The sequence below is a fragment of the Gorilla gorilla genome, chromosome 18, assembly GCF_029281585.2.
Source record: "Gorilla gorilla gorilla isolate KB3781 chromosome 18, NHGRI_mGorGor1-v2.1_pri, whole genome shotgun sequence".
Classification (NCBI taxonomy): domain Eukaryota; kingdom Metazoa; phylum Chordata; class Mammalia; order Primates; family Hominidae; genus Gorilla; species Gorilla gorilla.
Genome location: NC_073242.2, coordinates 75,197,848 through 75,342,026, shown reverse-complemented (window position 1 = coordinate 75,342,026; position 144,179 = coordinate 75,197,848). Strand labels below are relative to the sequence as shown.

General features: G+C 42.4%; 2 protein-coding genes and 2 long non-coding RNA genes across 7 annotated transcripts; 2 read left to right on the top strand and 2 right to left on the bottom strand.

Annotated features, from left to right (window-relative positions):
* Positions 1-18,576: 18,576 nt before the first annotated feature.
* On the bottom strand, positions 18,577-21,410 carry LOC129527779 (uncharacterized). Its single transcript, XR_008672845.1, has 2 exons — positions 21,163-21,410; positions 18,577-20,688 (listed from the first exon to the last, which is right to left on the bottom strand). It is a non-coding gene; the product is annotated as an uncharacterized lncRNA (long non-coding RNA).
* A 47,473-nt stretch (positions 21,411-68,883) lies between these two features.
* On the top strand, positions 68,884-70,835 carry LOC101129148 (putative uncharacterized protein MGC34800). Its single transcript, XM_019011666.4, is given in 2 exon segments — positions 68,884-69,534; positions 69,536-70,835. Coding segments are annotated over 2 exon segments (522 nt in total). The 5' UTR covers positions 68,884-69,261; the 3' UTR covers positions 69,785-70,835.
* Positions 70,836-72,236: 1,401 nt separating this feature from the next.
* Positions 72,237-76,548, bottom strand: LOC129527778 (uncharacterized). Its single transcript, XR_008672844.2, has 4 exons — positions 76,271-76,548; positions 75,618-75,764; positions 74,157-74,331; positions 72,237-72,547 (listed from the first exon to the last, which is right to left on the bottom strand). It is a non-coding gene; the product is annotated as an uncharacterized lncRNA (long non-coding RNA).
* Positions 76,549-77,242: 694 nt separating this feature from the next.
* Positions 77,243-131,175, top strand: CCNYL1B (cyclin Y like 1B). Of its 4 annotated transcripts, XM_019011665.3 has the most exons (10): positions 79,799-79,819; positions 87,028-87,128; positions 93,284-93,335; positions 93,923-94,042; positions 98,099-98,265; positions 103,138-103,300; positions 113,126-113,167; positions 114,061-114,108; positions 129,166-129,363; positions 131,128-131,175. In XM_019011665.3, exons 1-10 carry the CDS (start codon positions 79,799-79,801, stop codon positions 131,173-131,175), a joined length of 960 nt encoding a protein of 319 aa, XP_018867210.3. The 4 variants fall into 4 exon arrangements, 1 of the variants encoding a protein (XP_018867210.3); XR_008672842.2 differs by lacking the exons at positions 79,799-79,819; positions 98,099-98,265; positions 103,138-103,300; ... (2 more) ...; positions 129,166-129,363; positions 131,128-131,175 and adding exons at positions 77,243-77,901; positions 79,234-79,293; positions 81,638-81,672; ... (1 more) ...; positions 90,108-90,143; positions 92,957-93,181 and having other exon boundaries at positions 93,923-93,970; XR_008672843.2 differs by lacking the exons at positions 79,799-79,819; positions 98,099-98,265; positions 103,138-103,300; ... (2 more) ...; positions 129,166-129,363; positions 131,128-131,175 and adding exons at positions 77,243-77,901; positions 79,234-79,293; positions 81,638-81,672; positions 85,188-85,293; positions 92,957-93,181 and having other exon boundaries at positions 93,923-93,970.
* Positions 131,176-144,179: the final 13,004 nt, after the last annotated feature.

The window sequence follows — 144,179 nt, the reverse complement described above, 5'->3', positions numbered from 1 at the left end:
TTCAATTCGATTCCATTCGAAGATTCCATTTGATGATGATTCCATTCGATGATTCCATTCAATTCCATTTGATGATGAGCCATTCGATTCAATTCCATGATGATTCCATTTGATTCAATTCGATGATGTTTCCATTCGATTCCATTCGATGATGATTCCTTTTGATTCCATTAGATGATGATTCCATTTGACTCCATTTGATGATGATTCCATTTGAGTCCGTTTGATGATGATTCCATTCGATTTCATTAGATGCTTCTATTTGATTCCATTCGATGATGATTCCACCTCATTCCCTTCAATGATTCCGTTTGATTCCATTCAGTGATGATTCCATTCTATTCCATCTGATGATGATTTCATTTGATTCCATTCGATGATGATTCCATTCGAGTCCATTCGATGATTCTACTTGTTTCCACTCGATGATGATTCTATTTGAGTCCATTCAATGATTCCATTGGAGTCCATTCAATGATGATTTCATTTGAGGCCATTCGATGAATACATTCGAGTCCATTTGATGATTTCGTTCGATTCCACTCGATAATGATTGCTTTTGAGTCCATTCAATGATTCCATTCGAGTCCATTCGATAATTACATTCGATTCCATTTAATGATGATTAAATTTGAGGACATTTGAAGTTTCCATTCGAGTCTATTCAGTGATTCCCTGGGATTACAATCGATGAGGACTCCATTTGAGTCCATTTGATGATTCCATTAGGTTCCATTCGATGATGATTCCATTCGAGTTCATTCAAAGATTCCTTTCGAATCTGTTCGATGATTCCATTTGATTCCACTTGATGATGATTCTTTTCGAGTCCATTCGATGATTCCTTTCGAGTGCCTTCAATGATTACATTCAATTCCGTTCGATGATGATTCCATTTGAATCCATTCAGTGATTCCATTCTGTTGCATTCGATGATTCCATTCGTTTTCATTCGATGATGTTTTCATTAGATTCCACTGGAAGATTCCATTCGATGATGATTCCATTCAATTCCATTCGATGATTCCATTCGATTCCATTTGATGATGAGCCATTCGATTCAATTCCATGATGATTCCATTTGATTCAATTCGATGATGTTTCCATTCGATTCCATTCGATGATGATTCCTTTTGATTCCATTAGACGATGATTCCATTTGACTCCATTTGATGATGATTCCATTCGATGATGATTCCATTCAATTTCATTCGATGCTTCTATTTGATTGCATTCAATGATGATTCCATCGAATTCCCTTCAGTGATTCCATTTGACTCCATTCAGTGATGATTCCATTCTATTCCATCTGACAATGATTTCATTTGATTCCATTCGATGATGATTCCATTTGAGTCCATTCAATGATTCTATTCGATTCTGCTCTATGATGATTCTATCTGAGTCCATTAGATGATTCCATTCGAGTCCATTCAATTATTTCTTTCAATTCCATTTGATGATGATTCCATTCAATTCCATTCAATGATTCCATTCCATTCCATTCAATGATGATTCCATTCGAGTTCATGTGATGATTCCATTCGATTCTGTTCGATGATGATTTCATTCAAGGCCATTCGATGATTGCATTCAAGTCCATTCAATGTTTTCATTCGATTCCACTTGATGATGATTTCTTTCGAGTCCATTCGATGATTCTATTCAAGTCCATTCAATAATTCCATTTGATTCCATTTAATGATGATTCAATTTGAGGCCATTTGGCGTTTCCATTCCAGTCCATTCAGTGATTCCCTGTGATTACAATCAATGAGGGCTCCATTCGAGTCCATTCGATGATTCCATTAGGTTCCATTCGATAATGATTCCATTCGAGTCCATTCAAAGATTCCTTTCAAGTCCGTTCAATGATTCCATTCGATTCCACTTGAAGATGATTCCTTTCGAGTCCATTCGATGATTCCTTTCAAGTGCCTTCAATGATTCCATTCAATTCCATTCGATGATGATTCCATTCGAATCCATTCAGTGATTCTATTGTGTTGCATTCGATGATTCCATTTGGTTTCATTTGATGATGATTCCATTCGAGTCCATTTGATGATTCCATTCGATTCCATTCGAGGGTGATTCCTTTAGAGTCCATTCGATGATTCCATTCGATTCCATTCCATGGTGATTCCATTAGATTCAATTCGATGATGATTCCTTTCTATTCCTTTCAATGATGATTCCGTTCATGTCCATTCAATGATTCCTTTTGATTCCATTCGATGGTGATTCCATTCGATTCCATTCGATGATGATTCCATTTGGGTCCATTCGATGATTCCATTCAAGTACATTCGATGATTCCACTGGATTCCATTCGATGATTATTCCTTTGGAGTCCATTCGGTTATTCCTTTAGATTTAACTTGCAGATGATTCCTTTCAATTCCATTCCATGATACCATTTGATTCAATTCGTTGGTGATTCCATTCGATTCCGTTTGATGATTCCATTCAATTCCATTTGATGATGATTCCATTAGATTTCTTTTGATGATTCTCTATGATTCAATTCGATGATGTTTCCATTCATGTCCATTTGATAATTCCATTCTTTTCCATTCGATGATGATTCTATTCGAGTATATTTGATGATTCCATTCGAATCCATTCAATGATGATTCCATTCGAGTCCATTCGATGATTCCATTTGATCCCATTCATTGATGATTCCATTCGATTCCATTCTATGATTCCATTCGATTCCATTCGATGATTCCATTCGAGTACATTCAATGATTCCACTCGATTCCCTTTGATGATTATTCCATTAGAGTCCATTAGGTGATTCCTGTGGATTCCACACGAAGATGACTCCATTCGATTACATTCGATGATACCATTTGATTCCATTCATTGATGATTCCATTAGAGTGCATTCAATGATACCATTAGATTCCATTCGATGATGATTCCATTCGATGATTCCATTTGATTCCACTCAATGATGATTTCATTCGAGTCAATTCGATGATTCCATTGGCCTTCATTTGATGATCATTCCATTCAATGTTTCCATTTGATTCTATTCGATAATGATTCCATTCGATTCCATTCGATGATGATTCCATTGGATCCCATTCGATGATTCCATTTGAATCCATTCAATGATTCTATTCTATTGTATTTGATGATGATTCCATTCAATTCCATTCGATGATGACTGCATTCGATTCCATTCGATGATTCAATTTGATTCCATGTGATGATGATTCCAATCAATTCCATTTGATGATTCCATTCGATTCCATTCGATGATTCCATTCGATTCCATTCGATAATGATTCCATTCGAGTCCATTTGATGTTTCCATTCGAGCCCATTCGATAATTCCACTTGAGTCCAATTGAAGATTCCATTCGTTTCCATTCAATGATTCCTTTAGAGTCCATTCGATCATTCCATTAGAGTCTGTTTGATGATGATTTCATTCGAGTCCATTCGATCGTTCCATTTGAGTCCGTTCAATAATTCCATTAGAATCCATTCGATTATTGCTTTCAATTCCATTCCACGATGATTCCATTCGAGTGAATTTGATGATTCCACTTAATTTCATTCGATGATGATTCCATTTGACTCCATTCAGTGATTCCATTTGATTCCATTTGATGATGATTCCATTCGAGTCCATTCTACGATTCCATTCGATTCCATTCGATGATGATTCCACTTGAGGCCATTTGAAGATTCCATTCGAGTCCCTTCATTGATTCCATCCAATTACATTTGATGGTGATTCCATTCGAGTACATTCGTTGATTCCATTCGATTCCATTCGATGATTCCACTGGAATCCATTCAATTATTCCATTTGAGTCCATTCGATGATTCCATTCAATGATAGTTCAATTCGAGTCCATTCGATGATGATTTCATTCGATTCCATTTGATGATTCCGCTCGATTCCATTTGATGATTCCCTTTGATTCCTTTCGTTGATGATTCCATTCCATTCCATTCAATGATTCCATTTGATTCTATTCCATGATGATTCCTTTTGATTCCATTCTATGATGATTCCATTCAATTCCATTTGATGATGATTCCATTGGATTCCTTTCACAGCTTTCACAGCAAGATGTTTCCAATATTTAGAAATGGGCCTTGTGCATCATGTACTTCATAAGAGCTTGGAAAACTCTCACCCAGGTATTACCAAATGCCAAACATCTCTGCATGCTTGCCATGTTCTCCCCACAGCCAAAATCCATTGTAGGTAAAATGTTGGCCTTGGCTGCTAAGGAAGTAATCTGGGGTTGTCAAGTGTTTCTCGCTCTCTCTGGGTCTATGGCAAAAAGGAGACACTGAAAGGCATTAAGTTTACTGCCACCTTTAGAGGAACTTGTCAAAGAAACACTCTTTGACTTTCCCCACCTGACTGTTATAGTCATATGTGGCCAACACCAACCTGGGTTTTTATAGCAAGTATTACATAATGATCACAATCACCTTCAAGTCCACATTCTAAGTCTTAGCCAGGTTTTACAGAAACTCTGATGGTGTCCCACAGACCTTTAAGTGGCTACAATCAATGAATTTGGAAAATAACTTGAATTTGGCTTGCTCACTGTTTCAACAGAATGCACTGGTGAATCTTGCTCTGTCATTGTATCTCACATGTGTGGCTATCCGTCTTGCTGTGTTAGAAGTCAATGTTCCAGAATGTCGACTTCTACAAGTACCTTTGTATAGAGCAAAGGGGAAACTCTTCAAGGCAAATGGAGTGTATGTTGTATCAGTGGGGGCTCTCTAGTCTTGGATTTCAAACTGTGATGTTTATTGTGCAGAAAGGAGATGGTTCTTTTCTCTATTTTATATTTAATTTTTGTGATACATAGTATTGGTGGGGTACATGACAGGTTTTGATACAGGCATGCAATGTGAAATAAGCACATAATGGAGAATGGGATATCCATCTCCCCAATCATTTATTCTTTGAGTTACAAACAATCCACTTACACTCTTTATGTTGTTTTCAAATATATGATTAAGTTATTATTGACACTACTCACCCAGTTGTGCTATCAAATAGTAAGTTTTATTCATTCTATTTTTTGGTAGCCATGAACGATTCCTACCTCCCCCCACCCTCTCACTACCCTTCCCAACTCTGGTAAACACTCTTCTACTCTCTATGTCCATGAGTTCAATTATTTTGATTTTTAGATTCCAGAAATAAGTGAGAATGTGTGATGTTGGTCTTTTCTGTGCCTGGTTTATTTCACTTAACATAATGATGTTCAGTTCCATTCATGTTGTTGCAAATGACTGGCTTTCATTTTTTATGGCTAAATAGTACTCCATTGTGTATCTGTACCACATTTTCTTTATCCATTCATCTGCTGATGGACACTTAGGTTGCTTCCAAATATGAGTTATCATGAACAGTGCTGCAGCAAACATAAAAGTGCAGATATCTCTTTGATAAAGTGATTTCCTTTCTTTTGGGTATGCACCAAAAATGAGATTGTTCAATGATATGGTTGATATGGCAGATCAATATTTAGTTTTTTGAGCAACCTTCAAACTGTTCAAGGAGATGGGGCTGTTGTGATTATTTCATTGAGATATCCAACTTATGAACATTTGAAAAGAATGCAAATTGCTGGAAAATCAGAGTGAAGAATGCAAAGTGATCAGGCTACAGTGTCATATCATTTTTCATTCTGAGGTGAAAAAGGCAGAGCATTTAATAGTAAATACCTTTCCAGAGTAAAATCTTAGGTGTATTGTTTTAGTGCCACAGTCTTGAATGATGGGCCCCTGGAAGCTCTTGACATCTCTTCTTGAGTGGAGAAAGTGTTAAGCCCCAAAGTAGATGGAGTAGTACATTTTCACCTTTTGACAAGAGGGCAGAAACTTGATAATTCTGAGTGCTATTTAATAGTCTCTGCTTTAATTGAAAATGCAATACAAGCCAACTATGCTGCTGCTAACTCCTTGCTGGACATGTTCTGCTACTATCACAGGAACTGTGGTCTCACTGGACAATCAATTAACTGGAGAGCCTTGAATCTTGAATGACTGCTGAAAAAACATTATCTTCAAAGCATTTTAGCCACCAGAGGAATACTAACTTTTCAAATACCGCACATCCATCAGTATCTTGAATCATGCTTGATTCTGAATAATTCTCAACAAGCCATGTCAAGGGGGCTGTCTGGCTTTGGATTTGAAATGGTGATGTTTATTATAAAGAAAGGAGATTATTTTGTTGTGATTATTTTATTGAGAAATCAAACATCTAAGCAGTTTACAAAAAGCAAGTTGCTGGAAAATCAGAATGAAGAATGCAGAATGATCAGACTACAATATACTGTCAAATTTTATTTCAAGAAATTACAGGAAAACTTTCCCAAGTTCCATCTAACAGAATTTATTTCTGCAAAGAATTCTAAGATAAATTCAATTTTCTGGTAGAGTTTGACTTGGTTTTTACTCATTCTTCATCTTAAGTATCAACAGATGAGCTAGAGAATTCATGAATACAAAACTCAAAGACATTCCAGTATCCACATTGCTTACATAATTTGGCATAGACTCAATGTTAGCTATGACAATTGAAAATAAGCTCTTCTGTGATTTAATGGTTCATATTCCTCCAACCCAACTGCTTGATCCAGATGCAGCTCTGCAGATTTTAAAATTGTTTCTGGAAGAACAATCAACTAAGACTTAAGAGAAGAAAAGAGTGGCCATAATCCACCTGAAATTAAAAAAAAAAAAGACCCCAACTATGCAGCATGCCAAATCAGAATGAAAACAGAGGTACAAGATTATAAACAGAATGCATCAAACTTAAGTTTACCTAAAGTTTATTTTTGTCAGGCAACCTTGATCAATATTAAATTGACATTCTAACTAACAAGTCTTTATATATGTCAGTGAATTTATATATGTTAGTAAACATTCCCTATATTAATTAATTTTATTATCCAAGGCTAAATCTAAAATGTTAAAGTAAAATTAAAAATAAGTCTTCATTGATCAAAAAATAAAGTTTGTTAAATTTAGTACTTTCCCAATGAAATTGGTCATTGTTGGTGTTTTTGTTTGGGGCATCTGCAAAACTCCACTGAAAATAAGTTAGTAGTAATTATTCCTAAAAACCAAAAACTGAAGAATTTTGTCAATTGGTTTCACAAAGAAAAAAGGAAATTTGCTTAATTAGCAGAGAGTATCATCCCTATTATTTTTGTTGTTCTTGGATCAGTGTTCTGAGAGAGATATGATGGCAGTAATTACATAATTAAATATGTAGATTTTTAATTTTTATTATTTATTTATTTATTTGTTTGAGAAACAGTCTTACTCTCTCACCCAGACTGAAGTGCAGTGGCATGATATTGGCTCACTGCAACCTCCGCCTCCTGGGTTCAAGTGATTCTCCTGCCTCACCCTCCTGAGTAGCTGGGATTACAGGCACATGCCACCACACTAGCCTAATTTTTGTATTTTTAGTAGAGAAGAAGTTTCACCATGTTGGCCAAGCTGCTCTCAAACTCCTGACCTCAAGTGATCCTCTCGCCTTGGCCTCCCAGATTATTTTACCTGGCTGATAAAATAATCTGTACAACAAATCTCCATGACATAAGTTTACCTATATAACAAGGTAATAGGAACCTGCACATATACCCCTGACTTAAAAGTTAAAAAAAAAATATTCTGGGCAAAGAAAAAGGAGCACAATTGCTGAATTGTATGCTAAGGGCATGTTTAGTTTTGTAAGGAACTGGCCATATTATTGCCATTTTTTAAAAAGATAGTCCATGGGACCATGTTTGCATAATGAAGCATTGATTTCATGAAGAAATAATAGTGGCACAAAGAAAGATGTGGGCCCGGCGCAGTGGCTCACACCTGTAATCCCAGCACTTTGGGAGTTGAGGCGGGTGGATCACCTGAGGTCAGGAGTTCGAGACCAGCCTGACCAACATGGTGAAAACCTGTCTTTACTAAACATACAAAAATTAGCCAGGCATGGTGGCGGATGCCTGTAATCCCAGCTACTTGTGAGGCTGAGGCAGGAGAATCTTTTGAACCTGGGAGGCAGAGGTTGCAGGGAGCCAAGATCATGCCACTGCACTCCAGCTTGGGTGACAGATTGAGACTTCACCTCAAAAAACAAACAAACAAGCAACAACAACAAACAAAAAAACAAAAGAAAAATGTAATCTCATTATAATATTACCTTACAAATGAGACTGGATGTCTTCTCAATCTCTTATCTATAGTGTATCTTTTTACTGACATGATGAAATAAAGAAGGCTAGAAAGTTACAGACCTGTGCATATTATCTTTAGAGATGGTAGAAAGATGAGACAGTTCTTGCCTCGTGGGATCTAATTTTTGTATGAATTATTGGGCAAGATACCAGGTAAAATCCACATGAGTGAAGGTTCAAAGGACATGGAGAAGATTGTTAGAGATGTTGGGTTTCTGAGGAAAGGGTTTTATCAGCCAAATGTGAACTTACTAAGTTCTGGACAGTGTTTACAGCCAATCTGGTGTGTAGCTACTTTTGAATTTGTGTTGATACCACCTGGCTACTTTTCTACATTGTATCTGGCTCAGCTGAGTGACATCATTGAAGAAACATAGTGTGGGGCTCATCCAGGTATGGGATTGTGCCAGAAAAAGCACAGCAGTAAATCAGGGAGTTAAAGGTACTCATAAGAAAGTGACTCTCTCAAGTGGGTGAAGTGAAGAAGACCAGCTGTGTTTTTTGTGTTTGGTATTTGGGGAAAGGACGTGTGTGTTTTGATGGGTCAGTGTGTCATTTGTTTATTCTTTTAAGAGATCAAATAATGGGGTTGATGGATTATGGTTCTGGACAAGGTGGAAGAACTCTTAAAGTAGAAGTATTTGTGCAAGTGATTTGACAGGATAGGATGGTGCAGTCAGTCTGTTTACCCAGAAATCAAGAGAATCTGCAGTAGATCAGGATGGGGATGGTGTCACACACCTGTAGGCCCAGCCTGTAGTCCCAGATACTGGGGAGGCCAAAGTGGAGAATCCCTTGAGGCCAGAAGTTTGAGGCCGTAGTGTGCAAGGATCGTGCCTGTGAATAGCTGCTGCACTCCAGCCTGGGCAACAGGGTGAAAACACGGCTATAAAAATGTACATACATAATAGCTCAGACTCAGGTCTTTAAAAAAAAAAGAGAAAAAGGAAGTCCTCATAGCAACTGGTAGCTTAGTGGTAACAGAATTGTCCCAGAATAGGGACTCATCTGCCTTTAGCCCAGTCAGCTATTGCTCTGGCATGGTCCGTGCCCCACCCCAGCCCCATGTCCACACCCACATCTTTTCTGCCCTCAGGCAGAGTCACAGTGGAAAGGCCCGTGAAGAGGGGTATATAGGAGTGCAGTCCCAGAATGAGTCTCATCTCATCCTCAAATATCTTGCCACTGTGTCCACTTTGCCCAAGACATCAATTCAATGCTACGCCTGTATGATTTCCTGGGGACAAGGGGCTTAGTTCGGTCTTTAAAATGAAACCCCTTGCCTTTCTCCCCGGATCCACTGGCCAGGTCGATGCATTCAAATACACTTGATTCAACTGTTTATTCCAATGCAGAAAGCTTTTCAGAAGTTGGAGCTTTTGACATGGCCTTGAGCTTCTTTTCATTAAAGGGCTTCTTCAACACATCCACTGTTACATTGTGACTTCCAAACTGAAGGAGCATGTCTGAGACACTTGTCCATCTGAGGCAAAAATAATTCTCTATTTTTTTAACCAAGGAAATCCCACTAAACCATTTGTCAGTTATTGGCTTGGAGGCTGATGTCTCACTTTATGTCATCCTTGGGCATAGCTGAGTGAAGGGGGTTGCTACACAGATTATGTTGGTGTCTTTGAGCTCATATTTCAAAAGAAGGAGTAATGAGGATCAAGGCCTAGCAATGGGTGGCTGTAACCTACCAACCCTGGGTTATGGGCAAACCCCCTCCCATTGTGGAGGATTTTGTGTGTGTGTGTGTGTGAGAGAGAGAGACAGTCTCTCTCTGTCATCCAGGCTGGAGTGCAGTGGTGCAATCTTGGCTCACTACAACTTCTGCCTCCCGGGTTCAAGTGATTCTCCTGCCTCAGCCTCCTGAGTAGCTTGGATTATAGACGTGCACCAGCATGCCCAGCTAATTTTTGTATTTTTAATAGAGACGGGGTTTTGCCATGTTAGCCAGGCTCATCTCGAACTCCTGACCTCAGGTGACCTGCTTGCCTCGGCCTCCCAAAGTCCTGGGATTACAGGCGTGAGCCACCCCACCTGGCCCCATTGTGCAAGTTTTTATCATTCATCTTTAAGGTCCATTCTCCCGCCAGTTTCCCAGGAGAAATCTTCAGTCTAATTCCACATATCCGTGGCCAAGGCCTGTTGGAAGTTGAAACCATCTTTGTAGAATTATAAGTCATGAGATCAATCTAACATAACTGACTCCATCTTGCTTCTAACCTCACAGGTTAAATCTTTTTTTTGCTTATTCTATCATGGAGGCCAAGATAACCATGAGAAGAATTTACTGTATAAACTTTGAAGCAAAGAAAGCTGACCTCCTCCTCATTCAGAGATCGAAGATGCATTCACAAGACAAGTTGAGAATTATGGTAGGGTGTGAAGTTTGTAAAGAGCAGGGATGGTTAAACCGTGCCTGCCATTGCTTAGCTTGTTTTCTATAAGTTATTTACTGCCCCAGGGTCATGTAACTGGGGGTCACCAGATTTGTGATTTCCCCAACCATGCCTATAGATAACATCACAGTTGTGAGACCTAAAGGACTGGTCTTTGAGATACTTTTATGATTTAGTGTTTCAGCAGACCAAGAGATGCCACCTGGTCCTAAGACCCCCTCCCAGGAACTGACTTTGTGGAGACAGTTTTAGACACCTCCATGATTTCATCCCCAGCTGAAAAAGTACAGATGCTCCTATGACTTGTGTAAGTTTCTGGATGTAGCCTCAAACCTTGGCTCAATAAACCTCTGCTGATGAGACCTTCGCCTCAGTCATTTTTGTTGGGAACATGCGCTAATCTACCCTTATTTTTCTCCATAAAACTTATTACCTCCTGATATGCTCCATTCTATATTTAATTGTACTGTGGAGTTTCATCCTTTTCTCCCTAAAATGTCAGCCACATGAAGACAGGGACTTCCTTTGTCTTTATTACTCTGTCTGCGATGCAAAGGCATTTCTGGTGATGCTGTCTCTGTCGTTGATCTCATGTGACTCCCCCACCCCTTCCAGTTACTTGCAGTGTCATTTGCTGCTTCCCTTGCACTGTGACACTGACAAGTTTGTGCTCATTGCCTAACGGGGAGACATAACTGGTGACTAAATGTATGAATGATAGGAACCCTGGCTTAATTTTGGGGGAGAGAAGCCCCCTGTAGCTTTTTTTAGCTTTCCACTAAAAAGTGTTTTTGATGAATTTGAGACAGGTTGAGGAGTAGCAACATGGAGTTCTCCAGTGTTGTCCTAGGGGATCTATTACTCATCAAAAATCTCTCCCTACATTACTCATGTAGTAAAAGAAAACAATTTCTGTGGAACTTGTCAATTTTTTTTAGAAAATATCCATGATTATATAAAAATATGAATATATGAATATTAAATTATAAAAATTTCTACCTAAGCATACCAGTTAACTCTATCCCCCCTCAAAAAAGCTATTTTTTTTTGAGACTGAGTGGAGTCTTGCTCTGTTGCCCAGGCTGGAGTGCAGTGGCAAGATCTCGGCTCACTGCAATCTCTGCCTCCTGGGTTCAACCGATTCTCCTGCCTCAGCCTCCCAAGTAGCTGGGATTACAGACATGTGCCACCACACCCAGCTAACGTTTGTATATTTAGTACAGATGGGGTTTCACCATGTAGGCCAGGCTGGTCTCAACCTCCTGACCTGAAGTGATCCGCCCGCCTCAGCCTCCCAAAATGCTGGAATTACAGGCGTGAGCCACTGTGCCCAGCCTTCTTTTGTTTTTTAATGTATACATACTTAAGAAAAAATGTGGCTTTAATTTATGACTTATAGCTATTGGGAATATAACTCTAGAAAAAAATATTGCTAGAGAGTACTGAAAAACTTTACTGATAAAGTGCATATATTTTCAAAGTATAATTAGTATGTAGAGAATAAAATATCAGTTATTCACTTACAATAACATATAAATGATACAGTGAATTGTTTTGAGAAATGTAGTTCGATAGTGTTTCAATTAGAAGAAAAGATGAAGTGCTCAAGTACAGTAGTTCTTCCACTGCAAAAGGAAATCTGAACTTTTTGTGAAGAGAAAGTAATGTAACCAAGTCCAACCCGAACTCATTCTGCTCCTGCCCACCAGCCAATATGTCAGGAGACAAGGAGTTGGGGCAAGGAAGGTGACTTGACTTTGAAGATCCAGAAAATGAAGAAGATGGTGGACTAATGTTCTAAAGAAGCAAGTTAAGTTAGTACAAATGTCAGGCTCTTTTTATGTAAAGGGCTGGCAAAGGGGAGGGGGTTGAGATCCAGAGGGGGCTAAGGACCACAGACATCTGGGAGCCAGCGAGGGTCTGAGGAGGTTGGGAACTTCCTTGTCCTTGGCCAGGTCACAATGTTCCTGTAAATCTCCACCAAAACATAGTTGTTTATATACTTCCCCTTTAACCTCAGAGTTAGTTTCAAAAACTATATGATTGCTGCTTTTCATTTTATCTCAGTGCTGTAAAATTATCCTCACCTATGTACAGGAATAGAAGAAGGTGCCTTAAACGGAAATGAAGCTACTTATGTGAATTATTTTGCTGTTTCACTGTTACATTAAGTCCCATATTTCTTGGTGTGTTTCAGAATCTCCAATATTATTTTAATGTATAAGAATCAACTATGAAGGAGCTGACTGCTGTGTCCAGCATGTGACAGTGGAGGAATTCCGGCCCAGCAGAAAGCTCCCCTAGATCCACTGGCCTTAGTGACCCTCAGATGCAGGTGATGTCAGTGAACACAGCCTGGCAGATTGGGAGGCATTGGTGGAGAGGAGGGAACAATGCTGCTTTAAGGTCCAGGCTCACTGCTGGGGAATAAGTCAGCAGGGCTCAGCTCAGGCTATTTCTCCACTGTGGCATAAACAGGAGACGGAAAAAAACAGAGTAGTGCTTTGCCATGCCTTTATTAATGACTTTTCTCCTGGGTAGCCTCAGGCATAGCCTTCAGCAGCACAGTGAGTTGAAAGGGCCTCCACTGGGCATGGTGGCTCATGCCTGTAATCCCAGCACTTTGGGAAGTGGAGGTGGGCGGTTCACAAGGTCAGGAGTTCGAGACCAGCCTGGCCAACATGGAGAAACCCCGTCTCTACTAAAAATACAAAAAATTAGCCATGCATGGTGGCAGGTGCCTGTAATCCCAGCTACTCGGGAGGCTGAGGCAGGAGAATCACTTGAACCCGGGGCATAGGTTGCAGTGAGCCGTGATCGTGCCACTGCCCTCCAGCATGGGTGACAGAGTGAGACTTTGTCTCAAACGAACAAACAAAAAAGGGTCTCTTTTGGAACATCTTTTTATTTTGAAAAATGATATATCAAAATTAAATTTGTTTTACTGTTGATTTTATTATAAAGTTGGAATCTCAGAAAATGTGCAAAAAGTGCATACATGAAAGGGTGGAACCTCTGTAAATCCTGGCAGATACAGGTCACCCTGTGGAAACACTGGGGTCCGGCACTGTGCTCTTGTCTTTTCACCTGCATTTGTGGCCCTGCGGGGAGATTCTCAGGACTAGCATTGCTACGTGCTTCTTTTCTGTATTTTATTTATTTATTTAATTATTTGAGGCGGAGTCTCGCTCTGTCGTCCAGGCCGGAGTGCAGTGGCACAATCTCGGTTTACTGCAACCTCCGCCTCCCAGGTTCAAGCAATTCTCCTGCCTTAGCCTCCTGGGTAGCTGAAATTACAGGCACGTGCCACCATGCCCGGCTAATTTTTTTAAAATGTATTTTTAGTAGAGACAGGGTTCCACCATGCTGGCCAGGTTGGTCTCAAATTTCTAACCTCGTGATCTGCCCGCCTCAGCCTCCCAAAGTGTCGAGATTACAGGTGTGAGCCACCGCACACAGCCCCTTTTCTGTATTTTAAATGTTAATAGATATTGTCTGGTTGCCAACTCCTAAATGTGAAAACACTTTATAATCCTAACATGGAATGTATTAGAATTCTGTCCTTATTCATCATCACGTTAAATATTTATTCATTTAAATTTTTATCAGTCTAAGCAGTTTAAATGAGATATGTTTTCCTTGGTTCACCATTGTTGAAATGCCTTTCCTTTTCATGCTAAAGAAAAATTGATATTTCTCTATATCGATGCCTATATATCTACACATGTCTATAGAGATATATCTAACTGAGCACTTCTCCAAGATTAATATAATTGTGCTACACCTGTTTTCAAAGGTTTAGGATCATAAAATAATTTTTTTCAAAAGCATTTCCTTTCTAAAGTATTTTACTTAACCCATATAACATACTAAGAAGTAAAATTTATGGTTTAATTTTCTTTTCTTATGGAACACCAGATATTGCTGCATTCTTTCTTTTTTTCATATATGTATATATGACAAGAAAGAAAACATAAGAGTGAATATTTTTAAATACTTATAATGTGAAACGCATATGGGACACATCCGTGGAAAACATATAAACTGGAGATAAACAAATCACAGGATTAAAACGGGTCATTAATGATGGACAAGGGACTGGATATAATATTTAATCATATGACTAATTATAAGTTCAAAATAAAACACAACTCCGAGCCAGGGATAGATTCCAGTGTGGGGGGGATTTAACTTCAGTGAGAATAGGATCTTTTATTTCAGAAATGGGGCTGGGCGCAGTGGCTTACACCTGTAACCCCAGCACTTTGAAAGGTCAAGGCGGGAGCATCGCTTGAGCCCAGGAGTTTGAGACCAGCCTCGGTAACATAAGGAGACCCCATCCCTACAAAAAATAAAATAAAAAATAATTAGCCGGGCGTGGTGGCGGGTGCCTGTAATCCCAGCTACTCAGGAGGCTGTGGCAGGAGAATCGCTTGAACCTGGGAGGCGGAGGTTGCAGTGAGTGAGCCGAGATCCCGCCACTGCACTGCAGCCTGGGCGACAGGGTGAGACCCTGTCAAAATAAACAAAAAACGTACAAGACAATCCACAGAATTGGAGAGAATAGTTTTTGAAAAGCTCGTTAAGTTTAAAACTCTAAGTGTGGAATAAATAAAGTCGGGCAAGCGCGGACAGGCGCCGGCCGACTGGAAGGGAACTCGACCCGGCGTCCTCGGGGCTGTGAACGGGCCTGGCGGAGCCTCCAGCAGCCCAGCGCGCTCCGCAGTCAGCGGCGCGGGGCGTCTGAGAACCCGGCAGAAGCTCCGGCGCGGCGGGGACACGCCTGGAGTCCCGAGAGTGAAGAACCAAGAGGGGGCCCGGAGCCAGGACGCCGGGAGGAGCAGGGGAAGAGCGCGTGGTCTGGCGGGGCAGGGCCCGATCCGGAGCGCCGAGGTTCCCAGGACGGCGGCAGCCTCGCCACAGCCCGCAGCAGCCGGGGGCCTAGGCCTGGGTGGCCGCCGGGAGCCGCAGCCCCGCTCTCCAGGCAGCGCGGCCCCTCGCGACTGCAGCGCCGCCGGCAGGACCGCGCTCCCTCAGGACCGGGCTGCCCAGCAGCCGATCCGCGTGGCGGGAAGTGCAGGCCGGGGGCGCACGGGAGACCCAGGGACGGCGGCCGAGAGCGTGGATGCCTCGGAGCCCGGGCGCCCCACTGGTCCTCAGCGCCTCTGTTCTTTAAACCCTGCCACATCCTGAGACCCTGTCCCTGCTCCGGCTGCTTTTGCCGACGGAAGCCGTCTCCTGCCGCCTCCGAGCTCCTTCCCGGGAGGCTTCCCCTTGGCCTTGGCCGACAGCTTGGGTGTCTCTCCTGATGGAGGGGCCTGGGCCTCTCGGGGGCTGGAACGGGAGACACGCCCCGGCCTCGACGCCTCCCTTCTCCCCTCACATCCTCCCGCCCAGCTTCTCACACACCCGCACCTCCTGTGGTTGGGGGAGGCGGAGACTCCAGGACCCCCAGGCAGGGGCTCCACGCAGTCCCCACAGTGGGAGCCACTCCTTGTCCCTGGGATGAGGACGGGGCTCCGCCTTGTGTAGGAACCGGTGCGAGGGGCTCTGCCTCTCTTTCTCAAAGAGGGGGCTGCTGTTCCACCAGGGTCTCCCTCTCCACCTTCTCCCTCCTCCAGGGCGACGATAGGAGCGGGGCGAACGCTCCCTCCCCTCCCCGTGCGTTCCTCGCATCCAGTGATTCTGCCTCTTGCCCACGCAGGCCTGCAGTGAACAAAGGGCGCCCCAGGAAGCACGATTTGGGTCAAGTTCGCCTTTCTTAATTGTAGGACAGCCGCAGGAAAGAGGAGAACGGGGAGTTGCAGCTCCCCCAACTCCAGGGATCTGCGTTAGGTGGGCCGCCCCTCCCTGCTCCTGCTGGGAAGATGCCATGGGCCTTCCATGGCCTCCTCTCCCCAGCTCAATGCCAAGTGGACTTGCAGATGCACAAAGCCGGCAGGGGCCACTATGTCTGCAAGACCTGGCGTGCAGAGGCAGGAGCATGAGCGTCTGCGGGTGTCTGACACGCGAGTGTGAGAGATGGGGCAGGCGGCATGTCCGCAGGTGTCTCTGGGCCTGTGTGCAGTTGGGGGTTTGTGGGCCTGTGCAGAGCCCTCTTCCCCTGATAATTTCCTCAAAACCCACAGTGAGAGGAGAGGGCCCTGGGGGAAGAGAAGTTCCTTCCCTTGTCTTTGAAATGAATTCCTCCTTCCCGAATCTCTGAGTGGAGAAAGCCCAGCCATCTGCCTTTGCAGTGTGCAGAGCAGAAGGTAAGGGGCTGGTGTAGCCTAGGTGGGGGCCGCCCTTGAGTCTGCAGCTCACTGTGGGTAAGGGCTGGGGGAAGGCTCTGTCACTCCAGGCTTATTTTCTTCTCCCATCTGTGTCTGGGGCTGCAGAATAGGGTACCAGAAGGACCCCGTTTCACCCACATTGTGTGTATCTCACCATGGGGGCTCTCCCTGCAGGTCTCCCCCTCACATAAAACCCTTCTGAAACAAGAAAGAGGGTCCCCGGGCTACAAAACTGAAAGCACAGCCTCCAGGATGCGAAGGGGAATGATGGTGCTGTGTTCAAGTTCCTTCTCTCTGCTGGTTGGTGGCTGTGACAACTCTGGCCTGACTTTATTCATCTCTGTTTTTTCTTGCCACCCTTCTGTCTCCCTCCCATCTTCACCCTGAGTCCAAACGGGCCCTCCTGTTGACCTCCTGTCCCTTTGCACAATTGTAACCCGCAGGCGAGGGACAGGGCCTGTTCAGTCATTAGTTATCATGAGTGTTTTGTCAACTGTTTGTTAATGTATTTGGGGATATTTGCTCCAAATCAGAGGTTGAGGAAATGACTAAATAACGGCAAGGAGCCCCTGCCTGACCAATCCTTTTCCTTTTGGCCCCAGCTTAGGTGGAAGTGGGTAGAATATCTTATATTGGGCAGTTTGGGGGCTGGGGAGGCAGAGAATCTCTTGGGGAAGTGATCTTGGGAGTCTTGGGGGTGGTGCTGGTGCATTCTGTTTCCTCTTGCTCTCAAAGTACAATGTGGATTTGGGGACCAAAGGTCAGGGACACATCCCATTAGAAGACCTGCATTTGGGAGAATGGTGAGTGGTGGGAGGAGGGCCCAGAGCAGCAGGAAACAGCCTGTCGTAGCTCAGCTTAGTTTTCCTTCCCAGACAAGGGGAGCCAGCCATGGAATCTTGCTGCAGGGCCTCCTCCTTCTACTCTTTCTGTCCTCAAAGTAGGGGCCATTTTCTTACACATCCCCAGAGAGAGGAGGGACCTTCGCACTGGTGCTGAGGGGCCCAGGGCTGCTGGGCATCTTTGTTCCTTACCAGAGCCATCCATCCGTAGAAAAGCACAGAGCCCTGAAAGCTGGCCTGGGCCTCTGGTCTTCTCTACAGTTCCCAGAGGTCTTTCAGCCAGTCTACTCCCAGGAAGGAAGATGCCTGGAAGCTACAATGTGAATATAACTTTTGTGGACCAATAATAAAACGCAGGGAGCCCAAGGGTGAGAAGAGTGAACTCTCCCAACACTGCTTCCTGTTTCCTCCCCTTCATGTTCCTCCAGGGAAAACTACTTTATTGCTGAATTTTTGCCTTTCCCCCCTCACATATGCACTTTTGGGCCTTTTCTTGTAGCTGGAAAAATCAAAATCCCACCCCACAAACCAGTATTTAAAAAGAAACAGAAATGACCATGTGAAATGTGCCTCTGTGCACATCATCGGTGTGTGTGTGTGTGTGTGTAGCCACTCATTCATCTCTTTATATGGGGTATTGTCTTATTTCAGTCTGTTTTGATTTCCCCCTTGAGGGCTTTGCTCGGGATCAGACCTTTCTGTCCTGTTATGATTCTGAACACTTGATTTGAACCACAAGTGAATCTTTCTCCTGGTGACTCAAATAAAAATATAATTTAAAAAATAAAAAATAAAGTATAATACAACTAGTATATAGGGAATAAGATAGAAATTGTTTACTTAAAAGATTAATATATAAATAATATTTAAAAGCATTGTCTTCAGAAATAGTTTGATAATCTTTCCATTTGAATAAAAGATGAGACTGTCATGTACAGCATCTCTTTCACTACTAATAGAAAAGAATGCAAACTTTCTGTGAAGAGAAGTAGACACCACATCAAAGAAAAGATAGATGTGTTACTAATTCAAGGCTACATGGAGATTTTGTTGTTTTTGTTTTTGTTTTTTTCTGAGATGGAGTTTCACTTTTGTTGCCCAGGCTGGAGTGCAATGGCTTGATCTTGGCTCACCGCAACCTCTACCTCCCAGGTTCAAGTGATTCCCCTACCTCAGCCTCCCAAGAAGCTGGGATTACAGGCATGCACCACCATGCCCATCTAATATTTTGTATTTTTAGTAGAGATGGGGTTTCCCCATGTTGGTCAGGCTGGTCTCGAACTCCCGACTTCAGATGATCCACCTGCCTCGGCCTCCCAAAGTGCTGGGATTACAGGCGTGAGCCACTGCGCCTGGCCAGATGGTTTTTTTAAAAAATACAATTCAGTCAGTCCTCATTGAAATATAAACAACTGGAAATGTAATGCTTAACTCATTTAAAACTGATTTTTAAAAAAATGTCTCTTTATATTTTTAAGATTTAGGGGCTGGGAGTGGTGGCTCACGCCTGTAATCCCACCACTTTGGGAGGCCGAGTCAGGTAGATCATGAGGTCAGGAGTTCAAGGCCAGCCTGGCCAAGATGGTGAAATCCCGTCTCTACTAAAAAATACAAAAAAAAAAAAAAATTAGCTGGGCATGGTGGCGGGCGCCTGTAATCCTCGCTACTGGGGAGGCTGAAGCAGAGAATTGCTTGAACCTGGGAGGCAGGGGTTCCAGTGAGCCGAGATCACGCCACTGCACTGCAGAAACAAAAAACAAAAACAGAAACAAAAAAACCCAAAATGATTTAGGTATACTTTCAAATCTATTTTAATTTAAAAAAGCTATGAAAAGATTTACATGGCCATTACTTATATTGTTTAAAAAACTTTAAAATTAGACCATATAAGCTATGGATTTGTACCTAAATTTAGAATATAAGTATGCAAAATTACTGTAGATTATTTATTTATTTATTTTTGCTTACCCTACCTGGACTGAGACTGTAGATACTTTATTTGGTGAATATAGAATATGCCAATAAGAAAACCAAGTCATCCTAGCCAGATTTGATGGCTGATGCCTGTAATCCCAGCACTTTGGGAGGCCGAGGTGGGCAGACTGCTGGAGCCCAGGAGTTCAGGACCAGCCTGGGCAAGACAGCAAAACCTCATCTCTACAAAATTTACAAAAAGCCGGATATGGTGGTGCATGCGTGTAGCCACAGCTACTTGGGAAACTGAGGTTGGAGGACCCTTGACCCTGGGAAGTCGAGGCTGCAGTGAGCTGTGATCTCCCTCTTGCACTCCAGCCTGGGTGACAGAGTGAGACTCTGTCTCAAAAAAAGAAATATCGTCATCTAAAACATCAAAGATTAAATGAGACGACTACATTCACTGAGTACATTATTCTATACCCTTGTAAATGTCTCATAAGTAAATTAACTTAGAAAAATATGTTCTATCAGATGACATTTTGATGATTTATGATGACAATAATCACGAAATGGATTTCCAAGCAGTTTCTCCGTGATGGACTCAAAAGTGTTCTCTGTGGAAGACACTGAGCCAGACCAAGAAGCATCCAGGCCCGTCAGAAACATGGCAGACAGACCAAGAGGGAGGACAGTGTAGAGGTCAGAGCCCAGGCGGGATACAGCACAATGCCACCGCCATGGGCTTCCGGGAAGGAGTGCCAAACGGGTGACTTGGCCAGAAAGGCCAGCGTTGGAGTGACAGAGATCCTTGCCACGTCCCGTTCTCGACTTCTTCTCCAAGCCTGTGTCACTGTCACGGTGGGGCTCCATTTCTCAATGGGAAGAGAGGGTGGGAGGAGTTAGAACCATCTTCTTGGAGGTCGGTCTGCACCTCTCCTGCAGAAGGACAATGAGCTCCGGTGATGCTTTTTAAAATACTATCCTTGGGTGTGGTGCGGCCGTCTTGATCCTAGAAAAGAGGCCTCTCAGGATGGGGAGTAGATTTCAACCCCTGCGGGTCCATCGCAGCTACCCGCATTGCCAAGGCCTTCACAAACCCAAACTGGAACCGCCGGGAAAAAGACCAACAACTGGTCAGACGTCCCAGGCAGAGACACAGAAAGAGTCTCACCAAATAGAGACCGACATGCAAGAAACAGCCCTCCAGCGCACAGGGCACATTCATCCCAAAACACACACGCACACGGGCACACACAGCCACAGAGGGAGAGAGGAGAGAGAGAGGAAGGAGCGAAAGAAAGACATACACACACAGACATACAGCAGCGGCACAGAAACACCCAACCCCAGGTAGCCCTTGAGGCTGCCGGGTTCTGCTCTCCGCGAGAACGACAATCGGGTAAGAGAGCAGCCCACAGGCATACTGCAGGCCTGTCCTGTAGATCAGAGGGGGCGCGAGTTGCGGGGAGACTCGCCCACACACCGTCTGGGCAGGCTGAGGCTGGGATCCCGCGCTGCTCTCCTGGGACTCCGCCTGAAGTTTCTTCATCCTGGTCGGCCCTCCGCGACTCCTGGCGTCCGGAGACCATCCCTCTCTAGTTCCTGGAGACGTCAGGGTGGAGTCGCGACACCGACGCACTGCCACGAAGGGGTCCTGCTTTGCCACGCCTCAGGGACCCATCACCAGGCGGACCGTGAAAGTCTCTGTGACTCAAGAATCAGCTCAGGCCTCGCACATGCGCATTGGCTGCGCCGACTTAAGCTCTGCTCCTGTCAGTCAGTCTGGGGCCTCTTTAAAAAATGGCGGTGGCCTGGCGGTAGCAGCAAGACTGCAATGGCTAGGGTCGGGGAAGCGGGGGGGGGGCGGGTAGAGGGAGGTGTGGGAGAGTGGGCTGCAGGCAACCCAGAGCCAGACATTCCCCTAGGAGTCCTGTCCTCCTTGAGCTGTCTAGGATAATACATGTAATTATGAATTTATATCAGACTTGACAAGCCCCTTCATTTTATTTTTAATATGATTGTTTCTCTTGAATAATACATGAAAATTATTTTTATTAATTTTCTATAAATTATTGGGGTACAGGTGGTATTTGCTTATATCATATTTTGATGGGATTTTTTTCTTACTGATTTGTTTGAGTTTGTTGTAGATCCTAGATGTTAGTCTTTTGTCAGATGTATAGATTGTGAAGATTTTCTCCCATTCTGTGGGTTGTCTGTTTACTCTGCTGACTGTTGTCAAAAAGTGGACTAAGGATATGAATATACAATTCTTAAAAGAAGATATACAAATGGCAAACATATGAAAAAATGTTCAACATCACGAATGATCCAGGAAATGCAGATCAAAACCACAGTGCGATACCACTTTGCTCCTGCAACAATGGCCATAATCAAAAAATTAAAAAGCAGTAGATGTTGGTGTGGATGTGGTGAACAGGGAACACTTCTAGACTGCTGCTGGAAATGTAAACTAGTACAACCACTATGGAAAACAGTGTGGAAATTCCTTAAAGAACTAAAAGTAGACCTACCATTTGACCCAACAATCCCACTACTGGGTATCTACCCAGAGGAAAATAAATCATTATTCAAAAAAGATACTTGCACACACATGTTTACAGTGGCTAAATTCACAGTAGCAAAGTCATGGAACCAACCCAAATTCCCATCAATCAATGAGTGGCTAAACAAACTGTGGTAATATATAGATGATGCAATACTTTGCAGCCCTAAAAAGGAATGAATTAACAGCATTTGCAGTGACCTGAATGAGATGAAAGATTATTACTCTAAGTAAAGTAAATCAGGAAAGGAAACCAAACATCAAATGTTCTCACTGATACATGGGAGCTAAGCTATGTGGATGCAAAGGTGTAAGAATGATACAATGGGCTTTTTGGGGACTTGGGGGGAAGAGTGGGAGGAAGGAGAGGGAGAAAAGACTGCAAATATGGTGCAGTGTATACAGCTCAGGTGATGGGTGCACCAAACCTTCACAAATCAACACCAAAGAACTTACTCATGTAACCAAATATCACAATCCTAAATATAGATGCACTTAACACTGGAACTCCCAAATTTATAAAACAATTGCTGATAGACCTAGGAAATGAGATAGACAGCAACACAATAATAGTGGGGGACGTCAATACTCCACTGACAGCACTAGATAGGTAATCAAGACAGAAAGTCAACAAAGAAACAATGGATGTAAATTGTACCTTGGAAGAAATGGACTCAATAGATACATACAGAACATTTTATCCAACAACCACAGAATACACATTGTATTCAACAGCTCATGGAGCTTTCTCCAAGATAGACCATATGATAGGCCATAAAATGAGCCTCACTAAATTTAAGAAAACTGAAATTATATCAAGCACTCTCTCAGACCACAGTGGAATAAAACTGGAAATCAACTCCAAAAGGAACCTTCCAAACCATGCAAACACATGGAAATTAAATAACCTGCTCCTGAATGAGCATTGGGTCAAAAATGAAATCTAGGTGGAAGTTAAACCATCCTTCGAACTGAATGACAATAATGACACTACCTATCAAAACCTCTGGGATACAGCAAAGGTGGTGCTAAGAGGAAAGTTCATAGCCCTAAATGCCTACATCAAAAAATCTGAAAGAGGACGGACAATCTAAGGTCACACCTCAAAAAACTAGAGAAACAAGAACAAACCAAACCCAAACCCAGCAGAAGAAAGGAAATAATCAAGATCAGAGCAGAACTAAATGAAATGGAAACAAAAATTACAAAAGATAAATGAGACAAAAACCTGGTTCTTTGAAAATATAAATAAAATTGATAGACCATTAGCAAGATTAACCAAGAGAAGAAGAGAGAATATCCAAATAACCTCACTAAGAAGTTAAACAGGAGATATTACAACTGACACCACTGAAATACAAAAGATCATTCAAACCTACTGTCAACACCTTTATGCACATTAACTAGAAAACCTAAAAGAGATGGATAAACTCCTGGAAAAATACAACCATCCTAGCTTAAATGAGGAAGAATTAGATACCCTGAACAGACCAATAATGAGCAGCAAGATTGAAATGGTAATTTAAAAATTACCAACAAAAAATGTCCAGGACCAGGTGGATTCACAGCAGAATTCTACCAGACAATCAAAGAAGAATTGGTACCACTCCTTTTGACACTATTTTGACTACTTTTGACACTATTCCACATGATAGAGAAAGAAGGAACCCTCTCTAATTCATTCTAAAGTTGGAAAACTTCTGCAAACAGAAGCTTCTCCAGTGGGAGGGTGTGTTAGGGGGAGGAGCGTCTCCCTTTTCCACCTCTGCAGTTGGGGCACTCACAGTATTTGAGGTATCTCCTGGGTCCTGCAGGAGCAGTCCACTTCCTTCAGAGGGTCTGTGGGTCCTCTCAGTAGTGCTGGTTTTTCTTGCAGTCAATCTGGAGATAAAATTCACAATGGAAGCCTCCAGATGCTGCTCTATCTGGAGCTGCAATCTAGTCCTGCCTTCCATCCGCCATAATCCCCTCCATTCTGAAAATTATTTTTGAAAATACATGTTTCTTTTAGGTTTTAAATGCACCAAGTTTGTGTCATTATGATCTTTATTTCACCATTTTTTCTGATCTAAAGATGTGATTGATTTTCAAACTTTTTTTTATGTCTTTCAGTAAAGTTATGTAAGTTTACACAGTAAAATGTAGAAGAAGGTACAGTGTTCTCATATATATCCTGTTCCACACATACCCAGTTTTCCCCATTGTCCACCCATGGGAATTCTACATTGTTACAGCTGATGAACTTATATTAACACTTTTTTTGTTTTTTTTTTTTTTTGAGATGGATTCTCCCTCTGTCATCCAGGCTGGAGTGCAATGGCTCGATCTTGGCTCACTGCAACCTCTGCCTCTTGGGTTCAAATGAATCTCCTGTTGCAGCCTCCTGAGTAGCTGGGATTATGGGTGCCAGCCTAATTTTTGTATTTTTAGTAGAGACGAGGTTTCACCATGTTGGCAGGCTGGTCTCGATCTCCTGACCTCGTGATCCGCCTGCCTCGCCCTCCCAAAGTGCTGGGATTTCAGGCGTGAGCTACCACACCCGGCCACATTAACACATTTTTATCACCCACAATCTGCTGTTTCTATTAGGTCTCACTCTTTTTGTTATATTGTCTATGGGTTTGAACAAATGTATAAGGACATGTATTTACCATTATAGGATACATGAGTCATATAGAGTACTTGTAGTGCCTTAAAATTTTGCTGTGCTCTGCCTATTTATTCCTCAGTTTTCACAAACTCCAGGCTACTGATTATTTTGCTACCTCCATAGTTTTGCCTTTTTCAGAATGTCAAATAGTTGGAACCATGAAGTTTGACAACGGGCTGGGTGCAGCGTGAGCCGCTGCACCCATCCCATTGTCATTTTCAATTAATATTCTTTGGTTATATGCAAGCTTTCTCATGCAAGAGAGCTGATGTTATAACAATAGCTAAAACATTATTTAAAATGTATTTTTGGTCAGGCGCGGTGGCTCACGCCTATAATCCCAGCACTTTGGAAGGCTGAGGTGGGTGGATCACCTGAGATCGGGAGTTCGAGACCATTCTGACCAAAATGGTGAAACCCCATCTTTACTAAAAATACAAAAATTAGCTGGGCGTGGTGGCGGGTGCCTGTAATCCCAGCTATTCAGGAGGTTGAGGCAGGAGAATCACTTGAACCCGGGAGGTGGAGGTTTCAGTGTGCTAAGATTGCAACACTGCACTCCAGCCTGAGCGACAGAGTGGGACTCCGTCTCAAAAAAAAAAAAAAGGGGGCGGGGGGAGGAAGTTTCTCATGTGACCTTTCTGGAGAGATCTCCAGTGACAAAGGTACTTGTCTTACTTGATATGTTACAAAACAATTAAATATTACTGATAAAATAGCATTAGACTAGGCTAACTGAATTGACTGGATTGTCTTGATCAAAGGTATTACATATTGATGAGAATCAGATCCACTTCCAGTGGAAAACATAAGTTGACCCCTTATGAAATAGTCACCAGAAGAGCTTTGCTCCTAATAATGCATGCATGTATTATTGCATCTTCATGCATCTTCTTCTTCTAAACTCTGATATGAACAAATGCTTCAAAGCCTTAATGCACTATGTATTTTCACCAAGTAAAAACAGCTTGTTGTGATATGCCAATTGAGGAGAATTAAACCATTCATGATCTAAAACCCAGAGATTTTGTCTTCTGGAAACAACATCAGGGAAATACTGCCCTTGTCACTCACACTGTAGAAAAGTTTCAGGACCGGAAACCTTGGGTTTATAATCTGACAACTCAGAAGGTCCCATCAAGAAGGTCCCATCAAGACTTTTGGAACTGTGCACTCATTAGAGAACTTAAGGTAAAGCTAACCAGGAAACTTTCTCCCCAGAAGCAGATAACATCCTGAACATAAACAGCCATCCCAAGATTACAAATCAAGACTTCTCTACTATTATGACACTCTTACCTCAATTTTTTTATTGCTCCTGCCTCTATAAACAATCAAACTATAAAATGGATCTTGTGTAAAAGGGATATACTTATATTTGTGAAGGATTTTACAACCAAGCTTAAAAGAGATGATTTTATGCCTTGATATATAAATGATGAAGAGACAAAATGGGTGAGAAATTGAAACAGTATATTTGTTGCCTCATAGTCAGAACATCGGTCCACTTCTCTTAACATGTATCATAGGTTAGAGAGCATTGCCAAGAGGCCTTCACTCTTCTGGATGTGCATTATTTGTTTGGTCTCTTTGTATGGTTTGAAGTAAATGAAGCAATGATTAAACGTTTATCTCTCATAAAACTCCCTGAAGCAGATTCTACTGTAAAGGCTACAGTTGCATAACAGACTTCTCTAAATTATCTAGCTAAAGTTGTGCTAGATAATATACTCTCTCTAGATTACTTACTGGATGAACAGAAAAGAATCTGTGCAGTTGCTGACACTTCTTGTTGCACACAGATGAATACAGCCACTATTATACAGACCCATTTGTAGCTTGCCCACCCCTGCACCATCTCCACTAAAGGTACAAATGCATGCATGGAGGCCAGGAGCCCCACACCCATGATTGTCCCACCATCACCATTGCAGGCATAACTGCAAACATGGATACCAGCATCCCCATCCCAGCATGCACCCCATATCCTGCATAAGCATGAGCAGGAGCACTGTAGCCTCATTTGTGTGGGTACGCTTCCCCAGCCAATGCATATCCATACTGCTGCACTGCCACGACTGCTAGCATGCATGGATGAGAACAAATCCTGCTGCCATCACCCTGATGAAGTGCTTTGGCTAGCACCACCCATCAGAGTGTTGTGGCCAGAGGACTGAGAACAATTCAGTTCCTCTAGCACAGCAGCTTTTTATCCTGGAGAGGCCAGAGAACAAAGCCAAGGTTCTACTATCAACCCCTGAGAGTTAGACTATGCAGCCCAGGAATGCTGAGTTGAGTCTTGGCACTTTAAAATCTTCCAGAAATGAACCCAGTCAACTGCACCCACCTTATACTACAATTAACTCAAAAGGGAATCACAGAAGATAAATGCCAAAAAAACCCCATGCAATTGACAACAACTTTAACCCTTTTCCCATTTAGAAAAAAAAAGTACAGCTTACTGCAAGCATTCATTTAATTTTACATAGACATACTCTTTGAGGCTGAAGCAAATCTGACTGATTTTCAATGTTAAAATAAAATATAAGAACTGTTCTTGAAGTTATTTATAAACAGAACTAACATCAGAATCATCTGAATAATCAGAATCATCTATTTCAGAAAAATCAGAATTCGTCACATGACTCTTTAGCCAACAATTGTTTGAGAATGATGTTAACATCACATGTAGAAATGCTGTTTTCTAGGATTGGTCATTTTCAGCAATCAAGAAATACTATATATTTTACTGAAAATACCATTACTAAAAACAAGATGCTAAAAATAGAATAATGTCTTTTGTTTCCAAAGTCAATATACCAGACTGATGCAAGAATAATAATAAAGGTGATATATTTTGTGACAAAGTTATCTTGGGCTAAATGCTGCAGCCACAAGCACTACTGGTGAGTATTCTCAGGGCAAACAGGAAAAGGGTTAAAGGTTGAAGAAACATTAGCCCACACAGATGAGAAAAAAACACTGCAAGAACTGTGGCAACTTAACAAGTCAGAATGTCTTTGCCCCTCCAAAGAATCATACTAGTTTTTCAGCAATGGTTTTTAATCAGGCTGAAATGGCTAAAATGACATAAATTGAATTAGAATATAAATAAAAATGAAGATCATTGGCATCCAGGAGGAAGTTAAAACCCAATACAAGGAATCTAAGGCACAAACAAAACAATACAGAAGACAAAAGACAAAAATAGACATTTTAGTAAAGAACAAAACTGATCTGATAGAGCTGACAAATTCACTTCAAAAACTTTATAATACAATCACAATTATTAACAGTGGAATTGACCAATCTGAGGAAAGAATCCCAGATCTGAAAGACTTATTCTCTGAAATAACTCAGCCAGACAAAAATAAAATAAAATAAAGAAGTACGAACAAAACCTTTGAGAAATGTGAGATTATGTAAAGAGAAAAAAATCTATGGCTCATTGGCATCCCTTAAGGAGAGGAAGATAAAGTAAACAACTTGGAAAACACACTTGAGGATATCATCCACAAAAATTTCACCAATCTTACTAGAGAGGCCAACACTCAAATTCAAGAAATGCAGAAAACCCCTGAGAAATGCTATCATATTCTCCAAGATTTAAATGAAAGATTACATTCAAATGTAATCCTACAAGCCAGAAGAGATTGGGAGCCTATATTTAGCATTTTTTAAGAAAATAAATTCCAACCAAGAATTTCTTGTCCAGACAAACTGAGCTTCATAGACAAAGGAGAAATAAGACCCTTTCCAGACAAGCAAATGCTAAGGGAATTCCTTTACTACTAGGCCTGTCTTACAAGAGGTCCCAAAGGGAGTGCTAAATATGGAAAGGAAAAACCACTACTTGCCACAAAACACACACACACATACACACACACACACACTCACTCATATACATACACTATTGAGAGTATAAAGCAACCACACAATGAAGTCTGCATAATAACCACCTAACAACAAAATGACGGCATCAAATCCACACAAATCAACATTAAACTTATACAAACAGGCTAAATGCCCCCTAATTAAAAGGCAGAGTAGCAACTTGGGTAAAGAAGCAAGATCCAACTATATCTTCAAGAGATCCATCTCAAATGCAATAACATCCATAGGTTCGAAATAAAGGGATGGAGAAAAATCTACCAAGTAAAAGGAAAACTAATAAAGCAGGGGTTGCTATTCAAATTTCAGTCAAAACGAACTTCAAACAAACAAAGAACAAAAAAGACAAAGAAGGAAATTACATAATGAAAAAAATCTATCCTTAATATATATGCACCCAACACAGGAACACCCAGATTCATAAAGCAAGATCTTACAGTCTTATGAAGAGATTTAGATAATCACACAAAAATAGTGGGAGACTCCAATACCCCACTGGCAATATTAGACAGATCATTGAGGCAGAAAACTAACAAGGATATCTGGGACCTTAATACCTACCAAATCGTCCTAATAGACTTCTAGAGAACTGTCCACCCCAAAACGACAGAATATACCTTTTTCTCATCTGCACATGGCACATAATCTAAAATTGAACAGACATTCAGCCATAAAACAATCCTTAGCAAATTTTTAAAAACAGCTTAGGTCGGGCTCGGTGGCTCATGTCTGTAATCCCAGCACTTTGGGAGGCAAAGGCGGGTGGATCACGAGGTCAGGAGATCGAGACCATCCTGGCTAACACGGCGAAACCCCGTTTCCACTATAAAAAAAAAATACAAACAATTAACCGGGTGTGGTGGCGGGCACCTGTAGTGCCAGCTACTCGGGAGGCTGAGGCAGGAGAATGGCGTGAACCCGGGAGGCAGAGCTTGCAGTGAGCTGAGATCGCGCCACTGCAACTCCAGCCTGGGCGACAGAGCGAGACTCCTTCTAAAAAAACAAAACAAAACAAAACAGCTTAGGCCTTTTACTTAACTTCTCTGATCACTACTTTCCTTGCCTATAAAATGGGGGTAATAATGTACCTACCTTGAAAATAGGAGGATTCAATGAGTTTGAAACCCGGACAGCACTTAAAAGATGCTGGGCATACAGGAAGCATTCAGTACATAATAATGAGTTCTTTTATTGTGGTAAAATATACATAACAAGGCCGGGCTTAGTTGCTCATGCCTGTAATCCCAGCACTTTGGGAGGCCGAGGCGGGGGATCACCTGAGGTTGGGAGTTTAAGACCAGCATGACCAACATGGAGAAATCCTGTCTCTACTAAAAATACAAAATTAGCCGGGCATGATGGCGCATGCCTATAACCCCAGGTACTCGGGAGGCTGAGGCTGGAGAATTGCTTGAACCTGGGAGGCGGAGGTTGTGGTGAGCCAAGATCACGCCCATTGCACTCCAGCCTGGGCAACAAGAGCGAAACTCGGTCTCAGAAAAAAAAAAAAAATATATATATATATATGTATATATATATACATACATACACACACACACATTTACCATTTTAACCATTTTTATTTTCATATTTATTAATTATTATTATTATTGTTAATTTTTTTTTGGAGACAGAGTCTCGAGCTATTGCCTAGGCTGGAGTTCAGTGACACGACCTCAGCTCACTGCAACCTCTGCCTCCTGGGTTCAAGCACAATTCTCGTGCCTCAGCCTCCCAAGTAGCTGGGACTACAGGCTCTCGCCACCACGCCTGGCTAATTTTTTGTGTATTTTAGTAGAGATGAAGTTTCACCATGTTGCCCAGGCTGGTCTTGAACTCCTCAGCTCAGGCAATCCACTGCCTCGGCCTCCCAAAGTGCTAGGATTATAGGCGTGAGCCGCCGTGCCTGGCCGTTTTAACTGTTTTTAATTGTACAGTCTGTGGCATTAAGTATGTTTACATTGTTGTGCAACCATCACTACCATCTATCTCCAGAACTTTTTCATCTTGCCAAACAGAAACTCCGTGCCCGTGAAACAACAACTCCCCATTCCCTCCTCCCCTAGCCTCTGGCAACCATCATTCTACTTTCTGTCTCTATGAGTTGACTACTGTAGGGATCTCCTAGAAATTGCATCATACAGTATTTGTCCTTCTGTGATTGGCTTACTTCCTTTAGCATAATGTCCTCAGGGTCCATCCATGCAGCATGGGTTAGAATATCCTTGTTTTTTTTTTAAGGGCAAATAATATTCCATAGACCACATTACCCAGAAGCGGAATTGCTGGATCCTATGGTCATTCCGCGTTTAATCTTTTGAGGAACCGCCATGCTGTTTCCTGCAGCGGCTGCCCCATCATTCTTTTGGTTTCAGACCCCATCTATAGGCTGATGAATTCCAGCTTTATATCTACAGCTTTACACCACCCCTGAGTTGTGGACAGATGTATGCAGTTTCCTACTTGATTTTGTCAATTAGATGTCTAACGAATCATCTTTAAACTGCACCTCCCGCTTGACCCCTCTTACTTTCCCTCATTTTGGTAAATGGCGCTAACTGAGCAGCGCATTACCCCAACTGAAAATTTTCTGCAGAGCCTAGTACAGAGGGAAGATGTGGAGCCTCAGCCAGGAATGGGGAAGTCAATCCCCTCTTCCCACAAGCCTGTGGCCCCAACCCACAGCGGACAGGCCACCCTAAAAGGATCCAGGGTGGTTGAGAGCCCTGGATCACTAGGGAAAAGATTCCTTGACTCCACTTGGGGAGGAATTTATCCTGCTTGAGCGTGTTCCATGTGCCAGACATCATCTGGGTGATGGGGATACAACAGAGAACAGAACAGACAAAATCCTGTTGTAATGAAACTTTTGTTCTGTGATGTTGCACTTAGTCTATGTCTATTACTAAGATCTTGTCAAGAGCCAGGCCCTGACCTTGCACTAAGATACAACAGCGAGCAAAATGCACAAACATATAATTACATTTGGTGATAAATTAATTCATTTAGCCAGTAGTCCAGATTGCTATATGAACACATAGCAGGTGATTAGATCTGACTCGAGGAACTGGGGAATTTCTCAAAAATGTAAATTAAATGAACTTTATTTTCTGAGCCAGAGTCTCTGTTGCCCAGGCTGGAGTGCAGTGGTGTGATCTCAGCTCACTTCAACCTCTGCCTCCCGGGTTCAAGTGATTCTCGTGCCTCGGCCTCCTGAGTAGCTGGGACTACAAGTGTGCACCACCACGGCTGGCTAATTTTTTGTATTTTTAGTAGAGATGGGGTTTCACCAAGTTGGCCAGGCTGGTCTTGAACTCCTGGACTCAACTGATCCACCTGCCTCAACCTGCTAAAGTGCTAGGATTACAGGCATGAGCCACTGCACCCAGCCAAATGAACTTTATTTTTAGGAATGGTTATAGATTTACAGAGAAATCATGAAGTTAATACAGAGAGTTCCCATATATCTTGCACTGTTTCCCATGTTTCCAACATCTTACATCAGTAGGGTACATTTGTTACAGTATTGGACCAGTGTTGATATGTTGATACCTTATTATTAACTAAAGTCCATAAGATATTCAGATTTTTTTTTTTTTTTTTTTGGTGATAGAGTCTTCCTCTGTTGCCCAGGCTGGTGTGCAGTGGCATGATCTTGGCTCACTGCAACTTCCACCTTTGGGTTCAAGTGATTTTATGCCTCAGTCTTCTGAGTAGCTGCAATAGCGTTTTGCTGGAATTTAAGATCCAATGCTTTCATTTATGTTTTCCTGCATTGACTGCAGTGTTTGGCAGGAGCTGTGGCAACAGAAAGACCTGGATTCAGACCTGGCTCTCCCTCCTACACTCGATGTGACTTTGGACAAGTAGTAAACTCCTCTGAACATTATTTACCTCAGCTTTGAAACAGAGTTCTGGTATCTATCCCATGTGGTATTTGCAATGCTGCAAGCTAAAGTCTCGTCTTAAATCTGCCAGATTGTTGGGTACCTCTGACATCTCAGCATCCACAACTGGAGACCAAGCCAGCTCTTATTTCAAATGTGTATGGTAGGTCAGACACAGTGGCTCACACCTGTAATCCCAGAACTTTCGGAGGCCGAGGTGGGTGGATAGCTTGAGTCCTGGAGTTCAAAACCAGCTTGGGCAACATGGTGAAACCCCGTCTCTACGAAAAATACAAAAATTACCCAGATGTGTTGGTGCACACCTGTAATCCCAGCTACTCGGGAGGCTGAGGCAGGAGAATCGCTTGAACCCGGGAGGCAGAGGTTGCAGTGAGCCGAGATCATGCCACTGCACTCCAGCCTGGGCAACAGAGCGAGACCTGTCTAAGAAAAAAAAAAACAACAAAAAAACACAAGTGTGTACAATGTGACCGAGAAGCTGGGTTAATCCTTTGCAGAGCAAAGTGCCATATGATGGGGAGGAAAGGAAGAGCAAATGTAGACTCAAAAATGCCTGGGTCTGAAGATTTGGAGTAATCATCTAGGAAGGAAAGAAGGTATATAAGGAAATCTAGATTGGGAGATTTGGAAGATTTGGAAGTTATTAGAAGCATGTTGAGAAGGATCAGGCCATTTTGCTACTAATTTTCCTGTTCAAATTTTCCTGTTCATTAGTTACGTATAGTTCCCATCAACAGGGGCAGAGCCCTGCTGTGGGCAGATCTTGTGGGGTTTTTTTTTGTTTTTTGTTTTTTTTGAGATGAAGTCTCACTCTGTCGCCCAGGCTGGAGTGCAATGGCATGATCTTGGCTCACTGCAACCTCTGCCTCCTGGGTTCAAGTGATTCTCCTGTCTCAGCCTCCCAAGTAACTGGGATTACAGGCATGTGCCACCACGCTAGGGTAATTTTTTTGTATTTTTGTAGAGACGGGGTTTCACCATGTTGGCCAGGCTGGTCTCAAACTCTTGATCTCAAGTGATACGCTGGCCTCAGCCTCCCAAAGTGCTGGGATTACAGGCATGAGCCACCGCACCTGGCCTGCAGATCTTGTTTCTAATGACCCAGTAGAACAAAATGTTCAGCGATGCTCCCAGGTGGCAGTGTCCCAGAAGAAGGGATTGGGTTGTCCAGTGCTTTAGCTGCTTTGTAGTTTAATGTAACAGAGATCTAAGAGCAGAGGAGAGCAATAAAAGGCAAGCGTTAACTCTCGTCTGTCAATGTTGAGAGGGTGGTGGGAAGAAACAATGATAACCAAAAAATTGAAACCAGAAAGGGCCAGGCAAAGTGGCTCATGCCCGTAATGCCAGCACTTTGGGAGGCCAAGGCAGGCGAATCACCTGAGGTCAGGTGATCGTGACCTCAGATCCTGACCTAGAGACATGGCAAAAGCTGGTCTCTACTAAAAATACAAAAAATTAGCTGGGCATTGTGGCTAGTGCTAGTCCCAGCTACCTAGGAGACTGAGACACGAGAATCCCTTGAACCCAAGAGGCAGAGGTTGCAGTGAGCCGACATCACACCACTGCATTCCAGCCTGGGTGACAGAGTGAGATTCCATCTCAAAAAAAAAAAAAAAAAAAAAACTTAAATCAGAAAGGTCACATTGAAGAACTCAGCAAAAAGGAGAAAGGACAGGCACCTGAATAATAAAACCTTGGGCATTTACACAAATCTATAAAGGAAAAGAACTGGAAAAAGGGTTTATTAGTAAGTGTTCAGTAGAAAAAGCAGAAATCACCTTAGATATTTCAAAGAGAGAGCTTGAATACAGGGAATTAAGTTATAAAACTGGTGGAAGGGCTGGGAGAACAAAAATGGGAGAGGTGTGTTACCTAGAGATTAGAAACTACAGGAAGCTGGGAACATACTCCATGTAGTTAAATTCTGGGCATTAAAACTGCTTATCATCTGAAGTTTTATGAACAGCTGTGGGTAGAGTGTGGTGGCTCATACCAATAATCCCAGCACTTTGGGAGTTGAAGGTGGGAGGGTTGCTTGAGGCCTGGAGGTCAAAGCTGCAGGAAGACCAGCCTGGGCAACATAGCTAGACCTCATTTCTTTTCTTTTTTTTTGTTTTGAGACGGAGTCTCGCTCTGTCCCCCAGGCTGGAGTGCAGTGGCGCCATCTTGGCTCACTGCAAGCTCTGCCTCCCGGGTTCACGCCATTCTCCTGCCTCAGCCTCCTGCCTAGCTGGGACTACAGGCGCCCGCCACCACACCCAGCTAATTTTTTTGTATTTTTTATAGAGACGGGGTTTCACCATGTTTGCCAGGATGGTCTTGATCTCCTGAACTCGTTATCAGCCCGCCTCGGCCTCCCAAAGTGCTGGGATTACAGGCGTGAGGTACCGCACCCAGCCGACCCCATTTCTAAAAAAAAAAAAAAAATTTAGCCAGGCACGGTGGTGCATGCCTGTAGTCCCAACTACTTGGGAAGCTGAGGTAGGTGGGTTGCTTGAGCCCAGGAGTTCAAGGCTGCATTAAGCTATTGATATAGGAGTTAAAAAGAAATTATTTAGGCAGATAGGGTAAGGAAGTCCTCGGTAAGGTTTTAAAAGTTTTCCTTTTACTGAAAAGCAGCCCCCAAATCATTTCTTTTCTAACAAAGATCAGCCTATAATATCGAGCTGCAGACATACATATCTTATTGAGTTGTCAAATGAAAGACTCTATGTACAATGCCTGGCAGGTGGTAGGTACTCAGATATTGGCTGTTATTATTACAAATCAGCTCACTGTACCTACATTTGAAGCCTGCCCAGTGGTTCCTCAGAATTCAAGCTGGGGTGTAGGGGGATAAATGTCTCGTCTGGATCCTGACAGCATGTGGATAAGGAAGAATCTTACCCCACAAACTAGCCTGTGATGTTGGGGAAGTCACCTAACCCCCACCGAACATGCTCTGTTTTGCAAAGGGGAGATAATATTTCTCTTACAGGGTTGTTATAAGAATGAAATGAGATCACGTGGCCAAGCCTGACCACAGAACATGTTCAATTTAGCTCTTATTGTTAGGTGCACATTTTTGGCAAAGGAGGCTCTTGGGAATGGTGGAGGTGTCAGATGCGTTTGAACTAGAGCAACCCCATCCTGAATAGGGGCTGGATAAAATGAAGCTGAGATCTACTGGGCTGCATTCCCAGATGGTTAAGGCCTTCTAAGTCACAGGATGAGATAGGAGGTCATCACAAGATACAGGTCATAAAGACCTTGTTGATAAAACAGATTGCAATAGAGAAGCCGGCCCAAACCCACCAAAACCAAGATGGTGATGAGAGTTCCTCTGGTGGTCCTCACTGCTACACTCCCACCAGCGCCATGACAATTTACAAATACCATGGCCATGTCAGGAAGTTACCCTACATGGTCTAAAAAGGGGAGGCATGAATAATCCATTCACTGTTTAGCATATAATCCAGAAAGAACCATAAAAAATGGGAAACCAGCAGCCTCCGGGGGCTGCTCTGCCTACAGAGTAGACATTCTTCATTTCTTTACTTTCTTAATAAGCTTTCACTTTACTCTATGGACTCACCCTGAATTCTTTCTTGGGTGAGATCCAAGAACCCCTCTTGGGGTCTGGATCAGGACCCCTTCCCTGTAACAAAGGGGTGTCAATGTGAAAACAGATCGTGGTGGTGAAGGACACCCATTAGGGGGCACTATTTTGGCACATTTTCCAAAGGTAATATTTATCAGTTAAAAAACTTTTTTTGTGGGGGGAGGACCCAAGATGGCCAAATAGGAACAGCTCCAGTCTACAGCTGCCAGCGTGAGTGATGCAGAAGACTGGGGATTTCTGCATTTCCAACTGAGGTACTGGGTTCATCTCACTGGGGAATGTCGGACAGGGGCTGCAGCACACTGAGTGAGAGCCAAAGCAGGGCAAGGCATCGCCTCACCCAGGAAGCACAAGGGGTCAGGGAATTCCCTTTCCTAGTCAAAGAAAGGGGTGACAGATGGCACCTGGAAAATTGGGTCACTCCCACCCTAATACTGCACTTTTCCAATGGTCTTAGCAAATGGCACACCAGGAGATTATATCCTGTGCCTGGCTTGGAGGGTCCTACGCCCACGGAGCCTCATTCATTGCTAGCACAGCAGTCTGAGACCAAACTGCAAGGCAACAACGAGGCTGGGGGAGGGGCGCCCACCATTGCCGAGGCTTGAGTAGGTAAACAAAGTGGCTCAGAAGCTTGAACTGGGTGGAGCCAACCACAGCTCAAGGAGGCCTGCCTGCCTCTGTAGACTCCACCTCTGGGGCAGGACATTGCCAAACAAAAGGCAGCAGAAACCTCTGCAGACTTAAATGTCCCTGTCTGACAGCTTTGAAGAGAGTAGTGGTGCTCCAGCACACAGCTGGAGATCTGAGAACAGACAGAATGCCTCCTCAAGTGGGTCCTTGACCCCTGAGTAGCCTAACTGGGAGGCACCCCCCACTAGGGGCAGACTGACACCTCACATGGCCAGGTACTCCTCTGAGACAAAACTTCCAGAGGAAAAATCAGGCAGCAACATTTGCTGTTCACCAATATCTGCTGTTATGCAGCCTCCACTGCTGATACCCAGGCAAACAGGGTCTGGAGTGGACCTCCGGCAAACTCCAACAGACCTGCAGCTGAGGGTCGTGACTGTTAGAAGGAAAACTAACAAACAGAAAGGACATCCACACCAAAACCCCATCAGTACGTCACTATCATCAAAGACCAAAGGTAGATAAAACCACAAAGATGGGGAAAAAACAGAGCAGAAAAACAGGAAACTAAAAATCAGAGTGCCTCTCCTCCTCCAAAGGAATGCAGCTCCTCACTAGCAATGGAACAAAGCTGGATGGAGAATGACTTTGATGAGCTGAGAGAAGAAGGCTTCAGACGATCAAACTACTCCAAGCTAAAGGAGGAAGTTCAAACCCAAGGCAAAGAAGTTAAAAACCTTGAAAAAAAATTAGATGAATGGCTAACTAGAATAATCAATGCAGAGAAGTCCTTAAAGGACCCGATGGAGCTGAAAACCATGGCACGAGAACTATGTGACGAATGCACAAGCCTCAGTAGCCAATTCGATCAACTGGAAGAAAGGGTATCAGTGATGGAAGACCAAACGAGTGAAACGAAGTCAGAAGAGAAGTTTAAAGAAAAAAGAATAAAAAGAAATAAACAAAGCCTCCAAAAAATATGGGACTATGTGAAAAGACCAAATCTACATCTGATTGGTGTACCTGAAAGTGACGGGGAGAATGGAACCAAGTTGGAAAACACTCTGCATGATATTCTCCAGGAGAACTTCCCCAATCTAGCAAGGCAGGCCAACATTCAAATTCAGGAAATACAGAGAACGCCACAAAGATACTCCTCAAGAAGAGCAACTCCAGGACACATAATTGTCAGATTCACCAAAGTTGAAATGAAGGAAAAAATGTTAAGGGCAGCGAGAGAGAAAGGTCGGGTTACCCACAAAGGGAAGCACATCAGACTAACAGCTGATCTCTCGGCAGAAACTCTACAAGCCAGAAGAGAGTGGGGGCCAATATTCAACATTCTTAAAGAAAAGAATTTTCAACCCAGAATTTCATATCCAGCCAAACTAAGCTTCATAAGTGAAGGAGAAATAAAATCCTTTACAGAAAAGCAAATGCTGAGAGATTTTGTCACCACCAGGCCTGCCCTAAAAGAGTTCCTGAAGCAAGCACTAAACATGGAAAGGAACAACCGGTATCAGCCACTGCAAAAACATGCCAAATTGTAAAGACCATTGAGACTAGGAAGAAACTGCATCAACCAATGAGCAAAATAACCAGCTAACATCATAATGACAGGATCAAATTCACACATAATAATACTAACCTTAAATGTAAATGGACTAAATGCTCCAATTAAAAGACACAGACTGACAAATTGGATAAAGAGTCAAGACCCATCAGTGTGCTGTATTCAGGAAACCCATCTCACATGCAGAGACACACATAGGCTCAAAATAAAGGGATGGAGGAAGATCTACCAAGCAAATGGAAAACAAAAAAATGCAGGGGTTGCAATCCTAGTCTCTGATAAAACAGACTTTAAACCAACAAAGATCAAAAGAGACAAAGAAGGCCATTACATAATGGGAAAGGGATCAATTCAACAAGAAGAGCTAACTATCCTAAATATATATGCACCCAATACAGGAGCACCCAGATTCATAAAGCAAGTCCTTAGAGGCCTACAAAGACACTCAGACTCCCACACAATAATAATGGGAGAGTTTAACACTCCACTGTCAACATTAGACAGATCCAGGAGACAGAAAGTTAACAAGGATATCCAGGAATTGAACTCAGCTCTGCACCAAGCGGACCTAATAGACATCTACAGAACTCTCCACCCCAAATCAACAGAATATACATTCTTTTCAGCACCACACCACACCTATTCCAAAATTGACCACATAGTTGGAAGTAAAGCACTCCTCAGCAAATAACAAACTGTCTCTCAGACCACAGTGCAATCAAAGTAGAACTCAGGATTAAGAAACTCACTCAAAGCCGCTCAACTACATGGAAACTGAACAACCTGCTCCTGAATGACTACTGGGTACATAACAAAATGAAGGCAGAAATAAAGATGTTCTTTGAAACCAACGAGAACAAAGACACAACATACCAGAATCTCCGGGACACATTCAAAGCAGTGTGTAGAGGGAAATTTATAGCACTAAATGCCCACAAGAAAAAGCAGGAAAGGTCTAAAATTGACACCTTAACATCACAATTAAAAGAACTAGAGAAGCAAGAGGAAACACATTCAAAAGCTAGCAGAAGGCAAGAAATAACTAAAATCAGAGCAGAACTGAAGGAAATAGAGACACAAAAAACCCTTCAAAAAATCAATGAATCCAGGAGCTGGTTTTTTGAAAAGATCAACAAAATTGATAGACCATTAGCAAGATTAATATAGAAGAAAAGAGAGAAGAATCAAATAGACTCAATAAAAAATGATAAAGGGGATATCACCACCGATCCCACAGAAATACAAACTACCATCAGAGAATACTACAAACACCTCTATGCAAATAAAGCAGAGAACCTAGAAGAAATGGATAAATTCCTTGACACATACACCCTTCCAAGACTAAACCAGGAAGAAGTTGAATCTCTGAATAGACCAATAACAGGATCTGAAATTGAGGCAGTAGTTAATAGCTTACCAATCAAAAAAAGTCCAGGACCTGATGGATTCACAGTCGAATTCTACCAGAGGTACAAAGAGGAACTGATACCATTCCTTCTGAAACTATTCCAATCAATAGAAAAAGAGGGAATCCCCCCTAACTCATTTTATGAGGCCAGCATCATCCTGATACCAAAGCCTGGCAGAGACACAACAAAAAAAGAGAATTTTAGACCAATATCCTTGATGAACATCGATGCAAAAATCCTCAATAAAATACTGGCAAACCGAATCCAGCAGCATATCAAAAAGCTTTTCCGCCATGATCAAGTGGGCTTCATCCCTGGGATGCAAGGCTGGTTCAATATATGCAAATCAATAAATGTAATCCAGCATGTAAACAGAACCAGAGACAAAAACCACATGATTATCTCAATAGATGCAGAAAAGGCCTTTGACAAAATTCAACAACGCTTCATGCTAAAAACTCTCAATAAATTAGGTACTGATGGGTCGTATCTCAAAATAATAAAAGCTATCTATGACAAACCCGCAGCCAATATCATACTAAATGGGCAAAAACTGGAAGCATTCCCTTTGAAAACTGGCACAAGACAGGGATGACCTCTCTCACCACTCCTATTCAACATAGTATTGGAAGTTCTGGCCAGGGCAATCAGGCAGGAGAAGGAAATAAAGGGTATTCAGTTAGGGAAAGAGGAAGTCAAATTGTCCCTGTTTGCAGATGACATGATTTTATATCTAGAAAACCCCATTGTCTCAGCCCAAAATCTCAAGCTGATAAGCAACTTCAGCAAAGTCTCAGGATACAAAATCAATGTGCAAAAATCACAAGCATTCTTATACACCAATAACAGACAAACAGAGAGCCAAATCATGAGTGAATCCAACTTACAAGGGATGTGAAGGACCTCTTCAAGGAGAACTACAAACCACTGCTCAAGGAAATAAAAGAGGATACAAACAAATGGAAGAACATTCCATGCTCATAGGTAGGAAGAATCAATATCGTGAAAATGGCCATACTGCCCAAGGTAATTTATAGATTCAATGCCATCCCCATCAAGCTACCAATGACATTCTTCACAGAATTGGAAAAAACTACTTTAAAGTTCATATGGAACCAAAAAGAGCCCGCATTGCCAAGTCAATCCTAAGCCAAAAGAACAAAGCTGGAGGCATCACACTACCTGACTTCAAACTATACTACAAGGCTACAGTAACCAAAACAGCATGGTACTGGTACCAAAACAGAGATATAGACCAATGGAACAGAACAGGCCATCAGAAATAATGCCACATATCTACAACCATCTGATCTTTGACAAACCTGGCACAAACAAGAAATGGGGAAAGGATTCCCTATTTAATAAATGGTGCTAGTAAAACTGGCTGGCCATATCTAGAAAGCTGAAACTGGATCCCTTCCTTACACCTTATACAAAAATTAATTCAAGATGGATCAAAGACTTAAATGTTAGACCTAAAACCATAAAAACCCTAGAAGAAAACCTAGGCAATACCATTCAGGACATAGACATGGGCAAGGACTTCATGTCTAAAACACCAAAAGCAATGGCAACAAAAGCCAAAATTGAAAAATGGGATCTAATTAAACTAAAGAGCTTCTGCACAGCAAAAGAAACTACCATTAGAGTGAACAGGCAACCTACAGAATGGGAGAAAATTTTTTCGATCTACTCATCTGACAAATGGCCAATATCCAGAATCTACAATGAACTCAAACAAATTTACAAGAAATAAACAAACAACCCCATCAAAAAGTGGGTGAAGGATATGAACAGACACTTCTCAAAAGATGACATTTATGCAGCCAAAAGACACATGAAAAAATGCTCATCATCACTGGCCATCAGAGAAATGCAAATCAAAACCACAATGAGATACCATCTCACACCAGTTAGAATGGTGATCATTAAAATGTCAGGAAACAACAGGTGCTGGAGAGGATGTGGAGAAATAGGAACACTTTTACACTGTTGGTGGGACTGTAAACTAGTTCAACCACTGTGGAAGTCAGTGTGGCGATTCCTCAGGGATCTAGAACTAGAAATACCATTTGACCCAGCCATCCCATTACTGGGTATATACCCAAAGGACTATAAATCATGCTGCTATAAAGACACATGCACACATATGTTTATTGCAGCACTATTCACAATAGCAAAGACTTGGAACCAAGCCAAATGCCCTACAATGATAGACTGGATTAAGAAAATGTGGCACATAAACACCATGGAATACTATGCAGTTATAAAAAATGATGAGTTCATGTCCTTTGTAGGGACATGGATGAAGCTGGAAACCATCATTCTCAGCAAACTATGGCAAGGACAAAAAACCAAACACCACATGTTGTCACTCATAGATGGGAATTGAACAATGAGAACACATGGACACAGGAAGGGGAACATCACACACCGGGGCCTGTTGTGGGGTGAGGGGAAGGGGGAGGGATAGCATTAGGAGATATGCCTAATGTTAAATGACGAGTTACTTGGAGCAGCACACCAACATGGCACATGTATACATATGTAACAAATCTTCACATTGTGCACATGTACCCTAAAATTTAAAGTATAATAAAACAATTTTTTTTGAAAAGCTGATCTATTCACTACCTTATTAAAGGAAGAGTGGTTTGACTCTAATACCCCGAAAGGCGATAACTGGAATGTTGTGCTGTTTTATGCTTTAGGCTCTCAGGGCAGATCCCAGGCCTGGCACCAACCCTGAAAGGCAACTTTTAGCGCAGCAAGGCCACACATCATTCTCCCGGACCTTCCTCAGGGATCTTAGGAGTGCCTGAGAACCTACGACATGCCCCCACGCTGGGGTGCTGGGGGTGATTCAGGCTTCTCTCTTCTTTAAGGAGGAAGTGCATAGCAAGGGGGCTGGGTTGATGTCCTGCTTGGCCACAGGCATGTGTGTAGGAGGCAGGACTGGAGTGAAGCACCTTCCTGTGCCTTCCAGGCTTTCAGAGGTTGGGGAAGTGCCTGTCCTTTCAGAAAACCAGTGTTAGAACTGGAGGAAGTAGTGCATACCATGGGGTTGTTGAGAGAATCACAAATACCCATGAAATGTCCCAGAATTGATGGGGGAAGCTTTTGGGTGGCTGGGGAAACCAACAATGGTAGACAGGGTTGGAGCTAGAGAACTGTTTCTTATAACTTAAATGGGGGATGTTTTGTTTAGGATCTGGTCTCTGCCAGCAGGCAGAGTCTCCACCCTCCTGTTGAGTGACCACCCAGAGGTGAAAGAGCTGAAGCCCATGAGTGAATGTGTATATTTTTGCTGCAAGCAAGAGGTAGCCTTCAGGCTCTGGAAGCTCATCTTGAGGTCACTGGTTTGGTTTGGCTTGCAACAAGGGGACTCTTTTTGCTCAGTAAAGCCCAGATCAAGGGTTGATCATTAAAGGCACAAGTAGCCAAGGTGGCAAGCAATCTCACTTTTATTAGGTTTCTTGGGAAAGAGCTACGCTTTGCCCACCTTTTCATTCCCTTCCCCACCTCTCATTGGTACTAATATATGTTTTATTTTTTTTGAGGTGGAGTCTCACTCTTGTCACCCAGGCCAGAGTGCAGTGGCATAATCTCGGCTCACTGTAACCTCTGCTTGTTTGCTTGTCTTTCTGTGGACAGACATGGTTTACTCTTCTGTATGTGCCACACTGTGGAAGGAGAAAAGTTTACTCAAGGGTATTAGCTTGAGGACTGAAACCACTGAAACCCATATAAGCTTCCTCATGTCTGCATTACATGACTACTATCATGCAGTCTTCATAACATGACTTTACTATTCCACTGTCTTTACCAATGTATTTGTCTGTTCTCACATTGCTATAAAAAATGCCTGAGATGAGGCAACTTATAAAGAAAAGAGGTTTAATTGGTTCATGGTTCCACAGGCTGTACAGGAAGCATACTGGCTTCTGCTTCTGGGGATGCCTCAGGAAACTTACAATCATGATGCAAGGTGAAGGAGAAGCAGGAACGTCTCACATGGCTGGAGCAGGAAGAAGTGGTGGGGGAGCTGCCAAATACTTTTAAACAACCAGATCTCGTAAGAACTCACTCACCATCATGAGAACAGCACCAAGGGGAAGGTGCTAAGCCATCCATGAAGGATCAGCCCATGATCCAATCACCTCTCAACGGGCCCCACTTCCAACATTGGGGATTACAATTCGACATGAGATTTGGGCAGGGACACAGATCCAAACTGTATCAATCAACACGTTTTCACTATGGCAGGAAACACTTGCCCAGAAAGATAAAGATTGCAAATAACTTTAGTGTTTGTTTTAGGAATTTTCCCCAAACTTACTTAAAACTGCTTAACTTTGGTAGATTGCATCCAATGTTAACTCACCTTGCTGTCTCCAAGATCCTGGATGATGTCATAATCCTTTTCAATCTTAGTCTGCCCCACACTTAAAGAGCTGCCTTAAACCAGACTCTTAAACACCATAAACACCCCGAATTTACCTGTCCCACTCAGACATTGTTATGACTGCCAGGATAGTGCTCTCTCTTACTGCCGTGAGCTTTGCTTTATCAACATATTGTCTTGGTATTTTATGGGAGCCAGCATTCAATAAGCTGCAATTTTCTTTTCCACACTATAGTTGCTTCAATCCTATTTTATCCAATATCCAATCCAATACATCCATCCATCCATCCACTCACTGATTTATTTATTAATTCAACATATATTTATTGGTGTCTACTATGCATTCAGCACCCTTAGACCCTGGTTCAGTGACGATGGATAATGTTACAGCCCTTGTCTTTACAGCGTTCACCCTCTTCTTCATCATTATGTCACTTTCCTGCTGCTAGGTGAAGGGGCCCTGAATATACCATTTTGGTTTAAGGATTATTTTGAGCTGAAGACAATTGGGAAAATACAGACACAGGAAAAGCTCTCTGTCCTTCTCCTTTCTGCCTAAAAGCAGGCCATGTTTCCCTTGGTAAAGGTAACATAACTTTCCATTTGTAAAGGATTTGTGAAATGGTGCCTCTCTCCAGTACCAGAAAAGGAGAATAACGCTTAATCATGGAAATGACTTATCACTGGAGACAGTACCAAGGTGAGTCTGCATAACAAATCCTACTATTCATCCCTTATCTACTGTACATTTCTTAGTTATTGTTCCACAATTTACCACTCCTAGAAGCCCAAATGATCTGCTTTCCTTTGTCTAGTTACTTCACAATTTATCACCCTTTGTTAAAATGGTATATAAGCCCCTGAGTCTGATCACTTTTTAGGGGTCTTCTTTTTTTTTTTTTTAAATTTTGAGATAGAGTCTCACTCTGTTGCCCAGGCTGGAGTGCAGTGACATAATCTTGGCTTACTGCAACCTCTGCTTCCCAGGTTCAAGAGATTCTCCTGCCTTAGCCTCCCAAGTCAAGTAGCTGGGACTTTCAGGTGCATGTCACCCCACCCAGCTAATTTTTGTGTTTTTATTAGAGACAGGGTTTTGCCATGTTGGCCAGGCTAGTCTCGAACAACTGACCTCAAGTGATCCACCTGCCTTGGCCTCCCAAAGTGCTGGGATTACAAGTGAAAGCCAATGCACCCAGCCTGGGGTCTTATTTTCTGTGAGGCCTCCTGGGCAAGAAAAAATATTAGCATTAAAATAATTTTTATATATTTCTCTTGTTAATCTGGCTTTTCTCCATTTAATTTGCAGGTTTCAGTAACTGAACATAAGAGAGTAGACAAAATGTTTTTCTTCCTCTATGTAGGGAACATGGAGACTAAGAAGTACTTTCTCCTTGAATTAATTTGAAAGTGGAGCTTTCCAACAGCAAAAAAAGCTGGATCTTTGTGTTTTTAAAATCGGGACTCTGGATTTGATCTTCAGAAGGTCAGGAAGCAAGGTGTTTGCAATGAGTTTGTCATGCACAATAGTGATGAATTGACTTGTCAGTGCTGTGCTTCCTTTCCTCTGAGGTCCTGCTTTTTTTTTTTTTTGAGGTGGAATCTTGCTCTGTCACTAGGCTGGAGTGCAATTGTGTGACCTCGGCTCACTGCAACCTCTGCCTCCTGGGTTCCTGTGATTCTCCTGCCTCAGCCTCTTGAGTAGCTGGGACTACAGGCACACAGCACCATGCCCAGATAATTTTTGTACTTTTTAATAGAGATGGGGTTTCACCATGTTGGCCAGGATGGTCTCGATCTCTTGACCTCATGATCCACCCACCTTGGCCTCCCAAAGTGCTGGGATTACAGGTATGAGCCACTGTGCCTGGACAGTCCTGCCTCTTGCTTCTTTGCCCTTGTGTTACCCCCATGCAGCTGGTGCAGAAACAGAACTGAGAACTTGGAAGTCACAAGGTGGCCTCACCCCCCAATTAGGACTGTTTTTTTGAAGCCCACTATCCATATAGTGAAATGACCCACCAGCATTGCACAGGAGAGCCCACAGAGAGATATGTCCAGGATATATGATCAGTCTGGTAGGTAAGGGGCCCTATCAGAGGCTTTACCAAGAGACATTACCTGCCAAGCTGGTTTGTAAACCAGCTCTAGCTGCTTCAGAGTGATCATGGTGTATCTGGATGAACACAAATCTGGACTCTCAAATAAATCTCTTGATGTTTGGTTTTCTTTCCATTTAATCCCAGCACTTTGGGAGGCCAAGGTGGGCGGATTACTTGAGGTCAGGAGTTCAAGACCAACCTGGACAACATGGTGAAACTCCATCTCTACTAGAAATACAAAAATTAGCTGGGCATGGTGGTGCATGCCTGTAATCCCAGCTACTCAGGAGTCTGAGGCAGGAGAATAGCTTGAGCCCAGGACGTGGAGGTTGCAGTGAGCCAAGACCGCACCACTGCACTCCAGGCTGGGTGACAGAGCAAAACTTTGTCTCAGAAAAAAAAAAAGGTGTTTCACTTTTCTTCCCTTTTTATCTTTTTTGCAGCTAGTTCTTAGATATACTCCAGCCCAGCTTATTTATCGTAAGCTTCAGGCAGCTTACTCTTTCCCCCAACCCCTCCCATCTCTCCTTTCCCATGTGATTTCATCTTTCCTTGGTAATGGTGTTTTGACTGGCCTTTTGTATAATGCTAAGTCACCATGAGACAGAATATTTCTCTCCTTATTTTTTTCAGGTGCTTTTGTTTCCTGAGCTGTTTTTGTAAGTGTGTGTGTTCCTGGTTTTGCTTCTAGTTGGCAAATAGGCCCAGTATTCAGGGAGAAGACTGGATACCATGGTGTGTCAATTGGTCTTTAAAAGAAATAAGCAAAAGTTGATCACATGCTGAATCTGAGGGCCAATGCAGAGCTGCCTCCCAAAAGGTCAATCAATTTCAACTAAGGAGATTAAAGTCCCGAGTGCACAGAGGCTCGGTCACGTGTTTCTGGATGCCTGCCTCCTCCAGCAGCCTGACAGCAGGCAATGGAGTCCAGAGTGCTGGACTGAGCCCCTTGGGTCAATGTCAAGATGATAAAAAATAAGGAGAGGATACAAAAGGAAAAGCTAGCTGATGGGACTCAGTGATTCCTCATGGGGCTGTACTAGCAGCGTGGGCAGACCTTCCTTCTGCAGGACTGACTTGCTCAGTGTAGGATGTTTGGCAGTGCTGTCCTCAACCCCATCAAATATGAGTGGCTCTGGATCCAAGCCACTGTGCAGACCAAACCAAACCCAACCCTAAACAAAAGTGACGCCCCTGCACATTTCCTAGTGGACAGGTGCACCCTTGGTACCCAACAGCCCCACCTCTCATTTGCTCTCTAGGTGGAGAGGAGGCCTTGTGTGCCTCCCAGGTGGAGAACTAATTTGCCTTGTCCAGACCCTCCTCACAGGATTCTAGGGTTCCGTGTTCCCTGACTGCCAGGGGCTTTGTAGAGCCTCAGCCACCGAGGGGCAAGGTCAGATGTGGCAGAGGAGGGAGAGGAGCAGACTGGCAAGGCCTGGCTGAGACTGAGGTGGAGAAGAGGGGCTTTGGCATCATATAGACCCAGGGCTGGACCTATCTCTGACTCTTATGGGCTCTGCATTGGCCCTGAGCTTCAGCATGTGATCTGCTTCTGCTTATTTCTTTGTAAGACAGTTTGGTATATGAGGTATCCAGTCTGAGCCCAGACTGAAAGTGAGCTACACTTTTGAAGTTTCTAAAAAAGAAGCCACCACCCACCTCAAAGGGGTTATGCCAAGCTCACAGGAGGTGGTATGTGTACATAAAGTGCACAGTAGTCCCTAGCCAGCCCTCTACTGCAGGCAGCTATCCAGTGACACCGGACAGGCAGATGGGGGCAAAAATCCCACTCAGCTCCCTGGATGTGTGGTCTGAATGTTTGTGTGCCCTCAAAATTTATGTGGTAAAATCTTAACCCCTGAGGTGATGGTATTAGGAGATAGGGTCTCTGGGAAGTGATTAGGTCATGAGGGTGGAGGTTTCGTGAATTGAATTAGTGCCCTTATAAAAGAGGCCCAAGGGAACCCTCTCACCCCTCCCACCATTCGAGGACACAGCATAAAGATGCTGTCTATGAACCGGAAAGCACACCCTCACCAGACACCAAATCTGCCTTGATCTTGGACTTTCCAGCCACTAGAACTATTCACTTTCTGTGTTGAGAAGCCACCCAGTGTATGGTGTTTTGCTATAGTAGCCCTAAGATGCCAGAGCTGGTGATTTGTTTTAGAAGCTGACAAATCAATGTATTTTGGGATTCAGTGGACATGCCCTGGCAACCATGAACGCTGTGCAAATGTCAGGTCTGTGGGATAGCACAGAGGCAGGAGTGAAACAGGGCCAGGGAGAAGGTTTGTGCAGGGAGGCAGGAGGGACTGAGCTGGGCCTTCAGACTGGGTCTGGTTGGTCCCTGAAGGCAGGAAGGAGTAGGAGCATTTCAGGAAGGGGAGTAGCATGTGGCTGGTGGAAACCACAGGTATTTGTTGGGCAGGAAAGTTAAGTGGGCTGGGATGAAAGCCAGTCGGACAGAGGCCTGTGGATGTTAACAACGGCAAAGACTCACTCAGGCTTCCCAGGCAAATGGCAGGAGCCCAAAACCACAGTTCGCCTGGCCTTGAGGTGAGATCCTCTTTAGGGACCGACTGCTCATGCAGGGCCTCTTCCTTCTCTCTGCTGTCTTTTGGTTAGGATGGCCTCAAAAATGGAGTGGGAAGAGGGTGAGGCTCTACATGAGTCTATGCCAGGCCCTGGCTGCTTGTTTCGTTATCTAAAGCGGGGTTCCCCAACACCCGGGCCATGGACTGGTACTGGCCTGTGGCCTGTTAGGAACCGGGCTGCACAGCCAGAGGTGAGTGGCGGGCAGGCGAGCAAGCAAAGCTTCATCTGTATTTACAGCTGCTCCCCATCGTTCACATTATTGCCTGAGCTCTGCCTTCTCTCAGATCAGTGGCAGCATTAGATTCTCATAGGAGCACAAACCCTATTGTGAACTGCATATGCCAGGGATCTAGGTTGCATGCTCCTTACGAGAATTTAGTGCCTGATGATCCATCACTATCTCCTGTCACCCCTGGATGGGACCATCTAGTTGCAGAAAAACAAGCTCAGGGTTCCCACAGATTCTATATTACGGTGAGTTATATAATTATTTCATTATATATTACAATGTAATCATAATAAAAATAAGGTGAACAATAAATGTAATGTGCTTGAATCATCCTGAAACCTTCCGCCACACCAGGTCAATGGAACAATTGTCTTCCATGAAACTGGTCCCTGGTGCCAAAAAGGTTGGGAACCATTTATGTAAAGGACAGGAGGGGCCGCTGTCAAAAGCACCTGCCTCAAGATCCAGAGGGTGGCAGAGCCCCAAACCCTCAGGGTAGGGAGGTTCATGCACTTGCCTGAGGTCACTGGGTGGTTAATGGCAGGGCTGGTTTCCTGCTGTCCAGTCAGGAGGTCCTTCTCCTATACCCCCAGCCTCATCCCTATTTCTCCCCAGATAATTGAGAAATGAATGGCCAGTGCTGCAGGCTTAGTTTTGTGGTAAACAGTTGGAACAGCCTGGTCACAGTGACTTATGCCTGTAATCTCACCACTTGAGGAGGCAGAGGTGGGTGGGTCACTTTAGGTCAGGAGTTTGAGACCACCCTGGCCAACATGGCAAAACCCCGTCTCTCCTAAAAATACAAAAATTAGCCGGACATGGTGGCGTGTACCTGTAATCACAGCTGCTCGGGAGGCTGAGGCAGGAGAATTGCTTGAACCCAGGAGGCAGAGGTTGAAGAGAGCTGAGATCACACCACTGCACTCCAGCCTGGGCACCACAGCGAGACTCTGTCTCAAATAATAATAATAATAGTAATAATAATAATAATAATAATAATAATAATTAAAGGTAAGTCAAATGCGTATGGAAGTCTTGAAATACATTCTTCACAAAGAAATATCCCAAAAAAAGTAGTTTAAAAACTATTTCAGTAGAACACAGGCTAGAGAAGGAAAAATGACTTCTACCTAATGTGATAATAGTGAACACATACATAGCACTTACTGTATGCCAAGCACTGCTCTGAACACTCCCAAATGAACACATTTATTCCACAGAATAATCCTATGAGGCGGGCACTAGTATTATGATCTCCAGCTTACAGATGAGAAAATCAGCGGACAGAGGATTAAATGATTGGCCCAAGGTCACACCGCGAAAGCAGGGCTATGGCAGGTTGAGGCTGCAGTGAGCCAAGACTGTGCCACTGCACTCCAGCCTGAGTGACAGAGCCAGACCCTATCTCAAAAACAAACAAAAAACCCAAAGCCAGGGCTAAAAGCCAAATTGTCAACTTCCAGGCTACTTTCCATTTGACCATTCCAGAAAGCCCCTTACTAAGGGCGCAGTTGGTAGCTGAGGGGCTCACGTTGGACTTCCTGGTGGCTGGGCATCCCCTGTGTGGCTCTGGCAGCTGGAGAGAATCCCTGCATTTCCTGGGCTCCAGATTTTTCCATGTCATTTTATCTTCAGTCAGTGACTGAGACCTCTGCCTCAGCAAGGCTTCTCAAACTATCAGTGGTAAGGACCCAGGTTTTTATTTGCAGTGGGGTCTAATATGTGATGAGAAATGGAAATTTTTGTGTTAAAAAAACATACAAAATACAAGCTCGTTTCTTTTTTATTACTAAATTATTGCAACACAGCATTGCTCTGTTAAATGTGTGTGGATGCTCCTGAACACTTACTCTTACTTTCCGTGTTTGCCTCATTATGGAGCCAGAAGCAATATTTTGGGTCTCTATGAGTGGCACGGTTCTTTTTTTTCTTTCTTTCTTTTTCTTTTTCTTTCTTTTTTTTTTTTTTTTTTGTAGAGATGGGGTCTCGCTATGTTGCTCAGGCTGGTCTCAAACTCCTGGCCTCTAGCTATCCTCCCCACTTGGCCTCCCAAAGCACTGGGATTATAGGCATGAACCACTGTGCCCTGTGAAAAGCAAGTCCCTGCCAGCCTCTGCAGTGACAGATTCTGTAATTTCCAGAGACAAAACGTCACAAGCACTAACCCGTCTACGTCCTGGCTGGGCCTTTCCACATGGTTACCTTGGAGGGAGAGGAGCTCAGGGCCATCTGGTCACCTCTCTCGCATTGTGTAGCAGCAAAGCACAGGCCTTAGAAACTCAAGAGCAAATCCATTCCCCTCACTCATGAGCCGTGTGAACTCGGAGCAAGTTCCTAACCTGTCTGTGCTTCAGTTTCTCCATCTGGCAGACGGAGAGGACGATGTCTTCCGCTCAGGGAGGCGGTGAAGGTGAGATGCAGTCATGCCTGGAAAGCGCTTAGCACAGTGCCTCGTTACTCTCTGTTCCTCTTTGTCCACAAAAAGACTTGAGTTATGGCTGCTGGGAACAGGTGGGACTCGGGGGAGAGGGCAGCATGGCTGTGAGCCTTGTAAGAACAATGTGGCCCTCTTGAACAAAATGTCAGAACAGGCGGTCTGGGTGAGCACAGCCTCCACAAGTCCACATATGAGTGAGGATTTCCCAGGAAAACCTTCCCTGGCCAGAGAATTGTCGAGAGAAAGGCAGGAGGTCAACTCAACCTCAGACCAATTGGCCAAGAAGGCTCCAATTTCACACCTTCCACTGAGATTTGCTGGGGAGGAAGCCTGGTGCTGTGTCTCCAGGGTATCTAGGACAGATGTGGGGTGTGTAAGCACCAAACAACTGGTTAGTCTGTGGTTTCTGGAGTTGGCACTGTTAGCTTCAGAGGCACCGTCTTGGTGTGTAGAGCTCAGCATCAGGACACCTTAGGCCTCTGAATCATCATCGGTAAGGCAGCTGCGATGGCCCAGGTATTAGTATGCTCAGACTGCAGTCACTTAAAGAAACAGAAATTTATTTTCTCACAGTTCTGGAGCCTGGAAATCCAGGTCAAGTTGTCCGCAGGGCTGGTCCTTCTGAGGGCTGTGGGGGAAGGGTCTGCTCTAGGCCTCTCTCCTGGGCTTGCAGATGGCTGTATTTTCCCCATGGCTTCACAATTCTCTTCCCTCCATGTGTGTCTGTGTCAAAATCTTCCACTTGTAATTGGAACACCAGCTTTTAGAATTAGGAATAGGGCCCACTCTAATGTCTTCATTTTAACTTAATGATTTCTGCAAAGACCCTATCTCCAAGCCCGCTTGCATTCTGAGGCACTAGGACTTGGGATTTCAATATATGAATTCTAGGAGATTGAGGGGGGCCCGTAATTCAGTCTGTAACAGCCCCTGACCCTACTGGCTTCTGCAGAACCAAGCAAATTAGTCCTTAGGGCAGACCATCCAAAGGCTGATCAACAACAACAACAAACAAGCTTTCAGACCAACAAGAGAAGACAAGATTGCAGTGCCTTCATAATGATGTTGCTTTATTGATGCAATGCAAGGAAAACTACATTAGAATCTATTGATTCTCACTCTCTCTCTCTCTCTCTGTCTTTTTTTTTTTTTGAGAGAGTCTTGTTCTGTCACCCAGGCTGGAGTGCAGTGGTACGATCTTGACTCATGCAACCTCCACCTCCTTGGTTCAAGTCATTCTTGTGCCTCAGCCTCCTGAGTAGGTGTCATGCCCAGCTGATTTTTGTATTTTTAGTAGAGATGGGGTTTCACCATGTTGGCCAGGCTGCTCTCGAACTCCTGGCCTCAAGTGATTGACCTGCCTTAGCCTTCCAAAGTGTTGGGATTACAGGTGTCAGCCACTGTGCTGGGCCTCTATTGATTGTCTTTGACATCAGCAATAAAGTAAGAGATGAGCCTGGGATCCCCCAGATTCCTCCTGTCTTCAGTATGTTAAGGCTTAGCCTAGAACTGTGCTCAGCGTTCCCTGTGGCTGAATGTGGGACTTAGGGCAAGTCATATAATCTTTCCAAGCTGAAATGTATTGATAAAGCCCAGATAACAAAAATAACTTCTATTTATCTCCCTAGGTGTTCTGAGACTTAAGGCATGGTCGTAGCGATGACGCATTGCAGAACCAAATGAATTAGTCCTTAGGGTAGACCATCCAAAGGCCGATCAACAACAACAAAAAACAAGCTTTCAAACCAACAAGAGAAGACAAGATTGCAGCACCTTCATAACAACGTTGCTTTATTAATGCAATGCAAGAAAAACTACGTTAGAATCTAGTGATTCTCCTTGAGGTCTAATAATACGCTTTATTCAAATCTTATTCACAAACCACTTCCTTCACCGGTCTTTCACAGATAACTGAAATTGGCCAGTTACAAGCAGAATTGGCCCTACTGTCCTTTGAAATCACAGAAGCAGACATGTTTTAGAATATAAAAGACACTAATGTTTCTTTGGGAAACACGTCCTGTTTGGAAAAAAAAATCTCACTTCTAAACAAAAATGGAAAGCATGCCTAACTTCAGATTTATGTGATTACAGAGTCTTTCTCAGGGCTAATCAGTTTTAGAACAGATTCCTATTGGCATCAGAGAGCCAATAAAAAATCCAGGAGAGAAGAAGTAACACAACAACTTAGAGAAACCAGGTTGTTCATTTGTTTAAATAGCATTGAGGCCGGACGCGGTGGCTCATGTCTGTAATCTCAGCACTTTGGGAGGCTGAGGCGGGTGGATCACGAGGTCAGGAGATTGAGACCATCCTGGCTAACATGGTGAAACCCCGTCTCTACTAAATAATACAAAAAATTAGCTGGCGTGGTGGCAGGCACCTGTAGTCCCAGCTACTCCAGAGGCTGAGGCAGGAGAATGGCGTGAACCTGGGAGGCGGAGCTTGCAGTGAGCCGAGATTGCGCCACTGCACTCCAGCCTGGGCGACAGAGCAAGACTCCATCTCAAAAAACAAAACAAAACAAAACAAAACAAAAAAAAAACATCGAATTCATATTAACACCGCTGAGTCAAATTATTTATACACACCCTGTAGGTTTTGCGTCTCCAGAATTTGTTAGCATTCAGAGGATAATAAACTGTATCTTGACATATTTGTGAAAAAATATGTAGATGACACGTGGTGGAGTTTATTGAAACTATTATTCAGGTGTAGAGCAAGAGAAACTCAGCAGAAAGGAAGGAGGCCGGGTTTTTAGATGTCACAATGGATGGTTAAGAATTTCAGTTTTTGGGCAATGTTATAATACTCGAGTTATTTGCCTCTGGTCCTCATTTTCTCCATCTCTAGCATCGGTTGTGAACTCAGGCTTTTCTGTAAGTATTAAATGGAATAACGCATGCTGAGAGATCTGTGTGGGCCCTCCCAGGGTTAAGAATCTAATAAATGGTAGCTCATATATCATCATTATTACAGAGAATCTTTGCATGTTTATATTTTATCTTTGGAAAAGAATTAAATTCGTTGAAAAAAAGAGAGTAAGTCTCAGACCTCCTTAGCATGTGCTCTCTCTCAGTTCTAAGAAGGGATATTGCCTCCCTACGACCCTGCATGGAACTGGCGGGATGGAGGGGCTGGTTAGGAGGCAGGGTGAGGAAACATGCAGAGGTTTCACTTTTTGCATCTTTCCTGGGTAGCTGCAGCATTTGGCTTGATAACTTGTGAATTCCAAGATCAGAAGACCTACCTGAATTGAATTGCAAGTGCCCCAATCTTTCCAAATTCCATAATAATTTTTTTAAAAAATTAATTAATTAATTACTTTTTTTGAGACAGGGTCTCACTCTGTTGCCCAGGCTGGAGTACAGTGGCACAATGTTCACTCACTACAACTTCCGCCTCCCAGGTTCAAGGGATTCTCCTGTCTCAGCCTCCTGAGTAGTTGGGATTACAGGTGTGTGCCACCATGCCCAGCTAATTTTTGTATTTTTAGTGGAGACGGGGTCTCAACATGTTGGCCAGGCTGGTCTTGAACTCCTGACCTCAAGTCATCTGCCTGCATTGGCCTCCCAAAGTGCTGAGATTACAGGTGTGAGCTACTGCTCCTGGCTCATGGTAATAATTATAATAATATTATTCTTTTTTTCCCACATCACTGTGTCATATTATAGCACAGAAAACTAAAGTTGGACCAATGATCTTTGGCTAGAAGGAGCCCATTGGGATTCTGATGGTTATTGACTGCATTTGTATGTCCTCTGTAGATTCACTTGTTGAAATCCTAACCCCCAGTGGGATGATATTAGAAGGTAGGGCCTTTGGGAGGTGATTAGGTCATGAGGGTAGGGCCCTTATGATGGGATTAGTGCCCTTATAAAAGAGACAGGAAAGGCTGGGTGAAGTGGCTCACACCTGTAATCCCAGCACTTTGGGAGGCCAAAGCAGTGGATCACTTGAGGTCAGGAGTTCAAGACCAGTCTGGCCAACATGATGAAACTCTGTCTCTACTAAAAATACAAAAGTTAGCCGGGCATGGTGATGCACGCCTGTCGTCCCAGCTCCTTGGGAGGCTGAGGCAGGAGAATTGCTGGAGTGTGGAAGGCAGAGGTTGCAGTAAGCCAAGATAGCACCACTGTACTCCAGCCTGGGTGACAGAGTGAGTGAGACTCCGGGTCAAAAAAAAAAAAAAAAAGGAAAGAGCTTGCTTCTCTCGCTGCTCTCTACCATGTAAGGTCACAGTGAGAAGGCAGCTGTCTGCGAGCCAGGAACAGGGCCCTTGCCAGTAACCTGATCATGTTGGCACCCTGATCTCAGACTTCCAGCCTCCAGAAATATGAGAAATAAGTGTTCATTATTTAAGCCCCCCAGCCTATGGTAATTTGTTACAGCAACCTGGACTGAGAAAAACAAAGATCATTCCAAAAAATAAGAGCTCTTTTTTGTTTTTTCTTCTGATTCCAGCTGTCAGGTACCACCACAGCAGATTATTTGGGCTCTCTAAACAACTAATCTGGGATCAAGAGAGATACAGATTTCCCACTTGTCTGTCTCCCTCCCTGAATGACAACTCTACATTTTATCTAATATCTGTGGGAAAAACATTCAGCAAAGGGAGAAGCCAGTCCACCAACATGCACAGGCAGCAATGGTCAGGAGAATCCACCTCACATCATGCAGCCCTCACCCTGTCTTGTCTGAAGACGATAATCATGCTGTCATTTATAGAGTGATTCTCTTAGGGGTCAGGTAGTGGTGGTAATTTGATGTATTTTATTTCTGAATCTCACAACACATTTTTAGGCAGTTATGGTTGCTCCCATTTTACAGATGAGGTAACCGAGGCCTGAGCATCACAGCTAATAAGTAGAAAAGCCAGGATTTGGGCTCCAGAGCCTGCATTTAAACAATTATTCTATTTTTACTACATGATTTTTGGGAAGGTACGTAAACTTTTGGAGGATCAGTACCCTATTAAGCAAGACAGAGATAAAAATCCTATTTTGCAATAAGCACAGAGAAATATGTTCAGATCAGATAAATGCAAATTAAGGAATCCTTGCCAGAGTAATCAGGCAAGAGAAAGAAAGAAAGAAGGAAAGGACATCCAAATTGGAAAAGAAGTCAAACTATCTCTGTTTGCTGATGATATGATTGTATACGTAAAAAACCCTAAAGACTCCTCCAAAAGACTTCTAGATTTGATAAATAAATTCAGTAAAGTCTTAGGTTACAAAATCAATGTATACAAATCAGTAGCACTGCTACTTATCAACGGCCGGGCTGAGAATCAAATCAAGAACTCAATCTTTTTTATAATAGCTTCAACAAAACAAAACAAAACAAAAACAACCCTAGGAATATACTTAAGAAGATGAAAGGTCTCTACAAGGAGAACTACAAAGTACTGCTGAGCGAAATCGTAGATAACACAAATGGAAATACATCCCATGCTCATGGATTGGAAGAATCAATATCATGAAAATGACCATACTGCCCAGTGCAATCTACAGATTCAATGCAATTCCTATAAAAATACCAACTTTGTTTTTCACAGAATTAGAAAAAACAATCCTAAAATTCATATGGCACCAAAAAAGAGCCCAAATAGTTCAAAGCAATCCTAAGCGAAATAACAAATCTGGAGGCATCATATTACTTTACAAATTATACTACAAAGATATAGTTACCAAAACAGCATAGTACTGGTATAAAAGTAGATATATAGACCAATGGAACAGAATGGATAACCCATAAATAAAGCCAAATGCTTACAACGAACTGATTTTCAACAAATCATACAAAAACATAAATTGAGGAAAGGACACCCTATTCAATAAATGATGCTGGGAAAACTGGATAGCCACGTATAGAAGAATAAGACCGGTTCCCTCTCTCTCACCATAATAAAAATCAACTCAAGATGGATTAAAGACTTGAATCTAAGACCTGAAACTATAAAAATTCTAGAAAAAAAAAACTAGGAAAAACTATTCTGGACATTGGCCTAGGCAAAGAATTTGTGCCTAAGACCCCAAAAGCAAATGTAATAAAAACAAAAATAAATACATGGGAACAAATTAAACTAAAAACCTTCAACACAGCAAAAGAAATAATCATCAGAGGAAACAGATGATTCACAGAATGCGGGAAAATATTTTCAAACTGTATGTCTGACAGAGGACTAATATCCAGAATCTACAAGGAGCTCAAACAAATCAGCAAGAAAAAAACAAACAATGCCATCAAAAAGTAGGCAAATGACATGAATAGACATTTCTCAAAAGAAGATATACAAATGGTCAACAATGAAAAAATGCACAACCTAACTAATCATCAGGGAGATGCAAATTAAAACCACAGTGAGAGATACCTCCTTACTCCAACCAGAATAGCCATTATTAAAGAGTCAAAAAGCAATAGATGCTGGTGTGGATACAGTTAAAAGGGAATGGTTATATCCTGCTGGTGGGAATGTAAATTAGTACAACCTCTATGGAAAACAGTATAGAGATTTCTCAAAGAACTACAAGCAGATCAACCATTTGATCCAGCAATCCCACTACTGCGTATGTACCCAAAGGAAAGTAAGTCATTCTATCAGAAGACACCTGTGTGCATATGTTTATTGCAGTACAATTCACAATTGCAAAGATATGGAATCAACATAAGTGCCCATCAAGCGATGAGTGGATAAAGAAAATGTAATATACATATACCATAGAATACTACTCAGCCGTAAAAAAGAAAGAAATAATGTCTTTTGCATCAACTTGGGTAGAGCTGAAGGCCGTTATTCCAAGTGAAGGAACTTGGGATTGCAAAACCAAATGCCACATGTTGTCACTCATAAGTGGAAGCTAAGATATGGGTATGCAAAGGTATATGCAATGGTATAATGGACATCAAAGACTCAGAAAGGAGGAGGGTGGGAGGGGGTGAGGGATTGAAAAACTACCTATTGGGTACAATGTACACTACTTGGGTGATGGGAACACTAAGATCTCAGACTTGACCACTGTACAATTCATCCATGTAACCAAAAACTACTTGTACTCCTAAAGCTACTGAAATCAGAAAGAAATGCAAATGAAAACCACAATGAGCTGTCACCTCACACCTGTTAGGATGGAAATTATCAAAAATATCAAATATAACAAGTGTAGCCAAGGATGCGGAGAAAGGGGCACCGTTGTCCACTGTTGGTGGGAATGTAAACTGGTACAGCCGCTATGGAAAACAGTATGGAAGATTCCCCAAAACCTAAAAATAGAACATGATTCAGCAATTCCACTACTGGGTATACACCCAAAGGAATTGAAATCAGTCTGTTGAAGAGATACCTGCACTCTCATGTTCATGGCTGCACTATTCACAGCAGCCAAGATGGGAAATCAAGTTAAGTGTCCATCAATGGATAAATAAAATGTGGCTTATATACACAATGGGGACATATTCATCTCTTAAAAAGAAGGAAATCCTGTCATTTGTGACAAGACAGATGAGCCTGGAGGACACTATGCCAAGTAAAATAAGCCAGGTACGAAAAGACAAATACTGTGTGACCTCACTTCTTCTTTTTTTTTTTTTTTTTTGAGACAGAGTTATGCTCTTGTCACCTAGGCTGGAGTGCAATGGCATGACCTCCACTCACTGCAACCTCCGCTTCTGGGGTTCAAGTGATTCTCCTGCCTCAGCCTCCCGAGTAGCTGGGATCACAGACATGCGCCACCATGCCCGGCTAATTTTTGTATTTTTAGTACAGACGGGGTTTCACCATGTTGGCCAGGCTAGTCTCCAACTCCTGACCTCAGCTGATCCACCCGCCTCAGCTTCCCAAAGTGCTGGGATTACAGGCATGAGCCACCACGCCCAGCCCTGTGTGACCTCACTTCTATGGGTAACCTAAAAACATCGAACCCTTTGACCTAGAAAGTAGAATGGTGGTTACCAGGGGCTGGGAGTGGGGAGTGGTGGAGTGGGGAGGGAATCAGATATTGGTCAAAGGATACAAAGTTTCAGTTAGATAGAAAGAATAAGTTTTGGAGATCTATTGCACAACATGGTGACAGTTAAAAATAACGTATAGTATATTTCAAAATTGTTAAGAGAATGTATTTCAAATGTTCTCATCACAGAAAATGATGTGTGTGAGGTAATGAATAGGTGAATTAGCTAGATTTGATCATTCCATAATGTACACATATGTCAAAATGTCACATCATACCCCATAGTTATATACAATTATTTGTCAATTAAAGATAAAAATACGTAAAAATATATTTTTAAAAAAGATGCTTAGCATTATTATCATCAGAGAGATGCAAATCACAACAACAATGAGATACCACTTCACACTCACTAGGACAGCTATAATAAAACAAACAGACAATCACAAGTATTAGCAAGTGTGTGGAAACATCAGGTCCTTCATACATTGCTGGTAGGAATGTAAAATGGTTCAAATTCTTTGGAAAACGGTGTTTCCTCAAAAAGTTCAACATAGGACAGGCGTGGTGGCCCACACCTGTGATCCCAGCAGTTTGGGAAGCTGAGGCAGGAGGATGGTCTGAACCCAGAGGTTCAAGACTAGCCTGGGCAACATAGACTCAGTCTCTAAAAAAGAAAAAGTTAGCCAGGTGTGGTGGTATGTGTCTGTAGTCTCAACTACTCTGGAGGTTAAAGTGGGAGGATTGCTTGAACCCAGGAGGTCGAGGCTGCATTGAGGTATGATTGTGCCACTGCATTCCAGCCTGGGTGACAGAGCAAGACCCTGTCTCAAAGAAAAAAAAAATTCAACATAAGAGTTACCATATGACCCAGCAATCCCACACCTAGCCATATACTCAAGAGAACTGAACATATATGTCTGCACAAAACCTGGTACACAAGTGTTTAGAGCAGCATTATTTATAATAGCCCCAAAGTGGAAACAACTCAAAGGTCTATCACCTGATAAATGGATAAATAAAATGCAGTCTATCCATGTAATGGAATATTATCTGGCAATAAGAAGCAATGAAGTTCTGATATCTGCTATAACATGGGTGAACCCTGAAAACATGCTGAGTGAAAGAGACCAGTCACAAAAGACCACACATTGTATGATTCCATTTATATGAAATGTCCAGAAGAGACCAATCCAAAGGGAGAGAAAGTAATTAGTGGTTGCCTCGGGCTGGGAATGGAGCAATGTTGGGGAGTGACTGCTCCTGGGTGCAGGGTTTCTTCTTGGGGTTATGAAAATGTTCTGGAATTACATGGTGATGATGGTTGTGCAACTTTGTGAATAAACTAAAAACCAGTGAATCGCACGCTTTAAAATAAAGTGGTGAATTTTATGATATATGAATTATATCTGAAAAAAATTTAATGAATGCTTAATGCAGAAAATAAGAAAAAAAGGAAACAGAAATTGCAATTGCAGCATCCAGAGATAATCACTGCAAATGTTTTGACGTAGATTTCCAGACTCTTGTATAAATCTATACATCTTTGGAAAATAAAGTGGGATCATATAGCCCATATGCTTTAGTGAAAGTTTTGTTTTTATATTACTAGTACTTTTCCTTTGCGTTAAGAAATAGCCTCTCTAAGTATCAGTGGGTTTCACCTCTATGTCTTCTCAAATGTCTTGCCTTTCCACATTTCTCTGCCAAGCCATGCTCCTCTTCCCTACTCTCTTCTTCAGGAGAACTTTCCAAATTCATCTGATCCACCTCCCCTTGGCACTTCTGCCTCCCCTCGGTGCCTCTGTCTCCCCTGAGCACCTGCCAGAGCTGCTAGAGGAACCGAGGGGGAACTGAGGCCTTCCAGAACATCATGTCTGTGGGACTCAGGGTGGTTCTGGAGGGCAGAGTGAAGGTCAAGCCCAGCAGAGTTAGGTGGGCACGTACACTCCAGAGCATGCACACAAGGGGAGGAGAGAGCGAAGTCCAAGGAACACACAACTGGGCCCAAACAAGATTTGGGGAAAGGTGCTGACAGGCAGATTATGTGGTCAGAGGTTCCGGTGTCGGGTCCTGGCTCTGCCTCTTCCTTGCCCTTAGTGGGCCTCAATTCCAACAGCTATAAAGGAGGGGACCGAGTATTAAACTTTTCCCAACAGCAACACCAACTGTCTGTGCTCCCAGGCTCGACCTACCTCCAGAGGTTCACCTGGAGGACTGGCCCTTCCAGATGCTTCTGTCATGCCACCTAGATGCTTCCATCAGAAGGAAAGGAACAGTGAAGACTTTACAGGGAAAACTGAATTTGCTCCAGTTCACTGAGGGAGAGAGTTCCCACCTAATTATTACTACTTCCAAGTTACTCGTATCCCACTCAGGGCTCTGAGCTTGGGGCCTCGCCCTGTCTTCCACATCTCCTTGGGCTGTGGTTCCCAAACTTGAATGTGCACCAGGATCACCTGGAGGGCATCATGAAACACACCAGCCCCACTCCCAGAGCCTCTGAGCTCGTGGTCTGGGCTGGGGCTGGAGACGCTACATTTCTAGTATGTTTCCAGGTGATGCTGATGTTGCTGGTCTAGGGAATCCCATTTCGAGGAGCACCGTTCAAGAGCCTCACCTCTTTCCTAATCCCTCAGCCACCTGCAGCAAATGTCTCTCCACTAAAGTGGGGGCTCCCAGTGATTTTGGTGGCTTTCACCATGCTGGGGATAGTTTGACTGCCATTTCAATTTCTCCTAATTCTTTTGGTGGATGGATGGATGATGGAGAGGGTAGGGGGTCGGGGGTGGGGATGAAGGAAAAAAAGGCACTAGAGCTTTATTAATAAGTGGTAGATTGAGAGGCCAAGGCGGGCTGATCACTTGAGGTCAGGAGTTTGAGAACAGCCTGGCCGACATGGTGAAACCCCGTCTCTATTAAAAATACAAAAATTAGCCAGATGTGGTGTGTGCCTGTAATTCCAGCTACTTGGTAGGCTGAGCCAGGAGAATCTCTTGAGCCAGGGAGGTGGAGGTTGCAGTGAGCCAAGATTGTGCCACTGCACTCCAGCCTGGGTGACAGAGAAATACCCTGTCTCAAAAAAAAAAAAAAGTGGTATAGCCAGTATTTATTTCCACACTGGTCATTCTGATCACAAAACTCCCTCTTGGAATCACTCTGCTAGGTTCCCTTGGAAACATTTTTTTTTTCTTTCTGAGACAGAGTCTTGCTCTGTCACCAGGCTGGACTGCAGTGGCTCGATCTTGGCTCACTGCAACCTCTGCCTCCTGGGTTCCAGCAATTCTCCTGCCTTAGCCTCCTGAGTGTCTGGGACTACAGGCGTGCGCCACCACACCCAGCTAATTTTTGTATTTTTAGAAGAGACAGGGCTTCACCATGTTGGCCAGGATGGTCTCGATCTCTTGACCTTGTGATCCACCTGCCTTGGCCTCCCAAAGTGCTGGGATTACAGGCGTGAGCCACTGCGCTCAGCCTGGTAACATTTTAATAGAGAACCAGCTGTTAGGTTGAAGAAACTACTTCCCAGCTGCTTTCTGGCAGTGTGTTAGGGACATTTCCAATGAGATGATCCAAATAACACACTTTAAACAAGGCTTGACATAGAACCAGTATACAACACATTTCCCTAGAAGTACATCCCACAGCATAGAGATCAGCAGTACAAGCTCTAGATCAGAAGGCCTGGGGTTGGATCCTGGCTCTGCTACTTGTTAACTATGTGACTTTGGGCAAGTTACTTAAACTCTCTGTAACTCAGTCTTCTCACCTGTGAAGTGGGGATGGGGATAATAGTACTCCTAGGCTTATAATGGATAATGCAATTGTTATCTGTAAAATACTTACGGCAATGCCTGGCTCATAAGAACCATTTAATCAACATGTGCTATCATTCCTGGTTCAATGCTTTTGTGCAAACTGAAGTATAAACTGTAAAAGCAAATCACATGGGCTAGGTCCCCCCTGGGGTTATTCTGGTGCTTCTCTCCACTAATAAGGCTACTTGACAGGCAAAACAGATGCTAAGAATGTGAGTTGGAATCATACTCCCTAGGTTCAATCCTGGCTAAAAAACTCCTTCTTAGTTATGTGAGCTAAAAAACTCCTTCTTAGTTATGTGAGCTAGAACAAGGTGCCTCACCTCTTTCATCTGTTAAGTGGGGACAGCAGTGGTATCTACTTCATAGGATGGTGTGATGGTTAACACTGAGTGTCAACTTGATTGGACTGAAGGATGCAAAGTATTGATCCTGAGTGTGTCTGTGAGGGTGCTGCCAAAGGAGATTAACATTTGAGTCCAGGGGCTGGGAAAGGCAGACCCACCCCTAATCTGGGTGGGCACCACCTAATCAGCTGCCAGCATGGCCAGAATATAAAGCAGGCAGAAAGATGTGAAAAGCTAGACTGGCTTAGCCTCCCAGCCTACATCTTTCTCCCGTGCTGGATGCTTCTTGCCCTTGAACATCAGACTCCAAGTTCTTCAGTTTTGGGACTCGAAATGGCCTTCCTTGCTCCTCAGCTTGCAGATGGCCTATTGTGGGACCTTATGATCATGTGTGAGTTTATACTTAATAAACTCATATATATATATATATATATTTTCATTCTATTAGTTCTGTCCCTCTAGAGAACCCTGACTAATACAGGTGGTTTTGAGGATGCCCTGAGTTCAACTGCAGGAATGAAACTTAAGAACAGTGCCCAGTGGCTGGGCGTGGTGGCTGACGCCTGTAGTCCCAATACTTTGGGAGGCCAAAGCGGGTGGATCACCTGAAGTTGGGATTTTGAGACCAACCTGACCAACATGGAGAAACCCCATCTCTACTAAAAATACAAAATTAGCCAGGTGTGGTGGCGCATGCCTGTAATCCCAGCTACTTGGGAGGCTGAGGCAGGAGAATTGCTTGAACCCGGGAGGCAGAGGTTGCGGTGAGCCAAGATCGTGCCATTGCACTATAGCCTGGGCAACAAGAGCAAAAAAAAAAAAAAAAAACAGTGCCCAGCATGCGCTGCAAGTCCAATATGTGTTTGACAGTATGCAGAGGGAATAAGCACTACACGTGGCTTGAGAGTCACAAATCTGTTTCTCCAAAGCACATCACCTGCCAGGTCTGTGTAAAACTGCATAGATCAGGAAGAAGCATATGAGAGCACAATTGTGGCCTGAACTCATCAGGTTCTTGGACTTATTTGTTTACAAGAACCCACCCCATATTTTATTTTTCTTAGGTAGTCTTTCTCTCCAAATTCCAAAGGCCTTGGCAGTATTGTTTTTTGAACTGATGTGTGAAATGCACTTACACCTCAGATGGGTTTCTTCTCGGTTTGCAACTAATGCATTTTTTATAAAGCTCTGTCTCCAGTTTCCTTTCAAACTACAGAGAGGATATCCTTTTCCTGTTAAGTTGTAGAATGATTTTTTTTTCCTTCAAAGTAAAGCATTAACCTCCAGAGTTCTGTGAATAGGTTTCATGTACATATTATGGTAGTTAACAAGGAGCTTGAAGCTGAAGTTTTCATTGGAGTTTATGTGATACATGAGAAACCTGTTATCATATTTCAAGATATTTCAGGTTTTCATAACAGTATCCAAGCAGAAAGCATTACATATATACTGATACATATACCGAGTTTTTTCCTTTACCTTTTTTTTTTAGTAAATGATATGTGTTCATTTTAGAAAACTTAAAATATGTATTTTTTAAAAGTCACATGTAGTTCTACCAGCCAGAGATAACCACTGTTAACAACTTCCTTCTTTTTTCTGTACATGTTTGTAAATACTCCTTTTAAAATGTGATCATGCGGCTGGGCACGACGGTTCATGCCTGAAATCCCAACAGCACTTTGGGAGGCCAAGGCAGGCAGACCACAAGGTCAGGAGTTCGAGACCAGCCTGGCCAATGTGGCGAAAACCTGTTTATACTAAAAATACACACACACACAAAAACCGAACACACACACAACACTCATATACATAGACTATTGAGAGTATAAAGCAACCACACAATGAAGTCTGCATAATAACCACCTAACAACAAAATGGCAGCATCAAATACACACATATCAACATTAAACTTATATAAACAGGCTAAATGCCCCCCAGTTAAAAGGCAGAGTAGCAACTTGGGTAAAGAAGCAAGATCCAACTATAACTTCAAGAGACCCATCTAAAATGCAATAACATCCATAGGCTTGAAATAAAGGGATGGAGAAAAATCTACCAAGCAAAAGGAAAACTAATAAAGCAGGGGTTGCTATTTAAATTTCAGTCAAAACAGACTTCAAACCAACAAAGAACAAAAAGTCAAGGAAATTACATAATGAAAAAAACCTATCCTTAATATATATGCACCCAATACAGGAGCACCCAGATTTATAAAGCAAGATCTTACAGCCTTATGAAGAGACTTAGATAATCACACAAAAATAGTGGGGGACTTCAATACCCCATTGACAATATTAGATCATCCAGAAAGAAAGCTAACAAAGATATTTGGGACCTTAACACCTACCTAATGGTCCTAATAGACTTCTAGAGAGCTCTCCGCCCCAAAACAACAGAATATACCTTCTTCTCATCTGAACATGGCACATAATCTAAAATTGAACAGACATTCTGTCATAAAACAATCCTTAGCAAATTTTTAAAAACCAAAAGCATACCAAACACATTTTGAAAACATAGTGCAATAAAAATAGAAATGAATACTAAGAAAATCTCTAAAAACTATACCATTACATGGAAATTAAACAACCTGCTCCTGAATGACTTTAGGGTAAAGAATAAGATTAAGAAATAAATCTAGAAAATCTTTGAAAATAATCAGAAATAATTTGAAAGAATAAATAAGATTAATAGACTGCTAGTTAGACCAATGAAAAAATCCAAAAGATTCAAAAGAGAAGATCTAAATAAACACAATAAGAAATGACAAAGGGGACATTACTACCTACCCCACAGTAATACAAAACTTCTGAGATTTAAACACACACACACACACACACACACACACACACACACACACACACACACACTCTATGCAAACACAAACTAGAAAATATAGAAGAATTGAATAAATTTCCTGGAAACTGACAACCTCCCAAGATTGAACTAGGAAGAAATTGAATTCCTTAACAGACTTACAATGAGTTGTGATATTGAATCAGTAATAAAAAGCCTACCAACTAGAAAAAGCCCAAGACCAGATGAATTCATAATCAAATTTTACCAGGTGTATAAAGAAGACCTAGTAAGATTCCTACTAAAACTATTTCAAAAAATTGACTAAGAGTGTTGGGTCCCTAGTTCTGTGGAAAATTCAAGCAGGACAGTCAAGCAGACCTGTGGAGGGGGTCCATAATACCTGATTTAAAACTCATGAGAGATCTCAAGCCATAACTCTACAGCCAAGTTGCTCTCAAATTTCTGACCCATAGAAACCATGATAGACAATAAAATTATTTAACCAAGCTATTAAATTTTAGGGAAATCTGTTATAAACTCTTATAGCTCCACCCTCACTACTTAATCACCTACCAAATACCCCACCTCCAAATGCCATCACACTGGGCGTTAGGTTTCAACATATGAATTTTGGGGGAAGGGCATAAACATTCATCCTATACCACAATAAACTCATGTCAATGTAAAAGCATTAAGAGAAAGGAGATTTTATGTATTTTGTGATTCACATATTGACTTAACAACATATGTCGAGCAAAAGTGTACAGAAATACTACAAGTTAAGATGAACATTTTATAACACTTTATAAAATAAGTATGTTGTTTAATAAGACTGTCATATTTCTCTTTAAATTGCCTTCACATATTTTTCACTTATCCCATTTTTCTTAAAAATTATATTAATTATTTAGTGTGATTGTTCTAATGGGTGTTCAGAACCAATTCATTATATTTATTATATTTCAATTTATAGAAACAAAAACCTTAGGATGATGAGTTTAGGATAAACGCTCAGCAAATAAGCTTCTACTTCCAAGTGTAAACTAAGGAGTGGTGTCCCCTCGCCCTTTTTCCAGTCTTCTTCTGGTTTCAGTTGCTTCTCACCATTGCTGTGTGTCATCATGAGTACTGGCATTATCATCATCTTCCCTAACAGATATTGTTCTGATTTTTCTGTATGAACAAACTTGCATAAAGCACAAATGATTTTATTTGTTAAAAGTACAAGTAATCTCTTTAACCTTTGATTGACTCTTTTTCTAATTAATATTATTGACAGTATGCTTCTTAAAATGAAATAATTTTCCTAATTTATCTTTCACTTTTTGATGAAGTGGAGTAATTCAAGTAAAAATTGGAACTATTTATCCACAAGGATAATGAGATGCCCAGAAATGTGTCTTTAAAGTATTTACCATAGAGCAACATGAATGTCAAAATGCCGTCTGTTAGTGAGTCATTGTTTTTTTAAAAGATTAGTGATGGCTTTGTAGTCTTTCCGGGAATACTCTGAAATACCGGTTACGGATAGCTCTTCGTAATTTGAAAAACATAAAACAGTAATAAATTAACAGCTAGAATTCTAAAATATATTACATAGAGAAAGAAGGAGAATTAAATGAAGCAATGTCTCACATATTCAGCATTTTGGGGAAACTCATACAAGTGAATTTTCTAGGATGAATATTTATATTTTTTGAAGTAATCAAATTTAAAGAATTGTAACTGTTGGTTTATTTTTCTTTGCTTCTTAAACATTATACACTAAAATCATGTCAGAAGTATACCATATTCTAATATAAAATAGTTCCATCTTTAGTGAAGGTCAATCTCCTGACAGTGTGACTATTTAATAAAGGTAGAGATATGTGATCGCTGCTTCCAATTTGCCTTGAATGAGAAATTTCCCATACCATTGGAATTCAGCATAAACGGAGAGTCACCATGCTCTGAATGATGGTCTGAAGGCAGGGATGCTGGAGCATAAGGTAGAATTTTGCTATAACATTGGATGTATTAAAATATGTATCTTTTGATTTATATTTATTACATAAACAATTCTAGCAACCTCATTTCTTATCTTCCCTTCTGTTAACTCAGAGACGTCCCTGTTTTATTTTTTTTTCTTGGTAGTTTTCTGAGCTGTTCAATCTTTCAGACAACCAGCTTGTGTCTGAACATATGTATGTGTGTGTGACGCATGCACATGTCACAGAGTGAGCTGTTGTGTGTGCACATGTGTGTGTGTAGATGGTTGAGAGGCACCAATGACAGGCTGTCTGGGTGCAAGCAGGCCAAGCCCCACTCCTCAAGATGGAGGAGGAGCTGCTGCTCCCGGCGGGGACTCCCCAGCAGGCCACTGGGGGAAGCCCCACGACCCAGACAGCAGGTGGAGAGCAGCAGCTGGCCGGAGATCGACTTCAGCGAGAAACTGTGCGGAGCTCCAGCAGCTGGACTTCCTGGAGCAGAAGAGCCGCTGAACCCCGCCCCTGCTGATCTCACTGAACACAGCCTAGGGCCCCACCCGCCGAGGACTCCAGAACCTTCTCCTACCAGCTCGCCCAGAGACCAGGCCAAGAGAGTGGTCTCTGAGGAGCCCGCCAGAAAGGCAAGGCGAGGCCCGCAGAGAAGGATGCCGAGCCTGTAGAAGCAGAGACGTCGGGGATGGGGGACCTGCCCTGGGCGCCGCCAGAGGCCCAAGCGCCCAGCACCGCAGGAGCTGGAGACGTCGCTGAGCACCAGGTGGCGCCGCCGCGGTTCCTACAGGGAGCCTGGAGGCAGGCTGCGGGGTGGCTGTGCCGGGAGACTGGAGCGGCTCCTGGCTCCGCGCAGGCAGGGCCCCCAGAGACAGCTCATGCAGCAGATCCGCAGCCCCGGGGCCCTCAGGCACCGCCGCGGCTACCGCCCTCGCTCAGTCCCGAGCGCGTCCACCCTGGCCCAGCCAGCTGCCCCCGCTGAACCTGCGCCGGGCGCTCCGGCTCTCCGTCCGGGCCCCAGCCAACCCCGCGGGCTCAGGCTCCCAGTTCCTGTCCCAGCCTGCGCCCGCTCCAGCGCCCCCGGCTCTCCAGCTGCTCTTCCTGACTCCTATCCTTGGCCGCCCCCAGCGCGGAACCGATCCGCGACCCTACCTCCAACATCGCGGGTCTCGCCTCTCGCAGCCTTTTTGGCGTCCGCGCCTCAGCGTTGAAGCCAGGGCCCCTCGTGAGCTCGGCGCCCAGCCTGTCAAGTCCTCTTCTGCCTCAGCTCTCACAGCAGTGTCTTCCCCGCCTGCTGGTCGGCATCGCGCCACAGCCAATGTCTCCTGTTGCTGTCCGCCCCCGCGAAGCGCTGCAAGGGCCAGCGCCCAACCTGTCGCTGCGGAAGACCCGGGCATAGAACCTGTCCTGGTGCTGGGCAAGCGCTTCCGCCCCAAGTCCCCGACCTGGGCAACCTGGAGGAGCCCAGGGAATAGCGCTCAGGACCCAGAGGTTGGACAGCCAGCCCGCCCGCCCGTCCCTGGCCACGAGGCGCCCCGGACCTGACCACCGCCCCCGCCACCTCCGCCGGTGGGCAAGGAGGGTCCCCTTTCAGCCTGCAGTTCCTCAGCAGAGAGGAGGGCCCTCCGCAGGCCCGCGCCCGGTCCCACACTGGGGAGAAGCCGTTCAGCGGCGCCATCTGCGGTAGGGCCTTCACCACCAAGGGCAACCTCCAGGTACACTTGGCACTCACATGTGGAATAACCACCCTCACAACCTCCCCCAAGGCGGGCTGCTGCGGTGGAACAGTCCACGGCTCTGCTAGGGGATGATGGCCTGAAGTTCTCTGAAACATTCCGGAAGGATCTGACCGCCCAAATAATGAATGGCGACCCCAATTTTTGGAACCAGGAAGCTGCAGCTCATCCCCAGGAGCTTCCCATAAAGAACAATGAGATTTCCATCATTCAGAACAGAGGCTTTTCCCAGATCCCAGGAAGTTTTGGCTGCTGCACCATCCCTCTGGGTACCCTGGGGTGCAAAGAGCGCAAAATAGCCCTCCCATTGTCAGTCTGGACAACGCACCTCAGCAGCCTGCACAGCAGGCAGCGTCCATTCGCCAGGTTACCCAGGAGAACAAGGAGATGGTCTAAACTAGCTGAACACACGGGACTCGCGTCCTTCAACAGTGAGTCTGACTGTTCTTGAGAACTCTGCAACCTTTGAAGTGAAAAAAAAAAAAAAAGGTGATTGCAAAACGGCCTCAGGAACAGAAAGAGCCCAGGCAATCCTCACTTCTTTTCTACTAAAACCCAGTAATCCCTAGAGGGAGAAAGGGCGTCTCCTGCAGTATTCCAGTGAAACTCGCTGGTTTTGCTCGAATTAGACACTTGAACTATGTTTTTAGAACTCTTCATCTTAAAAGAAGTAGTTTAGTAGTCCAAATGCTGTGTATTATGACAGTGTCTTCCTCTGACGTATTTATAATGTTAAGATTATGTGGGCAACAGACAATATAATAACCCTAACCTTAAATGAAGTTTATCTACTTCTGAATACATCTGGCTAGGTAAATTTTTTTAAGCAAGATTTGTTTTACTATAAATAAGTGGATTATTTCAATGCAATGTGAAGTTCTATTGGGAAAGAGAGCATGCTTTGTGTGTACAAGTACCTGTCAGTAAGAAGCTTTTTTTAAAAATTTAAATGAATGTAGCCACTATGTGGACAGTTATTTTCTAGTGTGGTCTGTAGCCCAATGATTGGGGAACAAGTTACAGACAAAATATCATAAATTATTGACAATATTATAAGCAGTTGTGAGTAAATATTTTACATTATTAAAGCTGTGCAATAATAAGATAGTGTTTCCGGGCGGGCACGGTGGCTCACATGTATAATCTCAGCACTTTGGGAGGCTGAGGCAGGCAGGTCACCTGAAGTCAGGAGTTGGAGACCAGCCTGGTCAACATGGCAAAACCCCGTCTCTACTAAAAATACAAAAAAAGCCGGGCGTGGTGGCAGATGCCTGTAATCCCAGCTACTCTGGAAGCTGAGGCATGAGAATCTCTTGAACCTGGGAGGCAGAGGTTGCAGATCAGGCCACTGCATTCCAGCTTGGGGGATAAAGTGAGACTCTCCAAAAAAAAAAAAAAAAAGAAAAAAAAAGATGGTGTTTCTATAATGTGATTGCAAACTTTTAATGTATACTATTGGACTTTCTGTATTTTGTATTAGAAAGGTTTGTTTATAATTTGAACATTTAAAATTATATAAAGTATTTCATGAATCATACTCTAAGGAAAATGAAAAAAACAATGTTTTGTTTGTCTTAAGATCAAACAATGTTAGAAATCTATGCTACTTTAACAGAAGAGCCACCAAAACGTGTTAGCTCCTCAATACAATAGGAGCTGCTGTTTCTTAAAATGATTTAACTTTTCTACAAAGCCCATTTAAAAACTGTGATCATCCCTAATGAAACTTTGATGAATTAATCTTAGGACTGTGACATCAGTATAAGCCAGGAAGGAACTAGGAAAACACTGTTAAATTTTACTGTAAGCGGGTCTGTCTCTCTCTCACATTCCCACAGACAAGATTGTGACTGTCTGGTAGCACTGGTCATTTGGACAGTTAACCTGAGAAAAATAGCCAGTGTCTGGCATCATAATCACTCATGGCTTTGACTTTTTCTGGTTTCCTGATTTATTTATTATCTTTTCAGATGAAAGCAAAACACAATGTCCTCTGATTATTCGGAACACAGTCTGATGCTGATGGCCTGTCCATTGTATCCAGTGAGAAAACAGGCCAGGACACTGAGGCAGGCTGAATCAAAACTTGAACAGAAGTGTTGTGTGTATCCCCTCATTTTCACGCATTTCAAGTGTGCTGGCACCTGACATTATAAACTTCCAACAACAGAATTGTTCAAGAGATGTTCAAGAGATGTTCTGAGTAGCTGAGTGACAGTGCAAGGAGGTGCATGGTTCCTGAAGAAACAATCAGACAGTGAAGTCTTCTCAGTTGAGACAAATAGAAAATCTCTTTCTCACATAACTACAGCGATAACAGAAAATATTGTAAGAGGATGAGCTATTTTTGCCAGTGCATCATTGAACAAAAAAGTTTCAAAGACTCATTAGCTGTTTACTTCTGTTGGAAATTAACGTTGAGCTCTAAAAGTTTTCCATAGTGTTGAGATGTAACTCCCCCACGTCATACCACATGTTGTTCCCCATCATAAGATGTTGTTCCCTCATCATAAGATGAGGGATTGAGGGTGTTGCAAGCATTGGGAAAAGAAAACTGAGGTGGCTTAATGTTGCTGTGTTTTAGCAGTTGAATGCTTTATTATTTATCTGGTTTTTTTTGTATGATTTTTTTGGTTAGTATTTGGTACCATGTAGTGCTGTGTCTTCTCCCAAAAAGATTTAGCTTAGGAAAGAAATGCAAAGTGTGGTTGATAAAATGGCTCATGAAAGTGCAGTGAGACTGACCCCATCCTGTATTCAGGGATAGGCCATCCCTCTCTGCCAGTGAAGAGAGACACTATCTTTATACCGTAATACCAGGTAGAGCTAGGGCTTCCCTGATCCAGCTGGGGATTGTTACCTACACCCAATATTGTTTATTATTAAATCTTGTGGCTTGAAATATCTACTGATTGAAATGGATGTCTTGGTCTAGGTTACTATTTTTGACATATGTAATTGAAAAAAAAAAGCAGGATGTATATTTTAATTTTTTAAAATTTACCATTTTATTTCACGTTATTGTACCAAGCTCATGAAATGTTTTACTATTTGTCAGAAAAGTGACATTATGGCACATGCATTCTAAGATTTAATACATTGTTTTTAGGGAGGTTGAAATACAGTATCCTGAATCTTAAATATTATAGAACTTTTAAACAATTTGGCTTAGTTGGAGAAGGCTGGGGTATATTTAAGAATGTTATGTGTTCTGCATTACTCCTTAAGAAACAGATTTTCAGGCTGGGTGTGGTGGCTCACGCCCATAATCCCAACACCTTGGGAGGCCGAGGCAGGAGGATTGCTTGAGGCCAGGAGTTCGAGACCAGCTTAGGCAACAGAGCAAGACCTGATCTCTATAAAAATAAAAAAAAGAAACACGCTTTTGAGATAATAGTGGTAACACCTGACTCTGTTACATATCACACTAAGACTAATTGAAGATAAGGAAAATTGGTTCTTGAGATAACAGAGACAGAGTAGACAGAACACATTGATTTCTGATGTAACACATAGTCAGTGTTTGAGGAAACTGTTTATAGAAAGTGAAGCCAAAGTTCTTTATTTTACCAAGGTAACTTTTAATAACCCAACTGTTGGATGAATAAAGCTTTTTAAAAAATTTGAAGCAAATGTTACTCATCATTTAGAGTCTGGATGTCCCAGTTCACAGGGTTACTTCTGAAATGTAGAGCACATGCAGCCTTCTGATCAAAGGAGAGTGAGGGGACTGCTCCTGCCAGGGCCCAGTTCAGCCGCAGGACCCCATGGCGGCCCATGGTCTTGGTCCATGCTGTGGGAACAGTACAGGATTTATTCACTCAATAAACATTCACTAGGGGCTTACCATGCCGTGGATCCTAGGAGTCTGCAGAACACATCCAGCTGAAACCCTCTTCTGCGGTAGACCTTCAGTTATTCAAATACTACTCTCATTTTTTCACTGAAATGTTGTCAGTCATTCTCAGGATAAACATCACTTGTTTCTTTAACAAGTCCTCACTTATTGTGGTTTTCAGTTCCTTCATAATCCAGCAGTCATGGAAGGAAATGGGAGAAGGTGGGAGAGGGCTTTCCAGTTACTGAATGGAAGTTGGGCTTCCAGTACCAAGGACTTTGGGAAGCAGGCCATACCCTTTCAAGGAGTGCGTTATGAATGCAGTAATTCACACAAGTATTAGACATTACAACATATATGGACTGTAAGTTTTTGTGGCTAGAGGATTCACTGGTATATTCACGGGGAAGTGAATGCTTTTGTGAGTGAGTTTCTTATCCTGCAGAAACGCTTTGGGACCACATCAGGCTGCATCACATTGACTGTCTCATGTTGTTTCTCAAAATAGTCGTAGATTCCATGTGGTTAAATCACCCATTTTAAAAGCAAAGCCAAATTTATTTCCTATGACCTATTTGACCATATGGTCATAATTCCTATGACCAATATGACTATATTATTTCCACATTTCCTGTGACCACAGGAACACCTCAGGGCATCACTAGACAAGTAAATTATGGTTTCGACAAGTATCCACTGGTACAGAATCATTGAATGGTAGAGCTGGTCAGGGCTTTAAAAAGTCATCTATTCCAATGCTGGTAATTTGCAAAGAAAGGGCTGAGAATCACAGTGATTATATAACCTGCCCACAGTCACAACAGTAGTTAAGTAACCACACTGGGACTCGTAACTCCATATCTTGAATTCTAGACCAGAGCTCTCTATCCTAAAGCAATGTTAGAGGTACTCTTTTTAATTATAGTAATAGAAAGTAATTTTTTATGCAGACTGGCTCTCACTGTGTTGGCCAGCCTGGACTCGAATTCCTGGCCCTAAGTGATTCACTCGCTTTGGCCTTCCAAATTGCTAGGATTACAGGAAAGAACCACCCCACACCTGACCTTTGGAGGGACTCTGGCTTTGTGTGTTTGGGCTAGCCTTCCTGTGTAGTCAGTAAGATGTTCCTGCAGTGTACTTTGGGATCTTTCTGCACAAATTCAGTAGATTGTGTGATTTTTTTTTTCATATAATAAATGTATTGCAAATAAATTTACAATAAATAAGCTAGACAATTAATTCACAGTTAGTAACCTACGGCCTAGAAAATTTCATTTCTTTATCCACACATGTTTATAAGGAGATGATTGAAGAAGTAGTCTGAATATGCAGATTCCTAATCATCCCCAAGAAGAATGGAACCACTGAAAGGCAACCTGGGAGGGTGTGTGGGGTTGTTCTGAGGTTGTGAAAGCCACCGAAATTCACACATAAGGGGATAGTAAAAGGGAATCCACATCTTTTGAGTACCTTCATGTGCTGGGTATAACTTGGTCTTCGTTAAGATGATGCACCACCTTTGGAGTCAGACAGAACTGGACTGAATCCCAGTTCCATCGCTTATTACTATATGATGGTGAATGTGTTTTTAACTCATCTGAGTCTCAGTTGTCTCACCTATAAAAGATGGGGTTGTTATGAGGCTTACGTATGGTACATATGTAAAAATCTAGACACAATGTCTGTAATTTTGTAAGTGTTCAATATATGGAGGGAGCAGTATTATATTTCCCTCATTTAATCTTTAGAGCAAGTTTATAAAATTTGTGTTATTATTCATATTTTTTAGATAAACCGAGGATGAGAAAGATTACATAAATCACTCCAGCCTGGGCGAGAGTGAGGCCCTATCATATATATATATCCTATATATAGCTATATATAGATAGTTTTAAGATAACAGATAAAATAAAAATATCTCCAAAATTTAGAAATTTGTTCCGAATTAATCAGTGTCCCTGGCAGATCATTTAAGTTAAAATTTTTCTTCTGATACTTGCTTTAGTTGTCTAAAAATTCATGCCCTTATACTTGATCCTTCTACATAAGCAGAAGTCTAATTCTAGGCATTGTTCTTTGTCGGGAGCTATGCACCTAGTACATAATTAATTAAAAGTGCTTACCTGTCCGACTGCAGTGGGTCACGCCTGTAATCCCAGCACTTTGAGAGGCCGAGGCGGGTGGAGCACCTGAGGTCGGGAGTTCCAGAACAGCCTGACCAACATGGAGAAACTCCGTCTGTACTAAAAGTACAAAATTAGCTGGGCGTGGTGGCGCATGCCTGTAGTCCCAGCTACTCAGGAGGCTGAGGCAGGAGAATCGCTTGAACCCAGGAGGTGGAGGTTATGGTGAGCCAAGATCGTGCTATTGCACTCCAGCCTGGGCAACAAGAGCGACACTCCGTCCCCCACCCCCCCCAAAAAAAGCAATTATGATCACATTTAAAATCTTATTATGTGGTGGTTTTCTCTCCTCTCCTCCCTTTCCCTCCTCTCCCCTCCCCTCCCCTCTCTTCTCTTCTTTTCTTTTCTTTTTTCTTTTTTGAGACACAGTCTTGCTCTGTCGCCCAGGCTGGAGTGCAGTGGTGCGATCTCGGCTCACTGCAACCTCCGCCTCCCAGGTTCGGGCGATTCTCCTGCCTCAGCTCCGGAGTAGCTGTAACTACATGCGCATGCCACCACACCCGGCTATTTTTTTTGTATTTTTAGTAGGGACGGGGTTTCACCATGTTAGCCAGGATAGTCTCGATCTTCTGGCCTCATGACCCGCCCGCCTTGGCCTCCCAAAGTGTTAGGATTACAGATGTGAACCACCACGCCCGGCCCAGTTTTCTTTTACATAAGCCTCTTCTTTTGTTGAAAACATAAGATCTTCCTCACAGTGGAGAAACCTGAAAGCTCCCAGCAGCCAGCAATGAATGAAAGGTGGGGGTGGGGCTGCCGGCATGGCAGGGCCTAGTGAGCCTTGTGCCTAGGCTCCCACGTCACAATGGGGGCGGGGCGCGTGGAGGGGTCTCTGGGCCTGATTGGTTCCTGGGAACCGGGAGGGAGCTCTGGCGGTTGGCAGGGCAACCTCCTTCAGTTGGTGGGAAGCGGTGGAAGGAGGAGGAGCTCCATCTGTGCTCTCTTCTCCGCAGTCACAGCTCTCAGGCTCTTTGCATCTAGACCCATTCTAAATAAACCAAGCAGATTCCCAAGGGACCCTTGCAGACAAGTCAGCTCAGGGGAGGCGGCTGAGGCGGGGTGCGGGCTGCTAGTGGGGTGCAGCCCCATAGCCGGGGCTGGCCCTGCCAGCGTTCCTTTCCTGGGAAGAGGTGGAAGTGCTGAGCTCTGCAGACTTGGAAGCAAGGGAAGGCCCAAGATGCTGGAGAGGAGCCGGGCTACCCCATGGGGAACACGCTGAGCTATTGCTTGGGCACCAACGCCAGCCTCAAGCGGGGCCAGCGCAGGAGGTCTGGGGAGCTGTCCTGCAGTGCTGACATCTATGAGGCAGCGTCAAGCAAAGGTGTAGGCCAAGGCAGAGAGGAGTGGAGGCGCCGCAGATGGAACATGCTGCTCCCTGATGCCAGCCCCAAGCAAAGCCAGCGCAGGGTGCTGTGGGCGGAACCGCCCTGCAGCTATAACTTCACGGAGGCAGAGGTGGCAGTAAAAATAAAAATCCCCACACCCCACTGCTGTGGAGCCTGCCCAGTCGGATTTCGGAGCCCGCGAGGGCCATGACCTGCAGCACATCAGCGACCAGCAGATGCCCAAAAGTAAGGAGGCGACTGATAGTGTTTGCCCTCAGGCGAGCCTCTGGCAGCCGCTGACCCAAGGTCCCCCCGGAGGCATCCACAGCCTCGGACTCCTCCCTCCTGCCCCTAGCCAGCTTTCCTAGGCCCAGGCACCAGGCAGGAGGACTGGCCTTGCCTCGTGCCTACGTCCCCCACCTCCCCCCTGCAACCAATTTTTTTTCCCTGTAGCATCTGGTGGTTTCTCTCCTCCTCCCTACCCCAGTGCCCAGTTCTGGCCCCTTTCTCATCCCCCAAGGCTAGGCAGAAACGATAAGTTTTCAAAATAGAAAATGTATGCTACAGATTTCATTGCTATAGAGGAAGTGTCTTACAGCTCTTCTGTTTAAACATTGGTTGACCTCTTAATTTATTTAAACGTTTGAATAATTAAGCTTCATGATGAATGTGGCTTTGTAGCTGGAAAGTACTGTACTCTCGGAATATAAAAAAAATCGTGAAAGAATGAACAAAGATAGTATGTGAATGAATTGTACCTTTATACACAAAGCATGCAAGTGCTTGTGAAAGTTTTTCCTTGTTTGGTGGTGTAAGGTAGGCCTCGGAGTGGTTTTACACACTGGGTAGTAGATGGGTAGTGTTGGATGAGAGCCCAAAATAGACTCTTTATATCATTCTTTAGGATTTACAACACGTTTTCATGTAGGTGTCATATATCACCCTGTCTCTACAAAAAAAAAAAAAAGGGTTAAAAATTAACCAGGTATGGCGGCTTGCACCCATAGTCTTAGCTGCAAGAGGATCTCTTGAGCCCAGGAGTTTGAGGCTTCAGTGAGCTATGCTGGCTCCATCGCACCATTGCATCACTCCAGCCTGGGCAACAGAGTGAGACCCTGTCTCTTTAAAAAATTGTTTTTTGCCCAAAACAGCTCTTTATTTTAACATATTTGCTATATTGAGCCGGTGTCTGACAGTAATTGACCACAGCATTACTTGCTGCTTGAGACTTTCCCTGAAATGCGCTGGTAATAGCAGCATAGAGGAGGGTGGGTATATTTGATAAGTAGAAGGAGGAGGGCGTGTATATGATTCATCTAAAAGTGGCATCAGTTTATTTAGGCGCAAGTTCTAAAATGAAGTCCCAGACACAGCCTGGTTTTATTCCACATACGTGGAGAACTTCTGTGATTTTTGCATTCTCCAGTAGAATTGGGACATTGTGGCCTTTATTTTCTTTACATTCATCACTAAAAACTTTTCTCAAGACTGTTAAAAGTGATTAAAATGGATGTGTAGCTTTAAAAAGAATCTTTTCTACTCACTTAAATTATCACATTTTTCCTTCTTCCTCTACAGATTTTGCTTCTGACCGTCCAAGGGAAAGCACACTCTTCCTGAGAAAATATCAAATGAGTGGTAAGAAAATATTGTTTCTTCCTCCAAGCAAAAAACTACAAACTTTCTGTTTTATGTATTACAGAAAGTAGAGGAACTCAGATATTAGTTTAAAAAATTTCAACTTTTTATATATTTACTTGTCTTATTTTAATATGTGACATAATTTCCTTTAGTTGACACTGTTCATGGAAACATGCAGGCTTTATGTCTCCACGTTTGATGACATTTTTATCAATGCAATTAATTGGCCACACGATTTGGTGTAGTAGTCATGGATGTATGCCTTTTTCTTCATACATCTTTGCCATTTTTCCCTTGCTCCAAAGAGTACATGTTAATGATGAGTGATAAGATTTAGGCTACAGCTTGGATTTCACTTGAACAAATCAAAAGAATCTGTTGTTCTAGATTGGATCCGTGATTTTGGCCTCCTTTTTACACAGTGCTCTAACCGCATGAGCCTGTCACATCCATGTTCATGCTACTCAGAACTTTTTCATTCGAATGTAATGGAAATGTAAACATGGCCTGTGCTGTTTTCCAGGTTAGCCTTAGTGTGTGAAACTAGTGTAAAGTTTCCACATCCTGTTTGTTTTAGAATGAGAATTAGAACTGTAGGAGTTTTCTGTACTCCTGCTTATTTTTTTGTAACATTCTGCTAAATCTTACTGTTTTTTCAAAAAAGCCATACACCATGTTTTTCAGTTGTTTTTCAACAGCGAGAATACAAGAAGAGGGGTTTCTATAATAACATCTGAAGTAACGCAGCACAATAAAAAATGGGTTTCTCCCCTGCATTTTCATAGTTTGTATGGACTTTGCCTGTCTCGAGCTGGTAACTTCTGGTTAGGATTGTTGTATTTCTCAGTTTCTTCCAGAGTCATGGGCTTCTCACACATAGAGTGTATGGAAGTGGAAGAAAACCTACCCCATGCCCCTGTCTCTTCAGCAGTGAGAAATGTGTGTCAGTGAGACCAGCTCAACTTCAAAGAAGGAGGCATTGTAGGGAACAAAGTGTGGCCCAAGTCCCCATTGTAGCTTTTATTCTTTGGACCTGTATTAGAATGAAATGATTTTGTGTCCTGAGGATACCAAGTTCAATTAGGTTGGCACACTCATGTTAACATTTGAGTTAAGCTAGGCTACTTTTCAGTTGTGTAAAGACCTGTTTATTTTTTCAGTAACATATTAGTAGATGACCGATCAGTCATTGGATGCTTGCAGGGATTCTAGCGCATCTAAAGACTGGCTCCTGGCCAGAAACTGGTTCTTAGAGCTGTCAGCTATTAGATCCTGGTAATGAAAGTAAGCTATGTGTAAATGTAGAATCAGAAAACACTACTGCTTAGGGGTTCAGATATACAATAGGTAAATTTTTTATTAGCTAAATTTCTCATCTGTCCTGTATTTTGGCATTTCTATGAAGGAATACCTGAGACTGGATAATTTATAAAGAAAAGAGGTTTTATTGGCTCACGGTTCTACAGGCTGTACAGGAAGTGTGGTGTTAGCATCTGCTTCTGGCAAGGGCTTCGAGAACCTAATAATCATGGTGGAACGTGAAGTCATCTCTCACATGGTGAGAGGAGGAGCAAGAGAGAGTGGGAGGTGCCGCCTTCTTTTAAACAAGCAGATCAGGCCAGGTGCGGTGGCTCAAGCCTGTAACCCCAGCACTTTGGGAGGCTGAGGCAGGCAGATCACTTGAGGCTGGAGTCTGAGACCAGCCTTGGCCAACATAGTGAGACCCTGTCTCTACAAAAAATTTAAAAATTAGCCAGGTGTGGTGGTTCGTGCTTGCAGCCCCAGCTACTCCGCAGGCTAGGGTTGGAGGATCACTTGAGCCCAGGAGGTCAAGGTTGCAGTGAACCATAATCACGGCACTGTGCTCCAGCCTGGGCATCAGAGTGACACCCCATCTCAGAACAACCACAACAACAGCAAAAACCCAAGAAGATCATGTATGAACTCAGAGCAGGAACTCCCTCATCACCAAGGGGATGGCGCTAAGCCATTCATGAGGGATCTGCCCCCGTGATCCAAACACTTCCCCACCTCCAACACTGGGGACTACATTTCAACATGAGATTTGGAGGGCATACACGTTGCCTAATTTGTTTTGCCTTTCCTTGTGTACATGGGGATTCTTTCATTTTTGTGTAATAGAACATCTGTTAGGTCAAAAATAAAACTATATTTTTAGATTTTACTTTATGCCAGATTACTTAAATGATAACTTTTGTTGGTAAGAATTTTTTAAAATGGAATTTTATCTTATTTTATATAGTGATAATCAGATGATTAGCAACTACTTTTATTCTACGGTATTTATACCAGAATTGATTAGTTATTTTTTCTTTCTTAGTGTAAGAAAAGAGGAGCAGCTCTCACCTATATTATGTAAGTAAACTTTTGAAAAGTTAAGAAATTAATTGTTTGAATTAAAAGTCTGTCATGATTCCTTAAAAATTTAACAGGGAGCCAGTGCTGTTAGCGTGATCCTTTTCTGATGGACTTTCTAAATCTCTTCTATTTTCCTAAGTATCAGATTTATACAGGAAAGTCTGTAGCTTACTGTGCCCATTTTTAAGGGTGATTGTGATATTATATCACAATTTGGTTGTGATATAAATATCTGCCTTAAATATTTAATCTTTTGTATTCAAATAAAATTAAAAATAGCTGAGTCTACTTTCTCCAACACTTTCTGCTGACTTCCTGTCATAGCAGGTGAAAGCGTAGCTTCCTCACTCCACTGTGACCTTATTTCCCTCCCCGTTTCTTTCACCTGTAACCCATTTTTTATTAAATCATGAATTGATATTTACATGATTATGACTATGCACATATTATTCACTGCTGAGTCATGTAGTGTTCTGACTGTGCCTCCTCCTTGAGCATCCTTCATTGTTTCTCTTAAATATTTCTGAAATCTGAACACTTCAGCACTTCTCCCAGATAATCCCCCTTTTCCTAGCCCATGATAGCTCGTAAAGCCAAATGCGACCATTAGCCCCCAGCTGGCCTCTTTGTTTTCACATCCTTCATTATTTTGTGTGTAGAATTAATTTTCTGACTATGTTCCTTTGCCTCTTTTTTAACAGCTATTCTTCCCCAAGTGGTGTAACATTTGTCACATGCCTAACAAAAATAATGTTTTATTTACTAAAACATATGTTCTGTGTTTTTTCTTGAAGGAACTTTCCTTGGCCTTTGGTTATCCTCCTCCAGGATAGACTGTGTTTCCCTAGGCTGCCCTGAGCCTGTTTCCCTGGGAGCCCTCTCTGAACTCTTATGCGCCCACTCATGTTGGATCCCTGAGTCCTAGACTGTGCATTGCCCTCTGCCTTGTATTACTCCCCAGTGGTGCTGGAGCACAGTTTCTGAGGAAAGGCTCATGGACACACATGTATAGAGATCTAGCCTCTCTCCAAACCCTTCTTTTGTTATAGAGTATAAAATTCTAGAGTGAAAACTAAATTTCATGGCTCTGAAGACATTTCTCTATTGTGTTTTCATTATACTGTACTTGAAACTATTGCCATTGTGTGATACATCATATGTAACCAATTTTTACATTTTAGAGCTTTTTAAGACCTTCTGTATTCCTGGGATTCGGAAATTGTATAATACAGCTTTGTGGGGACCTTTTATTTTATTGCAGCCATTAAGTCTGCAGACTATCTCTTTTAGAGAATTGTCCTATATTCTCTGTTTTATTATTATTTTAGTATTCTTATGATTCAAATGTTCGGCCTCTTATACCAGTATTTCTGCATTGATCTTTAATTTCTTCCCCTCCTATTTTCCAATTTGTCTTGTTCTGCTTCTTAGAGATTCTTTGACTTTCTGTGCTAACCCTTCTATTGAATTTTTAAAATCTCCTTAAGGGTATTTTAAGATTTTTTAAAAAAGTTTTGCTCCTGAATTTTTACTGGTCCCAGAATTCCTTTTTCCTGTGGTTTTGATCTCTCATTGGAGGCTTCCCTGAGATGTGTGGTGGTCTTTGCCTTTCTCTATTTGGAAGCAGGACCTTTGTTCACTGAGGGGTCTCATTGTGGGGATTTGGAGGTCAAGCCAGCTTTTCTTTTGGGGAAACTCAGTGTATTATATGTGGGTATTTTCTTTGCAATGATTTAGTTTTCTTCCAAGGAGGATCTCCCAGTTTTCTGCCTGGGCAGTGCAAGCATGGCTGCTGGCTTTCTAGAAGCAGGGTTGGGAAGGAAGGTGCAGTTTCACTTTGTGTGTGCAATTTATTCCCATTTCCCAGGTTTTAGCCCTAGTAGTTCTGAGCCCAGAAACCCTCAGGTATAAAATATCCAGAGAACACACATCCACATTCCTTCTAAGATGGGAAGAGAGGTGGACTTGGGGCTCTAAGCACAGATTTACAGTTGACCTTGCTGGCTTCGGTTGTATATTTCACCCTACCTTCCCAGGTACCATGTGCCTCTGATTTTGGAGCCTGAGTTGGGTTCTTCAAAACAAAGAAGATCACTTGTTTCTGTTCATGTCACTCCCTGTCAGCTCCAAAGTTGTGCTTCCATGTCAGTTGCAACTCCTCTATCAGCTTTTCACCTTGCATCATTGACTCAGAATGATCTGCCATCAATCCTGTCTCCTGGTCCTATGTATAATGTTTATTTTATGAATAATGCTAATGAGATTTCAGAAGGAAGAGAAAATAAATTTCTGGTCAATCCATCATATTTAATGATTTAACCCATATATAAGTGTAAATCTAAGTTTAAATTCAACATAATTATGACATTAATTCAGACAATTTATATTTATACTTACAATAAGCACATAACACTTTTCCACTCAGGCCTTGTGTAAGAATTCTATTCAAACTCCATACATGCCATGTGGTCCCATTGCTGTGCAACATAGATGGAGCTGTTTTTGTTAGTACACAAAATGTTATAAATTTTTAAGTTAGCTAAAAGTCATTAATTATTTTAAAAATATCTGAAAGATGTCTCTTAAAAAAATGGGGAGAAAAAAGTGATCTTGAGAGGTGAGCATGGTGGCTCACACCTGTATCCCAGCACTTTGAGAGGCTGAGGCAGGCAGATCACTTGAGGCCAGGAGTTTGAGACCAGCATGGCCAACATGGTGAAACCCCATCTCTACTAAAAATACAAAAATTAGCCCGGCATGATGGCACATGCCTGTATTTCCAGCTACACAGGAGGCCAAGGCAGGAGAATTGGTTGAACTTGGGAGGCGGCGGTTGCAGTAAGCTGAGTTCAGGCCACTTCACTCCAGGGTGGGAAACACAGCAAGACTTCCTCAAAGCACACACACACACACACACACACACACACACACACACACACCAATATATGTTCATTATATGAAATTTTAAATAGAACAAAATGGGGACAGGTATCACCTAAAGCTGTACCAGCTAGTCTGTGTTTTGGTGCATTTTTTTTCTGTTCTTTTTATTCTCATATATGGATTTTTTCTCGGAATTGACTTTTGTTACCGCGTAGTATTATGCTGTATTACCCCTAATAGTGGTGACCTTAAGGGATACTTTCTTTCACTTTGAATGAAAGTATCTGAATGAGTCCATTTTTATTTTTCATGCTATTTTTGTTTTTTCCAGCAATAAAAGTATGTACATTGACATACATACACTGTTAATGTAAAGTATATACATTAATAGAATAGCTTAAGAGACATAAGAGTTTAGCTAGAGTTAAAACATTTCTACCTTGAAGGAGAATTTGGTCCTTCAAATAGTAATATTGTTCAAAAACATCTGGGATTTTTGTTAAGAAGTAAGTGAATTTACAGTGAAAAGCATCTGAAACAAGCAAAATGGTGTTAGACTGTATGGATATTTCTGATTATTGGCTACAGGCAATTTTTAAATACTGTGTACTTTTATAAACAACCGCTAGATCTCCTCCCTACCCTGTCTTTCATGTACTTGTGGGAGACCCTGATGGAAGAGTGTGATAACATGATGCAGACAAGCATATCCCAATAGGAAGAAGGAAGGCTCATGTGAGTTATTTTTTTAAAAGCTAAAATAATTGGTATTTTGTGGTTTTAAATAATGCCGTTGATCTCTTCAACCATTTGGTGACTAGGATTTGGTTACTGCCATTATTTTTAAGAAAGAGCATTTTTTTTTTAAGACGGAGTCTTGCTCTGTCACGCAGGCTGGAATGCAGTGGCATGATCTCGGCTCACTGCAACCTCTGCTTCCCAGGTTCAAGCAATTCTCTGTCTCAGCTTCCTGAGTAGCTGAGATTACACACAACCGCCACCGCCACCACACCTGGCTAATTTTTGTATTTTTAGTAGAGACGGGGTTTCACCATCTTGGCCAGGCTGGTCTTGAACTCCGGGCCTCATGATCCACCCGCCTCAGCCTCCCAAAGGGCTGGGATTACTGGAGTGAGCCACTGTGCCCGGCCAGGAAGGGCATTTTTTTAAACATAGATGAGGCAGTTTCCATATTGACTGTTGCACTCTCGACAAATGAATAGATACTTTTAAAGTGTTTTATAAATAATTTATTTTCTAGAGGGCTCAAAAGGTTCACTGTCACCTCTCTGATAGCACTGCAGATAAATTTCACCAATTTGTAACTGTAGGAAGATTTACCTTCCAAATTGTAACTGATTTAAATAACTTGTCAAGCACTTATTGAACTCCTTAATTTCTCCCACATTCTGTGCTCAGCAGCTGCAGGTAGGAGAGGAAGGGCCCTCCCTCCCCTGGAGAGGCTTTCTTTTTCACCAGGGGGATGCGTTGCAGGCAATTGCTATCATGTAACACACGGTGAATTAGACTGACGAGTACACAAAACCGGAAATGTTCTGTGGTGTGGCTGCTGGCAGAGGCATCCCAGAAGGCAGAGGAGGTGAAGCTTGCTGGGATAAGGAGGAAAGAAATAGGTATTCTGGGCAGAGAGCAGCATGACTGAGGCAGGACAGTGCCATGATGTGTGTCAAATTACTTACAGAATAAAATCAATCAACTTTTGAAATGAATGCGAAGTATTCTCGGAAGTTCTCATTTGAGTAATGTAATAGCAGTCTTATGTAAACACGAAGTGAAAGTTAAATTCCTGAAGTGGTTTTCCTCATCTGATTTTCAAATGTGAGAGAGTCTTAAAGTAGTACTTTTTCTATCTTCCCCCAAGGAAACAGGCCCAGAGAAACCCATGGCCCCTCAATTGTTTGGTCACTGAGCAGCCCTGGCACACAGAATCTCTGACTCTAAAATTCTGATTCCATCACACTGTCTCTTGAATGAGTATATTTAGGATTAGTAATTTAGTGAATGTAGTATTAGGTCTTTATTTACTGCAATAACAATGCTGTTGTGCCAATATTATTTAATATATGACATTTTGTTGTAGTTAATGAATAATAGAAATAGAAAATCTCAGCTGCTTTTTACTGCATAATAAAAAAACCATGAAATCTTATTTTAAACTTTTCTCATTATTTATAAAGGGAATTCATAATAGAGGCTTGCCAGGTTTGACGACTGGTATCATAGCAAGGGCAGCATTTTATAACCCATTCCTCGAACATCATCTGAGGAAGTTAAGCACCTCCAATGAGTTTCCCACAGAGCTGCTCACAATACCACACTCAGGCAGGTCATGGGGTATAAAAAATACCTTAATGCTTTATTATTTGACATTTTGACTAAGGAAAAAAGCCCACACTTTTGTAGGTTCAGCCTATTGTGACATTTTTCTCTATCTTCCTTCTCCTTCAGATACCTGCATGTCATCTTGATAGAAAATACAGCTCATGTTCCACCATATTGCTAGATAACAGCACAGCCAGCCAGCCTGATCTTAGACATACATTAGAAAGGTGAGTAAAACGAGGCTGCCAAGGGCTGAATGACAGACCCCCATATGCTAAAAGCATCACAGCCATCCTCTGTCATTTCAGCCATTTGGTTGCCCTTTTCAGCAAGCAGTTTAAGAAGTTGATATCAATGATATATGGATTTCTGGGACCTAAATATGAATTTTCTGTTTCTCTTTTAACCTTAGATGCTGTGTGGTAGAAGGGAAAGACAGATAGCAAATAAGCAATCCCAGAAAAAGAGTAGCTATTTATTTGATGCATTTATGTTATGACAGTGTTGAACCTCATGGGAAGGAGAGGTGCTTTTTATTGAATGTTTCTGGGAAAAATTATTAGTTCTTTACAGGCCAAAGACGATGGGTAATACTTTGGAAACTACTCTTGAAAGAAGGAACAGCTTGTCCTCCAGTGGGGCTATAGTATATCTGCATTTACATTTTGCCATCATGCATGAGCACTTCATAGGCCACAATCAGAAATGCCTTTTCAAAACACCCTTGAACGATGGGTTCAAGTTTATTTAAAAAGTCACAACAAAGACCAGTTCCACTGAGGTGTCCAGGGAACATTATTAACATCTCCTTAGATTACGAGCATTGATTTTTGGGAAAACAGTTTGAGGACTACTACCTTAGCATGTTAATGTCCTTATCCCTAACTTAACTTTCCAGTCTATAAACATGACTAGCTTACAAGCTTAATTTTGTTTCTAATGTACTAGCTTTTTAAGCTAATTTGTCAGTAACTTCTACTTTAATTAAAAATGATAAATTTACACTCATAATAATGTCACTTTCCTCTCTCCTGTGTAACAATTATTGAGATCAAATTGTGTTTCATCAGGAACTGGACTCCACCTGTGTCTAAAGCCCTGAGTTTTGGCCTCTATGGAGTCATCACCTAATGTTTGTATTCAGCCCTAAGTAAAAAGGCACTCTGTTTTGGCTAGGGTCCCTGGTTTCTTATGATTTCAAAAGATTTTGATGTTTCAGTATGCAATTCAAAAGTAGTTTTTAAGCTTCACCTTGCTCAAACAAGTAGAGGTTCTGCTTTTTCTTTCAGCATAGTCTAATTCTTACAAGTTGTTTTAAAATAGATTATTTTTTTCTTTTTTAGAGATGGGGTTTTGCTGTGTTGGCCAGGCTGGTTTCAAACTCCTGGTCTCAAGCAATCCACCCAACTCAGCCTCCCAAAGTGCTATGATTACAGGGATGAGCTACCACGCCTGGCCTAGAAGTCTATTTTTGAAATACAGTTAGTTTTAATTTGCTCTCAAATTTTAGAAGGGATCATTTGGTATATTTACTTTTATGAAATAAAGATTTACTGAGCAAATTAATAGAGCAAATTGGCTTTCAGAAAGATTTTGAAAAATGTTTTCCATGGTTAGTAGTCCATTGTACTCAAAGGGATGAGTGAGCCATATTAGAATCACTTATACCTGTTTCTTCAAAATGTATGTCTGCAAACACATGCATCTTCCCAGCTCCACATTCCCTCCATCTCTGGCACTCACAAGCCTTTTAGAAAAATGGTTAAGTATGTGAGGCATCATTATATGGATAAAAGCATCCCAGATGATTCTGACCTTAACCCTAACTCAGTCATTCTCAAACTTTGCAGCACATTGGAATCACCTGGGGATCTTTACCAACAACCCTGATGCCCAAATCATACCCAATGCCAATTAAATCAGAATGTCTCCAGCTGGTGGTGAGGCTGTTTTTAAAGCTCCTCAGGTGGTCCAGTGTGCAGCAAACATGGGGGCCACTGCTTCCTTTGCACGGAGGAGTGATGGTTCTAACGTATAAATTACACGTTTCCCTGTCATTTGCTCTTCTTTCTACTCATAGAGCCTTTCATCTGTGCAAGTCATTTCTATGTATGTGTGCATATGCTTAAATTTAAACCATACCACAGTGTTTTGTGAACTCCTGCAGTTCACAAAAGCACTATGTGGGGATCTTGGGCAAGTCAGTTTGAAGCCTTGGTTCTCTTATTTATAAAATGGGTAGTTCATGGAGTGTCATGTAAAGTTCAGTGGCCTTTTCAGCATGTAACTTCAAATTCTGTGATTTTGAAATCAATTTGGAGATGAAACTGTTTGAGGCACTATAGAAATATCGATCTTAGATGGTAATAATGTTGTAAGGTCTACTTTTTACAACTCAAATTTGCCTTCTCAAATTATTCTGAGCCTCATTTTAAATGCTGAGGGCAAATGGAAGCACAGAACTTATCCAAGAGAAGCCCCTGTTTGCTGACACACACCATCTGAGGATGACTGAGGACCACAGTAACATACATCTGAAGAGTTGTATTTGTTCACTAATATTTTGTTTAAACGAATGTGGAAATATCTGTCATGAATATTGTATGATGCCGTGTTATGCTCTTTAGTGCTGCTTATTTCAGGATAGTTACAAGTGTCATCAATTTTTGTGTGCATTATATTTACTAATAAATTTTCTGTTAATAATTATGCAGAGGTGATTTTAAATTACTTTATTTGGTATAAAGCACAATCATTGTGTGCTTTTAGGGAACTAATGATAAATGGGTGAGTAGGCGATGGAGAACTAAATCAGCTGAAATGCAGGGCCTAGCCACTTAACAAGCAAAACACTACTATATGGCCTAAATGTAAGCTTATGTACACATAGATGTAAGTGACTTGCACAGGATGAAAGGTTCTATGGGTAGAAGAGCAAATGACAGGGAAAATATGTAATTATTTATATATAATAACCATCAGCAGAAACATCTTCTAACAGCATATTGCCTAGCATTTTGGTTCTCCCATTTTCACTATAAAGTCAGAGAGCTAAAACAAAAGAAAAGTGCTCATATGGTACTGTTTTGAACAAGAGGATTTCAGGGCCACTGAGAGAATTCCCTCCTCCCCCTTTTAAAAACATGTATTCAGGCCTAACCAATGATAAAATCAGTTCTTACAAATATATTTTTTTCCCTCCACAGTGTGGCTTTGGCAATATATTATAACATAAAGCACAGGTGAGCTCTTTGAAAACCTGCCTTGTTATTCCAGCTCATCACTTTGTATAATATGAAACATGCTGTTAGGTCATAACTATAGACATAAGCTTTAGAGTGCTTACTTTACAGTATTAAAGTGAATCATTTGTGGGTTTTTTGGTCTGTAAGACTCTTTTAACTCTTAAATTATTGAGGGTCCCAAAGTGTATTTGTTTATGTCTTGTTTGCAATTTATTGTAAAGAAGAAATAAAAAGATGAACTAGCCTCATGAAAATGTGTAGTAGGAAAAATGTGTATTTTTAAAGCTTTCAGGTAATCATGGGTATTCTTTAACCACACCAAAACTTCACAAGTGCTGACTTATTAAAATAGTTATAATGGGATTGTACATATCAATGAATTCATTCCACTAATACTCACTGATCTTTCTCATACCATAAATGGATCTCTCCACTTACTGGCTTTTATAATATTATGCATTGGCTATTTGGAAAATATTAATTCATGTTCATTGATAGTGTCAAAAACTCACTTTCATTAGTATCACCATGATTATAAAAATGTCTTCAAATATTGAGATGCCGTCAAGCTCACAATAGTAGGTATGAGTTTTCCAAGTCCTGATTTTTAGCTTGAAAGCTTTAGCTTTATTATAGACAAAAAATACTTGTTATTTTCCTTGAAATGACAGACTCATTTGACTTCTTTTTGAGAATGACAGTCAGTCAAACTTTCAGATAGAAATGGTGTTCTGTGAAAAATTGGCTTGTTCAGCTCACAATTAAATCACAAGTGCTTTTCTTTAACATACCCATACTTCAGTATGCAGAAGTGGTTTATGTGAACTTCCTACTTTATCGGGGAAACCAGCCCCCAATATTTCAACATAGGTTCTTTTCTATTTTCTTTAAGTGTCGGCCAGTCTGGGAAATAAAGAAAAAGAGTACAAAGAGAGGAATTTTACAGCTGGGCCTCCAGGGGTGTCATCACATATTGGTAGGACTGTGATGATGACCCTGAGCCGCAAAACCAGCAAGTTTTTATTAGGGATTTTAAAAGGGGAGGGGGTGTATGAACAGAGAGTAGCTCACAAGGATCACATGCTTCAAAAGGCAATAAAGATCACAAGGTGAAGGCAAAATTAGAATTACTGATGAGGGTCTATGTCCTGCTGTGCACGCATTGTCTTGATAAACATCTTAACAGGAAACAGGGTTCAAGAACAGAGAACCGGTCTGGCTAGAATTTACCAGGCTGGAATTTCCCAATCCTAGTAAGCTTGAGGGCGCTGCAGGAGACCAGCGCGTATTTCTGTCCTTATCTCAACCGCATCAGACAGACACTCCCAGAGCGGCCATCCATAGACCTCCCCCCAGGAATGCATTTCTTCCCCAGGGTTATTCCTTGCTGGGAAAAGAATTCAGCGATATTTCTCTTACTCGCACATCCATTCATAGGCTTTCTGCAAGAAGAAAACTATGGCTGTATTCTGCCCAACCCTGCAGGCAGTCAGACCTTATGGTTATCTTCCCTTGTTCCCTTAAATCGTTGTTATTCTGTTCTTTTTCAAGGTGCACTGATTTCATATTGTTCAAACACACGTTTACAGTCAATTTGTACAATAGTGGTCCTGAAGTGATGTACATTGTCAGCTTACAGATATAATGGGATTAAGAGATTAAAGTAAAGACAGGCATAAGAAATTATAAGAGTATTATTAGAGAAGTGATAAATGTCCATGAAGTCTTTACAATTTATGTTCAGAGATTGCAGAAAAGACAGACATAAGAAATTATAAAAGTATTAATTTTGGGAACTGATAAATGTCCATGAAATCTTCACAGTTTATGTTCTTCTGCCTTGGCTCCAGCTGGTCCCTCTGTTCGGGGTCCCTGACTTCCTGCACCACTACTTAGAATACTAAAAAGAGAGTTCAGGACTTAATAACACCATTAATTTTTACTGTTTCATCAAGGATATTCTTAAGTGAAGCAGCATATTTTAATAAAAACTGCAAGGGGGAGTGAAGAGTGTAATGAATACTAGTATAATTTGGTACCACAGCCCTTATTCTTACTGAGAAACAAGAAGTTTTACCCACTTTTGCTTTTATGCAATCATTACAAGTGTTGAACAGTGAAAAAGCAAGCAATGTCTTAATACTTTTAGAAGGTAATAAATTATTCTTATGTTTTATTTTCAATCAGCTTCTCAGGTTGAATTAGTATTCTTATAAGAACATTTTGGGCCATAGGTGGTGGTTGACACCTGTAATTCCTGCGCTTTGGGAGGCCAAGGTGGGAGAATTATTTGGGACCAGGAGTTTGAGACTAGCCTGAGTAATGTGGCAAGACTCCATCTATACCAAAAAAGAATTAAAAATTAGCTGGGCATGGTGGTGTGCACATTTCATCCCAGCTCCATGGGAGGCTGAGGCAGGAAGATCGCTTGAGCCCAGGGAGTCAAGCCTGCAGTGAGCCATGTTTGTGCCACTGTGCTCCGTCCTGGGTGAAAGAGCAAAACCCTGTCTCAAAAAAAAGAACTTTTGACATCATGGGCCTCCTAGGGAATCTCAGGGGTCCACAAACCACATTTGGAGAACCACTGGTTTCCTAAATGAGCACACAATGTGTTAGTTTTTTAAAGTTCATTAAGACTGGCCTCTTTTAAAATAAAAAGGCAATTAAGTTTGTAACTCAAACTACTTAAACAAATATGATAAACATATAATAAAGGAAGATTTGGTAAATCTGAATCTCATTCACATTTATTAAAAGTTATAAGTTTATTGCCAACCACTACTGCTTTATAAAATGTTCTTGTGTTCCAGCATGTGGTTAGAGGACTGAAAATAGATACAGTTTATTACCATTGCCTGTTAGCGGGGGTCAATATTTAAAGGCAAGTCTGGCTCATCAATGTAGAAAAGACTTCACAGTTCACGACATAATGTGCTGAAGAAAAACAGGTCAAGAAACCCTCTGAAGGCCAGGATCCAGGAGAAAAATTTGCAAAAACTCTTTTGATGAACAAATTTTACCAAAGCAAACAAGAGGTATCTCTCTCCACCCTCCATGCCCTACTCCCAAGCAGATATTTTACTAAGATATTAACAATTCCCGAATTAATTTCTTGAATGCACGTTCTTATTTTATAGTTATGCAAATAGATCTCTGGCTATTTTTGAAGAGCCAATACATCCACTTTCAGTAAGTGTTGCTTTATTTGAGGTTCTATTTTTGTCTCATAGAGTTATATTTAGTTCATGCTGAAGTCAGACTCACCCACCTTTAAGTCTTCCCTCTGTTGTGTCTAATCATCTTATATAAGGAGTGTTGTAAAGTGGGCATGCTGGAGTAAGAGCTGACTTGCAGCTTTGCTTAATTAGTGTGCTAAGGGGAGTAAATATACCATCCAAATAACAAAATGTGTCATTTAAAAAAATAATTTTCTATAGCAGCAAACAATATAAATATTTGTAAATAGTCCTAACAAATATGCACAACCTCTGTGAATAGAATTAGAAAACAATTTAAATCAGTTTAAATGCTACAAAAATTTAAAAACTTCCTTCTTCAGATATATGATAGCCACAGGTCCACCTTAGGGCCTATGTTTACAGAAAACCAAAAATATTTTAAGATCCTTCTGTTTATATTTTTAAAATAAAAAGACATTTTATCTCATCAAAATTGTTGTAAGGGACACATGGGCACAAATGTGAACACTGCCATCTTAAGAGTTCTTAAAAAGTTTCCTTGAGTGGATATTTATATTGCCTTTTTTCTTCTTTCAGCAAGAGAAGCTTCCAGGGAAATCCTTCAAGCATGATCCCAAACACAACTGTATTTTCAGATATTTCTGTACTCTTTTTCAAGTCATAAAACTAACAGCTCCATGTGCAATCGTAGCTTTGGTAAGATATTTCTTATCTATAAAGCATCTTTAACAACTGGTCTCCTACACAGCGTATGGCCATGTTTCTAACTAAAAGTAGATTCCTGAAATTATCATCAGATCTTTTAAGAGAAACCTGTGCAAGCCATTAAATACACATATTTGAGTTGAATCATCATTATGGTTTAAAATGATGCCATTGCTTTTCTTATCACAGAATAATTGCTATTAAAGGCAGCAGGAGAGATTTCTGGTTTCTCCCTCAACAGATTCCAATGTAGATCTAAGCTGAGTCCTAGGCCATATTCCCCGGGCACTTCTGATGCATGCTGTGACTGGGAGCTGCTGCTCTGAATGCTTCGTTGTTCCTGCTGACCTCTTGTGCCTGCTCCAGAAATTGCCCAGGAACGTGGTAGCAGTAAGACTTGGACACAGGCTTTGCTAGATAGCCTGCTAAGCCATAGCTGTGTCCTTACCTCTACATCATTCTCACAGAATTCCTGTGGTGAGACTCATTCTGAATATGAAGCCCTCTTCAGATGGCTGGGATTGATTTACTCCTCCCCACACTAACCTGTAGAGGAGTGTCAACCATGCAGCCAGGAGAGAAAAGATACTTAGAACAGTACCCTCTCCTTTAGCATCTGGCTAGAGCTTAGAAGAGAAGGCTTCTGCTAGGCACCTGCATAGAAATCCCTCTGTGGGCATTGGATCAGGTGCAGTCCTCTTCATGGAGCTGCAGGCCATTTGGAATGCTCAGCACATGCTGGCAGGAAGCAGAAGTGGAACTTCCAGCCAGAGAGAGAGAGCTGACGCAGGAGGGAAAGCTGGATTGGAAGAAGGGGGAGTTCACTGTAGACAGGCTAAATTTGGTGTGCCTGTAAGATAGCAGAGTGGCTGTGTACAGTCAATATTTGTATCTATGGGACTGGAGCATGAATCTGAACTGGAAATAAGGAATGAGGAGTAAGAGTACCTGCTAAGGGCTGGGCACAGTGGCTCACACCTGTAATCCCAGCACTTTGGGAGGCTGAGGCAGGTGGATTACCTGAGATCAGGAGTTTGAGAGCAGCCTGACCATATGGTGAAACCCTGTCTCTACTAAAAAATACAAAAAATTAACTGGGTGTCGTGGTTGGCGCCTGTAATCCCAGCTATTCGGGAGGCTGAGGCAAGAGAATCACTTGAACCCAGGAGGTGGAGGTTGCAGTAAGCCAAGATCACACCACTGCACTTCAGCCTGGGCAACGAGAGTGAAACTCTGTCTAAAAAAAAAAGAGAGTAGCTGCTCAAATGCAGAGAAAGTGTTTAGAATGAAAGTGGAGAAGCCGGGCATGGTGGGGACACACCTATAATCCCATCTGCTTGGGAGGCTGAGGCAGGAGAATCAGTTGAAACCAGGAGTTTGTGTCCAGCCTGGGCAACATAGCAAGTCCCCATCTCTAAAAAGGAAAAGAAAAGAAGGTGGACAGAAGATAGCTGTGTAAGGACTACCAGCATGTAAGGGACAAGCCCCCAGTAAAGTGGCTAGAGTGGGAGGAGGAAAAGCAGGAGAGGATAATAAAAGAAGAGCAAAGGGTTCAAGATAGGAAAGGCTGTGGTCACAGGGCTAAATGCTGCCAAGAAGTTGTCCGTTCCATAAACACCCCCTGGCTGCCGACCCTGTCCCACTCTTCTAAGTGCTGGGGTAGAGAAGAGGACAGGTTGAACACAGTCCTTGTCTTTATGTGCTCATGTTGCAATGAGGAAAGCATTTTTTTAGGTTATGGAAAATAGCAAAACGATAAAGCAGGATAAAGACAGAGTGATGAGAGGGGCTCATTATTTCAAATAGAATGATCAGGAAGAGCCTCTCTAGAGAGGTCACATTTGAACAGTGACCTGACTATAAAGCGAGGACGATAAGAAGTGCTGGCATGACAGGAAGTAGGATGAGTGCTGAGACTGAGACAGAAACACATTTCATGTGTGTTCAAGGAACAAACACCAGGGGGCCCACGTGGTGAGAGGAATGAAGGAAAGAATGGAAGAGATGAGGCCGCACAGGCAGTGTGACAGCTCACAGAGCCCTTTGGCTTGCAGGCCATGGGAAGAAGTTCAGGTTTTATTCCAGTTTGATGGGGGCACTCATGGTAGATCTTGAGCTGAGGAGTGCAGTGTTCTTAATTTAAGAGGTTATGGTGACGGCTTTGGGGAGAGTAGACCACAGTTGGGAGGAAGGTTGGGGCAGAGAAGATTACCAAGAAGCAACTAGGGTGATATAGGTGAGCTGTGACACATGGCGGCTCAGAATCTGAAGCAGGCAGCCTACCAGTGAAGGTAGGCATAGAGGGATTGCACACAGATTGAAACAGGGTAACTCACATTTAAGTGTTAGTCCCCAGGAGCTAGGCCAATGGCAATTCCCTGGACAAGATTAGAGCCAGCTTGGAGAGTGGAGCCTTGGGGTGAAGGGCTCTGGTTTGTAAGTGTCAAGACTCTGAGGACCTTGGCAAGAGGAGTCTGAGGCGAGTGATGGGGGTGGGTGAGGTGGGTTAAGGAGAGATGGGAGGTGAGGAGCTGGCAACAGGGCCTGATGCTGTGAGCAAATGAGAGGATGCCTCTGGGGAGCTGCGGGGAGTAGGATGGGAACAGGAAACACGTTCATATTGGGGGAAATCTCTGGCAGAGAGGGAGAAAGGCTTCAAGAAGAGGTGATTTGGGGAACAGTGTTCTGCAAAAGTGGGATGGGATCCACTGTGCTGATAGAAGAGTTGGTGTTAAAAAAAGGAGCTTTCTCACTGACCCAGGAGGGCAAGTGGTTTCGGTGAGTGTCAGCAGGTCCAGCTTACCAGTAAAGGTGACAGGAAGTTGAGGGCTTGCCAATTCTGTTTAAGTGCTCTCTAATGAGTGCTGTGGAGTTGAACCCTGGGAGGGAGGGTCATTCCTGGGATACTCGATAGTGCAGAGTTAGGGGGAAAGGGAGCAGAATCTCTCTTAAGAACATATCATGTTCAAGAGCCATTTGATTTTGAAAACACAGTTGAGTTTGGAGAACACTGCCATATCTGAGCCGCCAATCTGATAACCTTCAGACAATAAATGAACTCTCTTAAAATGAACTGTTTTCCTTTGATCTTGATACAAAGATGTCAAGTAGCATAGAGACATACTCTTCTGCAGAGCACCCTCTGGGATAACAACGCCTCACCGCTCACCTCTGTAACCTCCACTCAGCTGGTCCCTCACCAAGTTCTTTATAGGATAGAGATCGGATAGATAGAAAATACTTTCTGAGATTGTCTCACAAACTGCTTGGCATGTTGAGAGGAACCCCAGGGATACAGAGGCCGACAGCTGTCTCTGCCTAAAACCCAACTGAATTGACTGAATGCAGATACTATAGAACAAGAAATGAGTTTTCTTGAAGAGATTGTGGAGATGTGGAACATAGGGGCTGTGAGCAGGACCCTCCTTTCATACTCATGTGTTCCTTATCAAGCACTGAATACGGAGATTATTTCTCAGCCACAGAGACCTGTGCTTGTCATGCTGTCTGCATGGCAGGCATTGGGAAGTGAGCTTGATCTGCGGTTCCTCAGCTGGTGTCCCAAGAGCCGGTTAGTTATTGTGAAAAGGAGAAGACAGCAGTGTTCTCAGTATCACTTGAGTGTTACATATTCAAGCATGGTATACCTGTAAAATTCCTATGTACCTGCCAGCCAGGTGTGATGCTGCACACAGACAGCACTGGAGTGTTTCCTGAACAAACTTAATCTGCACTGGGCCTGAGTTTGTGCTGCCTTTCATGAGTGTGAAGGTGCTGATGGTGCCTCTCTTTGTGCCCACAGGGATGTCCAGTCCTCCCTGTGACCAAAATTGGGCTGGAAATGTCTATAGGCAGAGTAGGCTGCAGAGGTATCTGACTATGACTGTGATTTGGCCTCTTGCTTTGTCTGAGCAAAGTCTCTGCAGAACATAAGAATAAAAGGCACTTACTTTCTGGTCAAAACCAGAAGAAATCTTTCATTTTTAAATGTTCGTATCACCACATTTAAGCTGAACTGAAATCAAAGAGCAGTGCTCTATTTTGCAGGTGTACATCGAACGACTTCTAACTAGTGCTAACATCGATCTTTGTCCTACTAATTGGAAGAAGATTGTCCTTGGAACCATGCTTCTTGCCTCCAAGGTTTGGAGAAATCGTGGTCTGTGGAGTGTGGATGACAGCCAGAATCCCAAGGACACTGCAGTTGAGAACATGTGAGTTTGTAAGGTTTTGGCGAACTGTGTAACCAATTTCCATACCTCATTTGCTCTCCAAGTTAACACTGTAAAAAATATCTTTATAGGTTTCATTGTGCAGATAAAGGAAATAGGCATAAGACCAGACTTCTCTCTATCCAGCTTTAGTATAACAGTTTATATTTTTTGGCATTCATGGGTAGGTCTTGATGTGTTATTGTTGTAATAACTTCCTGGATAAACTGAAAAGTATTTTTCTGATTTTTTTTGGCAAACCTCTTACAAGTGTACTATTAGAATGACACAGTACAATAAATATCTTTATAGCTTTTTAGAAGCTATCTGCCAGTTTCAGTCCCTTTTTAAGGGGCAAACATTTGACCTTTGAAATAATTGGCCACTGTTAAGGTCTTAAGGACTCTGGACTATGGAGAAGTTATAGCTTTAACCTAAGTCACCCTTTGTGTAGTTGCCTTTGCTGGTCCTTTCCTCCCCATTTTATCTGAAGATCTGTTTTTATAGGAACCTTGAGATATGAAGTTAAATAGCCACAGATTCCTGTGCCCTGGCCCCTCCCCATTGGGAGTGTTGCATGTGTTTGGAAATTAGCCTGATGAATTAGAAGCTCCAACGTTTGCCTCCCACAGTGTGAGAAGCATTTCTGAGGCATCTCCCCATGCCCACCACACTCACAAAGCTCCATGGGTAGTCAGACATCCGCAGCAGCATGCTGGGGTCTGGAGTTGCCCATGAGAGTGCAAGGAGTCTTGCGGAGTCATGGGGTTCCTCCCAGATGCACCAACATGACACTGAAACACAGCTTCACCAGGGCTCCCTTCCAATCTGGCCTCATGACTGCTGTGAAGGGAAGGGCCCTGGAGCTGGTAGGCAGGGAGAGCAGGGAGGCATTTCCAGCAGAGCCTTTCTGGGTGCCTGCTCGACAGTGAGGACAGCTGTGCAGGCTGCATCTGTGCAAGACGAGGGAGTAGCCCTTGTTCACACTGAGCAGCAGCAGCAGATCAAGATCATTCCAGGCATGGGACAAGTTAGTTTTGTGACCTTTGTCCATGACTCCAGATAATACTGTCATTCTGAATCACCTCAGTGTATGTCTGCAATTGAAGATATACTGTCTATTGTAGGTATACCTCAGTGTATATCTACATTTAAAAATTAGCCCTTTGCGACTGAGCTCAGTGGCTCATGCGTGTTATCCCAGCACTTCAGGAGGCTGAGGTGAGTGGATCGCTTGAGCTCAGGAGTTGAAGACCTCCTGGGTAACACAGTGAACCCTGTCTGTACAAATTTTTTTTAAAAAAATTAGCTGGGCATGGTGGCAGGCAGCTGTAGTAGTCCTAGCTACCTGGGAGTTTGAGGTGGGAGAATTGCCTGAGCCTGGGAAGTTGAGGCTGTAGTGAACTGTGATCACATCACTGCACTCCAGCCCTGGGTGATGGAGCCAGACCTTGTCTCAAAAAGAAAAACAAAAATCTATTTTTGCCACCACTTTGCTTATAGTGTAAAACAAGTGATCATGGTGATATTTCTGGTAGCCATTTTAGCAAAGAGTGTGATAGCAAATGCATTTGAAACTAACGGAAATACTTTGGACGTTGCAAACACTAAGGTGGCCTTGATCATAGTCATCCATTTGTAAACTGGTTCCTCAAAGGAAGCAAGATTTGTGACTGCCCAACTTCTCCTTGCCTGCTGCCTAGTCAGCGCTGATTTATTAAGACAGGCGAATTACTCAAATTAGTCTCTCTGAAAACTCTGGGATGGTTTTTTAAAGAATAATTTGGTGGGTAGGGGGTCAGAAAGTGGTGAGTGCTGATTGATCACATCAGAGATGGAATCATAGAGAGTTGAAGCTGTCCTCCTGCACTGAGATGGCTCCTGGGTGGGGGCCACAAAACCAGATGAGCCAAGTTTATTGCTTGGAGTGGTGCCACATTTTCCCAGTACAGGGCCTGCAAAATATCTCAAGCACTGATCTTAGGTTTTACAATAGTGATATTATTCCCAGGAGAAATATGGGGGAGGTTCCGACTCTTGCAGCCTTCAGCCGCATGACTCCTAAACCATAATTTCTAATCTTGTGGCTAATTTGTTAGTCCTGGAAAGGCAGGCTAGTTCCCAGGCAGGAAGCGGGTTTGTTTTGGGAAAGGGCTGCTACTGTCTTTGTTTCAAAATTAAACTATAAACTAAGTTCATCCTAAAGTTAGTTTGGCCTCTGCCTAGGAATGAACAAGGACAGCTTGGAGGTTAGAAGCAAGATGAAGTCAGTTAGATCAGCTCTCTTTCACTGTCACGATTTTCTTAGTTACAATTTTTGCAAAGGCGGCTTCAAATTTGTAATCATGAACACTTAGTTCTACCATCATGGCAGCTGAATTGTTCTCAAAACCTGCAGCTCAGCTGGCTGGGGCTCTGAGTTCTAGTCACAAGATCAGAGAGCATGCAGGGATATGTGCAGGTTTCCACAGAAGTGAGCTCCAGGAGCAGTGGGGCAGAGCCTAGCTCCAAGAAGAACCAGTTCCAAACAGTGCTGTTGGTGTGTGAATGGTGAAACACCAGGATCTATGCTCCGAAAAGGTTGCTTCTGTTTATGATCTTGGGAATTTGAAAAGCATTACGTCAAAGTGTTTATAGACATTTGTTTCAGCCCCCTGCTGTTGACTGTTTGCAATGGTCCCATTTCGAGTGTAAATGTAATAGTTAAAAAATTGGTGTTGATCAGATTTTTCTTAAAACTTTCCAATATCCCAACATGGCACATGTATACATATGTAACAAACCTGCACGTTGTGCACATGTACCCTAAAACTTAAAGTATAATAATAAAATTAAAAAAAAACTTTCCAATATGTATGTGTCTCCCTAGAATATATTTCCTTTCTAAAGAGTAAGTTAAACTAAGTAGCTGCTATTTGGAAAATTTGCTGTGTCTGTAAAGGGTATGTTATTCAATCATCTAGCCGTTTAAAAGAAACCACAAAGCCCAGAAGATGCATATTCTATACACAGAATGCTTTTCTTCAGGATTAAATTTCTATTAATATGTTAATTCTGTGAAGTACTGTATTTCTACACGGTTACAATGTACTAGTGGAGAAAATAAAAAGGGATCGTGAAGTGCCTTTAATTGCTGTCATAAGTCTAGTCCTGATTAGCTATCTATTCATATATTATTTGAATTATATATATAATTTGAATTATATATAATTGAATTATATATAATTTTATATATAATATATTACATATAATTCAAATATATATGAATATATGAAATATATTCATATATATTTGAATTATATAATATATATAATTCAAATTATATATATAATTATATACTTATAATTATACATATACATATACATATAATTATACGTATAATTATATATATAATTATACGTATAATTATATATATAATTCGAATTATATACATGTAATTATATATAATTCAAACTATATACATAATTATATACAATTATATACATAATTATATATATTTATGTATATAATTATATATAATTATGTATATAATTGTATATAATTATATATAACTAAGTATATAATTATATATAATTATATACTTAATTATATATAATTATATACTTAATTATATATATAATTCAAATATATATATTTACATTTCTATGGACTTATGGACTTTTGAACAGAAAATTAATTTTGGAAGTAGGTTCAGCTGGGTTTTAAGTTCAGCAAATGAGATCACCTCATTTTGGCTCGTGGTCTAACTGCCCCCCTTACAGGAGAACATCAAGCATTTGTTGAGTTAGCCAGTGGGCAAAATATTAAAATTTTCAAACCAAGAAACCAAATATATTGTTCAGATAGTGATCATTTTTAAGCAATTAACTCATTACAGGGGTTATTCTGAAAGCAGCCAGATTTACTCTAACTCTGTACCTATTAATTTAGCCTTGGTGAGGGTGGCTGGATGACCGTGTGGCAGAGGACGGCTCCCAGCCCTTTAGTCTCCCACTGCATCCAACTCCCCCACATCCCGTTCTGGCCAGGGGTGACACGCTGAGCACTTCAGGGTTGCATTCGCAACTCAGGAGCAACACTGCATGTGTAAGGCCAGGGCCCTACTAGAAATCACATCGTAAAATGGGTTTAGTCTAGCCAAAATGTCTCTCCTTGATTTTTCTGCCTTTCAAACTTTAAAGAATATCCTTTCCCTGTCATAGTGGCAGTTTCAACTCTTCATAATACTAAGGTGAGCAGAAACTTGGGTTATGCCCCTTTGACATAGCCTTGTGGGCTGGAGCAGAGGGAAGGGGATTCTTTTTGCCATGGAATGTAGCTTGCTTACGTATTTATTTGGGATGAATCCTTCTTGTAGCCTTAGAGTTTTTCCTCCTCTGAGATAATAGGGTGGCTCTCCATGGGTCCATTTGTTGCCATGGTGATGCACCCAGTCCTCTTGTTGGTGCTTCTCTACTTCAGTAAGCCCCTTCCTGTTATCGTCCTGGTAAAAATGCCTGGAGGTCCTAAAGAGCTAATAAATGACACCCATCATTCCTGTCATGTGATTGCTATTGTGGGGCTTGTGAGTGAGCATGGAGTTTGAGTTGTGCAGCTGCCCTAAGGGAACTCTGAAGAATGAGCCCCAAGTCAGCAGCAAGAGTGCAGAAGAGGCTTCCACCTTTCCCTTATCCCAAACTTGGGGTGCTGGGATGCAGAAGAGCCCCAAGCAGCTGTGTCTTGTTTGGACATTAGTGTAGGGACCTGATCAGGCAGCCTTTATGTGTTTCAAAATAGAATTTAGAGCATCCTAGTAGCTCAGAATGATATTTTTAAAGATAAGCCACTTGACTAGAATTGTCCTATGTTGGTTTTATTGTGTTTCTCCTTCCCCAGGAGCAAGATGGAAAAGTGTTTCTTGGAGCTACTTGAGTTTAATATTCATGTATCTGCCAGTGTTTATGCAAAATATTACTTTGACCTGCATGCCTTGGCAAATGACCATGACCTGTATTTTCTATTTAGTTTTCTTCACAAAGATAAAGCCCAGAAACTGGAGGTAAGGATGTGAAGTCACTTAGTGGAGTTTTCCATCGGCCACAAAAGCCAACATCTGTTACAAAATCATATTAAGTAGTGATTTGGAAAATGGAAGCCTTAAAATTAACAGAGCAAAGAGCTTATTTCTTTGGCATCATATTTCTTATCTTTTATGGTCTATAGAAGGATCCATATTCTTAATTAATTAATTAATTAATTAGTTTTTTTGTTTTTTGAGACAGAGTTTCACTCTTTTTGCCCAGGCTGGAGTGCAATAGTGCAATCTTGGCCCACCACAACCTCTGCCTCCCGGGTTCAAGCAATTCTTCTGCCTCAGCCCCCCGAGTAGCTGGGATTACAGGCATATGCCACCACAACCAGCTAATTTTGTATTTTTAGTAGAGACTGGGTTTCACCATGTTGGTCAGGCTGGTCTTGAACTCCTGACCTCAGGTGATCTGCCCACCGTGGCCTCCCAAAGTGCTGGGATTACAGGTGTGAGCCACTGCGCCAGGCCAATGATCCATATTCTTAAAAATTTATTGATATTCTTTCTGCTATGACCATAATTCAGAATATTTTTAATTAAATTTAATCTGATTTTAATGGGTTTTGTTTTTAACCTCTATCCGTTCACACAACAATGCTTGAATAAATGCAATTGTATTCCTAATTATACCTATATACACAATGCACTTACCACTCTTGACTGTCTTTTACTTACACAGTTTGCAAATTTATGTCATTGTCTACTGTATATATCACGGTGCAGTCCCATGAGTTTATTAGACAAAGCAGTAGTGGCTGAGAGACTTGTACTTAGACTGTATAAGGTGCCAGTGTTTCAAGTACTGGCTGTAGGAAGGACATGGGTTTTTAATGAAAATGGTAACTTTCATGGGGTAATGTAAGATTTATGGCTTATGACCCTTGGTGAGTATACAGGAAAATTACAACTGAAATAGACATATATAAAATTGGCACTTTCTCTGGTATCTTGGTGATACTTTAGAATAATACATTTTTCTACCACAATGTGCATGTAAAGTAGCACCTTATGGTGCTTCAGTCATTAGACTTCTTGGATGTTCCAAATAGCCCAGCACAAACCTGTCTCATTAAAATTTGCTTTGAGTATATAGTAACTAACAAGGATTTGGTAGAATTTGAATCACTGAGTAAATCAATTTTTTGGCACAAGTGCATGTTTATTACATTGAAGGAACAAGTGCACAGGTAACAGATGATATTGTTGTTAGGAACTTGTCACAATACTCTTGAAATCTTTGGGAGTCCTATTTTATTTTTTATGTGACTATCATCAAGCGATGAGCCCAATTTTAAAATAACTTAATAAAGTAAATTCCTCTTGGCTCTGGCAATCTATTCACAGCCCTGGCAATCTATTCATAGCCCTTAAAGGAGATCACCTTAGTGAATGGGCAGGGAGTAGCATCCTCAGAACCTGGCAGTGTAAACCTCAGCCAAAGCAGTTGCAAAGGGACCATCTAAAGGAATCTGTATGTGTGGCTTCTCATCAGTGATGCCTTTTAAAAAATGCTGGAGCCCGGCCGGGCACGGTGGCTCACGCCTATAATCCCAGAACTTTGGGAGGCCGAGGAGGGAGGATCACGAGGTCAGGCGATCAAGACCATCCTGGCTAACATGGTGAAACCTCATCTCTATTAAAAATACAAAAAATTAGCCGGGCATGGTGGCGGGCGCCTATAGTCACAGCTACTCAGGAGGCTGAGGCAGGAGAATGGTGTGAACCTGGGAGGTGGAGCTTGCAGTGAGCCGAGATCGTGCCACTGCACTCAAGCCTGGGCAACAGAGCAAGACTCCATCTCAAAAAAAAAAAAGTTGGAGCCCTTTTTAAAATTGTACCTGTTTTCTCTTTGACTTACTTTCCTAGGCTATGTCACGGCTGTGTGAATACAAAGACTTGCATCAAGATGCCGCTGCTTTGAAAAGGGTTATCAGCATGAATTTCATTGGTATTGGGTGCTCTAATGCCATCTTATCTTAAAGAGAAAAATTAGCCTTATAAGACCCTGAACTTCTCAACTGTAAAGACTAGAAAATATCACTTCTGCTGAAAGAAACAACAATATTAGGATTTTCTTTTTTCTTCTTTGTTTTATTTGTTATTTGTTTTTTTTGTTTGTTTGTTTAGGATTTTCATCAAGAGGAAGTATCTTCAAGTTAGCCACATTGTGGAACTGGGTGATGGTGGGATGAACAGTGGGTGCCAGGTGCTTCCTGCCCTTCCTCTTTCACTGGGTCCAGATGGCTTTCCTAGGGCACCACCTTCTTGAACAACTCTTGGAGAGAAGGAGTGTCACATGGACACAGCACATCCCAGCTCAGAGTCCAGTTACCCAGTCTCAAGCAGGTGCCAGTGGTGTCCACAGTCACCCACAGTCCCTAGCGGGTGACAGTGGTCTGAGCTGAGCTGGAGCTAAAAAAACTTTAGAATTGGCTCCAGATTTGTGAGAGCACCTGGGTTTGGTTCTCTGTCCACTGAGGCACTGAATGCATGATGGCCCAAAACTCAACAATGGTGGGAAGAGAGAGTGGCATTGGGGCAAGACTGTTGTTACTCCAAGCACCAGGGTGGCTCAGGTCTGCTCATCTAGTCTTCGGAGGGAATCTGTGCATGTGAAATGAGGCCCCCACGTCATGGTTATAAAGGAAGAGATGAAATCAGCTCATCTTCTCCCAGGCCGATAATGGTCACTCCACCTAGGGAAGCAGTAAAAGACCTGGCCTTGGGATTGTTAGGGGAGCTACAGAAGTGAAAACTGAATTTACCCAGTTCCGGGAAAACAACAAACGAGGAGCATCTGGGTTCAAAACCTTATCAGAAGATCATTTTCCCAGCTAATCTTGCCCCGGTGCATTGTGTGGTCTCAGCGCTTATCAACAAAACAAAAGCCTGTCTATAATTCTAACACAGGGACACACCGCACCTCACATTTTCCAGTGCACTGCAGTGGTTCAAGAGATTGCTGGTGCTGTCTGCATCTGTCTGTTTGCATATGGAGAAGAGCTGCGGTTCTCACGGGAGCGGCTTCTGCATCCTGAGGAAGTTTACTCACGCAGTTCTGGTTGTAATAACTGGTGGCACCTACTGACATGCAGTCAACAATGGGACTCCTATGGTGCACAGGACTGCCCCCCTTGTCAATCAAGAAATAATTTTCTGGCTTCCAAAATAGAAGGTGCTGAGGATCAACTGCCTCAGAGTCTACAAGGGAGCCACTTTCTGAGACTTTCTTTTCTCTTACAAGAACACCAGATCCCCACCAATGTGAGATGTTAGATCAAGTTTTTGTGCAAGGGTGGATGTAGGGGGCAGAATCCTAAGATGCCCCATGATCTCTGCTGTCTTTTGTTACACCCTGAATCCTCATCTTTTCTTGGGTATGGCCAGACCTGTGCCTTGTTCTAGACATTTGAATACGGCAAAGTAAGGGATTGGCTCTCTGCGAGTTACCTTTCCTTTCCTTTTATCGGGCACTATAGGAATCCCTATTTTCTTTCTTGTGTTTACTTTCACAGTGCAGTGGTTTGGGATATCCCACTGTCAATTTGCGATTTCCTCCTCCAACCATAATCTATGGCCCTTTATATGTAATTGAATGTTTTCATGTATTGATATTTTGTCTGAAGATAAAATATTCGACTAAACATGTTAAAACGTTTCATGCAAAACCTTCAGTGGTTGTAAAGTCTACTCTGGTGAATACACAAATTTATCTATTTTATATATTAAAAATTATATTAGTTGTGATAATATTTTCTTTTTTATCTTCACTTGTTAGATATAGTTACTTAAGTTTTTCCAAAATTAATGATATTGTATCTTATATTTGATTTAAAATACTACTAGGATATTTGGATTGATAGTTGAAAATAAATGGCAAAATAAGAATTGCTGAAACCTGGTGATAATGTTCTTAGGATGGGTTTATTATCTATTATCTGTATCTTTGTTAAATGTTTACATTGCCATGAAAACCTATACATAACAACTTCAAATTTTGTGTAAAATCCTTCGTGCCCTGCACTTAGGCTCCACTGCATAATGAATAAAAGGAAAATGGATTCTCCTGCGGGAAGTTCTGCTGGGCTCTCCCTTTCTTTTCCCTGCAACATACGGAGAGCGTTTTGAGGTCTCCATGGGGTGAGGTGGCCGTGAGTGCCGGGAGGAGTGCGTGTGTGGAGATGTGTTTCGTGCCCACGATTCTCCCTTGGGTCTTTCTGATTGTGGTGGTGGCTTTGAGGATGGTTTCTGAGGATCCTCTCAAGGGGAGTTCTCCGCTTGTGAGGTCTCCATCTGGGGAGGGGGGAAGATGTCTGGGGAGGAATTTATGGGGTCGCCCCTGTGTGACAGAGGCGCCCTGTGCGGGGTCTCCGGGAAAGCATCTTTTTAGGGGTGGCTGGGGGAAGCCATCGCCTGGGTGGAGGGTAGGGCCTAGTCTCCCCTGTAGGGGGGGCGGGATGTCTGAGGGAGTGCTGGAGGGTCCTCCTGTGAGTCGGGGTCGCTGTGCGGGGTCTCAGTACAGCCCTCGACCTGGGGAACTCATTGTGGAGACCCTGAGGTGGTTGGGGCAGGGAAGAGGGCAGCCTGGGCAGTTGCCGCAGTGTGTCAGCGTCGCTGATGCCAGGAGACAGGTTTGGGAGGAGTCTTTGGAGGGGAATAATTGTGGAGTCCCATGTTCCGGGTGGGGAAAACTCGAGGGTGCTCCAAGGCCAGAGGTCAATGCGGGGTGCGCGTGAATAACCTGGCGGGGGGGCTCGCAGGGGAATGATGGCTCCCCGGAGAGGTAAAGGGTGGAAAGAAGGGGCCTCAGCAGTTTAGGTCTTGCAGAGTCCTTCTGTAGGGCGTCTGGGAGATAGATCCGTGGGGCTCCTAGGGTCGCCCCTACCCGGCGCGGGGTATTTTGTGAAACTGGCATCGCTCTCTGCATCGCCCGGTGGACGCGGCCAGGAGGCCTGGGCTCCCGCCTGCCACACGTGACGCTTGGCAAACTTGGTTCGGGGGAGTCGCGGGGCTCCTGGGCGGGGAAGCTCCTTGAGCCTTGGAGACAGCGGGGCCACCCCTTAAGGGCAGGCAGCAGGAAGGAACGGAGCTAGTTGCGCACCTCTGCATCCTTTTATTACGGAATTGGAATTGGGTTTACTTGGCCGACCGTGCGGAGCGGAGGGTGGGGTCGGCGCTCCCCCTCCTCCTTCTCTGCTGGGCGCAATTTCCAGCCCAGATCAGAACCCTTGGGGCGCCTGCTGAGGGGAGCGCGGCCTGGTGCGGGGGGCGGCCGCGGGCTCCCGGGGCTGTCAGGGGACATCTGCGCCCTGTGAGCGCCAAGCCCGCCCCACAGCTCCTGAGCCAGCCAACACGGGCGCCCGGTGCAGTACGCGGACCCGCAGCCCCAGCTCCCGAGGTGGACAATTTTGCTCCAGACCGAGCGGCGACAGGTAGGGCTATAAACAGAGGGAATGCAGAGGGCTGGCCAAAAAATGAAAAAAAAAAAAAAAAAAAAAAGGCAAATTATTGAACGTGGTAGTCATGAAATGTGGAGTTTCGTATTAGATTTGAGTGTTACATTGGGTTTAGAATGAGTGACTACAATGCAGTTTTAGGACTGGCGATAGACAAGTTTAAAACTCCAGGAAACTGCGGATAGGAGAGTCGTTGATAACCTTTCTATGAGATGGCTCTTTTGAACTGTGTTTGATAAGAAATATGCCCAAACCTACGAGTACAGCTTTCACATTCCTAACAATCTGAGTCACTCTGAGTCAGAGTGGTCTTCAATAAATTACGATCATTTCCTTTGCTTTTCTGACCTGGTTAAACGAATCACGTGGTTCCTGCACATTAATACTCCTGCATCACTAACCAAACCTTTGCGTGTTAGCTTGCTGCCTCCGTTTTCTTTATTATGCTTTGAAATGGACAAGAAATATATTTCATTTTTACAATCTGTGCCCTGGGTTTCTCAAAATCTTAAACAACCTTAGTGTATGTTGACCTGTTAATTTTTAAAAATGCTTTACTGGGGTATATTTTATATAATATAATCACATATTTTAAGTACAACTCCAGGCTATTTGGTATATTTATAGAGCCATGCAAGCTTAATTACCATCTAAGTTTAGAATATTTGTATCCCTTAAGAGGAAAATGCATCCTACTTGCATTCACCTTTGCCATGTCAGATCTAGACAACAATCAATTTTATGTCTCTATAGATGAGCCTATTATCAGAGTTTCTAATAGCCAGGATCATGAATTATGTGGTCTTTTGGGTCTGGTTCCTTTCACTTAGCCTAATGTTTTTGGGTTTCATTTCTGTTGTAGTTTGCATCATTGCATCATTACATTATTCCTCTTGGATGGCAAGTGGAGTTCTATTGCATGGACATGACCACATGTTATGTGCATTCATATGAGAGTCTTTGTATGATTATAGGAATTTCATTTGCATACTAACTTTGGGTTAGAATTTCTGTGTCCTATAGTGATTTTATGTGCAACATTTTGAGGGATAGCCACATTTTTATTTTGTATTGTTTTATTTTCAAGGTGGCACAATATTTTGCATTCCTATTTGCAGCATATGTGAGTTCCATATTCTCCACTTCTTTTCTAACATTTGTCATTGTATCTTTGGTATAGCCATTCTAGTGGGTGTCAACTAGTACTAATTGTGGTTTGATTTGTATTTTCTTAACAACTGATGAAATTGAGCAAATTGGCAAATTGTGTATCTTCTATGGAAAACATCTATTCAAATCTTTTGTCCATTTTTAATTGGTCAATAGTTGTTTTATTATTGACCGATAAGAGTTTTTTATATATTCCAGATACTAGCTTCTCTGAGTTTGGTTTTTAAGATTCCATATATAAATGAGATTTTATATAAAATATATATGTGTGTGTGTTCTTTATAAACCCTAATATACCCAAATAATGTATACAATTTAAAATATTCTTTCCCATTAAGCAGCATATTTTTTCATATTCTTTTTGATGTTCTAAAAACAAAAGTTTCCAATTCAATAAAGTATAATTTATTTTTTTAATAAAATTGTGCCTTTGGTGTAATATCTTAGACATATTTATGTAACCCAAGAATACAAATATTAACTATAAGATTTCTCCAAAGAATTTTGTGTTTAACCTCTTACATTTTGATATATTACCCTTTCTGAGTATTTTTGGGGGTCTGTGGTTTGAGTTAGGAGTCCACTTTTTCCTTTTGCAAAGTGTATATTTAATTTTCCCAGCAAAATTTTTTGAAAAGACATTTATTTTCCTTTTACAATTTCTTGGCATCTTTGACACAATCAATCTACCATAAATTAATGTGTTTATTAGTGGCCCTTCTATTCTATTCTGTTGGCCTACATGATCTATACTTATGCTAGTACCAGACTATAACATTGCAGTAAAAATTGATACTGGATGGGTGAGCAAGGTGGCTAACACTTGTAATCCAAGCATTTTGGGAGGCCAAGGCAGGAGAATTGCTTGAGCCCAGGGGTCTGAGACTATCCTGGGCAACACACCAAGATCCCATCTCTACAAGAAAAAACAAATGTTAGTAGGATGAGTGGCATGCACTTGTAGTCCCAGCTACTCATGAGGCTGAGGTGGGAAGATCACTTGAGCCCAGAAGTTCCAGGTTGCAGTGAGCTGTAATCCTGCCACTGAACTCCAGCCAAGGTGACAGAGCGAGACCCTGTCTCTGAAAAAAAAAAAAAAGATATTGGCAGTGTAAGTAACTAAATTTTGTTATTCTTTTCAAAAACTGCATATATTTTATTTCCTTTGCATATCCACATGCATTTTAGGAAGAGGTTTAAAATTTTTGTTGAAAAAATCTAGAGAATTTGCATTAAATCTATAGATCCAGCTTTTAGTATTTTGATATTAATATTAAGCATTGCTATTCTTGAATATTGATGTCTCTCAACATATTCAGTTCTTTGATTACTTTTAGCATTTTAGAATAATTTTCACTATGATGTCATTGCTCTTATTTTCTTAAAGTTATTTCTGACTATTTCTTCCTTTAAGAGGCTTTTACCAATGGTATTTTTGTCTTCATTTAATTTTTAGATTGACTAATTTTATACAGTAGTACAATTTAAGTTTGTATGTTGATCTTGTATCTGATTGTATCTAATTAATTTATTAATTCATATAGGTTTTTAGTAAATTTCTTACAAATATTTATACAAAATCATGACATGTGAAATGACCTATTTCTTTTTCAATCTGGGGAGTGGGTAAGAGAGGGGTTCTGCCTAGGCCTGGCCCTTCTTCCCATCTGGTCATTGTGTGAGGCCCAGAACCCATGGTGGGAGCTATGGAGAGGCACAGGCTCTGCCTGGGTCCCTGGGCCTGGAGGGGCAGGGCTGTAGGGAGATCCTGGCTCCCACTTAAGCTGGTTAGGATGGATGCCAGAGCTGTCCTGACGGGGCCCTGGGAGCACAGCAGAGGCCCTGGGGGGTGCCTGGTGAGGTGAGCATGCTCCCTCTCCCCAGCTGAGCTGCCCTTGGCCTCTTGCTGCCAGCTCTGTTCCCCCCTGGGAGAGACTTGGTTCCCTCCTGGCAGGGAAGGGGCTGTGAGGATGGGAAGGTGGAGCCGCCAGCTTCTCAGTTGGAGCTCAGAGGCCTGGGGTACCAGTGCAGTTGTCCTCTGGGAGACAGTGATGGGGGGTTCCATCCACCTCCCTCTCACCATCACCAGTGACTCTCAGGAAGGAGGTGACTGTCAGGGCACCTGCAGGGGACAGCAGGAACCAGAGGCCCCAGCCGGCCTCTAGGCCCAGAAGGCAGAGGAGATGCTCAGTGCCTGTTATTGGCAGACTGGGGCAGCCCCTCAGGGCCTGGGCCCAGCTCTGCATCAGCTGTTGCCAAAGCAGTTCTGCCCAACCCTCTGGGGTGGAAGCTGAGCAGAGGACCCCCATTCTGGGTGCTTACGCTGTCAGCCAGTCTCCTAGGCCCTCAATCTTCAGGGGTGCAAGTACCCCAAATGCCGGGTTCTCCTGTCCCCCAGTGGCCTTGCCAGGAGTGGCCCCTTTCTGGGGGTATAGGGAGATAGGCCCTAGTGCAGATAGCTGTGCTTTCTGGTATCCTGGAGCCACTGGGGCCTCCTGGCCCATAGCCGTCCTTCTGGCCAACCTACAGCCAGATGCAAGGCAAGGAGAGTGCACCCTTCCTGGGGCAGCCCTGGTAAGTGTGGTCCCATTGAAGCCCAAAGCCAGCTCGAGCTCCAGCCTGGGACCCACCAGCTGCATTAGAGCAAGGGTAGCGGCAGAGACTGGAGTGAGGAACACAGATGGCACCAGGGAACTGGCTACTTTGCTAACATGGCAGTCCTGAGACCCCAGGGCCCAGGAGAGAGTGGCACCAGGGAGCAGTGGAGTCCTCATGAACAAGTTGGCTACTCTCTCACTGGGGAGGTCCCCAGGGCTTCACCCAGAGATGAAGAGACCTTCAGGGTTCTCCAGAGGAAGGAGGAGGGGCAGGACAGACATGGGTAAAAGGAGGCCTCTGGGGAACCAGCCGCGTTGTTTTGAAATCTGATCAGGGGATAGATGCCCTCTGCAGGTGGTGGGCTCCCAGAGCTGGGGAGGGAGGATGGGGCCTGTGGCCACCTGGCGTTGTCTTCCCTCTCCTCATCCATGCCTCCCATTCTAGACACGCCAAGGAGCACAGGTTTCTCATCTAGGTCCAGGTCTCTGCCTCCCCACTTCTGGGATCTCAGAGCTCAAAACTGCTGCTTCACAGTGGGTGGGGGCCCTTCCTGCTTCTCCCCTCATTCCAGGGGCATGCCAGTCAACACAGCCTTTCTCTGGGACCTTGTAGGGTAAGTTCCTCCTCCTATCTGCCCTTCCTCTTGCTGCTTCTTGAAAACCAATCGGTCTCTGCCCCTCCTACTCCTGTCTGCTCAGTCATTAGTGTCAGGCAGTTTTTCACTGTGGGGCAGGGCTGCTCACTTACCAAGAGCTTGGGGTTACCCTGCCTGGGGGCTGTTGGGTCGCCGGAAGGGAGAAGAAGTCCTTGTGCATCCTCGTGGTTCTTGGCAGTTTCATGGAGGGGTGACAGCAGATGCAGTTATTGAAGACTCTCAGTGGCTAGGGTTTCGGGCAGTGCAGCAGCCGTGGGGGTGTGGCTGTGGAAGGGAATCTGGGTTCCTTCTGACCGGTGTCCTTGGGTCAGTCTCTGGACCTTTCTGAGCCTCATACACCCTTATTTGGGGTGAAAAGGAGGGGACCATATCTGAGCTCCCGGAGGTCCTATTTCTCCTATGTCGTGGGATACAGGGGAGGGATAGTAGCTTCTCTCCATGTCCCTGGTATGCCTTTCTGTGCTGGCAAAACCTCTGTCTGAGGCTCCTGCTCCATGCTTCCATGCTTCCAGTGGGTCTGGTTTGGGCCCACACATTTCTGGGAAATGCACCCTAATCCCACTGCTGAGAGCTGGGTAGGGAAGAAAAGATGGGGCTGGCTGGGATGGGTGGATCTGGGTGCGCTGTTCTATCTGGAAGCTGACCCAGATTCTGCTCAGGGCTGAGACTTTTGAGCTCTCAGCCAAGCCAAGCCAGGCAGGCTGCCTGGCTGATGGGCACACCCTGGGGTCCCAGGTCCCCATTTGCTCAATGGGCATCCAGGCAGGCCTGTGTTTGCTGGAGGGTTTCTGAGAGGAGGCCCCAGCTCCCAAAGGCAAGGAGGGGCTCTCCTTTGTTCCCCTGGTGCCTAGGTAGGAATGGAAAATTATGCCACCTACTCCCCAGTCTCCTCACAGCCTGTAAGTTGGGGGATGGGGTGTAATTCTGCCATCAGTGGTCATTCTGGCATTTGAGAAGAGGGCTTATTTCACCTAGGCCTAGAAAGATGAGTGTGCATGCCTGAAAGAATGGAATATCAGGGGCAGCCTGGACAAAAGCACAGAGGTGGGAGGGCAGGGGCAGGGTCTTCAGCCTTCTGTGTTTTGGCGCTTCTAGACCTGAGTGGGAGGCAGGAAGAAACTGAGGCTGGCTTTAGGTTGGTGCCTGAGAGTGCTGGCTTAGGAAGCTTGACTTAGAGAGCAGTGGGCTTATTAGAGGGGTTCCAAGTGGCAGTCTTGAAACAGGAGAAATGCCCATCCCAGGGCTTGGCCACAGAGGTAGGGGACCATGGGCCAGTTGGGAGATTAGGGTGAGTGATTCAACAGGGAAGGGGGACCTACACAGAGCAGCGGCCAGTTTGTGGAGGAAGCTAAATTCCATTCCCACAAGACAAGTCTTCAGTGACGCTTAAGGGTCAGCCACGTGTGATGCCTGGGAGGCAGCTGTCCCCTTCATCTGAAAAGCCTGATCAGGGCCAGGATCAGGATTGGCCATGGGAACTTCATGGTGTAAGGAGGATATCTGAAGCCATGGAGAGGATGAGGTGAGAAAGAGAAGAGGCTGGGCCCAGGCACATCCCCAGCTCAGGACTGGTGGAAGGGGATGGAGCCAGAGACGGAGGGACAGGGGGGTCATGTTGGTCAGGGAAGAGGAGGAGGGAGTGTGCAGTGGTGGGGGGTGCTGCTGAGAAGTCACACACATCAGGGCTGGAGAAGATCCTTGGGCTGGGCCCTAACAGTGGCATTGGTGACCCTGGGGAGAGTGCTTTGGGCAGTGTGCTCAGGTGGAAGCCATGCCATGGTGGGCTGAGGAGCAGCAGATGGGAAGGGAGGGCTCAGGATGTGGGAGGGAGGAGGCGGTGGACTGCAGGGGTGCCGAGGATGTGGTGGGACTGTGGGTTGGAGGCTCAGGAAGGTATGCAGACACTGTTCTATAAGGCACATGCCCCCCCAGGTGAAGTGAGGCAGACAGCCCTCCCTCACCAGCTAGGCCCATCTGACTCAGCTCCATCCTTGTCACCCCCAGAGCCACAAGGACTCCCCAGAGAATTCAAAGAAGGATGTTGGTGCAGCCAAGTCACCCAGAAAAGGTGGGCTGGATGAGGTCGATTTGGGAGATAATATCCCAGGATAGAAAGTCATTGTTATTCAGAACATGGCTTTGCTGTGAAGATCTTGGCCTCCAGGATAAAGTCTTTCTCTCACAGGTAAGGGGGAGGAAGGGATGCTGGAGACCAGGCCTGAGTCTGCTGGGAAGGATGAGGCTAAAGTACCAAGTCTTACCCATGCTCCTTCTGACCCCATGTCATAGGCAGGAAACCGAGAGTCCTGTGCCTTGCACAGGTGCCAAGACTAGCTTGGTCATGGAGACCCTAACCCAGTGGCACTAGAGGAATTAAAGGCCCACAGAAATACAGAGTGTGGAGTGGGAAATCAGGGGTCCCACAGCCTTCAGAGCTGAGAGCCCTGAACAGAGATTTACCCACATATTTACTGACAGCAAGTCAGTGATAAGCATTGTTTCTATAGATTATATATTAACTAAAAGTATTTCTTATGGGAAATAAAGGGATGGGCCAAAGTAAAGGGATGGGTCTGGCTAGTTATCTGCAGCAGGAGTATGTCCTTAAGGCACAGAGAGCTCATGCGATTGTTTGTGGTTTAAGAACACCTTTAAGGGGTTTTCCACCCTGGGTGGGCCAGGTGTTCCTTGCCATCATTCCAGTAAACCCACAACCTTCAGCGTGGGTGTCATGGCCATCAAGAGCATGTCACAGTGCTGCGGAGATTTTGCTTAGGGCCAGTTTTGGGGCCAGTTTATGGCCAGATCCAGGGGCCTGTTCCCAACATGTCCCCCTTCTTTGTTTTGCAAAGAGATAAAAACAAAAGCAGCTTTGTCACAGTGAGCTACTTCTCACAGGAGTCAGGACCTGCATCTGCATACTACACAAAGACAAACAACACAGATTAAAAGCACAATCATCATTGAAATCATAGAGCTTCCAAGTGTTTTTATCCATTTTAATGGATTACTAGCTGCTAACCCAACTGCAGCTCCTTCAAGTACTGCAGTTCCTGGCATTAAGGTCAGGTGTGCCTGGAATGCTTTAAATATTTGTTCTTTTGATTTTACAATATCCAAAGACAAATTTTTAGAGTGTGCTTCTAGATGCTTTTTATTCTTTCCTAAATTTTGTTCTTATTAAGAGTCATTAATAGTTTCCACAAATCCTTATGTTTAGGTCCTATAACGGGCCATATCATTTGAGGTTGAGGGGCCACTATACCACCATGGTGCCAGATAATAGGAACTCTTGCCATATTTCGTATCATTTCTACCATCTGACCATTTTATTCAGACCAGCTGAACATAGTATGGCCATGGCATGCAGAGGGGTGCAATTCAAGCTAAACAGCCCATTAGGGACCAATCAATAATGATTCCATAGGAATCGTTGCACCAGCACCTTTGCCTGTTCTGCAATGCCATCTTCCTAAACAAGTACATTCATTTTTTCTGCCCAGGTTCAATTCTGTTTACAAATAGGTTTTTGAGGCCAGTATGCCTCAATTATAGGACCAGATTTATTATGGCAAATACTGAGATCAGAAAGCATGCATAACTGTGCCATAGAGTGATTACATCCAGGCATTATTGCCAGCCAAGATTGATAAATTTGCCCAATAAGTATAATTGTTCTCTGTGTCAGCCCTTGTTGAAGGAATACTCATGGCAATGGTGATCACCACTATCATAGCTACCATTAAATTACTCATTGTGACTGGTTGTCCCTCTTTCCTCAGGTTTCCTTCCGCCATCTGTGACAGCTTCTTGATCTGTCCCCAGGTGGGTGGCTGTATTCAATGGGTGCTGCTCGTGACAGTTGGGGTCCTCCTCAGTGTCAGTCTCGACATGACTGCAACCAGGGGGTCCTTGGGTTCTTCCTGGAATCTCTTCCTCAGCATCTGACTCATGATAAGGTTTCAGGTTTCTTGATGATATCCAAATCAGCTGTTGACTCAGTCCTGGAGAAACACAAGCATAACCTCTACCCTGTTATTATTTTACCTATTTCCCAACTTTTTGTTATCAGATCTCTCCACCAAACCAGTTGTTCTGCTTCTGTCTTTGCAGCTGGTTTCTATAGATGTTGTTCAGCTGCTAACATTTGGCCTTTAGGCACACTCAAAAAATTTAAAGTTAATAATGCTAGATTCAATTGTGTATGGGCTGTCCCATAATCCCTGTTCCCCCTTTCTGTTTTTGCAACTGCTCTTACAGGGAGAGATTCATTCTTTCCACTATGACTTGTCCTTGAGAATTATATGGGATACCAGTAATGTGTTTAATATCCATATAGAGAAAAATGTACTAGAGCTTGGCTAGTATAGCCTGGGGGAATTGTCTGTTTTAATAGAAGCTGGAATGCCCATCACTGCAAAACACTGCAAAAGGTGATGTTTAACACAGGTGGAAGACTCTCCTGGTTGGCATGTAGCCCAGACAAAGTGAAAAAAGGTGTACACACATACATGTACATAAGCCAGTTTCCCAAATGAAGAAACATGTGTGACATCCATTTGCCAAAGAGAACTAGATTCCAATCCTTGAGGATTAACTCCTCCTGTAAAAGATGAGGAAAACACCATTTGGCAAGTTGGGCATCATGGATAATAGCTTTAGCTTCTTTCCAGGTAATGCTGTATCTGCATTTGAGACCAGAGGCATTAACATGGGTTAAATTGTGAAAGTGTTTAGCATTAGATATTGCAATAGGAACTAGGCAATCAGCCATTTGATTCCCTGCAGTCAAAGGTCCTGGAAGAGGTGTATGAGCCCTAATGTGAGTGTTGTAAAAAGGGTACATTTTACTCCTAACTGCTATTTGCAGTTGGGTAAATAAAGTTATCAGTTGTTCATCTGTATGAAATCATAACTGAGCATTTTCAAATAATTGTGTGGAATGAACCATGTATGAAGAATAAAAAATCACATTAATAGGCATATCAAAAGTGGTCAATACCTCAATTACAGCTACAAGCTCTGCTTTTTGAGCTGTAGTATAGGGCATCTGAAAAACTTTACCTTTTGAGCCAGAATAAGAAGCTTTACCATTACTAGACCCATCTGTTAAGACATTCTCAGCACCTTCAATTGGTTTAAATTTAATTATTCTAGAGAGGATCCAGTTAGTTAATTTCAAAAATTGAAACAGTTTTGTTTTAGGAAAATTATCAAGAATACCCACAAAGTCAGCTAAATGAGTTTGCCAAGTAAGACCATTTATAAAAGCTTGCTGTATTTTTGCCTTCATGAGGAGGACAATAATTTTTCTAGGATCATATCCATGTAATTTAACAATCTGAGTTCTCTCATTTCCTATCATAGTAGCATTTTGATCCAAATAAGGAGTTAGAGTCCATGAATTAGTATGTGGAAGAAAAAGCCATTCTACTAAGTCCTGTTCTTGGACAATAACACCAGTAGGTGAATGCTGAGTTGGAGAAATTAGCAAATCTGGAGTCTTCTCTGGATCTATTCTATTTGAGCTTTATGGACTTGCTTTTTGATCAACTGCAGCTCTGCCTCAGCTTCTTTTGTTAATTGCCAAGGGTTAGTGATACTAGGATCTCCTCTAAGAACAGAGAATAGATTACTCATGGCATAGGTAGGAATGTCTAGAGCAGGTCATATCCAATTAATGTCGCCTAGTAATTTTTGAAAGTTACTTAATGTTTTCAATTGATCCCTACATATAGTTACTTTCTGTGGCACAATGGTAGTGTCATTTACTAAGGTACCCAAGTAGGAGTAAGGAGGAGTAGTCTGAATTTTGTCAGGAGCTATAATTAAACCAGTGTCAGAAATTGAATTTTGCAAGTGATCATAACACTGGAGTAATATTTCTCCAGTGGGGGCAGCACAAGATATATCATCCATATAATGAATAATGTAACACTGTGAAAATGTTTTATGAGTAGGTTTAATTGCTTGCCCTACATAAGTCTGGCAAATTGTTGGACTGTTTAACATGCCCTGTGGCAACACTTTCCAGTGAAAATGCTTAGCAGGCTGCAGGTTGTTTACTGCCAGAATTGTAAATGCAAACCATTCACAGTCTTATTCAGCTAAGGGGATAGTAAAGAAACAGTCTTTTAAATCTATGACTGCTAATGGCCAATTTTTCAGAATCATAGCAGGAGAAGGCAATCCTCGCTGTAATGTCCTCATAGGTTGTATAACTGAATTAATGTCTCTTAAATCAGTTAACATTCTCCATTTACCTGATTTTTTTCTTAATGACAAAAACTGGAGAATTCCAAGGGGAAAATGTTGGAGCTATGTGTCCGTTTTCTAATTGTTCAGTAACTAATTCCTCTAAAGCCTCCAGTTTCTCTTTACTTAGCAGTCATTGTTCTATCCAAATTGGCTTATCTGTTAACAATTTTAAAGGTATAGGTTCTGGAGGCTTAACAATGGCTGCCATCAAAAATGATATTCTAAACCTTGGCAGGAACTTTGTCTTTCCACTTGAAGCGGTTCCTTCAAACCTTGCAAATTTTTTTCCTAGTCCCATACCAAGGACATACTCCATTTCATGCATCATATTGTGACTTTGAGGGCTGTATAATTGCTCTGGAATTAGAATTGTCCTCCCCATTGTTGTAATAAACCTCTCCCCCATCAATTTATAGGTACAGAAGTTACAATTGGTTGAATAGTCCCAGGTTGTCTATTGGGCCCTTCTCAATGCAAAATATAACTACTTTGATACACTTCAGGGGCTTTGCCAACTCCAACTATGTTAAATTGAGTGGTTGAATTGACCACACAGATGGCCAGTGCTGTAGAGAAATGCTTGAAATGTCTGCTCCTGTATCTACCAGACCTTTAAATTTCTTTCCCTGAATAGTTATTTTATAGGTAGGACACTTATCAGTAATTTGATTCACCCAATAAGCTGCTTTGCCTTGTTTATTTGTGCTTCCAAATCCTCCTTTTCATTTAATTTCACTTTTCCCCATTTCCACATACGGCACAATCAGGAGCTGTGCTATACGATCTCCTGGCTCTGCTTTCCAGGGAACAGAAGTAGATAAAACAATTTGAATTTCCCCATTGTAATCTGAATCAACGACTCCTGTATGTACTTGTACCCCTTTTAAATTTAACCTAGACCTTCCTAGAAGTAATCCTATAATCCCCGCTGGCAAGGGTCCACAGATCCCTGTTGGAACTTTTTGTGGGGGTTCCCCAGGCAGAAGGCTTACAGCTTTTGTGCAGTGTAAATCTACTGCAGCACTACTGGCCGTGGTGGGGGACAGACATTGTACAGGGGTGAGGGAATGGCCTGAGCTGGAAATGTCCCAGTTTGGAACAGGGCCTGGGATGGGCCCCTCGTGGCATTTCCCAAAATCGGGTTCCCATCTTCATCAAACTTAGAGTGACACTCATTAGCCCAATGTTTTCCTTTTTTGCATTTTGGACATATTTCAGGCTCAGCAGTTTTCTTTTTTCCCCTATCTGGTGGCCTGACTCGCTGATTTTTTCTACATTCTTTTTTAGTATGACCATGCTTCCCACAGTTAAAACAAGCTCCAGGAAACAGAGTATTTCCTTTACTCAGTTTCAGTCCTGCCATTGCCTGGGCTAGCAGAGCAGCCTTATGCAGATTACCTCTGATACCATCACAGGCCTTGATATAATCAACTGAATGTGCTTTCTGTCTAACAGGTTGCAGAGCAGCCTGGCAATCGGGATTAGCATTGTTGAAAGCTGATAACTGTAACACTATATCCTGCAATCACCTTTGTAAGAGACTCCTGTAACCAAGCTATAAAGTCTGCTTACAGTTCTTTTGGTCCCTATTTTAAAGCACTAAAGGAAGGGAATTGCTCTGCTCCTGAAGTAATTTTTTCCCAATCTCTAATGCACACTCCTCTAAGCTGCTCTATGGCATCATCCTGCATGACCACTTGTGCATCTAAACCAGCCCAGCCGCCAACCCCCAAAAGTTGGTCTGCAGTTATATTAATTTGAGGTTAGGCCTGGGTGTTGTGAGCAGCCTGAATGGAAGCTTCATCTGCCCACCAAGTTTTAAATTGTAAGAATTGAGCGGGAGTTAAACAAGCTCGAGTAAGAGCATCCCAGTCAGTAGGAATCATCCAACTGGAAACAGCAACATTCTTTAACAGTCCCATTACAAAAAGAGAACCTGGTCCATATTGATAAATAGCTTGTTTAAATTATTTGAGTAATTTAAAAGGAAAAGGCTTAAATGTAGCTACAATATTTCCCTGTTGATCTGGGGGGTATATTCTAACAGGGAATTGCCAAGCCTCTAAATCACCCTCTCTTCTAGCTTGCTGAATTCCTGTCTGAATAAAACTGAGAGCAGTCACTGGAGGCACTGCTTAAACAGTCACTAGAGCTAATACTTTTCACCCAGTGTCCTCCAGAAAAGAAAGATCTGGAGGGTCAGGCCATTCTTTTTCTTCAAAATAATGAGGTGGTGCAGAAGGGTAGGGATGAACCTCTTCCTCCTTTGCTGCTTTAGCTTTAGCTGGCAAACAAACCTGCTCTGTTTCTTCATTATACTGTCCTTCCTCCTCATCATCAGTGTGAAAAGGTTCCAAGGTGGAATGAACCAGAGCCCACAATTGTCCCATTGTTACCCTGATGCTTCCAAGCTCCCCTTCTTATTCACCACGAGGATTGCTTAAGAGTACTTGGGTGAAGATGGCCAAATAGGAACAGCTCCGGTCTACAGCTCCCAGCGTGAGTGACGCAGAAGATAGGTGATTTCTGCATTTCCATCTGAGGTACTGGGTTCATCTCACTAGGGAGTGCCAGACAGTGGGCGCAGGTCAGTGGGTGTGTGCACTGTGCGTGAGCCGAAGCAGGGTGAGGCATTGCCTCACTGGGGAAGCACAGGGGGTCAGGGAGTTCCCTTTCCTAGCAAAGAAAGAGCTGACAGACGGCACCTGGAAGATTGGGTCACTCCCACCCAAATACTGTGCTTTTCCGATGGGCTTAAAAAATGGCGCGCCAGGAGATTGTGTCCGGCACCTGGCTCAGAGGGTCCTACGCCCACGGAGTCTCGCTGATTGCTAGCACAGCAGTCTGAGATCAAACTGCAAGGCCACAGCAAGGCTGGGGGAGGGGCGCCCGCCATTGCCCAGGCTTGCTTAGGTAAACAAAGCAGCCTGGAAGCTGGAACTGGGTGGAGCCCACCACAGCTCAAGGAGGCCTGCCTGCCTCTGTAGGCTCCACCTCTGGGGGCAGGGCACAGACAAACCAAAAGACAGCAGTAACCTCTGCAGACTTAAGTGTCCCTGTCTGACAGCTTTCAAGAGAGCAGTGGCTCTCCCAGCACACAGCTGGAGATCTGAGAACGGGCAGACTACCTCCTCAAGTGGGTCCCTGACCCCTGACCCCTGAGCAGCCTAACTGGGAGGCAGCCCCTAGCAGGGGCAGACTGACACCTCATACGGCCGGATACTGCAACAGACCTGCAGCTGAGGGTCCTGTCTGTTAGAAGGAAAACTAACAAACAGAAAGGACATCCACACCAAAAACCCATCTGTACATTATCATCATCAAAGACCAAAAGTAGATAAAACCAGAAAGATGGGGAAAAAACAGAGCAGAAAAGCTGGAAACTCTAAAAAGCAGAATGCCTCTCCTCCTCCAAAGGAACACAGTTCCTCACCAGCAATGGAACAAAGCTGGATGGAGAATGACTTTGACAAGCTGAGAGAAGAAGACTTCAGATGATCAAATTACTCCGAGCTACGGGAGGACATTCAAACCAAAGGCAAAGAGGTTGAAAACTTTGAAAAAAATTTAGAAGAATATATAACTAGAATAACCAATACAGAGAAGTGCTTAAAGGAGCTGATGGAGCTGAAAACCAAGGCTCAAGAACTACGTGAAGAATGCAGAAGCCTCAGAAGCCAATGCGATCAACTGGAAGAAAGCGTTCAGTGATGGAAGATGGAATGAATGAAATGAAGCGAGAAGGGAAGTTTAGAGAAAAAAGAATAAAAAGAAATGAGCAAAGCCTCCAAGAAATATGGGACTATGTGAAAAGACCAAATGTACATCTGATTGGTGTACCTGAAAGTGACGGGGAGAATGGAACCAAGTTGGAAAACACTCTACAGGATATTATCCAGGAGAACTTCCCCAATCTAGCAAGGCAGGCCAACATTCAGATTCAGGAAATACAGAGAATGCCACAAAGATACTCCTCGAGAAGAGCAACTCCAAGATACATAATTGTCAGATTCACCAAAGATGAAATGAAGGAAAAAATGTTAAGGGCAGCCAGAGAGAAAGGCTGGGTTACCCTCAAAGGGAAGCCCATGAGACTAACAGCGGATCTCTTGGCAGAAACTCTACAAGCCAGAAGAGAGTGGGGGCCAATATTCAACATTCTTAAAGAAAAGAATTTTCAACCCAGAATTTCATATCCAGCCAAATTAAGCTTCATAAGTGAAGGAGAAATAAAATACTTTACAGACAAGCAAATGCTGAGAGATTTTGTAACCACCAGGCCTGCCCTAAAAGAGCTCCTGAAGGAAGCACTAAACATGGAAAGGAACAACCAGTACCAGCCGCTGCAAAATCATGCCAAATTGTAAAGACTATCGAGCCTAGGAAGAAACTGCATCAACCAATGAGCAAAATAACCAGCTAACATGATAATGACAGAATCAAATTCACACATAACCATATTAACTTTAAATGTAAATGGACTAAATGCTCCAATTAAAAGACACAGACTGGCAAATTGGATAAAGAGTCAAGACCCATCAGTCTGCTGTATTCAGGAAACCCATCTCACGTGCAGAGACACATATAGGCTCAAAATAAAGGGATGGAGGAAGATCTTCCAAGCAAATGGAAAACAAAAAAATGCAGGGGTTGCAATCCTAGTCTCTGATAAAACAGACTTTAAACCAACAAAGATCAAAAGAGACAAAGAAGACCATTACATAATGGTAAAGGGATCAATTCATCAAGAAGAACTAACTATCCTAAATATATATGCACCCAATACAGGAGCACCCAGATTCATAAAGCAAGTCCTGAGTGACCTACAAAGAGACTTAGACTCCCACATGTTAATAATGGGAGACTTTAACTCCCCACTGTCAACATTAGACAGATCCACGAGACAAGAAAGTCAACAAGGATACCCAGGAATTGAACTCAGCTCTGCACCAAGCAGACCTAATAGACATCTACAGAACTCTCCACACCAAATCAACAGAATATACATTTTTTTCAGCACCACACCACACCTATTCAAAAATCCACCACATACTTGGAAGTAAAGCTGTCCTCAGCAAATGTAAAAGAACAGAAATTATAACAAATGATCTCTCAGACCACAGTGCAATCAAACTAGAACTCAGGATTAAGAATCTCACTCAAAACTGCTCAACTACATGGAAACTGAACAACCTGCTCCTGAATGACTACTGGGTACATAACGAAATGAAGGCAGAAATAAAGATGCTCTTTGAAACCAATGAGAACAAAGACACAACATACCAGAATCTCTGGGACACAATCAAAGCAGTGTGTAGAGGGAAATTTATAGCACTACCTGCCCACAAGAGAAAGCAGGAAAGATTCAAAATTTATACCCTAACATCACAATTAAAAGAACTAGAAAAGCAAGAGCAAACACATTCAAAAGCTAGCAGAAGGCAAGAAATAACTAAAATCAGAGCAGAACTGAAGGAAATAGAGACACAAAAAATCCTTCAAAAAATTAATGAATCCAGGAGCTGGTTTTTTGAAAGGATCAACAAAATAGATAGACCACTAGCAAGACTAATAAAGAAAAAATGAGAGAAGAATCAAATAGACGCAATAAAAAATGATAAAGGGGATATCACCACCGATCCCACAGAAATACAAACTACCATCAGAGAATACTACAAACACCTCTATGCAAATAAACTAGAAAATCTAGAAGAAATGGATAAATTCCTCAACACATACCCTCTCCCAAGACTAAACCATGAAGAAGTTGAATCTCTGAATAGACCAATAACAGGATCTGAAATTGTGGCAATAATCAATAGCTTACCAACCAAAAAGAGTCCAGGACCAGATGGATTCACAGCCGAATTCTACCAGATGTACAAGGAGGAACTGGTACCATTCCTTCTGAAACTATTCCAATCAATAGAAAAAGAAGGAATCCTCCCTAACTCATTTTATGAAGCCAGCATCATCCTGATACCAAAGCCAGGCAGAGACACAACCAAAACAAGAATTTTAGACCAATATCCTTGATGAACATTGATGCAAAAATCCTCAATAAAATACTGGCAAACCTAATCCAGCAGCACATCAAAAAGCTTATCTACCACAATCAAGTGGGCTTCATCCCTAGGATGCAAGGCTGGTTCAATACACGCAAATCAATAAATGTAATCCAGCATATAAGCAAAACCAAAGACAAAAACCACGTGATTATGTCAATAGATGCAGAAAAGGCCTTTGACAAAATTCAACAACCCTTCATTCTAAAAACTCTCAATAAATTAGGTATTGATGGGACGTATCTCAAAATAATAAGAGCTATCTATGACAAACCCACAGCCAATATCATACTGATGGGCAAAAACTGGAAGCATTCCCTTTGAAAACTGGCACAAGACAGGGATGCCCTCTCTCACCACTCTTATTCAACATAGTGTTGGAAGTTCTGGCCAGGGCAATTAGGCAGGAGATGGAAATAAAGGGTATTCGATTAGGAAAAGGGGAAGTCAAATTGTCCTTCTTTGCAGACGACATGATTGTATATCTAGAAAACCCCATTGTCTCAGCCCAAAATCTCCTTAAGCTGATAAGCAACTTCAGCAAAGTCTCAGGATACAAAATCAATGTACAAAAATCACCAGCATTCTTATACACCAACAACAGACAAACAGAGAGCCAAATCATGAGTGAACTCCCATTCACAATTGCTTCAAAGAGAATAAAATACCTAGGAATCCCACTTACAAGGGATGTGAAGGACCTCTTCAAGGAGAACTACAAACCACTGCTCAAGGAAATAAAAGAGGATACAAACAAATGGAAGAACATTCCATGCTCATGGGTAGGAAGAGTCAATATCGTCAAAATGACCATACTGCCCAAGGTAATTTACAGATTCAATGCCATCCCCATCAAGCTACCAATGCCTTTCTTCACAGAATAGGAAAAAACTACTTTAAAATTCATATGGAATCAAAAAAGAGCCTGCATCACCAAGTCAATCCCAAGCCAAAAGAACAACGCTGGAGGCATCACACTACCTGACTTCAAACTATACTACAAGGCTACAGTAACCAAAACAGCATGGTACTGGTACCAAAACAGAGACATAAATCAATGGAACAGAGCCCTCAGAAATAACGCCACATATCTACAACTATCTGATCTTTGACAGACCTGAGAAAAACAAGCAATGGGGAAAGGATTCCCTATTTAATAAATGGTGCTGGGAAAACTGGCTAGCCATATGTAGAAGGCTGAAACTGGATCCCTTCCTTACACTTTACACAAAAATCAATTCAAGATGGATTAAAGACTTAAATGTTAGACCTAAAACCATAAAAACCCTAGAAGAAAACCTAGGCATTACCATTCAGGACATAGGCATGGGCAAGGACTTCATGTCTAAAACACCAAAAGCAACGGCAACAAAAGACAAAATTGACAAATGGGATCTAATTAAACTAAAGAGCTTCTGCACAGCAAAAGAAACTACCATCAGAGTGATCAGGCAACCTACAAAATGGGAGAAAATTTTTGCAACCTACTCATCTGACAAAGGGCTAATATCCAGAATCTACAATGAACTCAAACAAATTTACAAGAAAAAAACAAACAACCCCATCAAAAGGTGGGCAAAGGACATGAACAGACACTTCTCAAAAGAAGACATTTATGCAGCCAAAAAACACATGAAAAAATGCTCACCATCACTGGCCATCAGAGAAATGCAAATCAAAACCACAATGAGATACCATCTTATACCAGTTAGAATGGCAATCATTAAAAAGTCAGGAAACAACAGGTGCTGGAGAGGATGTGGAGAAATAGGAACACTTTTACACTGTTGGTGGGACTGTAAACTAGTTCAACCATTGTGGAAGTCCGTGTGGCAATTCCTCAGGGATCTAGAACTAGAAATACCATTTGACCCAGCCATCCCATTACTGGGTATATACCCAAAGGACTATAAATCATGCTGCTATAAAGACACATGCACACGTATGTTTATTGCAGCATTATTCACAATAGCAAAGACTTGGAACCAACCCAAATGTCCAACAATGATAGACTGGATTAAGAAAATGTGGCACATATACACCATGGAATACTATGCAGCCATAAAAAATGATGAGTTCATGTCCTTTGTAGGGACATGGATGAAATTGGAAATCATCATTCTCAGTAAACTATCGCAAGAACAAAAAAACAAACACCGCATGTTGTCACTCATAGATGGGAATTGAACAATGAGAACACTTGGACACAGGAAGGGGAACATCACACTCTGGGGACTGTTGTGGGTTGGGGGGAGGGGGGAGGGATAGCATTGGGAGATATACCTAATGCTAGATGACGAGTTAGTGGGTGCCGTGCACCAGCATGGCATATGTATAAATATGTGACTAACCTGCACATTGTGCACATGTACCCTAAAACTTAAAGTATAATAATAATAAGTAAATAAATAAATAAATTAAAAAAAAGAGTACTTGCTGCTTGCCGAGACCAGCTCGGTCATGGAGACCCTAACCTAGCAGCGCTAGAGGAATTAAAGACACACACACAGAAATATAGAGTGTGGAGTGGGAAATCAGGGGTCCCACAGCCTTCAGAGCTGAAAGCCCTAAACAGAGATTTACCCAAATATTTATTGACAGTAAGCCAGTGATCAGCATTGATTCTATAGATTATAGATTAACTAAAAGTATTTCTTATGGGAAATAAAGGGATGGGCCCAAGTAAAGGGATGGGTTGGGCTAGTTAATAACAGCAGGAGCATGTCCTTAAAGCACAGATAGCTCATGCTATTGTTTGTGGTTTAAGAACGCCTTTAAGGGGTTTTCAACCCTGGGTGGGCCAGGCTTTCCTTGCCCTCATTCTGGTAAACCCACAACCTTCAGCGTGGGTGTCATGGCCATCATGAGCATGTCACAGTTCTGCAGAGATTTTGCTTAGGGCCAGTTTTGGGGCCAGTTTATGGCCAGATTTGGGGGCCTATTCCCAACACCCAGGGACATTCAGCTGGTATGCTGGACGTGGGAATGGAGTCCAGACTCAGGTCACTGCCCCACTGCTGGAAGACAGCTACCAGCTGGACCTGCCAGGCCTGTTTGGGGAGAGGAGTGGGAGTGACTGGCTGGTGGGAGAGGGGTCCCAGGACTCCCAGCCTCTTGCTCTGTGCCCTGAGGCAAGTCACCTCTCTCTGGGCCATGACTTCACCATCTGCCAGAGGGGAGGTGGTGTTGGGTGGTCTCCAAGGGCAGAGCCAGCCCAGAGGTGTTGCATGCTTTTAACTCAATGGGGAACCAGGCAAAGCCCTCTCATGTCCTCTGTGTCCCCAGGGTTGGGTCTTGGAGTGCCCCTAATGGAAGGTGAAAGCCATTTTTCCTGGGGCCATTAGTACCGGGTTAGGGAGGAGACAAGGCTGTTCTTTTCCCTCCCCTTGTTCTTCCATCTCCCCCTACTCTGCTCAGGTGTTACTCTTGGGCTCAGGAATAGCCAGCAGGGCCGGGCTCCATCCAGCACACACATATGAGTAGGTGGACTTGGTGTGTACAGCCAGGACCTGGAACGTAAGCCAAAAAGTGGGAAACTGAGTATGTTGGGCATTTATTCTTGGGACCTGGGTATTTTGGGCTGGGGACAAGGGAGCATGTCCTTTCTCCCTGCCATATGTCCTCTTCCCCAAGGTACTGGGGGCCTTATCACTGGCAGAAGTCTTACCCCAGGAGATTAAGCAGGAGATCCACCAGGTGCTCATGGACCATGGAGTCCCATGTCAGTACACCTGCTTCTTGCTGCACCCAGAAGACAGCACACTGGAGCACTTCTTAGTTCTGCACAGCATCCAGGGGCTGCAAGAGGGCTCAGTGCTGTGCAAGGTGGAGGTTGGTCTGGAAGTTGGGTGGCCTGATCAGGGGAGGGCTCCTGGAGGTCCCTGCCCTGCTGGGGTCTCTGTGTCACAGATGAGCACATCAGGGCAGGATTGGAGCACAGCTCTGCCTCTCAGGCCATCACACCTGCACCCTCCAAATTCATGGCCCATGGGTTAAAAAACAGTCATGAGGCTAAAAATATCGGGGAGTACCAAGCCGGGCTGGAAATCAGCCCGATGGAATTCTGTAAGTATAAATGTCATTCACTTAAGAAAACCAAAAAGCCTCACAGCTCCTGAGTGCAGAAGTCGGCCTGATCCAGCACAATAAGCAGGTGTGGTGAGACTGGCTTGGTTGTAAACTCTGCTCTCGTGGACTCAGAGCTTCTTTGGGAAGAAGCCGCTCAGGATCCCAGGGTCTCTCTGCTTGTTAAGAGCAATTGTGGAAAAGGTCTATAGTTCAACGGTACACAGAGTTGATCATAGAACCTCTCTCCTCCCCCTAAATAACTGCGATTCCAAATCCCACGAAACACATGGAGGGGCAGTGTTCAAACTGGGGACCCTGGGAAGTCCCCAGGCCACCCCTGCATGGGGGCTGCCCCATGACAGCAGTGCGACGTTGTGGAGACCCTGAGGCTCTGACGGCCCTGCCCACCTGAGACATGGGCCCACACAGAGGAGGTGGCCTTGTGGGCTCCCCAAGCCCTGGGTGTCCTCTAGAGGCATTTGGGAGAAAGTTCTTTGCCAACAAGGATCCCTGCTTGCCAGCAGGCAGATGGTGTGTGTGTGTGTGTGTGTGTGTGTGTGTGTAAACCAGAATTCCAGTGTTCATAGTGAAATTTGAAAATGAAAGCCTAAAGCTGAAAATTAAACCATGCATGATAACACACCCGCAAACTCTGCTGTGTGCTAGGTGGGCTGTTCCAGAGTGCAGGTGCCTGGGAACCTCCCCCCACCCCTGCCACTTCCCGACAGAGCCCTATACCATGTGTGAGGCCCACATCCAAGTGGACCAGGGTGGAAACCTATGCAAGAGCATGGACCCCGACCCATCTGATGCCTCCAACAGGGCTGAGGGTAGCTTTTTGTTCTTCCTGAGCATTTTCACTGGGGGTGACCTGGGAGTTGCATGAGGCACTGGGGTTGGGAATTGGGCAGAAGAGCAAGGAGCATGGGGGCCAGGGACTGACGAAGGGGCTGAGGACCAGGGCTTCCCACTGGAGTCGTCTGGGGAGGCACCAAGACCAGGACCACATTTAGGAATACAGAAAGCTGGCCCTGGATGTCCTTACCTTGTGCTGACCAGTGACCATGGGGCCCTCAGAAGGGCTTGAAGATGGAGCCCCTCGGTGGCACGCCACCTGAGTACATCCATCCAGGGAGCCAGGAGTAGCCATGGTGTCTTGTGCAGTCCCAGAACTGTGACTGGAATGGAAAATTTCCGGGGGTAGCAAGAAAGAGGCTCTTTACTGGGATGGAGGTGGAGGGCCACACTCCAGGAGGCCTGGTGCATTCACACTTGGCCATGCCTGCATCCTGTGCAGTGCCTGAAAGTGCTCACCAAAAGCAGCCTGAACCCACCTTCTGGGGACCTCATGTGCTTGTTTGTGATCATGGCTGAGGACCTACAAGGCCACATCAACGCATACACATGAGGCTTTCACCTCAATCAGTGAGTCCCTGCCAGCCAGCCATAACCCCCTGACATGTCACTGGTTCTGGGTCTGTGGGTAGATACCCAGCCATCTGCTCAGTGACCACCCTCTCCTTGTAGATCCATGGCCTCTCACCACAACCCCAAACCTACCAGAGCCACTTCTGAAGCCTTTCCCTAGCAGAGCTGCTTAACCGTATCAGCGGGACCTGCAGAAACCACTTTGCAGGAATGCAGAAGTAAAGGTGGTGCCTGTGTCATTTCTGCCCTGCCTTGTCTCATGCACATGGAGGAATGGGATGAACCGGCCAGCCTGAACTCCAGGGCATCCACCCGAAGAAACAGTCCCCAGCCCCTGGTGACTGAGTCCCCCTCTAGGAAGTCATCAGCCAGCGTGGGAGAGGGCAGTCTTGGGAGAGGAGCTCATTTGCTTCTGTCTGACTTCAGGGCAGTGTCTCAGGGTGTGGAGAACCCACAGCAGGGAGGTCTCCGAGCAGAAGGGGTCCATGTCAGGGCACTGAGCTTTGTGGGCTGCCCCATCTCCCCATCCCCTACCTGCCACAGTGTCCAGAGGAATGGCCACCTTGTTCTAGATGTGCAGCTGGATGACCCCAAGGGAGAACACAACATGGACTGCGGGTGCACACAGGATACCTCCACCTTGAGGCTGGGCTGCAAGTAGCACATTTCTGGACTGGGGCCTGGGGCCTCGCCCTGTGCTCACCAAGCACACCCCTCCCTCCTGGGTGCCAGACGGTTCTGTTCAGTCTCCTGTAGTCTCCATGCTGGGCTGTTCATTAGGGCATCTGGGCCTGTCCATGGGGAGGTGGAAGAAGGGACATCGCAGAGGAGGTCTCAGCCACGGGTGAGCCTGCGTCTCCCTCCCTGGCTCCCGTGCAGACCTGGGCCTGGAGTGAGAAGTTCCAGACGATGAGGAAGCTGCTCCCCGAGGATCTGCTTGAGCTGCTGTTTCAAAAAGGGCCATATTGAAGGTACCCACAGCGTCTGGTGAGTGCTTGACAGCCTCAGACCCACCTGCCACCTGGGGCCAGGTTCTTCTGTGGAGAGGTGGAAAGTGAGGGAAGCTGGCACAGGCCCAGCCCTGTCAGGTGCCCTGAAGGCTAGTCAGGGTCCCCTGCAAGGCCTTCTAGCCTTCTGTTTCCTGGAGAGGCCTTTTTCTGGCCTCTCTGAGTCTCTGGGTGGAGAGGGCCCAATTTCCCTCCTGCCCTCCACTAACCACCATGGGGCCCACACCTGGGCCCATGCTGCCCAGCCATGGTCCTTTAAGGGCAGGATTTCATTTGCATAGGACGTTTGGCTTGCTGGTGTTTAAAAGTTACTAGTGCTGTTGCTAAGAGAAATGAGGAAAAATTGCTGCTCAGTAAAACTCTCATAATCTTACTTCCTAGAGATGATGATGGAAGACGTAGGAGCTGGAATTTCTTGGGTTCTGACTTTACCAGGGATGGCGCAGCTTCTTTCTGCACACAATATTCTATAATCTTTTGGACACCTTGTAAATGTCAATACTTTTATTGTTCCTGTTTTTGTTGTTACTCAGGGATGAGGAAACTGAGTATAAGAGGTTCCTGCCCAAGCCCACCTGGCACACAGCTGCTGGACGCCAAACCTGCTTCAGCTCTCACACTCCTCATTCATCACTAAGCGCTGCCATCTCCTTGTGTTCAGTTTTTTCAAAAAACGGTTTTCTTGCCCTTTTCTAAATATGAAGAGACTGAGGCTAAGGTCCCTGGGCTCCCAAGGCAGGCCTAGTTGCCTCCGCCATCTAGGTGAGCTTGGCCAGGTAGATACAGCCTGAGGTTCCTGTGAGTGGGATCCCAACAAAAGTTCCAAAGGGCCAGTTATCTTTACATAGGACGCCAGCAGAGAATTTTGTTACACTGGAGGAAAGAAAAGGAGACCTTGAGGAATATGGTCATGATCTTCTCCATACTGTCTTCAAGAATGGCACGGTGACAAAAAGCTCTTCATTTGATGAAATAAGAAAAAAATGCACAGGTGAGTATTGAACTGGAAGCAGCACCTCATTAGGCTTTGTTTTATGACTGGGTGTGTGTTGCGTGTGTGTGTGTGTGTGTGTATGTGCATGCACACACACATACACCTGTGTGTGAGTATCTAATACATGTTTATTGCACAGATGTGTGGGGTTTCTTTGTGTCTTATGATACATTACAGCCAAATTATTTGTTGGTTTATGGACATACTGCCCTTTCATTTTTTTCCCAGTGTTTAGGTGATCTCAAATTAGGAAATGCCCTTAACCATGTAAAAAATTAGTGCTAAAGTAAGCTTTTTAGGGCCCTTTGTCAATAGATAGTCATTCAATCTGGTATTGATCTTTTCACAAATAACAGAATTGAGAAACTTTTATATATAACTGATGATCACATAAAACAGATTTGCATAACATTTTCATGATTGCTTTATGTTTATATTTAACTTGTATTTTTGTACAAACAAGATTGTGTAAGATATATTTAAAGTTTCAGTGATTTAACAGTCTTTCCAACTTTTCATGATTTTTATGAGCACAGACTTTCAAGGAAATACTTGAAAATAAATTATATTGCCTTGTGTCCATTAATCAGCAAATAAAACATGGCCTTAACAAAGTTGTTTATGTTATTGTACAATTTGAAAATTATGTCAGGACATACCCTATAGAATTACTAATCTCAGTGCCCCTTGTAGAATATATATTAATCATTCTACATTAAAGAAAATAATGGTTCTTACTGGAATGTCTAGGCACTTTACATATTATATTGTATAATATATATTGTATAATGTATAGGCACTTTACATATTACATATTATTATATATCTTGGTCATTGTATTGTACCAGTGAAATGCCAAATTTGAAAGGCCTGTGCTGCAATTTTATATGTCAGAGATTGACTGTGGCTCTAATAGGCACCTCAAGATTTTAAGGAGATAATGTATTTGGAGAGAATTTCTGCTTCCACTGTAGAATAGATACATAAATGTAAAATACTGACAAAAGTGGAAGTAGTGTATTTTAAAGTAATTACACTTCTGAATTGATTTTTCATATTCTATAGTTGGTATGACTTAAATGAATTACTGGAGTGGATAGAGAGTGTACTTACATGTTTTGATTCCGTTATATTTTTTATTAAGTTTTTTAAAAATTAAATTGGATATTAAATTGTATGGACACCATTTATTAATTTTAAACTGAATCCCCTCAATAAATAATACTGAAGCACATTCTTAAATGAAGAGAAATTATCTCCAATGAAAAGCATAACATGTGTTTCAATAGAAGAATCTTAACTAAAAGCAGAAAGTTGGCTAAATTCAAAGTGCTTGACTTCAAAATGTTCTAGAGTGATTAGCTACTAGATTCTGAATCAGACATCACATCTGGCTAGAGACCAGTTTCTTTCGAATGATTCTTTTACATATACAGATCTATTCTTCTGAGGCAGCGGTCGGCCAACTATGGCCCGAAGGCCAAATTTGGACTTGTTCTTATAAATGCAGATTGTCTGTGGCTGCTTTCCCACTACACCAGCCAAAGGTAAACAGCTGCAATAGAAGCCAAATGAGATTCACAAAGCCCAAAATGTTTATTATCTGGCCCTTTACACAAAATCACACAAAAAGTTTCCTGATCTCTGTTCTAAGAAAGGAATGTGCCTTGCATTTAAAGGGAAATGTTGGTTTCTAGAGAAGGGAGGAGGCTAAATAATTGATAAGGAATTTTCCTCTTTTGTCCTTTTTTTTCTTTCTCATTGAAGAATCTGATACTGGAAGACTGATTTAGAAAAGTTTTAACATGACATTAAATGTGAAATTCTAAAAATTGAAAAGCCATAAATCATCTGTTTTAAATAGTTACATGAGAAAGTGTTTTATCACTAGAATAATATAATTAGAAGTGAGTTATCTTCATTAAATGTTTTTTGTAAGTAATATTAGAAAGAATATATTTTTCAGATGATTCTCTAAACACTTAGTGAGAACAATAAGCATTATTCACTTTTAGTAAGAGTCTTCTGTAATCCATGGTAGAAAATAATTTTAAAATGATTTTTTAATGCACTTGAGTAAAGATGAGTAGTATTAAAAAGAACACTCATTTCTTCACAAAATGTGCTAAGGGGCATGTACAGAATCAAAAGAAACTATTACCAATAATAGTTTTGATAATCACCCATAATTTTGTATTTAAACCGTTTAAACATTGAAATTAGACTATAGACACTATTCTCTGTGTTCTGTGAATTTCAGCAGCTTCAGAATAGAATTTAATTTTGAAACTTGCGGTGAAAAAAGCTATCCATTTGTTCACAACCATAAATCAGGAGATGGAGATTAATTCTATTGGCTCTTAGTCACTTGGAACAGATTAATTCTGACTTTCTGTCACTAAGTACTTGGTATTTGGCCATCTCCATTCTGAGCACCAAACAGTTAACATGAATGTCAAATAGAACTCCGCTGTGTGTCACCCTTAAATCAGCCTAACTCTTCCAGACAAAAGCAAATGGCATTTATGGATTTAAGTCATTAGATTTTCAACTGACATTAATTAATCCCCCTTGATTCATTATATCATCAAGAATTTATATTTTAAATAGGAGGTAGAATTTCTGTGTTAAGACTCTTATTTGTACCCTATAATTAAAGTAAAACAGTTTTTATGAGTATCCCTTACTTTCCCTTCTTAAATTGTTATCAAACAATTTTTATAATGAAATCTATCTTGGAAAATTAGAAAGAAAAATGACAAGGTATTTATTGTTCTGTTTGCCATAATTTAGAACTCACACTTAAGTATTTTGTAGTTTTACATTCCTTTTTAACCCATTCAGTGGAGAATGTCAGCTTTTCTCCCAAGTTGTATGTTAAGTCTATACTAATACGTACTCGACATCAAGTTATAAACATGTAATAAACATGTAAATAAAGTTTAAAAAAAAATCTTGGCTGGAATACCATATGCAGTGAGTTTTATCTCAACACCAGTAGAAAAGTAAGCAGATACAGAGTAGGCAGGAAAAAATAGAGAGACAGAGAACCTAGAGGACTCCATGTGTTAACTCTATAGTTGTGAGTTTTTAAAATAACGACCATTTGAGACCTATATTTTTTCTGATGTAATTTTGCCTATTAATTTTAAAATGTGCCAAAGAATGCAACATAATATGTAATCATCAGGAGTTCAGGAAAACCTAGCATGCCTTAATGATTGAGAATCACATTCTGTTTCTTATTAATAGCTAGAGAGCAAAGAAAATCCTATAAATCTTGTAAGAAAATGCCAGGAGTTTAGACTAGTGTTTTCGGTAGTGGCAACTACTTTACTAGTGCCACTTTTTTGAAACAAGCAAGGGGAAAAAGTCAAACCAATTCAAAGGAAACCAGGATTAAAATGTTCACAAAAATATGTAAATCAAACAAAATATTAAACTAGATGCGCAAACCAGAAAATAAATGCTTCACAGACAGAAGGTAAGTTCGGTACAAAACAAGAGTGCTCAATCCAGAAAGATATTTGTCTTGATAGCGGAAAGGACTTACCAGAATAGACAAAAGCCCTTTTATTATGCTAGGAGGGATAGATGGTCTTTTATTAAAGTAGCCTTATTCAGACTGGATCCCAACAATGTCAAAAATCCTGTATCAAAGTAACAGATTCTTAACCTGAGGGAAGACTCACCAGCGCAGAAAAGGTGACATACGAGCAGAGCGCTCAGTGGTATAAGGTGAGGACTGCATACGTGCTCCGAGAATCACCAATTCCTTCCATAGCAAACTTTTCAGGTTCAATTTATGGCACCATATGTGTAAACCTAAACAACAAACATACAAGACTCTCTAAAGTAAAATACACTTACTTGGAAATAAATTGTAGTAATGAGAATGTAAATGTCATAGTAAATGGTGCATATTAATGGTCAGTGATCTCATAAATTAGTTCCTTAGTCTGTCTAAGAATAGACTGAAATGCAGATGATAAGCAGTCTACAGGAAAAGAGAGGCTTTAGAGATTGGTTTTGGCTATACCTATCACAAGATTTTGATTGGCCGGATGGCTATGTCTGGGTTGTATTCAGAGTGTGTTAGCAGAACACAGCCATGAACTACCACTGCAAGTTTCTTTGATGCCAGCCTACTACAAGAATGTTGAGTCAGTTTCTGAGAGAGAGGCAATTCTTTGTACACATACTGTTCTCCTTTGTCAGTCTTATTCTGTTAACTTCAATGATGAGGCATGGCTCTGTGTGCAGCAGCTGTTAATAATTGGTAAATGAGTTTGAGGTATAGAGCTGGATTGATCCTTTTGTGACAGTCTTGGAGAAGGACTATGGCTAGAACTATAAAAATAACATATTTGCTAGAAGAATGTGCTTGAGACATCAGTGGAATTTTTTATTTTTCAGCCTACAACACAGCAGTCCCCTCAGGATGAGCAGGAAAAGCTCTTGGATGAAGCCATACAGGCTGTGAAGGTCCAGTCATTCCAAATGAAGAGATTCCTGGTAAGAATGGAGATGTGGGAGGCACAGTTGCAGTTCGTATGTTCCTAAGGAAGCATGTGCAGTGTCTTCTAGAGTCAGGAGGCACCACCATTTCTGGTAAATCTAATCTTCACTGTCTACCAGCATCTATCTTCAATCTCATCTCCCCCAAGCACTGTGTGGAGCAGTTTCAACAAAGAGCCCTGTTTACTCACATGTATATTTATGGTTTGGGATTGTCTGTCTTCCCTACTAGAATACAAGCTCATAAGAACAAGAGACCCTTCCTTTTATTTACACATTACTATATTATTACCACACCAGTGTCTGACCGGAATTACTAGCCTCCTTGGTTCTATACCTCAGACCTGAGGAGTACTTAACATATAATAGGTACTCAGTAAATATTTGTTGAATGAATGGATTTAAATGCTTTGCATTTGAATTATTCGGCTTTTTTTCTAAATATCTTGAAAACTTTAATTTCTTTCCTGAATAGATATATTTATTGTAGAAGCTAGCTTAAAAATTATACTTAACACTTATTTATATATTTTCTTATTCTAAAAGATAAAGTAAGAGATAATCTGTGTAGATACTGTTGATTCTCTGGATTAAAATGTAAGGAATTGAGCCAAATTGGTTGGTACTTTAAGCTATAAATTACTGTGATGAAGATGATGCTGTCTTACCTTTGTAAAATGTCTTACTATGCTTTCTAAAGCATAGTAATATGCTCTTGTATCTTTTATTGGTTTCATTCCTAACAAATTGGGAATGAAAAATAAATGTCTTGGAATGGAGAAGAAGGGTTTGCTATTGCTTGCTTCTTTCTCTTCCTGTGTATGGATAGTGTTTCCTCTATCTCAAGGAATTGCTTGCATTTCTGAGTTAAGTGGAACATATGGGCATTGCGAGGGTTTGAAGAATGCAAGAGGAAAGCAAACTTACATGGATAGTCATTTCAGACAGCTCTGAAGAGTCTTTAACCCATGACAAAGCCATGTCAGGATAGTATCTTGCTTCACCTGAATCAGTATGCCAGTTCTCTTGATTGCAGGTAAAATGTGATGAATGGAGCTAGTTTCCTAGTCTCTATAGATTGAAAAGATTAGCGTTCTATCAAGAAGCTTGCAGTCCTAGTTATGTAAGTCTACGAAGAGTCATGCATCTTTTTCTTTTTAGTAGAGACGGCAAGGTGAAATGATCTAAGTTGATTTTTTATGTGGTTAAAATCATTTAAGTGCTGTATACTGTTAAAACTATGTAACAAGTCCTTGATGTAAAGAGTTTGTACAACCAAGATAAATGTTTATTTAAATTAAGCATTCTCATCTATTCTTTTGGTATTTCTGTAGGACAAAAACAAGCTTATGGATGCTCTAAAACATGCTTCTAATATGCTTGGTGAACTCCGGACTTCTATGTTATCACCAAAGAGCTACTACGAACTTTGTATCTTTTGAATGTTGAAGACTAAACATTTGGACCATACCTTTTTCTTGATAAAGCCAATCTCGTTTGTTCTTTATGAAGTTTTTCTGGAGTTATCTTATTCTTCGTTATCTGAGTCACATGGCACTCCTTCTCCATGCAGATGTGCTAAGTGAGAAAAACACTTTAAGAGTACTCCTTTCCTATGCTTAAACATCTTTAAATGTGTTGTCGGTGCATCTTAATTTTCAGACCCTTCATGAGGATATTTAGGCTATGACACAGTTGGTTCTTTAATACTTAGATTTTGTTATGCAGCAGTCTCAAATGGACAGGAACTTAATCATTTGCTATTTCAAAACCCATTAGCAGTCTGACACGTAACCATTGTATTTACTGCTTTGCTTGACCACACATGCTTTAAAACCCTTATTTTGAAGTAAGAAAAGTCCAGCTAAAATTCTGTCTTCACTTGAACACTCTCCTAAAGGACGAAAACTTAAGATATCTGCCCAGTAATTAATAATGACTCCAACAAGTTTCAAAGTTTTGCTTAGGTTGGCTTATCTTTATTTTTAGTCCTTAATCATAATTATGGCCATTTCTGATGACTGCACTACTTGGAGGTCTACCTGACGGATGAGTTTGCTAAAGGAAGGAAAGTGGCAGATCTCTATGAACTTGTACAGTATGCTGGAAACATTATCCCAAGGCTGTAAGTAATTACAAATCGGAGGATTTTGTGTCTGTATTTCCCACTTTATGTTCTTTATGATTAACAGCTTAAAAAAAGTTTTAAGGGTAATTTCTTAACAAATTGAGATGAACATTTTGGTAGATACTCTCTTATTTGTTTTAGAGTAACTAGACTTACGTTTTATGTAGATATTTGAGGAATTTTAGAAAGAGAAAAAAATGGACATGCTTGCTATTTTGTTTAATGTCTTGACTGTTAGAAAAATTAATATGACAATTATTCTCTTCCTAATATGTTTAAAGGTAATATCTATCTTTTATATATACAGTATATGTCTATGTGTGTGTGTGTGTATGTGGGTGTATATACATAGTTTTTCAGAGGTCAGTCAGTGGTTATATTTTAAATCAGATATTTTCCTTTTCATGCAGGAGAAAACAACATGGTTCCTGTCTTGTTTATTTAATGTTTTGTTCAGTGTGTTTGGAAATAAATTCTTGATTTGAATATTTTATTTCTAATCAGCATTTCTTCATAATTCTCCTAGTTACCTTTTGATCACAGTTGGAGTTGTATATGCCAAGTCATTTCCTCAGTCCAGGAAGGACATTTTGAAAGATTTGGTAGAAATGCGCCGTGGTGTGCAGCATCCCTTGAGGGGTCTGTTTCTTCGAAATTACCTTCTTCAGTGTACCAGAAATATCTTACTTGATGAAGGAGAGCCAACAGAGTGAGTGATTTTCTTTCTTGATTTTGTTGCAATATTTCTTTCATTGTAGAAGGTATAAAAGTGTGGAAACATGTACAGAAACAAAGTAAGTATGAATAATTCTTCCACTTGGTCAGCCATTTAGGTAGCATTTGTATACAGATTTCCTTTGTAATATAGAACTCCTCAGTATATGTGGTATGATCTAAAATGTACTCTTATGCAAATTTTATCTTTGGATTATTAGGACCTGCTTTTTTCATTTAATGTAATTGAGCATTTTTCCACTACTTTAAACATTCTTTGAAAATACAACTTTTTTAAGGGGGTTATATTTGGAGATTGAATTTGTAATGAAATAATAAAGTGTGAGCCAGCTGGATTTCATAATTGTTCCTTTAATGTCTATCAGTTTTTATAATTTATAGACTGCTAGTTACCTTGGAATATAAGTGATCTAAATTATCTGTTACAAGTTAGCTATTAACTCCACAGAAGAAAAAATAAAAGCCATTTAGAGACACTCCTGTCTCTTGTGTTATCAGTATTCTAGCATCAACGTCTACTGTACTTTTATCCCACAGCAGGGGCAGATGGTCAGCCAACTGTGGTCTTCAGTGGGGTGAGCTGTTCACATGACAGGTCCCCAGATTAAAGAACTTCATTCCTTTTATTTTAAAAAGTTTATTCATTTATTTTCTTTCTTTAATTTTTAATCTTTTTTCAGTTTGCCCCAACAGATTTTGTTTTTTTTTAATATTTCCATTTATTTCTAAGGTGTACAATTCAATGGTTTTTAATATAACTGCATCAATTTCTTCTTAAACAGTAAAGAAAAGACAAAAAATTTAACAATATAGAGAAATTGATGAAGTTATTTGCTTCATTACGTTTTGACTGTCCATTTTGAGCATTTAACTAGGCGATCAATAAAAATTTTTGAAAGCTACTGAGGTCTCCATCCTAGGAGATGTAGAAAAATAAAGCAGGAAATCCATGGTCTCTTCCCTCACAAAGCTTACATTCCAATAAAAAACAAAATATTCAACAGAAAAATGATATAGTTAGCAGTACACCATAAGTGTTACGTTTTTTAGCCTTTCGTTTTTTTTTTTTTTTTTGGTTTGTAGGGATGGGGTCTCATTATGTTGCCCAGGCCAGTTTTAAACTCGTGGCCTAAAGCGATCTTCCTGCCTTGGCCTCCCAAAGCACTGGATTACAGACATGAGCCACCATGCCCATCCTTCTAGCCTTTTTGAATTAAGGAAGTTGCCATAAGAGCAAGTCCAGCTGGCCCAGGATAGGGAGTTGGGGAAAGTAACTTGCCCTTTAAATTTATACTGTCCTCTCCAGGTACTTTTTTCCCTAGAGTCTGTTCTCTTTGAAATTTAACGCTAAGCCAATGAAGTTGAAAGTGGTTTTTTAAATAAAGCATTGATGTACTACAGAGATAAGTAGGAAATGCACAAAGGAGAGGGATAGTAAGTTGGTCCTATAAATACTGTGTAAAGACTTTTCTGTTTCTTTGCAGCGAAGAAACAACTGGCAATATCAGTGATTCCGTGGATTTTGTACTGCTCAACTTTGCAGAAATGAACAAGTTCTGGGTGCGAATGCAGCATCAAGGACATAGCTGAGATAGAGAAAAAAGAGAACGAGAAAGACAAGAACTGAGAATTTTAGTGGGAACACATTTGGTGCACCTCAGTCAGTCGGAACGTGTAAATGTAGAACATTACAAACAGGTTTATATCTTTTTGTTGCCTCTTCTTATATTCTGAGATAAACTGAAATCTGGTTTTTAAAATCAGAATATTTTTGTTATATAATATTACATTGAAAAAATCTTAAAATGGCTTTTATTGAAGAAGACTTAAATAAACGGAAAAATATATATGCAATGTTTGTGGATTGGAAGACTGAATATTGCCAAGGTAACATTTTTTAAAAAATTGATCTATAGATCCAATGTAATTTCAGTCAAAATCCCAGCAGACTTTTGTAGAAACTAAGAAGCTGATTCTAAGGTTTATATGAAGAAACAAAGAACCTGGAACAGCTACAACAAATTTGAAAAGGAAGAATAAAGTTGAAAGACCCAAACAACTTGAATTCATGATTTACTCTAAAGCTACAGTGAGAGCCTGTGCGGTACTGGTGAAAAGGATAGACACACAATCAATGGAGGGGAATAAAACAGGGAATGGCAAACTTTACCTGTGAGGGACCAGATAATAAATGGTTTTTGGCTTTGCAAGACATATACTGTACAACAAGCTTGTCCAACCTGCGGCCCAGGACAACTTTGAACGTGGCTCAACATAAGTTTGTAAACTTTAAAACATGAGATTTTTTGCTTTTTTTTTTTTTACAGCTCATCAGCTATTATTAGTGTATTTTATGTGTGGCCCAAGACAATTCTTCTTCTAATTCTTCTTCAAGCCAAAAGATTGGACACCCCAGTCTACAACTAATAACAGTGCAGATATGGTGCAAAAGCAGCCACAGACAATATGGAAGTGAATGGGCATGGCTGTGTTCCAGTAAAACTTTATTTGTAAAAACAAGCAGCAGCTCAGTTTACCGATCTCTGACTGGACAATCCATAGTAGACCCAGATATTTATGATCAGTTATTTTTGATAAAAGTACAAAGGCAACCTTTTCAGCAAGTGATTCTGGAACAATTGGATGTTTATATGCAAACAAACAAAAAACCCTGAACCTTGACCCATCCCTCATACCATATAGATAAAACACAAAAATCAATCAGAGACCTAAATATAGAAACTAAAACTGTTAGAAGAAAACACAGAGGAAATCTTTGTGACCTAGGATTAGACAAAGATTTCTGAGGATATACAAGCACAAGCCATGAAGAAAAAAAGCTCACTTTTGAGAGGCCAAGGCAGATGGATCACTTGAGTCCAGGAGTTGAGACAGGCCTGGGTAACATAGGGAGACCCCATCTCTACAAAAATTACCAAAATTAGCTGGGCATGATGGAATGTACCTGTAGTCCCAGCTACTCAGGAGGCTTGAGGTGGGAGGATGGCTTGAGCCTAGGAGGTGGACGTTGCATTGAGTGGAGATTGTGCCACTACACTCCAGCCTGGGCAACCGAACAAGACCTTGTCTCAAAAAGAAAATAGCTTTTACAGTATAGAAGTGAAGTCTTGGTGGGAAAAATCTCAAATACGATTTTCAAGTTAGTAGTTCAAATGTGTTACTAGGGGAATAGCTTAAGATTTCAAAAACAGATTTTAACCCTTATGTGTATGTATTTTCTCTTTTAGATTGTTTTGACTGGCATATTGGAGCAAGTTGTAAACTGTAAGGATGCTTTGGCTCAAGAATATCTCATGAGATGTGTTATTCATGTAGGTGGGAACATTTATTTCATTTTTTAAAGGACCTATTTTATCTTTCATTAAATTTAATTTTGAAAAAATTTTGATGGAATAGGAAATAAGCTTTCCTGAATAAAGAATTTTCTTTGCTGGGTGTGGTGACTCACACCTGTAATCCCAGCACTTTGGGAGTTCAAGGTGGGAGGATCTCTTGTGGCCAGGAGTTCAAAACCAGCCTGGGCAACATAGCAAGATGCCATTTCTATAAAAAATTAAAATCATTTTTAATGCTTTTTTTTCATGTAACCTTGCTTCTTCTAAAAATAATTTTAAAACAAGAATTTTCTGTTATAACTTGGTCTTTGTATCAATGTGGTTTGTTTTCCTCCAAAATGTAGGAATGAGTAATCTGAGTTTTCTAGGTCTCTGTAGCTTTAGTTTAATTGTAGGTACACTTTGTTTACTGG

Excerpts from the sequence above, each read along its gene's own strand:
- CCNYL1B (XM_019011665.3), top strand. The coding sequence starts at position 79,799 with ATGGCCTGTGCTGTTTTCCAG. Across the intron at positions 93,336-93,922 it reads AGCCAATACATCCACTTTCA|CAAGAGAAGCTTCCAGGGAA; the intron begins GTAAGTGTTGCT and ends TTCTTCTTTCAG. Across the intron at positions 113,168-114,060 it reads TTTCTCTGGGACCTTGTAGG|GTAGGAATGGAAAATTATGC; the intron begins GTAAGTTCCTCC and ends CCTGGTGCCTAG.